Source organism: Microchirus variegatus (assembly GCF_963457635.1).
Source record: "Microchirus variegatus genome assembly, chromosome: 2".
Lineage (NCBI taxonomy): Eukaryota > Metazoa > Chordata > Actinopteri > Pleuronectiformes > Soleidae > Microchirus > Microchirus variegatus.
In genome coordinates, this window is record NC_139803.1 from 10103332 (window position 1) to 10225227 (window position 121896).

The window sequence follows — 121896 nt, forward strand, 5'->3', positions numbered from 1 at the left end:
CTATCGGTTTGTGTTTTCCTGTTTGAAACTGCACTTGCGGCGTGTTACCACCGGATGGCGGTGGCGCCCATTCTGAGAACTTCGACCTTCGAGCTGATGCGAAGAAGAAGAGAGTCCATGGTGTTTTCCTGGGTGGATGGCCCGCTCTGGATCTAGCCTGTCAAAACTACCCTGAAACGGCAACAACGTGGGATAAAGTCAGTGAAATGTGTGTTAAATGTTGTTTTTACATCATTAAGTGTAAACTGTGTCGGATTACGTGGTTAACTGCAGGGACTGTGAGTCCTAGTGAAGTAACAATAGTTCTTTGACTACCTTGCTATTAGCGAGGCTACATGAGTAACCTCCAAGAAGCCATATGATCGCTAATGTAAGACGATTACAAATAATAAACAACTATTTCCAGCTCCCTGCCGTCGTTAGTAAACTTATAATAGTGTTTATAATAGTATTAAATGGAGAACATCGGTGTCTTTTAGCCGTAAAAGCACTCACCTAACGTGATATTAAGCTTTATTTAGCAAAGTTAGTTGGGACTTGGTGCGTCTTTTAGTTTCAGAAATCATTGTTTACGCTTGTTTTGGAGGTTAATATGGAAAAAAGTGGGGCTCTTATCTAACTGCATGTACTGTTACTAGCGGGGTTTCCTGTGAGTTGCTGGTTGAAAGTTAACTTATCACTGGTAGCAGTCAGCTAGCGCTGAGTGTTCTCTTCGTTAGCGCTGCTGAGTAACTTTAAACGACAGCCCTGTGCTAACAGCGAGATTAGCTACAACAAGTCAGCTAAATACAGTGATTCGCGTGGTACCCGCTGTTATTTGACTACAAGAACTCATAACTTTGTGCTTTATTTACATCTTACTAACGTATTATACACACGTGTGTGCTACTTTAATGTAATTATTAGTTGTATATTTAGTCCTTCTCCCCCACTAGCTTTCTCTGCCCGATGGACAGCTCTCACACGAAATTCTGGGTAAAAGTACACGCTTCCTGGAAACGAACCATATAGAAATGCAGTACTGTGTGTACTTGTCGTTTTCCTGCTCACTCCTGCGTCCAATTCACTTCAGCAACGACTCAAAATGTGGCTAAAAGACTCACGCTGTTGCTGTTGGACATGTTTATTAGTGTACAGCAGCAACATGAGCCGCCGCGATCCGAATGTTAAATTCTTCACCGCTTTCCGAAGCGTTTCATGTGCGCCCAAAGCGAAATGTGAGGCGTGCGTATGAACGAGTGACTTATTTCTCACATGTGTGGTTAAACTTAGCAGATAAACAGCGTTACAGTGTGATGCGTATGAATAGTTTAGGTGGGGAGAAATGTGTTGTCCATATGAGTGGACTTCAGCCAGAAGAGAAATAAATCACCTGTAGTTAACGTTCATCTCAACTAAAAATGTTAAGAGGTCAATATCAGGGCAGGCCGATTAAATGTCCAATATTGTGATTACACTTTGATTTATTGTTATTGTTTTATGTATTTAAAAGTCAGGTTTTGAGTTCAGTGCATGTACATTTCTTGTATTATTGCTGTGTGCATTGCTTTTGGGTTGACCCATTATTGGGGTTAGAAAAATAATAACTTTTATTGATTTTCACCTTTACCTCAAATCTAGGTGTGAAAATTGTATGATGTACTTGATTTAAAGGTGCATTATGTCATAAATCTAAAACAACTGGCCATAAAATCCTCTTAATATGTCACAAAGATTGAGGATTAATGTTCATATAACAAACTGAACTCACCAACAACAACAATACAGCCCAAATATTTGCATTTAAAACAATCTTTTGCAGACCGCAAATTATGTTTATGTTTTGAAATCAATTTTTGGCCACATTCTTACATATGGCACCTTTAATATAAAAAACACCACCAAAATTACCAAAGATGCTATCAAGGTTATCAAGAAAAGGCAAAGCCTTGCAACATAATGGTCAAAAGTAAAGTTAACAAAACTCTCAAACTGATTGATCAATTATCAATACTTATATGGTTATTTATTTAGGAATCAATTATAATCATTGCAGCTCTATTGCGTTCAGTCATGCACTGAAATCTGGACATTCTCCAGAGATAGCCCAGAGGGGATAAATCTGATATTGCAAAAGTCACTCCGGACATTCTCCAGGAATTTTCGTGCCATGTGAGAGCACAGGGTTGAAAATCCACAGCGAGTGAATGGGTGAGTGCCTCCCGAATGGCTCAAGCCAAGTGCAACCCCCTTGCCCGGATGCTCCTGCTGTTTCAAATGCATCTCACCCAGACTGTCGTCCGCTGTGTTTGTTATACGTGTACAGCAAATTCTGGACAGTTTCCAGAGTGTGTGAGTAATAAATAACAAAAATACAAATACAAAAATAGTAATTGAGAGTTTAAACGGTACGTAGTTGCTGCCCTGTGTGCTGTCGTGTTAAATTTAACTTCATAAAACCTGAAACTATTGGACTGGAAATGAAGTGAACTGAATATATACTCCCTGTAACTGCTGTTGGCTCTGAACTCTAATTCAGACAGTTTCTGTTTTTGGAAGGTTTGACTATGATCATATTTCTTTCGTGCTGCTTCTTTCATTCAGCAGGTGCTGTTTAGAACTGAAGTGTGACTGAAACTACGACTGGCCCGAAAGAGAAGTCCACAGCTCCCCTCCCCGACCTCACGCTCCTCACCCTCTCTGAAACACAGCTCTCACCATGAATGAAGTTAATTTAATCAGAGAGGGCTGGCTTCACAAAAGAGGTAAGGTCGTGTCACATTGGACATCACATAATCATGAAGTCCAGATGCCAGTCAGGTTGTTTTCCTCTTGATTGAACAATACATCTCTTTCTGATCTAGGTGAATATATCAAAACATGGAGGCCCAGGTATTTCATCCTAAAGAGTGATGGCTCCTTCATCGGCTACAAGGAGAAACCTGACTTAAACGACCAGATTTCACCACCGCTCAACAATTTCTCAGTGGCAGGTTTGTCTTTCAGATGCTACATTATAACTCAGAGACTGAACATGTCTTGTTGTGCTGGATTTTCAGCTCCAACCATTCATCTTAACTATGTGTTTTTACAGAATGCCAGTTAATGAAGACAGAAAGACCCCGGGCCAACACGTTTGTCATCCGTTGCCTACAGTGGACCACAGTTATTGAACGCACCTTTCATGTGGATACTAATGAGGAAAGGTAAGGATTAGGAGACATTATATATTAGTCTCCCCACAACTCGTATATCTGCTTGATTTGACAATTCCTGGGTCTTTTTTACTCACAGAGAGGAGTGGATGCGTGCTATACAATCTGTAGCAAATAGTCTGAAGATGCGAGAACAGGAGGACGAGGAACCGATGGATGTGTTCGGCTCTCCCAGCGAAAGCAGCCTGGAAGAGATGGAGGTGGCGATGTCCAAGAGCCGCAACAAAGTGGTGAGAGGATCGTGTTTGTGATTGTCGTAGATAAAGGGCTGTCGGATATACAGAAGAGTCAAATCTGTAAATGTGCCAAGTGCACTTTAATCTCTCACAGGTCGACTTTGAAATATGATTTTTATGTTAGTCTTTGATTTTAATGAACATTTTCCCAATTAATTCACGTCACAACCTTTTGTATTGTACAGAATATGAGTGACTTTGAGTACCTGAAGCTGCTCGGCAAGGGGACATTTGGGAAGGTGATTCTTGTCAAAGAGAAATCGACTGGAGTACATTATGCCATGAAAATACTGCGCAAAGAGGTCATAATAGCCAAGGTGAGTTCAAAGTGCCCCCGCGTGTGTCAGTGTGGACAAGTATGGCTTTTATTGACTGCATTCTTAGCTCAAGCTCCCACAGTGACACTCCATATTTTCAGGGGCAACACGGGTGCCCCTGCACAAGCACGAGAAGCTGAAGTACAACACTAAAGTGAATAATAGTTTGTATCCGCAGTGCTATAAACATAACTGGTCGCTTTACTGTTACATGTCCAGAATATGGTCGATAACCACTGATAAACGATTTCTTGTTGGATGACAGATATGTAAACAAATTCAACACAATGTACTAACCTGGGATTTGATTTAAGTGACACATTTATGTGTTTTGGTGCACTGTGCTACACCACGTTGTTCATAAAAAAACATATTCTGTACTATAATAATGTAATAATGATAATGTACTCTTTACCTGGTCTAACTTTTATGAAGTGGCAGCACATCAAACCAAATGTTATCATCTCAGGAGCTGTTGACATTTTTAAAATCCACCCATGAACGGTTGTGTTTTCGTTGGCAGGACGAGGTGGCCCACACAGTTACAGAGAGCAGAGTGTTACAAAACACACGACATCCCTTTCTCACGGTGAGGACATTCACACATTTACCCATATGATGGCATGCATGAACCCTGTGACTGATTTGTGTGTTTATGTGCAGTGTTCCTTTGTATGTAATGATGCATCTATGCTCCAGATGATATCTATGACCGAGAGCTTGGTTATTCATCTGACATGTGTAATGTGGGCACAGATTGAAGTTGTTGACTCACCCCTCTGATTTTCTTTCGCTTTCTTCCCGCAGACATTGAAGTATGCTTTCCAAACTCATGATCGCCTCTGTTTTGTAATGGAATATGCCAACGGGGGCGAGGTAAGACCTGGTGGTGTCGACAGCTTGTCGTGCGCATGCAGATTTGCGATAATGCGTGTGTGTGTGTGTGTGTGTTTGACTCCTGAATTGCTCCTGCTTCCTTCTAGCTCTTCTTCCACCTGTCAAGGGAGCGCGTGTTCACAGAAGACCGGGCACGCTTCTACGGTGCAGAGATCGTGTCAGCCCTCGAGTACCTGCATTCAAGTGACGTCGTTTACCGCGATCTGAAGGTGAGCGCTAAGTAGAAATAAGATTTAGACCATAAAGTCCGGGAAAGTGTATTTTGTTGATGTTTTGTGCACAATATGTGAAGAAACAGGTGTTGTTATAAAGGCGAGTTTGCAGATTCATTTCTGCAACTGTTGTAGGAATATTTATGAGTGTGTGTGCACATCAGAGCGCAAGGGGGCCAGGAGGGGAGAGACCGCAGATCAATATGAGAGATCGTAATACAATGTGTCCTCTGACACATCCATCTTCTGTCGCACCATGAGAAACATATGTCGAGATGTCAGATTTTAGATTAAATCAACATTTTGGTAAGAGGGTGCAGCAGGTATAATATTCTTATAAATAAAATTAATTTGGGAGAACGCCATCCCTGATAGATCCACTAAGAAGAAGACTTCTCACTCTTGTTAAAACTTGCCTGAATGCACAACGTTGTTACAGAGTGGACGCTCCACCGTCACAAACTATCTTCGACGAGGTCTGAGAGCAGCGTGCAGACGCCACGCAAACCCGACAACAGCCAAGCTTAATTTAGGCCCATCATCAAGTTACTCGCAGAATCGATGTCAGCTGACATGACGCATCACGTGCAACGTTTAGTACTCGAAGCAGTGGCTTAAAGTGGGAACATGGCAGCTGAACGCTTTCTATTTGCTGCTGGTCACTACTGTCAATGGGAGGTTCGTCAATCTGTAAGGAGCCTCAGTGTCTCATTAAATGTCCAGACTGTGACATGATGCATTTGTTGCCTAACCTATAGTTGAACAGTAACTCGAGACATGTACCTTTTACTGAGTAATATATATGTCAGATATATCACTGTGCATTTAATTTTTGTTCTGTCTCAGCTGGAGAATCTGATGCTGGACAAAGACGGCCACATCAAAATTACCGACTTTGGCCTCTGCAAGGAGGGCATCACTCCAGATGCTACCATGAAAACCTTCTGTGGAACCCCTGAATATCTCGCACCGGAAGTAAGACACGGAAAATCACACAAGAACAACACACAATGAGAAATTGCAACACCTATAGTATATGTATATGAAATAGCTCTGCAAAGAACACATGATAAGCTTATCCTGTAAAGCACAGCTTATGTTAATTAATACAGCAGGAATAGCATGCATAACTGTACAGTTACTTCTTACTACCTTTGTTGGCATTAATGCGCCTCTTCTCCCTCAGGTCCTAGAAGATAACGACTACGGCCGGTCGGTGGACTGGTGGGGTCTGGGTGTGGTCATGTATGAGATGATGTGTGGACGCCTGCCTTTCTACAACCAGGACCATGAGCGTTTGTTTGAGCTCATCCTCATGGAGGAGATCCGCTTTCCCAGGAACCTGTCGCCGGAGGCCAAGTCCTTGCTCGCTGGCCTGCTCAAGAAGGACCCCAAACAGAGGTGTGTGTGTGTCAGTGTGCCAGTGTGTCAGAGTATGTGTTTATGTTTGCAATAACGACTGAATTTTTACAATATGTTTGTTTGGAATCACAGGTTAGGTGGAGGTCCCAGTGATGCCAAAGACGTGATGGGTCACAAATTTTTTGTCAGCATCAACTGGCATGATGTGGTGCAGAAGAAGGTAAGAGATTCTGGAGCTAGAGGACATTTTTGCTTATTTTAACCTTAAAAAGGGCCAGAAAATATCCTGAGAGTAAAGGCTTTTGCCCATTTTTCCATATCTGGCAGTTTTATTTTGAAAGAACACTGTAGTTGTACATGAACACCAGATTTTACGTGTTAAATTCGACATTTGAACAGTATAAAATAACATTTGAGTGTCAATGTCCAAAAAATGGAAACTATATACAGGCGTTTTTCCAACTCTCTCCTCTCAGATGGTAAAGACGCTGATTTGCCAGCTTCCTGCAACAGCGTGGGTGAAATTGCCGTAATAACCACATTTTGCCTTTGACGTGCAACTTCTCAGCTTTCAGAAACAGCTGGGATTTTGTCAATAGTACACACAGCCATGTAATTACGGGATTACAAAGTGTCGTCTGCGATATGCTCTGTGTTAAAGAGGCTTTCAAGCGGTAATAATGATCATCAAACCCAACACAAACTGTTGCTGCTGAACCTGAATTTACTGGTGTCAAGTTGACCGTTACTCCAAGCTCTACCTCTAAGTGTCACACTTGACTCAAACATAATCTCCCAAAGTAGAACATGATAAGACTGAAACAGTGCGTGAGGCATGTCACATTTGAAATAGTTCAGTTGCAGTTTTGTTGACACTAACATGTCTTCTCTTGTCCTCACCTCAAAAACAAAACACATTTCTTGCACATCTTCCTCCTTCCATTACTAGAATTTAATCTCCGCCACATTGCTTGTCTTGGCTCGCCAGTAAATTATTAGAATATTAGGCATAATATTTTGTTGGACACATTGTTATATTGCGTAATACTAAAGCGGTAAGTTGTGTGGCACTGTCGGCACTGTTTACTGATGTCATTTGGCAGAGGCTTAGTGTAGTTTCAGCCTGGTGTGCTGCAGGGCTTCTGTGTAGTTATCAGAGCAGTTTTGTGCACTTTTTGTCATTGCTGTAGGTTGACACAATATGGTGTCCGTAAGGCTTTTATTCATATAAGTTATCCTATGAGATTGGAGAAAGAGGCAGGCAAAAACCTACAGAGACAAAACAACCATTCACATTTAGCAGAGTAGATAAACAACAGGACTTAATTGAGTTCTCTGGAAAGTGTTCCAAGACACTCCTCAGCTCTGATATAACAACAACTAAAAGCCTTCACGGATATGATGCAACCATTTGCACCGTCTGAGACTGGTTGAACGGGATACAAACCAAGGATTCAACCCTGGGAAGTTCCATTTCATTTCTGCCATGAGGCTTAGCCAACTTAATCAAGTTTTTAAGTATGTAAATGCATGTAACGTACAACACAGCCTTCACAAGGACATTTTTTAGGCTAGCTTTACACGACAACAATCTGAACGTTGCGTTTGATGTAGTGTGCATGCCAGGTGGCTAGGTGGCACTGTGAAGCACTGCCATACAACAACACCAGGAGCGTTGAAACTTCCTTCTAATTCTCTCTAGTAGCATGAAGTAGCAGCTAAGGCAACTTGAATGTCCGACTGATGGATATAATCCGACATTTGTTGTTGTTAGGCTGTTACTGCACATGGATCTGACGTCAACGGGTACGGTTGGATAGCCAGCGTGAGCAGCTCAGAGCACACTTTTGCGTGTTCATCCCTTTAGATGGGAACGTGACGGTGGAGCGTTTTTAAGATTTCCACTCTGGAGGGTGCCCCCAACGCCGTCTAAACGAAAGGCACATCTAATCAAATATTTTGTCGGTTTCACCCGGGAGCGTTGTCGTGTAAAGTCAGCCTAAAATCCACTTTGTTCCCACCTGAACGACCTCCTCTCTCCTCTCCTGCTTCAGCTCACCCCACTTTTCAGACCACAAGTGACATCAGAGACAGACACCCGGTACTTCGACGAAGAGTTCACGGCGCAGACCATCACACTTACTCCTCCAGACAAGTGTGAGTACTCAGCAGTGTTCAAGGTCGTTCTGGTTTTTGTGTGTTTTTGTGTCATAAATGTGACCTGACTTATTTGTGCTCTTCTTCTTCCTCTTACAGATACCAGTCTGGACTGTGAGGATACGTCGCATCAAGCACATTTCCCCCAGTTTTCCTACTCTGCTAGCATTAGAGAGTGATCGCGTCTCTGACAAACACACACACACAGACACACACAGACACACAAAGAGGCATGAACACCATGGCGACATATCTTACAGCTGTAAAAAAAAAAAAAAAAGCGATCAGATCTTTGGTCCGTGCAGATTGGAAGTGCCTCGGCTGGTGGCCGTACAACCTCCTTCAATCCCAGCACAGACAAAGCCTCGGCCACTTTGGCTGCACTGTATCAAACTGGACTCGGTTACCTCACACAGTCATCAGCACAACTCAACGACACAATCAGGACTCCGTGTGTAGCACCTTCAGACGGCCTGTAAACAGCTGCTGCCGCCGCCGCTGCTTTTTCGGACTGTAAACCCGCACGGCCCTTTGTTAGACGCTGCGATGAGAAGCCATACAGCTCCTTCATGACGTTTCCTTCAAGTGCTCTTCTTCACAAAATAGCTCTTACCACTGCTGAAAAAGTCCCCCCGGGGTTCGTCTGTGAGGGAGGAAGAAGTGTGGCTGGTGTTTTCTCTGTAAAGTGTGTGTGTGTGGATTATTATTCGTTTGTTTGTCTTTGAGAAAATGGGGTGAGTCCGATCCAAACCGTGTGTTTTTATACAACACTTGCCCGACATGCATTAGGAACAAAACGCGGAGAGAGATAGGAAAAAAAAAAAACTTTGACAGTTGCGGAAACATGCTGTCCTCTTTTTTTTATAATAACTGTATGCAATGCAAACAAAATCACTCGTACTATCAATTCTCGGACTGTGATCTTGAACACACATCTGTCAAATGCAACACAACAATTAACGGGAATTGGGAAATACCTTAATGCACAAGGTGTATATGTTATTTAAACAAGTTGTTTTTTTGTTTTTGTTTTAATTCTGACACACTTGATCTTTGTCGATCAGCAGAATTCACAGCAGCCGTGTCATTTCAGAGGCTCATGAAGCACTTAACGCGATTATAGCGAAACCCTTTTTCTTTCAGATGGCCCGTGTTCATATTGTAGCTGTTGGCGTCGACACTTTCATCTTGTCCCCGTAAACATCAGAAACTGACAGTCGGTATCAAATCATAATACTGTTTGGTGTCTTTTCTGATCAGTATTGACCAGTTTTACGTTCGTTTCAGCAGCGTGATCTATCTTCTTTTTTTCCCTCTTTGTTTTGTTTAGGTTTGATAGAAATGTAAAAACACTCAAAAGTAATTTATCACAATATCCGAGAGAATTAGGGCTGTTTATATTATCGATTCATTTTTAATCGTCGTTTTTGGTTTATAAAATGTCAACATTTTGTACACAAACCAAAGATTAACTCACTGTCACCGAGGAGCAGAACATGCTCACAATTCAAGAACCTGAAATCAGTTTAGTAGATGAATTGTTGCAGCCCTGAAGAGAATCATTTTTGGTATATGTGTGTGTGTGTGGTGGGGAAAAAACAACGATAATAACCAGCACCAAACCGAGTTTGTAGCACTTTGAGAGAGAACAAGTTAATTTTTTTTAATAATCATCATTTCATAACATTCAAAGCTAGTTCTCTAAATCTAATCGTGTCTGTCGCTAAAAAAAAAAAAATCACCATCTCATTGTTGACCTTTGCTGAAGTTTGAAAGTTGACATGTTTTGTTATTTGTTTGTGTCGAGATTTGGATTCATCAACAACAACAAAAAAGAGATCCAGTGATCAGCAGTGATCTGTGTGTATCATGAACATGGTCCGTTGTTAGATTTTGTGTTTTAATGCAATGTGGACTTGCGAGGGTTGTCTTTTGTTATCGTCCCATTTATTATTATTATTTTGATGATAATTATGAATATCATGAAATGATGATCACGAGGCGCGCAGAGATCCCGGGTCTTTGTTATTACTGTACATGAAAATGCAGCCAACATCGTGTCGGTGCTACGCTGAGTCACTCGTGATAAAAGAAAAAAAAGAAAAGCAAACCCTGCTCATAGAGCCTTGGAACCACAGATGCTGTTCTGAAATCATTTCCGTTATTTTCTCTTTTTTTTGTTTTTGTCTCGTTTATCCTCTACTGTCGACTCCCCCCCCCCCCCACTCCCCCTCGTCTTAGACCTGCGTCTCAAATTAAGAGGACGTTTGTAATGGTTGACGGAGAAAAAAAAAAGTATGTTTTTCAGTTACATTATTCTATTAAACAGTTTCGTTTCTTTTCTTTTTTTTGTTTATGAATGTAATTCTGAAAGACAAATGATCCAATACACATTTTTAACTGTCTTAATACACACTGGTGTTTGTGTTGTGTGTTCTTTATGCCTTCACATAACACGATCTTGGTCCTTATCCTTCCTGCCTTATGAGAGGATGCTACTCTTTTGTTTGCTACTTCCTGTCCAATTTATTTGTATAGCGCCAAATCACAACATACATTTTCTACTATCTGTCTGCGCGTAGACCACATCATCGAGAGGAACAGGAAGAAATCTCTGACAGATATGCGGCCATCTGCCTAGACCGATTGCGGTGAAAGGTGAAAAATACTTTTTTTTTTTTTTTTTTTAATGAATATTTTATTTGCTTTGTGAAAAGTGTGAAATTCATAATGTGACTTTTTAACAAATTAAACCCTGCGGGGCCAGATTGGACCCTCTGGTGGGCCAGTTCTGGGCCTCGCTCTGTAGGTTTGGCACCAGTGGTGTCGCCTAATCTTATCAATCTAATCTATTTATTTATTTTCAGGAAGCACAGCTTAAGGCCTTTGACTATCACCGTTCAGACCTTGTCAGTGTTATGTAACCAGGAATAGTCTCTCCCTCCCTCTCCCTCTCCCTCTCCCTCATGTGTCGCCTCTCCTGGCCCAGCAGTGAAGAACATGTGCCGTCGCGGAGCAACCACGCCTCCGCACGCCCGCCTCACATGTCCGCGCACACATGCTGCAGGAACAATGGCTGCAGCCTCTGCTCTGAGCCAGACTGCTGCTGCTGCTGCTGTTATTGTTGTTATTGTTGTCGATGACGTTGTTATTGTTTGTTGTTGCGCACAGGGAAGTTTACACTTGGAAGCCGGTGTGTGGGAGAAAGTGCGTAATAAATGTGCGTGGGTCTGTTATGTGGGTCTGCTCGGGCGCGTGTTTTGCAAACGTGTCTTTTTATGTGGACATAGTTTTTTGAAAGTGCAACTCGTTTCTCAACATCAATCACAAGAGGCAATATATATATATATGTATATATATATATATATATATACACACACTCATACACACACACACATATATATATATATACATATCCTATTATCTTATAACTCCTATTATAAGGAACAGTTGCCAAAAGTGTGATAATCATATTTCCAAACTCCCGAATGTACTTCACATTTATAAATGCAATTACGCACGTGCGTGTATTATTTACTTTTTAGCCCTGGTTGTGTGTATTTATGATAATATTAATCATCATGATAATAACAATACAATACTACTACTACCACTAATAATAATAATAATAATTATAATAATAATAATAATAATAAAAGCAATGATTATTATAATAATAATACAGATGCATTAATTTGCACTAATGAATGAATCATAATAGTGTTTACCAGACTGCAGTCTCGTCTACCTGAGCCGAGGTCACAGCGGGGGCCATTGAACCAGCGCTGCCTTCACGTGCTCCTCGTAAAAATGACTCTTCTGCACAATGACAAACTTTCACTGAGGATGTTGTACTTGTGGAATGAAATAATAAGTAAAAAGCAATAAGTGATTACATGCCAACACAGTGTTTTAACTCATATTATCACATCTTCTGCTTTTAATGGATTTCACGTGGTTTCACACATAGTCTTTAATTCATAAATAAAAACACAACTATGCACTAAACATTTGATTTGACTGTCCTTACTGCCACCACTCACACTTGAACTAATTGTTTTTAACTGTTTACATAATGTAACGTCATATTTTATTATTTTGTTTACAAATTGAGTCCCACAGGTATTTGTGTTGTGTTTAGTAAAAAAAAAAACAGTGTATTTTTTGGAGGTGAAGTGGCCATTTTTTAGGCCGCTTGGGGAAATTCACTTAAAATAAAACAAATTCTAAATGTGTTTTGCAAACATTCAAAGTGCTAAAATAGTTTATTTTTTTCCTCTTCTCTTCTCTCCCGCACCGTCCTTAAATGCAACTCTCACGCGGACTCTCTGACGTCACCATGTAAACACGTGTCTCCGCACGAGATTGGACGAGACAGCCCTCGTTACGTCACCGGCTGCTGCTGCTCCTCGCCGCCCCCAAATGAGAGGGAGGGGGGGGGAGGGGGCGTGGCTGCGCAGCTGATCATCATCATCATCATGGACGCTTTGAGCACATGATGAGAAGCGGAGCAGGAGCACGGAGCGGGACAGGAAACAGAGGACCAGAGTCCTGCTTTGGAAAGCAAATATGTGTGTGTTTGTGTGTGAGGTCTTGACTTGACCCCCCCCCAGCCTTACAACCCTCCCTGTGTCTCAGAAATGGTCGGTTTTGCTGCCAGAAGTGAAGTGTCTCCTCTCAGAGTCTGGAGACTCCACTGACAGGTGAGTGCTCACTTTTGTGGCTGTTTTCCTGCCTCCAGAATGTGCTCTGACTGCTGCGTGTCCTTTTGTCCACACTGTTGTGTGTTTGTTGTTATTATAACAACAAACACAAACTGTACTGTAGTATATACTGGTGGATTTCCAGCTGACTCGTGTGTTTCCTACTGACTGTGGTGTGGGGGGGTTTATTACATAACAGTGTGTTCAGTCAGTGCCTGCTGCTGGGATCATCTTATCAAGGTCCTTCTCCTCCTGCTCCTGCCTCATCCACATGTGCCCACACTTGTCTTGTTTACACTCGTGTGTGGGCTGCCTGAGCCTCCAGCCTGGCAGGGGGGGGGGGGGGGGGGGGGGGGGGGGTCAAGAAAGGGTTAGCGTTTGTGATCCAGGGCCAAAAATAACAAACAAAACTCCTAGAATGTCACATTATTATTAAGAACTGGGGCCACACGGTTGGTGTAGTATGTGTAGTGTCCTCCTGCAGTCCAAAAACATTCAATATCTGGATTAGGACACTCTAAAATTACATGTTTTAGACCACGTGTCAAACTCAAGGCCTGGGGACCAGATGTGGCCCGCCACGTCATTGTATGTGGCCCGCGAGTGATTAATTGGTCTTTAAAAAATCTGTGTTAAAAGAAGTCTATGCTGCTTTAAGGCGTGCGTTGAGCCATAAATTACATTTCCCACAATGCACGGCGATTGCGTTACCTGTAAAGTGACGGCACATCGGGAATGTATCATGCAACGAGTGAAATTGAATAAGTGATAAATACAGAAAGTTAGTATTAGTAGTTAGTAAGAGTAGTTACCTTTATTTTACATTATATTTGTTTACATTTAGTTACATTTTTTTCTGTATGACAGTTGCATCTGTCCCTTTGAGGGTAACCATTATGCTGATGTGGCATTCAGTGAAAATGAGACACCCCTGTTTTAGACGTTTCCCAGAGTCTAAAACCCCATTTAGAATCTAACCGTGCACGTGTGTAAATGTTCAAATTTAGGCATTATAATTGTTGAAATTGCACTTATTTTTCCTCCAAGAAATGTCAGGTTGTTCATCATATGGTACGTTAAAAAAGATCCAAACAAAACTTGTTGTTTATAGGTTATTGTTCCGTTATTTTTACTGGTTCTGACTCACCTGAGATCAAATTACATTTGTATTGTATGTGACCTAAAAGGAGTTTGACAGCACCTGAACTAAACCCTGACAAATGAAGTAGAAAACAAAGACCCATACGAGTCTCTATCTCCTTCACCAGGTTTTCAAGGTCTAGTATGTAATGCTGTGTTCACACTGGACACAACAAACTCACTCCCGTTGTACCGCAAAATGTACAAAAGGATTCCATGGCGCGATAGTTGTGATTGGTGCAGAGCGACAATCAGCTTTCATGGCCAAATTTGACTTATTCTGCTGTTTTTGTCGATTATCTAACGCATACTTCAACAAACAAACAATTCATTCAAACTTCGAAATACTTCAGCTCAGTTTGGACATTATTGCTTGTATTTTTCGAGCTGGAATATTTCATAATTTCTGATTTCTTCATTTTACGGCACGTGTCAAACTCAAGGCCCGGGGGCCAGATGTGGCCCGCCAGGTCATTTTATGTGGCCCATGAGTGATTAATTGGTCTTAAAAATATGTGTCAAAATGTTGCTTTAAGGCGTGCGTTAACCATAAACTAAATTTCCCACAATGCACGGCGATTGCGTTACCCGCAAAGTGACGGCATTCCCACCACTAGATGGCAGTGTATCATTGTATAGTTTGTCAAGAAACACCATCGCGGACCCGGTTACTATCTAAAATGCATCATATTTGTAACTTGAATAAGTAATAAATACAGAAAATTATTTTGCAATATATTATGGAGTACTTGCCTCTATTTTACATTATGTTTGGTTACATTTAGTTACATTTATTCTGTATGACAGTTACATCTGGCCCTTTGAGGGTAACCATTATGCTGATATGGCGCTCAGTGAAAATGAGTTTGACACCTAAAAACATGCAATATAGGGATTAGGTCAATTGGACCCTCTAAAATTGCATGTTTTAGACATTTCCCAGAGTCTAAAACCTGGGTCCTTCATAACTTCATCCAAACATTCCCAAAAAAAGAGGGAACTTTCATCCCTCAGTTCAGCTTTAAACAGAGGAGTGAAAACCTACAACTGAATTCATTCATTCATTCATTGTCCACAGCTTTCCCCTCCTAATGAGAGTCACAGGGTTGCTGGAGCTAATCCCATCTGACACAGTCCATAAAGAAATATAATTTCTTACATCAACTCAGGGCCTCGGGGTTCTCTCTGCACGTTTGTTTTTCTGTACAGATGAACACGTTACACCTCGGTAACCCTTTCACCACCGCAGGGAGTCGTTGCGTCCTCAAGGGTTCGTCCTCGCCCGTCACCTGGACGACCGTTGCTCCTTTGGGTGAAGCTGCTGGAGTTTGTTCTTTTGAAAATCTCACCACTGCAGCCTCCGCATCATCGATCCAACGTCAGAGCTTGAATTTCGTTCATCGTCGAGTCGAGTTTGTGCTGTTTATCCTCTTGAGAGCAGCTGGAGGACAGAGGAGCTGGAGACAGCTGTCCACAGATGACACACGATAGGCGCAGGGTACAGACTGGACCGGTCAGCAGACGTTCACGGGACAAACAAACATTCACTCTTTCTCGCTCTTATAAACACCAACGCTCAATTTTAGTCAATTCACCGAATTAACTGAATCCTAATCTGTCTTAAAGGGATAGTTTGGATTCTCTCTGGTAAAGATGGGAGAACAGTTAGACATAGAAAGGTCAAAGCAGGATTTGAACTCCACTTCTATACAGCGTACATTTCAGCTGGAGGAAAAACACAGAAGAATCTTTTTAAATGAATAAATAGACGTTCTTCAGACATCGACTGTCTGCAGGACAGACAACGTCCTTCAAATTCAGAAATGAAAAAAAAAAGCATAGTTATACGACGGAGTATAGGGCCAAACAACAAAGGAAAAAAAAGAGGTCATCTTTTGAGAATAAAGTCGTAATATTAGGAGAATAAAGCAATCTAATTAGCAGTCTGCTCTTTTCATGAGAAACAACAAAACCTCTTTGAACAGCGCGCAGATGTAACCAGCGATAGCCTCGCAGTCATTTCCTCCTCCACTAAAGAAAATTATTTCCTCCAAGTCTGTTTTTGTGATTCTTTCCTCGTTGCGCAATCTTTTCAAATTCCCGATGCTAATGAATACTTGGTGCTGATGTGCCAAAAAAAGATGAAGCATTTCCTTATTTGTCAAGCCCCAAACAAATGTAACTTCACAAAATGTTCCGCATTTCTCATCTCATCACAGTTTGCACCCGATCATCTTTGCTCGATTGATAATGCCTTTAATCTCATTAAATTAAGATTTTTTTTCTCATAATGTTACAACTTTATTCTTGCAATGTTACAACTTTTTTCTCGTAATGTTATGACTTTATTCTCGTAGTGTTGCAACATTTTTCTCGTAATGTTATGACTTTATTCTGGTAGTCTTCCAACTTTTTTCTTGTAGTGTTCCGACTTTATTCCCGTAATGTTACGACTTCAATCTCGTAATCTGCACATGTGGTTAAATGAAAACGTTTACATACGGTCTGCTTTCATCTGCAGAGACCTTGAATGCCGAAAGAACAGGGACGCTTTGGGGAGCGGGCCGTCCGGAGCACCTCAAAGAATGCCAAGGACAAGAGCAACAGCGCCACTCTGCGGGCGTCCAAGAGCGGCGCCCACGTGCAGCCTCCGCGAATGGGTGACGTGAGCAGACGCATGCTGCGCTGCGACTCTGAGAAAGACTCTGGGTATTCAGGTGAGGGCGTTCTTTTCCTTTGGTTTCAGTCTGCACGAAGGGTTTTATCATCAAGCTGTGTGTTTGTCACATAAATATATATCATCACTTCCATGTGTCACATCTAACTGTGTCCTCCTCTCCCTCAGAGGCCGGCTCAGACTTTGTCCACACTGATGTAGACGACCAGCGCAGCAGCGTGAGCGAGCCTCACAGGCAGAGCAGCAGGAGCTCCTCCTCCTCCTCCTCCTCTTCCTCCTCCAACAACAACAACAGTGCAAATGCTGCTTACGAGGAGCTCACCCCCGTTTACATCATCAAAAACCTGGTAGTGAAGCCGGTGAGATGCTCAAATCACATGCACTACAAGTTCAGCTCATCAGCGAGCCATTAACTGATGATTAAACTCTATAGTGTTTGTTGTTAGATGATGATACAATAGATAAATTGCTGTATAAACATGAGCAGGGGAGGGCTGCAGTTATTCCAGCTCTTTCTCTTGTTGATTTGTTTGTTTTTTTTGCTTTTTTCTGCTTTTGGGCTTCTCCCTGTCTAGGGGTCGCCACAGCGGATGATCCGCACACATGATTTGGCAAAGATTTTTTTTTTATCGCCAGATGCCATTCCCGGCGCAACCCACTGGGGTCAATTTAGAATATCCAATTAGCAAAGAGCAATTACCCCCAGCCCTTGACGTGGGCGGGGACTCGAATCGGCGACCTTCCGGTCGCCTTCCGCTAAGTTTTCCACTTTTTTCTTAAATCTAAGTGAAATATTTGGTTGAAGCCTGGATATTCTCTTTTTTTACTTTTATAATTAGTAACAACAAGGTAAGGTAATCTTTGTTATTCACAATTTAATACTCAATGTATAGACATTCATATTTATATACACAACATATTCTGTTGACTTTCTTCATCAGCTCTCCACGTAGTGTGGGATGGGGAGAGTGGAGTGGGTTCATCAGAGTTTTGTTTACTAAGACGAGCTATTATTACTATGATTTGACCAATTTTTTTTAAAGGTGCATTATGTAATAAATCTAAAGCAACTGGCCATAAAATCCTCCTAATATGTTACAGAGACTCAGGAATAATGTTCATATAACAAACTGAACTCACCAACAACATAACGGCCAAAATATTTGCATTAAAAAAAATATTTTGCAGACTGCAAATCATGTTTATGTTTTGGCATATGGCGCCACCTACCGCCATCTACCAATCATTGCAGTCAGTAGAGTCTCAGCTGCCGAGCAACTACGGGTTGCCAGTTACGTCAGAAAACGAAACCTAAAAGACCTCGGTATTTTGAATTTGAATGTAGTAACCGTTTTTGGCCACATTCTTACATACGGCACCTTTTAAATAAACGCACTAATCTTGGCTGTTTTTTTAAGAGGCTACAGTGCTTAGCTTTTCCCGTTTGGTCACAAAGATGAGACACTGGTGAGGACACGCCCTTATTTACTGCGTGACTTGGTTTGGATATGGATTAACGCAGTAAAAATATGCTATGAATCATGTGCCATGAGTTTTGACATCATAATGATGTTTGTCTATTTCAGCTTTAAAAACACATTAGGGACTCTTGTTTATTCAAATTCATCCAAACCAAAAATCTTAAAGATGAAACAAAACCATTATCTTTTGCTAAATGGAATCTTAAAATGTACACAGTTTATATTATAAATAGGGTGAAAATGTATATTTTAACTCAAAGTTTGATGTTTTAGTGTCTGTATCTCTTTGTGACTTTAACCTCCTTCGACATCTTTTGCTCTCTCCTTTACTCTGCTCTCTCTTTGATTTTTACATAAAACCCCCTGCTCACAACCTCGTGGTGGTACAGTCCAGACCAGAACAGCTTCTGCATGGGCCCCTGGCATGGGGTGGAGGTTGGCACGGCCTCACCAGCGCCAAAGCTCCCACTCAGCTCCTACTGATCCAACAACCGCCACTGCCCGCCTCCTCCTCCTCCTCCTCCACCACCACCGCCGCTCCAACACCTTCATCCTCTCAAAAAGCTCTACAAGGCGAAGTGAAGACCAGAGGTGGTCACAGCAGCCAGAGCCACCGCAGCAAGAACTCCTACCTGCCCATCCTGAATTCTTACCCTCGCATTGCCCCGCACCCCAGGAAGGAGGGTCATGAGGGCAAAAGTAGTAAGGGCGTTAAAGCGTGTGGCGGCGAAGGCCAGAGCCAGAGCAAGAGAGTGTGCACCGAGGAAGAGAAGAGGGAGGCCGTGTCGACCACCTCTCGCCTCCTGAAGCCACATCAGCCTCAGAAGGAGTGCAGAGTCCACTCTCATACGCAGCACAAAACCAGAGGAGGACACAACTCCTTACCCGTCTCACCCCACTGTCCCCTCCCCACGCAGCACAAGAGCCTTCACTGTCAGCAAAGATCAGGCTCCGACAGCGATGGCTCGCCCTCCGTCTCCAGCTCCCAGACGCCCTCGTCGTCGTCCTCGCCTCCTTCCTCTTCTTCCGCGTCTCACAGCCCGTATCGCCTATTTCCAGACAGCTCGTCCATGCGCCACCGCCGTTTCCTCAACACGGCCGAGATCCTGAACCAGTCGGGCCTGCTGGCCATCACGCTCCGCACCAAGGAGCTGCTGGAGCAGAACGCCGCCACGGAGAGGGAAATCGCTCAACTCCGGCAGCACACGCACCTCCTGTGCCAGGCGGCTCAGGCCAACCAGAGCTCGGACGGCCTCGACAAACTCCTGCAGGCCATGACCAAGTCCGCCTCCTACCCCGAATTAGACCTCGGTAAAACGAAGGCGCTCGGCAGCGTCCGTCAAGAGAGTAAAACTAAAACAGAGGAGGACAAAGAAAAGGAGACAAACATAAAGACACACGGCAGCCCAGCGCAGCTCGTGTCTCTGCACACGATAGACGACGGCACGTCACCGCCGTCGCCTCTCTTCGCGCCGTCGCCGGACACCGAAGAGCTGCATCGCGCCTACGACGACGACCCTCTGGACCTCATGTCCATCGAGTCTTTCCACAGGTCTCTGCCCGAGCTGGGACACAGACACACGTTCATGGACAACGTTCACATCGGCGATCTCGCGATGTTTCCCGAGATCTCGACACACGACGACTATCTCCTCTAGCTTCCCACGGCTGAAAGTAATGAAGGAAGGACAATGGTGATGCAACGAGATCCTGGACGTACAGGAGGAGCATGTGTTTGGTTTGAATTATTTAACATGTCTGCGATGATTAAAAAAAAATGGGTAGAAACTCTTAAAATTTATTTTTTGATTTATGCATATAGTTTAAAGCTGATTGATGCACAATATTTAGCTGCTCTTTAGTCAGGCGTTTTTGGGGTACAGTAGATGTCTATTCTTCATATTTTCATGACAATAATATTATTTAAGAGTATTTTACATTTGCTTTGGCTCTTTTTTCTGGGGACCTGACAGACAATATTATCTCCTACTGGCAGATCATCTCTAAGCCTCCGCTAATCTGAATTCAGATCTGAATGAAACCGTAGACTGAAGCGACGGGAAAATAAAACTGAACCACAAATGACCCCTGAATATGAGAGCGTACAGAGCAAAGGTTACAGCAGGAAGAATCGGATCCAGTACCTTTGCTGATTTGGACATGAACAAGTCCAAATCAGCACTAAACCATTTAGGAAGAAAGATTTGTGATCGGAGCTGATGAGAAATAAATAAACCTTTTGACTTTATACTTAGATTTACCTTGTTATTTATAACCTTGGCCATATTTAATACTGACATTCAACAACAAGCCAAGTCTTTGAAAACATGCCCCTTTAAATCCAAAGTGCTGTCCTTATGTAACAAGTGCAGAACACCGCGGTCACATGTTCGGTGTTGTCGAACACACTCGCCTCATATCAGTTTCAGTACGACACGTGTTTTTTTTCCACCCCTTTCATTTAATAGCATGACCTCGGTGAACGGCAGCCTTGTGCTCTGTGACGTCTTCGTGCCCGCAGCCTCTGTTATTAGAGATGATTTCCGTTGCTGCGGTGAATCATCACAGTTGTAGACATGCCTTTTTTCCCCCTTCCTTCAAAACACAGTGACTGCAGCACAGCAGCAGGTGGAAACATCTTTAAAAACCTCTTTGTACAAAAAATTACAAAATTCAGATTGAGACCAAGACAAGATTAGTAGATTATTATTCAGATTATTAAGCATTCACATTAGGTGTTAAAGGTGCATTATGTAATAAATCTAAAGCAACTGGCCATAAAATCCTCCTATGTCACAGAGACACAGGACTAATGTTCATATAACAAACTGAACTCACCAACAACAACAGTACAGACAAAATATTCTCATTAAAAATATATATTTTGCAGACTTCAAATCATGTTTATGTTTTGAAATCATTTTGGCATGTGGCGCCACCTACCAATCATTGCAGTCAGTAGAGTCTCAGCTGCAGAGCAAACACGGGTTGCCAGTTACGTCAGAAAACGAAACCTAAAAGACCTCTGTATTTTGTATTTGAATGTAGTAACTGTTTTTGGCCACAATCTTACATATGGCACCTTTAACTGTATGTGTTTATCAATGAGTTAAAGCCGATTCTACAAAGATGTGTGCTTTCATGTCATCCAGATGATTGTGTGATTAAAAAACGGTTTTTTCTAATATGTTATACTTATATTAATATATTATATTATATTGTACAGCAACAAAACACCATCGGTTAATAACGTGACAAACACTGAGCACACTGTTTTTGTTAACACTGTAATGAAATGAGGTCACTTTCAGAGATAAAGAATATATATGTGTATATATATATATGTATATATATATGTATATATATGTATATATGTATATATGTATGTATGTATGTATGTGTATGTGTATGTATATGTATATATATGTATGTATATGTATATACATGTATGTATGTATGTGTATATGTGTATATATATGTGTGTATATGTGTATATATATATGTATATATGTATGTATATATATATATATATATATATATAAAGCATTAGGTTTGCAAGTTCTTGTGAAATAAATAGCCAAAGCACATGTGAAATATTCCGATTAAAGCACGTTGTAGCACAACAAGTGGGAATAACATCACAGATTATAGCCTAAATTCAATGAGGAATTGGTCAAAAACGTATGATTTCTTTCTTTTCTTTTCATTTAACTCTTTTTGCCACAAATGGGAGGATTTGAAGTGACTCTGCGTGTGTGCACAAGTGTACAAATAATCCTAAATACTTTGCCCATGGTTCTGTTTGAACAGACATCACGCAGTGAACGTTTCATTTCCTGGCTGACTATATAAACACACTCAGTTCATCGTTGTCGTCATAATGCATTATTATGTTTTATTTGCTTTTTTGTCTTTCTCCTTAGTCATGTTTGAATGTGCTTGAGGAAGTGTGTGCGTCTATGATGTATTAACTTGTAAACATGAGTTTGCTTGTAGATAATAAATTAGATTTAAAAAGGGAAAAAAAAGAAAGAGAACTAGATTCACCTCTGATCTTCATCGCCTCAGAATAAAAAAATAAAAAAACATAATCCAGTAAACGATGGAAGAAACCCCTTATCTTCTAATGTTCTAAAGACAAATAATAAACCTGCTCTCACCCTGAAACACAAAACAGACTCAGACTGTCTTTCATCCTGTTCTTGTCTGTGATATTATCGATTTTCTCCAATGTTGTCTTTAGAGAAACATTTAATATGTATTGCAGACTCATTTCTGTAGTTATTTATTGATTTATTCCTGTAAAAAAATATGTTTTAGAGCAAGGTCATTAAAATTCTTCAGATTTTGACCTTTTAATTGGTAAAGGAAGTGATTGAATCTGACTCAACTGTGTTATTTTGTGATGGAAAAAGGTTTGAATGCAATTAATCCTAAAAATCTTTATCACTGAATAGTTTGAGCAGCTTTGTTATTTTTTGACGTTGCTCAGTTTCTTTACCAAAAGCAATAAAAAGATTTTTAGAGTTTATATATATATATACTTTTATATATATATATATATATTTTTTTAAGTATTTCAATATTATATTATAATATATATGTTATCATATTCCCCAAGGGCCCCCAGAGACATGAGAGGAGGGGGTTATGATATTTTATTTCACACATTTTTCCCCTCCTCCTCCTCCACATCCACGTAATATCAAGTTTGTCCACCGGAGGGTAGTTTCTACAGTTGAGCAGCCATGAATGATGTAATATCACGTTTGTCCACAGGAGGGCAGTTTCAACAGTTGAGCAGCCATGAATGTAATATCACGTTTGTCCACCGGAGGGCAGTTTCAACAGTTGAGCAGCCATGAATCAAATCTTCCTCTACATGTAATATCACGTGTGTCCACCGGAGGGCAGTTTAGATAAATCTATTTGGAATCATCCACTTCCTGTTTGCCATTCAGAAGTTCCACACATGAGGAGCCAGCAGGAGCAGGAGGAGACACCCGGGAGGAGGACGAGGAGCAGCGGGGACAAACATGTGGTAACTGCTGCTTAAAAATGATCCACACATTTCTTAGATGTTCTGTTGACGCTCTGTTTACAACTGTTGTTAACATCCGACCTGAGTGATCTGATCACAGGTGTTCACATGCCACCGGCTGCTGCTAATGCTAATGCTAATGTGACGTCACTGCTCCACAGTAAACAAACGTCTTCACATACAAATTATGTTGTTTTCTGTTTGTCACAGAAAGACAAAGAATCCAGGAAATGTTTGAAAAATGTTCATCAATGTTTCTCAAACCTGGAATTGATGATTTTCTTCTCTTATTTTTATCCACAAGCCTAAAATTATTCTGTTTTAGTTATTTCTTTGTTATAAGGAACAAAGAAATCAGAACATGTTCAACATGCGTAATAAAATAAAACAATTAAAGAACCAACAACAATTCATTGATTATTAAAGTAATTGACAATTAATTTAGTAATGGTTTAATAATGCAGTAATCATTGCATCCCTACTTGTTTTATATATTTTTAAAAATGTATTTAAAGATTTATCATGGTATTTGAAAAATCATATATTGTCATACTAGTGGAAGTGAGCACTTGGCACCATCTAGTGGACTGAACTATTAATTTATTTTGTTAGTTTTAAATGCCAATCTACAAAAACGTTTGACGATTATGTGTAACATCAGTGTGTGCAACCACAACAACATTAGCTGTACGTAAAGTTGCACTATCGTATGGATGTAGTTTTGTCACCTCTTTCAGGTTAGACACTGGAGACGAATCGGAGAGTTGCATTTACACTTCTGTTCAATATTGTCACAGTGTCTCCAACCACCTCCTGTCGTGGTTTGGCAAATCGTTAACAATCTGGTTTCTTGGTTTGTGGACAAAACAAGACATTTTAGAACATCATCATTTTCCAGGTTTAAAAAAAACCTGATCAACGTTTTATGGACCAAACCATGAATCCAGTATTTGTTTATGGAACAGTAAAGTAGGATTCACCTGTGATTTCATCACCTCAGACGGACGTTAACTTGTCAACAGAGCCTCTGTTTAATGTGTCTGCATTGATTTCCATTGTTAACAGGTGACTTTAGTGAAAACCACATTCACCTGTTTGCTGCTTTTTCAGGCTGAAGCCAGTCCAAGTCAACTGCAGCTTTAGAGCTCTTCAGTGTTGGGATGTTCACACAGAAACTTGATCAACACTATAATTTGTCCAAAATGAGGGTTGATCAAGTTTCTGTGTGAACAACCCAATACTGAAGAGCTCCAAACAGCTGCAGTTGACTTGGACTGGCTTCAGCCTGAAAAAGCAGCAAACAGGCGAATGTGGTTTTCACTAAAGTCTCCTGTTAACCATGTAAAAATGATGTGCACACATTAATCACACAGAAGTCTAATTAATGTACGGATCATTTTTAAGCAGCAGTTACTGGACACCTGGACCCCAACTGTCTGGTGGACTTTCCAGGGGTGAACCCCTGTCATTTTTTTATAGTTTTTTTATGCATTTTTTTGGGAAAAAATCTGTGAAATAAAATAAATAAAACATCATAACCCCCTCCTCTCATGTCTGTGAATTTCCAGGGGGACACAAGCCCAGCCCCGTTCTCCTACCACCACACCACCACCAGTGAGTAATCTCTTGGGACTGCGAGGTGGAATCGAACTAGCCACCACCGGACTGGTACAACCTTACGGTTGTGACTGAAACCACTACGCCACACATCCCTGAGAGATTTAGGAGCTCTTGGTGTTTTTCAGTGTTCACTTTGGATGTGGAACCTTAAATGTTAAGAGTATAAGGGAATTGAACCCATAACCTCAAGATCCTGATGACTGCTCCTTAACCAGTTGAGCTAACCCCACACTTTTTAATTTGTTTTTCGAACTCCTATTTACTGTTTGTGGTTGAATATTGTATTCAAAATTCAGTTCATGCAAGATTCAAACCCATGCTCACAGGAACCAATGGTTGAACCCATAATCACAGCATTCTGACGACTGCTCCTTAACCAGTTGAGCTAACTCCACTCTAATTCTAATTTTTCGAACTCCTATTTACTCTTTTTGCTTGAATATTTTATTTAAAATTCAGTCCATGCAAGATTTGAACCCATGCTCACAGGAACCTCAGGAGCTTAAGTCATTCTCTTAGTCCCATGAGCTATTTATCCTTGAGTGCCTTTTCTCAAAATTTGGAAGCACTTGTCTTCGGAGCAGGAGACATGGGTTTGATGCCCACTCAGAACAAGAACCTTTATGCATTTAGTTTTTCTCCCCATGTGATTGACACACACACACTGAAGTCTGGTTGTGTGACCATCAACACTAACTTTGCTTACACTCACACTGATTAACTGTGGGGGAGTTTGCGTGTGTGTGGGGTGAGTGGGGGCAGTGTGGGGGCTGGAGTGGGGTGTGGGGGGCTAATACACAAACACAGGGAGAACATGCAAAACTGCATGCAGGTAAGCCTATGTTCCAACTGGGATTCGTCCAAAGGCAAGATTGCAACACTCACACAAGAGCGCTCACAAAGGTGAGCTCTTTGTACTTGTGTGCTTGCTTCGAAAAATGTGGAAGTCTTTCAATAATAGAACCCATGACTTCAACTTGAAGTATTTTATAACGTCCATCTGGCACAGGAAGCCAAACAGTTAGTGTAATGGTTTGCACACTTGTCTTTGGTGCTGGAGACCTGGGTTCAATTCCCACTTGGAACAAGTACCTTTTCTGCATGCAGTTTTTCTCCCCATGTGATTGACACACACATTGAAGTCTGGTTGTATGACCATCAACACTAACTTTGCTGACGCACACACACACTGATTAACTGTGGGGGGTGGAGTGTGTGTCCCCCAACTACCACGCCACCCCCCAGATGACCAGTCCTTATTCCAAGCGAGAATTGAACCCAGGTCTCCTGCTCCAAAGACAAGTGTGTAAACCATTACACTAACTGTATGTCCAACCATTCCGGACGGACGTTGTTAAATAGTTAAATATACTGAAGTCATGTTCTATTATTGAAAGGCTTCCAAACTTTGGGAATAAACACATAAGTACAAATAGCTCACCTGGTTGAGCACACTTATGTACAGTGTTGCAACCTTGCCTTTGGACCAGGGTTCGAATCCCTGTTGGAACATGGGCTTACCTGCATGTTCCAAGTGGGAATCGAACCAAGGTCTCCGGCTCCAAAGGCAAGTGTGTAAACCATTACACTAACTGTTTGGCTGCAGGTGCCAGATGGACGTTATTTAGTAGTTCAATACGTTGAAGTCAGGGGTTTCATTATTAAAAGGCTTCCAAATTTTGAGAAAAGGCACTCAAGGACAAATAGCTCATGGGACTAAGAGAATGACTTAAGCTCCTGAGGTTCCTGTGAGCATGGGTTCAAATCTTGCATGGACTGAATTTTAAATACAATATTCAACCAAAAAGAGTAAATAGGAGTTCGAAAAATGAAAGTTAGTGTGGAGTTAGCTCAACTGGTTAAGGAGCAGGTGTTAGGATGCTGTGATTATGGGTTCAACCATTGGTTCCTGTGAGCATGGGTTTGAATCTTGCATGGACTGATTTTTGAATACAGTATTCAACCGCAAACACTAAATAGGAGTTCGAAAAACAAATTAAAGAGTGTGGAGTTAGCTCAACTGGTTAAGGAGCAGTCATCATAATTGTGAGATTATGGGTTCAATTCCCTTATAATCCAACATTTAAGGTTCCACATCCAAAGTGAACAGTGAAAAACACCAAGAGCTCCTAAATCTCTCAGGGATGTGTGGCGCAGTGGTTTCATTCACAACCGTAAGGTTGTATCAGTCCGGTGGTGGCTGGTTCGATTCCACCTCGCAGTCCCAAGAGATTACTCACTGGTGGTGGTGTGGTGGTAGGAGAACGGGGCTGGGCTTGTGTCCCCCCGGAAATTCACAGACATGAGAGGAGGGGGTTATGATGTTTTATTTCACAGATTTTTTCCCAAAAAAATGCATAAAAAAACTATAAAAAAATGACAGGGGTTCACTCCCTGGAAAGTCCACCAGACAGTTGGGGTCCAGGTGTCCAGTAACTGCTGCTTAAAAATCATCTGCACATTAATTAGACTTCTGTGTGATTAATGTGTGCACATCATTTTTACATGTTAACAGGAGACTTTAGTGAAAACCACATTCGCCTGTTCCCTGCTTTTTCATGCTGAATCCAGTCCAAGTCAACTGCAGCTGTTTGAAGCTCTTCAGTGTTGGGATGTTCACACAGAAACTTCATACAAACACTCATTTTGGACAATAAATATTGTTTATTCAAACACTTTAGAGGATCCATGTTTAGGTGACTGAAACTTATAAATATTGTTCACTACTAAACTCATGTTTGAGCCACTACCACATTTATACTAAACAGACTAACAGCTTCAGTTAAAGGGATAGTCAGTGTTGATGAAGCAGACTTGAGAAAAGCCCAAACTATCCCTTTAACTGCAGCTGTTAGTCAGTGTTTAGTATAAATGTGAGAGTGGCTCAAACATGAGTCAAGTAGTGAACAATAACGGTCTTTAGAAGGTGCAGTGAGCTAAACATGGATCATGTAAAGTGTTTGAATAAAGATAAAAATGAGTGTTTGTGAAGTTTCTGTGTGAACATCCCAACACTGAAGAGCTCCAAACAGCTGCAGTTGACTTAGACTGGCTTCAGCCTGAAAAAGCAGCAAACAGGTGAATGTGGTTTTCACTAAAGTCACCTGTTAACAATGGAAATCAATGCAGACACATTAAACAGAGGCTCTGTTGACAAGTGCTGTTAACGTCCGTCTGAGGTGATGAAATCACAGGTGAATCCTACAACTAGCCATTGTCGGATTCATGGTTTTGTCCATAAAATGTGATTTTTTTTATGCTTATTAATTTTGCACAATAAAGATATTTCATATCCACATCTGCTGCAACATAAGTATGTAAAATAGTCTGTTAATTTGACTACAGAAGAGACTCAATGACCTCTGCAGTTGGAACGACATACTGCATATATTGGTACACTCTGATATATGGGCATATTGGACATGGACAAAAAGTCCAATATAAGTATTTTTTTTTTAGCATATACTTTTTAACAGTTACAAATAAACGTTTTTGTGGATTGGCGTAAAAAAAAAAAAAAAAAAAAAAATTCAATCCACTAGGTGGTGCAATTCCTAACTTTCATTAATTGTCAAATACTTTAATAATCGATTGTTTTTATTACTATTATTATTATTATTATTATTACTATTACACACGTTTTTGTCATTTTCTGGTTTCTTTGTTCCTAATAACAATGAAATAATTAAAACTGAATCATTTTTGTTTTTTGGATAGAAAAAGACTTGAGAATCATAATTTCCAGGTTTAAGAAACATTGATGGTTTTCGTTTTTTTCTCCGTTCTCTTAACATTAACAATTCCTGCATTCTTTGTCTTTCTGTAACACACACAAAAACAACATCTTTGTATGTGAAGACAGGTGTGTTTACTGTGGAGCAGTGACGTCACATTAGCATTAGCATTAGCAGCAGTAGTAGCAGGTGGAATCTGAACACCTGTGATCGGATCACTCAGTTCGGACGTTAACAACAGTTGTAAACGGAGCGTCAACAGAACATCTAAGAAATGCGAGGATCATTTTTAAGCAGCAGTTACCACACGTTTGTCCTCGCTGCTCCTCTTCCAGCTCCTCCTCTGCCGGCTCCGCTTCCGACTGCCAAACAGGAAGTGGTTGATTCCAATTCGATTTATCGAGAGGGGAGGGGAGGATGGGAGGAGCCAAGAGGAGTCCACTTTTCCTAGAGTTTTCTTCCTATTTGTGGTGGTGATTAGCACTTCAGAGCCACCGTAGAAATGTCTATGTGAAACACTCCATAAAGAATAAATCAAATGTTGATTTTCCAAAATCAACATTTGATTGATTTGCGAATAATCAAACATGTTGTAAAATAAAAAAATGTTCCTGTCTCAGTTGTCAAGGCACACTGTGTTCTATCCAGTTCTTAAAATACATCCATGGTCAAGAAGAAGTGATTATTACACATTTAAGAGAACTCACAAAATGCCAGTTCACACTTGACCCAGCAGGTGTCAGCGTTGTCCAGAATTTACATATTATGTGTGTTTTACCACTGCAGTGATATAGAGTGGGTAAACATACTGTCCACAATGCCACAAAGATTCAGTGATGTGCAGCAATTGTTGGATAAAATGGGAAAAATGCAATGATAGCACATAGGAGCACAGGTAAGTAACAATTAGTAAATAAATAAATACAGACAGAAAATATTGTAATAATGGTGATACATTTATTAGATTAAAAAATAGGGAATAAATATAAACTTATTTGGGCTGGAAACTAGGCGGAAAAGTATCAGATGTATTTTCTTTATGTACTGTATATATATATATATATATATATATATATATATATATATATATATATATATACACACATATGTATATATATGTATAGTATGTTCCCTAAATAATTTTATAAAGCCTCACAAGAGAAGCAAAAGAGCAAAAAGCGATAGAAATAGAATAAAAACAACATTCTTTTTCACAGCATTCATTCCTAAAACACTATTAATATTTAACATGCATCAAAATATAGTATAAAAGCCATGAAAAGTGACGCACGTTTGAGACACAATCAGCAGTTTCCATTCCAATCCGCAGAATGCCGAATTATATTTAGTTGTGTGTAGTTTTACTGCTTCTAAAATAATGCATTCAAACATTCAAACGTTCAAACTGAGTCGTGGATGTGTCTCTCAGTTCTCCTCTGGACACACTTGTTCACAGCTGGCACAACAGGGGCAGCAGCACTGACAGCAGTAATGACGGAGCTGACCCAAGAGTCCACTGGACGTCGCCGCTTGAGTTTGAAACACGGCGCGCTCGTGCCGCATCGTCTGCGCTGCTTCACTCTCTGCGGTTACGTCCGCCCGTGACGTCTGATTAGCTTTGTCACTGGTCGTCGTTGTCGTCGTCTGTGTCCTTTCTTTGGCGTGGAGTTTCTCGATCTCACTGAGCATCTGCACCTTGACTTGTTGGAGTTCTGCGAATTTTTCGTCAAGAGCCTCCTGGTTCTGAGATGTTGTGTGAGGACTTGGTCCTTGCTCCTTCTGAAACAATGTTCTTCTCACAAACCGATTGACCACCTTGAGTCTCTTCTCCAGGTTGTGTCTCATTTCGTGACCCCTGGACATCATGTGATCGATCTCCCTCCGGTCTTTTTTAGTGTCCTTCCAAATCTTCCGCAGACTCTCTCTCCTTGACGTTTTGTCATCTTGCTGTGCCAGCGACTCCGAATCTCCTCCAAGACCATCTTTGTCTCCACTGAACTTCCATTGATGTTTAAGTTCTTCAGTCTGTTTCTCGACATCCTCGGTCTGCACGGCCTGGTCAAACGTCTTTGTCACTGCGTGTTTTTGGATATTTTGCATCACTTCACAATAACCAGCGATGACATATCTTTGTGTGTCCAGTTCACTGCGCTTGTGCTCTAATACTGACACCAGTTGACGTATCTCGACACTTCTGCGCTCCAGTTTGTCCACGTTCTCCCTGAAGACGTCGTGTGTCCTTTGAGTCAACTGCCCTAGTTTAGCTCTCACGTGAGTGAGACGCTCGCACACTTCCTCCTTCATTCCCTGCTTTTCACGAATGAACTTTTGCTTCTCGTTTTCAAGAGTTGCCTTCATTTGACACACTTGTTGTTTTTCGTGGTTCATCTCCAGGATTGCGATTTCCAGCTCGTACTTTTGCTCTTTGACACCTTTTTTATCTTGTTCTAATTTCTCGCTTTCGATCTCAATGTTGGATTTCATCAGTTTTAGGTTTAGTTTCTCTTTGTCCAACCTCTCTTTCAGTCTGTCCAGGTCCTCTCTCTCTTCCTTCAGCTCTGCTTTTAGTTTGTCAAGCGGTAATTTATCCAAACCATGTTGTTGCGTCCATTGATTTTCAATGTCTTTTTCATCTGTTTCTTTCGGAAGCTTTTCTCTTTCTAGAACAGTACGAGACTTCATGTGGACTTGACTCTCTTTGTTGATGATGTCCTCCTCTTGTTCTTTTCTCCTTGCAGTTTCCAAAACTTGGACTTGCTCTAATTTGTGTTCTTGTAGTTTCTGTGCAATCATCTGCAAGACATTCTGAAACTTCTCAAACTGAAGAGACAGATCTTTAATCTTCATGTTCTCCTGGTTGATCTTATCAAGAACAACGTCAGTAGTCTTGCTCTGAAGATCAATATCTTCCATTTTCTCCTTCACGTCTTGTTCAAAAGCCTTTATATTTGTCGTAATATCAGGTCTAATCCGATCCAACTCCTGCTTCTCATTCCCTGTCTGATTTATTCCATCTTTTCTCAAAACTTCTCTCTCTGCAAAAACTCTGTTCATATGGCATTGCAGTTCTTGAAATTGTCTTCTGATGTCGCCACACGTTCGTTCTTGTTCTTTTTGTTTCAAAGCAGTTGAGTCAATGACGTCGTGTAGTTTGTCTCTTTGTGTCTGAACCTGAAGGTTCAGATCTTTAATGCTGGTTCTCCCTCTGCTGATCTCATGGAACAGTCTGCCGACATGTTCCTTCATCTTATGAAGTTCAGCCTTTGTGATTTCCAGCTTTTCTTTGTCCTCTTTCATGTCACGTTGTTTCTGGACATCAGACGATATCAGCTCCCAGTGCAGTCTTTCTTGGTTCATCGACTCGTTCATTCTTTCCAGATCTTCTCTCTTTTCGTCCACCTTTATCTTCAGTTTTACTAGATCCGTCTTTTGACTTTCCATGTCTTGTTTCTGTCTGACCATTTCTGACAACACACTCCTCAAACCTTCTTTTTCTCTGGCAAATGTCTCAGTGTAACATGTCATAGTTACTTCATGTGCATCCAGAGCCTCACACCTTTGCTCCAGAACACTGACTAGTTTCAGTAATTTGTCCTGGTTTTGTTCCAGTTTGATGATTTTGTTTTTCACATCTTCACTTATTCTTTCTTTCAGCTCTTGAAGTCTTGCTCTGAGAGATTCTAATGTTTTGATTTCACTCATGATGTTATTTTCTCTTACTTTCAGCTCAGACAGTTGACCTTTGATTCTGTCCTTTTCATTCATCAGTGTTTCTCTCTCCTTTTCAATGTCTGCCTTCATCTGACTGAAGTGTTCTCTCTCTTCTCTGATGTCGTTCACAGCAGCTTCAACCTCATGTCTTTTATTTTCAACATCCTTTCTCAAAACGTCCAGTTCTTGTCTCTCTGCCAAAACTCTGTTCGTATGGTTTTGCAGTTCTTGCGCTTGTCTTCTGACGTCATCTTCCTTTTGTTCTTGCTCTTTTTGTTTCAAAGCTATTGAGTTCATCACATCACAGAGTTTGTCTCTTTGTTCATGAACTTGTTCTAAGAGGTCAGTTTGTTGTTTGATGTCAGTCTTCATCTGCTCAAACTTCAATATCTCCTTTGTCAGTGTCTCACTGCATTTGGAAAGTTTTTCTCTCTTTTCCTTCAGCTCTGTCTTCAGTTTGTCCAGATGTAGTTTTTCATTCATAGACTTTAGCTCAATGTCCTCTTTCTGGATGACTATGTCTGACAGTAAACTTATCAGACTTTCCTTTTCTTTGCTCAACATTTCAGTGAAAGAAGACAGTTTTTCTTTCTGTCCATCAAGTTTAGTTAACTGTTCTTCCAGTGCAGTGTACAGAAGTAGTGTGTCTTCTTTGTTTTGCTGTATATTTTCCATTTTGTCTTTAATGACCACATTCATTCTCTTAGTCAACTGTTGAAGTTTTACTTTTAGAATTTCAATGGCTTTTATTTTATTTAAGACTTCGTCTTCTCTTTTTTTCAGCTCAGAATTTTCTCTTTCCAGTTTGTCTTTTTCATTCCTCAACAGTTCAAGTTCTGTTCTTTCTCTTACTCTACTGTTCTCACTGGTTTCCAGTTCTTGTTTCAGTCTTCTGATGGTGTCATCATGGAGCTCTTGTTCTTTTTGTGTTATAGTCATCTTTCCAATGATGTCTTCAAGTTTCTTTCTTTGTTCCTGAACCTGGACGTTCAGGTCTTCAATGGTGGTTTTCTCTTGACATATCTCCTCAAACAGTTTGACATTATCTTCTTTGGTCTTTTGAAGCTCAGTTTTTGTGATTGCCAGCTTTTCTTTTTCCACATTTATATCATGTTTTAATTGGTCATTTTGCCTCTGGATGTCTGTCCTCATCAGCTCCAAGTCCTGTTTTTCTTGCTTCATTATCTCATTCATTCTTTCTATTTCCTCTCTCTTTTGATCCAGCTCTGCCTTTAGTTCAGCAAGATCTTCCTTTTCTATCAAAGTGTCTGAATCAAGGTGACTTTCCATGTCTCGTCTCTGTTTGACAATTTCTGACAACACACTCATCAAACTGTCCTTTTCTCTGTCCAGTTTCTCAGTGTAACATGTCATAATTAGTTTTTGTGCATCCAGAGCATTGTGATTTTGCTCCAGGTCACTGACTAGTTTCAGTAAGTTGTCCTGGTTTTGTTCCAATCTGATGAATTTGTTCTTCATGTCTTGACTTATTCTGTCATTCAGTTCCTGAAGTCTTGCTTTCACAAATTTCAAAGATTTGGTTTCATTTATAATTTCATCTACCCTCATTTTCAGCTCAGACCATTGTTCTCCCATTCTATCTTTTTCAATCATCAGTGTTTCTCGTTCTTTGTCAATGTCTGCCTTCATCTGACTGAAGTGTTCTCTCTCTTCTCTGATGTCGTTCATAGCAGCTTCAACTTCATGTCTTTTATTTTCAAAATCCTTTCTCAAAATGTCCAGTTCTTGTCTTTCTGTCAAAACTCTGTTTTTGTAAGTTTGAACTTCTTGATTCTGTCTTTTGACGTCATCTTCTTTAAGCTCTTGCTCTTTTTGTTTCACAGCAATAGAGTTCATCACATCATGTAGTTTGTCCTTTTGTTCCTGAATATGAAGATTTAGATCTTTAATGTTGGTTTTCTCTCTGTTTATCTCATCTAACAGTCTGTCTGCATCTTCTTTCTTCTTCTGAAGTTCAGTCTTTGAGATGTTCAACTTTTCTGTTTCCTCTTTGATGTCATGTTGAAATAGATCATGTTGTTTCTGAATGTCAGACCTCATCAGCTCCAAGTCCAGTTTGTCTTGGTTCATGATCTCATTCATCCTTTGTATTTCCTCTCTCTTTAGATCCAGCTCTGCCTTTAGTTCAGCGAGATCTTCCTTTTCTATCAAAGTGTCTGAATCAAGGTGATTTTCCATGTCTCGTCTCTGTCTGGCAATTTCTGACCACAAACTCCTCAAATCTTCCCTGTCTCTGGTCAGTGTCTCAGTGTAACCTGTCATAGTTACCTTGTGTGCATCCAGAGCGTTGTGTTTTTGCTCCAGATCACTGACTAGTTTCAGTAAGTCATCCTGGTTTTGCTCCAGTCTGATGAATTTGTTTTTCATGTCTTCACTCATCTTTTCAATCAGCCCTTGAAGTTTTGATCTCAGAGTTTCCAATGTCTCCATTTCAGTCACGATTCTATTTTCTCTCATTTTCAGCTCAGACCATTGTTCTCCCATTCTATCTTTTTCATTCATCAGTGTTTCTCTCTCTTTGTCAATGTCTGCCTTCATCTGACTGAAGTGTTCTCTCTCTTCTCTGATGTCGTTCATAGCAGCTTCAACTTCATGTCTTTTATTTTCAAAATCCTTTCTCAAAATGTCCAGTTCTTCTCTTTCTGTCAAAACTCTGTTCTTGTGATCTTGCAGTTCTTCATTCTGTCTTCTGATGTCATCTTCTTGAAGCTCTTGCTCCTTTTGTTTCACAGCAATAGAGTTAATCACATCATGTAGTTTGTTCTTTTGTTCACAAACCTGATGTTTAAGATCTTTAATGTTTGTTTTCTCTCTGTTTATCTCATCAAACAGACTGTCTGCATGTTCCTTCATCTTCTGTAGCTCAGTCTTTGTCATTTCCATATCTCGTCTTCCTTGTTCTAATAGGACAGTTTGTTGTTTGATGTCAGTCTTCATCTGCTCAAACTCCAGTCTGGAATTGTTCATCTTCTCATTTGCTCTGTCCAGATCTTCTCTCTCTTCCTTCAACTCTGTCTTTAGTTTGTCAAGATGTAGTTTTTCATTCATAAACTTTAGCTCAATGTCCTCTTTCTGGATGACTATGTCTGACAGTAAACTTATCATACTTTCCTTTTCTTTGCTCAACATTTCAATGAAAGAAGACAGTTTTTCTTTCTGTCCATCAAGTTTAGTTAACTGTTCTTCCAGTGCAGTGTACAGAAGTAGTGTGTCTTCTTTGTTTTGTGGTAAATTTTTCATTTTGTCTTTAATGACTGCATTCATTCTTTCATTCAGTTGTTGAAATTTTACTTTCAGAATGTGAATGTCTTTCATTTTATTTAAAATTACATCTTCTCTTCTTCTCAGCTCAGAATTTTCTCTTTCCAGTTTGTCTCTTTCATTCCTCAACAGTTCCAGTTCTGTTCTTTCTCTTACTCTACTGTTCTCACTGTTTTCCAGTTCTTGTTTCAGTCTTCTGATGGTGTCATCGTGGAGCTCTTGTTCTTTTTGTTTTAAAGTCATCTTTCCAACGATGTCTTCAAGTTTCTTTCTTTGTTCCTGAACCTGGACGCTCAGGTCTTCAATGTTGGTTTTCTCTTGACTTATCTCCTCAAACAGTTTGACATTATCTTCTTTTGTCTTTTGAAGTTCGGTATTTGCGATTTCCAACTTTTCCTTTTCCACATTTATGTCATGTCGTAATCTGTCATTTTGTCTCTGGATGTCTGACCTCATCAGCTCCAAGTCCAGTTTTTCTTGCTTCATCATCTCATTCATCCTTTCCATATCCTCTCTCTTTTGATCCAGCTCTGCCTTTAGTTTTACTAGATCTTTCTTTTCTAAGAAAATGTCTGACTCCAGTTGACTTTTCATGTCTTGTCTCTGTTTGACAATTTCTGACAACATACTTCTCAAACCTTCCTTCTCTCTGGTCAGTTTCTCAGTGTAATAAGTAATAGTTACTTCATGTGCATCCAGATCCTTATGTTTCTGCTCTAGAACACTGACTAATTTCAGTACTTCGTCCTCGTTTTGTTCCAGTCTGATGAATTTATTTTTCATGTCTTCGCTCATCTTTTCATTTAGCTCTTTAAATCTCACTCTCAAAGTTTCCAATGTTTTCATTTCATTGAGGATTTTATTTTCTCTCATTTTTAGCTCAGACATTTGTGCTTCAATTCTGTCTTTTTCATTCATAAATGTTTCTCTCTCTTCTCTGTTGTCGTTCATAGCAGCTCCAACCTCATGTCCCATATTGTTAAGATCCTTTCTCAAAATGTCCAGTTCTTGTCTTTCTGCCAAAACTCTGTTCATATGGTTTTGCAGTTCTTGAAATTGTCGTTTGATGTTATCCTCCCTTAGTTGTTGTTCTTTTTCTTTGAAAGTGATTGAGTTTACCACATCTTTAAGTTTGTCTCTTTGAGCCTGAACCTGAAGATTCAGATCTTCAATGTTAGTTTTCTCTCTCTTTATCTCATCAAACAGACTTTGTGCATGTTCCCTTCTCTTCTGTAGCTCATTCTTTGTCATTTCCATATCTCTCTGTCCTTGTTCCAGTCGGTCAGTTTGTTGCTTGATGTCAGACTTCATCACCTTCAACTCCATTTTCTCTTTATTTATTGTCTCATTCTGTCTTTGCAGTTCTTGTCTTTCTTCCTTCAGCTCAGCCTTCAGGTTGTTTAGTTGTAGTTTTTCCAAATGAAGGTCTTGCTTCCATTGATTCTCCATTTCTTTACTTTGTGTTACCATATCTGATAACATTTTCAGGTCGGCCATGTTTCTCTGTGCCAGGTCGGTGTGAAGACATATCTGGTTTCTCTGCACATCAAAGTCTGAAAGTTTCTGCTCCAAAACAAGAGATAATTTCTGCATGTCTTCACTGTTTTGCTCCAACTGATGAATCTTCTTTTGAACATCTCCACACGTCTTTGCATTGAGCACTTTCAGTTTACCTATCACTGTTTGGATGGACAGTATTTTACTCATGAACTGATCTTCTCTGACTTTTAACTCAGAACGATCAGCCTCCACTTCATCTCTCTCATTCTCAAGTCTTTGTCTGTCCATGTCCAGACGAGTCTGCAGGTCACTGAGTTTTTCCTTTTCTTTACTGATGCTGCTCAAAGCAGATTCAAACTGTTCTTTCTTATTGTGGATATCCTTTCTCAGAATATTCAGCTCATCTCTTTCTGCAAAAACTCTGTTCTTATAGCTTTGTAGTTCTTGAATTTGTCTTCTGATGTCATCATCCTTTAGTTCTTGCTCTTTTTGCTTCAAAGTCATTGAGATGATCAAATTATGAAGTTTGTGTCTTTGCTCCTGAACCTGAACAGTAAGTTGTTTCATGTTGGTTTTCTCTCTGTTTATCTCATCTAACAGTCTGTCTGCATCTTCTTTCTTCTTCTGAAGTTTAGTCTTTGAGATGTTCAACTTTTCTGTTTCCTCTTTGATGTCATGTTGAAATAGATCATGTTGTTTCTGAATGTCAGACCTCATCAGCTCCAGTTTGTCTCTCGTTTCATCCAGCTCTGCCTTTAATTTTACAAGATCTGCCTTTTCTGTTAAAGTCTCTAGTTCAACGTCACTTTCCATGTTTTGTCTCTGATTGACAATTTCTGAACACAAACTCCTCAAACCTTCTTTTTCTCTGGTCAGTGTCTCAGTGTAACATGTCATAGTGACTTTTTGTTCATCCAGAGCGTCATGTTTTTGCTCCAGATCACTGACTAATTTCAGTAAGTTGTCCTGGTTTTGCTCCAGTTTGATGACTTTGTTTTTCATGTCTTCACCCATCTTTTCATTTAGCCCTTGAATTCTTGCTCTTAGACTTTCCAGTGTCTCCATTTCAGTCATGAATCTATTTTCCCTCATTTTAAGCTCAGACCATTGTTCTCCAATTCTATCTTTTTCATTCATCAGTGTTTCTCTCTCTTTGTCAATGTCTGCCTTCATCTGACTGAAGTGTTCTCTCTCTTCTCTGATGTCGTTCATAGCAGCTTCAACCTCATGTATTTTATTTTCAACATCCTTTCTCAAAATATCCAGTTCTTGTCTTTCTGTCAAAACTCTGTTCATGTGGATTTGCAGTTCTTCATTCTGTCTTCTGATGTCATCTTCTTTAAGCTCTTGCTCCTTTTGTTTCACAGCAATAAAGTTAATCACATCATGTAGTTTTTCCTTTTGTTCACAAACCTGATGTTTAAGATCTTTAATGTTGGTTTGATCTCTGTTTATCTCATCAAACAGACTGTCTGCATGTTCCTTCATCTTCTGTAGCTCAGTCTTTGTCATTTCCATATCTCGTCTTCCTTGTTCTAATAGGACAGTTTGTTGTTTGATGTCAGTCTTCATCTGCTCAAACTCCAGTCTGGAATTGTTCATCTTCTCATTTGCTCTGTCCAGATCTTCTCTCTCTTCCTTCAGCTCTGTCTTCAGTTTGTCCAGATGTAATTTTTCATTCATAGACTTTTGCTTCCACAGAGTCTCAATGTTCTCTTTCTGCATGACTATATCTGACAGTATTCTTACCAAAGCATCCTTGTCTCTGCCAAACAACTCTGTGAAAGAAGACAGTTTTTCTTTCTGTCCATCAACTTTAGTTAACTGTTCTTCCAGTGCAGTGTACAGAAGTAGTGTGTCTTCTTTGTTTTGTTGTAAACTTTCCATTTTGTATTTAATGTTCTCACTCGTTCTTTCATTCAGTTGTTGAAGTTTTACTTTTAGAATTTCAATGTATTTCATTCTATTTAAGACTTCATTTTCTCTTCTTCTCAGGTCAGAATTTTCTCTTTCCAGATTTTCCTTTTCATTCCTCAACAGTTCCAGTTCTGTTCTTTCTCTTACTCTACTGTTCTCACTGGTTTCCAGTTCTTGTTTCAGTCTTCTGATGGTGTCATCATGGAGCTCTTGTTCTTTCTGTTTTAAAGTCATCTTTTCAAGGGCATCTTTAAGTTTGTCTCTTTGTTCCTGAACCTGAAGATTCAGATCTTCAATGTTAGTTTTCTCTCTCTTTATCTCATCAAACAGACTTTGTGCATGTTCCCTTCTCTTTTGTAGCTCATTCTTTGTCATTTCCATATCTCTCTGTCCTTGTTCCAGTCGGTCAGTTTGTTGCTTGATGTCAGACTTCATCAGCTTCAACTCCATTTTCTCTTTATTTATTGTCTCATTCTGTCTATGTAGTTCTTGTCTGTCTTCCTTCAGCTCAGCCTTCAGGTTGTTTAGTTGTAGTTTTTCCAAATGAAGGTCTTGCTTCCATTGATTCTCCATGTCTTTTCTTTGTGTTACCATATCTGATAACATTTTCAGGTCGGCCATGTTTCTCTGTGCCAGGTCGGTGTGAAGACATATCTGGTTTCTCTGCACATCAAAGTCTGAAAGTTTCTGCTCCAAAACAAGAGATAATTTCTGCATGTCTTCACTGTTTTGCTCCAACTGATGAATCTTCTTTTGAACATCTCCACACGTCTTTGCATTGAGCACTTTCAGTTTACCTATCACTGTTTGGATGGACAGTATTTTACTCATGAACTGATCTTCTCTGACTTTTAACTCAGAACGATCAGCCTCCACTTCATTTCTCTCATTCTCAAGTCTTTGTCTGTCCATGTCCAGACGAGTCTGCAGGTCACTGAGTTTTTCCTTTTCTTTACTGATGCTGCTCAAAGCAGATTCAAACTGTTCTTTCTTATTGTGGATATCCTTTCTCAGAATATTCAGCTCATCTCTTTCTGCAAAAACTCTGTTCTTATAGCTTTGTAGTTCTTGAATTTGTCTTCTGATGTCATCATCCTTTAGTTCTTGCTCTTTTTGCTTCAAAGTCATTGAGATGATCAAATTATGAAGTTTGTTTCTTTGCTCCTGAACCTGAACAGTAAGTTGTTTCATGTTGGTTTTCTCTCTGTTTATCTCATCTAACAGTCTGTCTGCATCTTCTTTCTTCTTCTGAAGTTCAGTCTTTGAGATGTTCAACTTTTCTGTTTCCTCTTTGATGTCATGTTGAAATAGATCATGTTGTTTCTGAATGTCAGACCTCATCAGCTCCAAGTCCAGTTTGTCTCTTGTTTCATCCAGCTCTGCCTTTAATTTTACTAGATCTGCCTTTTCTGTTAAAGTCTTTAGTTCAACGTCACTTTCCATGTTTTGTTTCTCTCTGACAATTTCTGACCACAAACTCCTAAAACCTTCCCTTTCTCTGGTCAGTGTCTCAGTGTAACATGTCAAAGTGACTTTATGTTCATCCAGAGCCTCGTGTTTTTGCTCCAGATCACTGACTAGCTTCAGTATGTCTCCCTTAATTTGTTCCAATCTCATGATTTTGTTTTTCATGTCTTCTCTCATCCTTTCATTCAGCTCCTGAAGTCTTGTTTTCAAAAATTTCAATGATTCCATTTCAGTGATAATTTCATCTTCCCTCATTTTCAGTTCAGACAATTGTTCTCCCATTTTTTCTTTTTCATTCATCAGTGTTTCTCTCTCTTTGTCAATGTCTGCCTTCATCTGACTGAAGCGTTCTCTCTCTTCTCTGATGTCGTTCATAGCAGCTTCAACCTCATGTATTTTATTTTCAAAATCCTTTCTCAAAATGTCCAGTTCTTCTCTTTCTGCCAACACTCTGTTCTTGTGATCTTGCAGTTCTTCATTCTGTCTTTTGACGTCATCTTCTTTAAGCTCTTGCTCTTTTTGTTTCACAGCAATAAAGTTCATCACATCATGTAGTTTGTCCTTTTTTTCTTGAACTTGAAGATTCAGATCTTTAATGTTGGTTTTCTCTCTGTTTATCTCATCTAACAGTCTGTCTGCAACTTCTTTCTTCTTCTGAAGTTCAGTCTTTGAGATGTTCAACTTTTCTGTTTCCTCTTTGATGTCATGTTGAAATAGATCATGTTGTTTCTGAATGTCAGACCTCATCAGCTCCAAGTCCAGTTTGTCTTGGTTCATGATCTCATTCATCCTTTGTATTTCCTCTCTCTTTAGATCCAGCTCTGCCTTTAGTTCAGCGAGATCTTCCTTTTCTATCAAAGTGTCTGAATCAAGGTGATTTTCCATGTCTCGTCTCTGTCTGGCAATTTCTGACCACAAACTCCTCAAATCTTCCCTGTCTCTGGTCAGTGTCTCAGTGTAACCTGTCATAGTTACCTTGTGTGCATCCAGAGCGTTGTGTTTTTGCTCCAGATCACTGACTAGTTTCAATAAGTCATCCTGGTTTTGCTCCAGTCTGATGAATTTGTTTTTCATGTCTTCACTCATCTTTTCAATCAGCCCTTGAAGTTTTGATCTCAGAGTTTCCAATGTCTCCATTTCAGTCATGATTCTATTTTCTCTCATTTTCAGCTCAGACCATTGTTCTCCCATTCTGTCTTTTTCATTCATCAGTGTTTCTCTCTCTTTGTCAATGTCTGCCTTCATCTGACTGAAGTGTTCTCTCTCTTCTCTGATGTCGTTCATAGCAGCTTCAACTTCATGTCTTTTATTTTCAAAATCCTTTCTCAAAATGTCCAGTTCTTCTCTTTCTGTCAAAACTCTGTTCTTGTGATCTTGCAGTTCTTCATTCTGTCTTCTGATGTCATCTTCTTGAAGCTCTTGCTCCTTTTGTTTCACAGCAATAGAGTTAATCACATCATGTAGTTTGTACTTTTGTTCACAAACCTGATGTTTAAGATCTTTAATGTTGGTTTGATCTCTGTTTATCTCATCAAACAGACTGTCTGCATGTTCCTTCATCTTCTGTAGCTCAGTCTTTGTCATTTCCATATCTCGTCTTCCTTGTTCTAATAGGACAGTTTGTTGTTTGATGTCAGTCTTCATCTGCTCAAACTCCAGTCTGGAATTGTTCATCTTCTCATTTTCTCTGTCCAGATCTTCTCTCTCTTCCTTCAGCTCTGTCTTCAGTTTGTCAAGATGTAGTTTTTCATTCATAAACTTTAGCTCAATGTCCTCTTTCTGGATGACTATGTCTGACAGTAAACTAATCAGACTTTCCTTTTCTTTGCTCAACATTTCCGTGAAAGAAGACAGTTTTTCTTTCTGTCCATCAAGTTTAGTTAATTGTTCTTCCAGTGCAGTGTACAGAAGTAGTGTGTCTTCTTTGTTTTGCTGTAAACTTCCTGTTTTGTGTTCAATGTTCTCACTCGTTCTTTCATTCATTTGTTGAAGTTTTACTTTTAGAATCTCAATGTCTTTCATTTTATTTAAGACTTCATCTTCTCTTCTTCTCAGCTCAGAATTTTCTCTTTCCAGTTTGTCCTTTTCATTCCTCAACAGTTCCAGTTCTGTTCTTTCTCTTACTCTACTGTTCTCACTGGTTTCCAGTTCTTGTTTCAGTCTTCTGATGGTGTCATCATGGAGCTCTTGTTCTTTTTGTTTTAAATTCATCTCTTCAACTCCATTTTTAAGTTTGTCTCTTTGTTCTAGAACCTGAAGATTCAGATCTTCATTGTTAGTTTTCTCTCTCTTTATCTCATCAAACAGACTTTGTGCATGTTCCCTTATCTTTTGTAGCTCGTTCTTTGTCATTTCCATATCTCTCTGTCCTTGGTCCAGTCGGTCAGTTTGTTGCTTGATGTCAGACTTCATCACCTTCAACTCCATTTTCTCTTTATTTATTGTCTCATTCTGTCTTTGCAGTTCTTGTCTTTCTTCCTTCAGCTCAGCCTTCAGGTTGTTTAGTTGTAGTTTTTCCAAATGAAGGTCTTGCTTCCATTGATTCTCCATTTCTTTTCTTTGTGTTACCATATCTGATAAAATTTTCAGGTCGGCCATGTTTCTCTGTGCCAGGTCGGTGTGAAGACATATCTGGTTTCTCTGCACATCAAAGTCTGAAAGTTTCTGCTCCAAAACAAGAGATAATTTCTGCATGTCTTCACTGTTTTGCTCCAACTGATGAATCTTCTTTTGAACATCTCCACACGTCTTTGCATTGAGCACTTTCAGTTTACCTATCACTGTTTGGATGGACAGTATTTTATTCATGAACTGATCTTCTCTGACTTTTAACTCAGAACGATCAGCCTCCACTTCATCTCTCTCATTCTCAAGTCTTTGTCTGTCCATGTCCAGACGATTCTGCAGGTCACTGAGTTTTTCCTTTTCTTTACTGATGCTGCTCAAAGCAGATTCAAACTGTTCTTTCTTATTGTGGATATCCTTTCTCAGAATATTCAGCTCATCTCTTTCTGCAAAAACTCTGTTCTTATAGCTTTGTAGTTCTTGAATTTGTCTTCTGATGTCATCATCCTTCGGTTCTTGCTCTTTTTGCTTCAAAGTCATTGAGATGATCAAATGATGAAGTTTGTGTCTTTGCTCCTGAACCTGAACGTTAAGTTGTTTCATGCTGGTTTTCTCTCTGTTTATCTCATCTAACAGTCTGTCTGCATCTTCTTTCTTCTTCTGAAGTTCAGTCTTTGAGATTTTCAACTTTTCTGTTTCCTCTTTGATGTCATGTTGAAATAGATCATGTTGTTTCTGAATGTCAGACCTCATCAGCTCCAAGTCCAGTTTGTCTTGGTTCATCGTTTCATTCATTCTTTCTGTCTCCTCTCTCTTTTGATCCAGATCTGCCTTCAGATTTACGAGATCTGTCTTTTGACTTTCCATGTTTTGTCTCTGTTTGACAATTTCTGACAACACACTTCTCAAACCTTCTTTTTCTCTGGTCAGTGTCTCAGTGTAACATGTCATAGTGACTTTATGTTCATCCAGAGCGTCATGTTTTTGCTCCAGAACACTGACTAATTTCAGTAAGTTGTCCTGGTTTTGCTCCAGTTTGATGACTTTGTTTTTCATGTCTTCACCCATCTTTTCATTCAGCTCTTGAATTCTTGCTCTTAGACTTTCCAGTGTCTCCATTTCAGTCATGAATCTATTATCCCTCATTTTCAGCTCAGACCGTTGTTCTCCCATTCTATCTTTTTCATTCATCAGTGTTTCTCTCTCTTTGTCAATGTCTGCCTTCATCTGACTGAAGTGTTCTCTCTCTTCTCTGATGTCGTTCATAGCAGCTTCAACCTCATGTCTTTTATTTTCAAAATCCTTTCTCAAAATATCCAGTTCTTCTCTTTCTGTCAACACTCTGTTCTTGTGATCTTGCAGTTCTTCATTCTGTCTTTTGATGTCATCTTCTTTAAGCTCTTGCTCTTTTTGTTTCACAGCAATAAAGTTCATCACATGGTGAATTTTGTCTCTTTGTTCCTGGACCTGATGTTTAAGATCTTTAATGTTGGTTTGATCTCTGTTTATCTCATCAAACAGACTGTCTGCATGTTCCTTCATCTTCTGTAGCTCAGTCTTTGTCATTTCCATATCTCGTCTTCCTTGTTCTAATAGGACAGTTTGTTGTTTGATGTCAGTCTTCATCTGCTCAAACTCCAGTCTGGAATTGTTCATCTTCTCATTTGCTCTGTCCAGATCTTCTCTCTTTTCCTGCAGCTCTGTCTTCAGTTTGTCAAGATGTAGTTTTTCATTCATAAACTTTAGCTCAATGTCCTCTTTCTGGATGACTATGTCTGACAGTAAACTTATCAGACTTTCCTTTTCTTTGCTCAACATTTCCGTGAAAGAAGACAGTTTTTCTTTCTGTCCATCAAGTTTAGTTAATTGTTCTTCCAGTGCAGTGTACAGAAGTAGTGTGTCTTCTTTGTTTTGCTGTAAACTTCCTGTTTTGTGTTCAATGTTCTCACTCGTTCTTTCATTCAGTTGTTGAAGTTTTACTTTTAGAATCTCAATGTCTTTCATTTTATTTAAGACTTCATCTTCTCTTCTTCTCAGCTCAGAATTTTCTCTTTCCAGTTTGTCCTTTTCATTCCTCAACAGTTCCAGTTCTGTTCTTTCTCTTACTCTACTGTTCTCACTGGTTTCCAGTTCTTGTTTCAGTCTTCTGATGGTGTCATCATGGAGCTCTTGTTCTTTTTGTTTTAAAGTCATCTCTTCAACTGCATTTTTAAGTTTGTCTCTTTGTTCTTGAACCTGAAGATTCAGATCTTCATTGTTAGTTTTCTCTCTCTTTATCTCATCAAACAGACTTTGTGCATGTTCCCTTCTCTTCTGTAGCTCATTCTTTGTCATTTCCATATCTCTCTGTCCTTGTTCCAGTCGGTCAGTTTGTTGCTTGATGTCCGACTTCATCACCTTCAACTCCATTTTCTCTTTATTTATTGTCTCATTCTGTCTTTGCAGTTCTTGTCTTTCTTCCTTCAGCTCAGCCTTCAGGTTGTTTAGTTGTAGTTTTTCCAAATGAAGGTCTTGCTTCCATTGATTCTCCATTTCTTTTCTTTGTGTTACCATATCTGATAACATTTTCAGATCGGCCATGTTTCTCTGTGCCAGGTCGGTGTGAAGACATATCTGGTTTCTCTGCACATCAAAGTCTGAAAGTTTCTGCTCCAAAACAAGAGATAATTTCTGCATGTTTTCACTGTTTTGCTCCAACTGATGAATCTTCTTTTGAACATCTCCACACGTCTTTGCATTGAGCACTTTGAGTTTACCTATCACTGTTTGGATGGACAGTATTTTATTCATGAACTGATCTTCTCTGACTTTTAACTCAGAACGATCAGCCTCCACTTCATCTCTCTCATTCTCAAGTCTTTGTCTGTCCATGTCCAGACGAGCCTGCAGGTCACTGAGTTTTTCCTTTTCTTTACTGATGCTGCTCAAAGCAGATTCAAACTGTTCTTTCTTATTGTGGATATCCTTTCTCAGAATATTCAGCTCATCTCTTTCTGCAAAAACTCTGTTCTTATAGCTTTGTAGTTCTTGAATTTGTCTTCTGATGTCATCATCCTTTAGTTCTTGCTCTTTTTGCTTCAAAGTCATGGAGACGATCAAATTATGAAGTTTGTTTCTTTGCTCCTGAACCTGAACAGTAAGTTGTTTCATGTTGGTTTTCTCTCTGTTTATCTCATCTAACAGTCTGTCTGCATCTTCTTTCTTCTTCTGAAGTTCAGTCTTTGAGATTTTCAACTTTTCTGTTTCCTCTTTGATGTCATGTTGAAATAGATCATGTTGTTTCTGAATGTCAGACCTCATCAGCTCCAAGTCCAGTTTATCTTGGTTCATCGTTTCATTCATTCTTTCTGTCTCCTCTCTCTTTTGATCCAGATCTGCCTTCAGATTTACGAGATCTGTCTTTTGACTTTCCATGTTTTGTCTCTGTCTGACAATTTCTGACAACACACTTCTCAAACCTTCTTTTTCTCTGGTCAGTGTCTCAGTGTAACATGTCATAGTGACTTTATGTTCATCCAGAGCGTCATGTTTTTGCTCCAGAACACTGACTAATTTCAGTAAGTTGTCCTGGTTTTGCTCCAGTTTGATGACTTTGTTCTTCATGTCTTCACCCATCTTTTTATTCAGCTCTTGAAGTTTTGATCTCAGAGTTTCCAATGTCTCCATTTCAGTCACGATTCTATTTTCTCTCATTTTCAGCTCAGACCATTGTTCTCCCATTCTATCTTTTTCATTCATCAGTGTTTCTCTCTCTTTGTCAATGTCTGCCTTCATCTGACTGAAGTGTTCTCTCTCTTCTCTGATGTCGTTCATAGCAGCTTCAACCTCATGTCTTTTATTTTCAAAATCCTTTCTCAAAATATCCAGTTCTTGTCTTTCTGTCAACACTCTGTTCTTGTGATCTTGCAGTTCTTCATTCTGTCTTCTGATGTCATCTTCTTTAAGCTCTTGCTCTTTTTGTTTCACAGCAATAAAGTTCATCACATTGTGAAGTTTGTCCTTTTGTTCATGAACTTGAATATTCAGATCTTTAATGTTGGTTTTCTCTCTGTTTATCTCATCAAACAGACTGTCTGCATGTTCCTTCATCTTCTGTAGCTCAGTCTTTGTCATTTCCATATCTTGTCGTCCTTGTTCTAATAGGACAGTTTGTTGTTTGATGTCAGTCTTCATCTGCTCAAACTCCAGTCTGGAATTGTTCATCTTCTCATTTGCTCTGTCCAGATCTTCTCTCTCTTCCTTCAGCTCTGTCTTCAGTTTGTCAAGATGTAGTTTTTCAATCATAGACTTTTGCTTCCACAGAGTCTCAATGTTCTCTTTCTGCATGACGATGTCTGACAGTAAACTTATCAAAGCATCCTTGTCTCTGCCAAACAACTCAGTGAAAGAAGACAGTTTTTCTTTCTGTCCATCAAGTTTAGTTAACTGTTCTTCCAGTGCAGTGTACAGAAGTAGTGTGTCTTCTTTGTTTTGTTGTAAACTTCCTGTTTTCTGTATGATGTTCTCACTCATTCTTTCATTCAGTTGTTGAAGTTTTACTTTCAGAATTTCAATGTCTTTCATTTTATTTAAGACTTCATCTTCTCTGCTTTTCAGCTCAGAACTTTCTCTTTCCAGATTTTCCTTTTCATTCAAAACCTTTTCTCTTTCTCTTTCAATGTCATTCTTCATGTGACTGAGATGTTCTCTTTCTCCATTAATGCTGCTCATGGCAGCTTCAACTTCTTCTCTTGTCTTGTTGATATTCTTCCTCAACAGTTCCAGTTCTGTTCTTTCTCTTACTCTACTGTTCTCACTGGTTTCCAGTTCTTGTTTCAGTCTTCTCATGGTGTCATCATGGAGCTCTTGTTCTTTCTGTTTTAAAGTCATCTCTTCAACGGCATCTTTAAGTTTGTCTCTTTGTTCTTGAACCTGAATGTTCAGATCTTCAATGTTAGTTTTCTCTCTCTTTATCTCATCAAACAGACTTTGTGCATGTTCGCTTCTCTTCTGTAGCTCATTCTTTGTCATTTCCATATCTCTCTGTCCTTGTTCCAGTCGGTCAGTTTGTTGCTTAATGTCAGACTTCATCAGCTTCAACTCCATTTTCTCTTTATTTATTGTCTCATTCTGTCTTTGGAGTTCTTGTCTTTCTTCCTTCAGCTCAGCCTTCAGGTTGTTTAGTTGTAGTTTTTCCAAATGAAGGTCTTGCTTCCATTGATTCTCCATTTCTTTTCTTTGTGTTACCATATCTGATAACATTTTCAGGTCGGCCATGTTTCTCTGTGCCAGGTCGGTGTGAAGACATATCTGGTTTCTCTGCACATCAAAGTCTGAAAGTTTCTGCTCCAAAACAAGAGATAATTTCTGCATGTCTTCACTGTTTTGCTCCAACTGATGAATCTTCTTTTGAACATCTCCACACGTCTTTGCATTGAGCACTTTCAGTTTACCTATCACTGTTTGGATGGACAGTATTTTACTCATGAACTGATCTTCTCTGACTTTTAACTCAGAACGATCAGCCTCCACTTCATCTCTCTCATTCTCAAGTCTTTGTCTGTCCATGTCCAGACGAGTCTGCAGGTCACTGAGTTTTTCCTTTTCTTTACTGATGCTGCTCAAAGCAGATTCAAACTGTTCTTTCTTATTGTGGATATCCTTTCTCAGAATATTCAGATCATCTCTTTCTGCAAAAACTCTGTTCTTATAGCTTTGTAGTTCTTGAATTTGTCTTCTGATGTCATCATCCTTTAGTTCTTGCTCTTTTTGCTTCAAAGTCATTGAGAAGATCAAATTATGAAGTTTGTTTCTTTGCTCCTGAACCTGAACAGTAAGTTGTTTCATGTTGGTTTTCTCTCTGTTTATCTCATCTAACAGTCTGTCTGCATCTTCTTTCTTCTTCTGAAGTTCAGTCTTTGAGATTTTCAACTTTTCTGTTTCCTCTTTGATGTCATGTTGAAATAGATCATGTTGTTTCTGAATGTCAGACCTCATCAGCTCCAAGTCCAGTTTGTCTTTGTTTATCGTTTCATTCATTCTTTCTGTCTCCTCTCTCTTTTGATCCAGATCTGCCTTCAGATTGACAATATCTGTCTTTTTACTTTCCATGTCTTGTCTCTGTTTGACAATTTCTGACAACACACTTCTCAAACCTTCTTTTTTTCTGGTCAGTTTCTCAGTGTAACATGTCATAGTTACTTCATGTGCATCCAGATCCTGATGGTTTTGCTCCAGAACACTGACTAATTTCAGTAAGTCGTCCTGGTTTTGCTCCAGTTTGATGACTTTGTTCTTTATGTCTTCACCCATCTTTTTATTCAGCTCTTGAAGTTTTGATCTCAGAGTTTCCAATGTCTCCATTTCAGTCGTGATTCTATTTTCTCTCATTTTCAGCTCAGACCGTTGTTCTCCCATTCTATCTTTTTCATTCATCAGTGTTTCTCGTTCTTTGTCAATGTCTGCCTTCATCTGACTGAAGTGTTCTCTCTCTTCTCTGATGTCGTTCATAGCAGCTTCAACCTCATGTCTTTTATTTTCAACATCCTTTCTCAAAATATCCAGTTCTTGTCTTTCTGCCAAAACTCTGTTCTTGTGATCTTGCAGTTCTTCATTCTGTCTTCTGATGTCATCTTCTTGAAGCTCTTGCTCCGTTTGTTTCACAGCGATAGAGTTAATCACATCATGTAGTTTGTCCTTTTGTTCACAAACCTGATGTTTAAGATCTTTAATGTTGGTTTTCTCTCTGTTTATCTCATCAAACAGACTGTCTGCATGTTCCTTCATCTTCTGTAGCTCAGTCTTTGTCATTTCCATATCTCGTCTTCCTTGTTCTAATAGGACAGTTTGTTGTTTGATGTCAGTCTTCATCTGCTCAAACTCCAGTCTGGAATTGTTCATCTTCTCATTTTCTCTGTCCAGATCTTCTCTCTTTTCCTTCAGCTCTGTCTTCAGTTTGTCAAGATGTAGTTTTTCATTCATAAACTTTAGCTCAATGTCCTCTTTCCGGATGACTATGTCTGACAGTAAACTAATCAGACTTTCCTTTTCTTTGCCCAACATTTCCGTGAAAGAAGACAGTTTTTCTTTCTGTCCATCAAGTTTAGTTAATTGTTCTTCCAGTGCAGTGTACAGAAGTAGTGTGTCTTCTTTGTTTTGCTGTAAACTTCCTGTTTTGTGTTCAATGTTCTCACTCGTTCTTTCATTCAGTTGTTGAAGTTTTACTTTTAGAATCTCAATGTCTTTCATTTTATTTAAGACTTCATCTTCTCTTCTTCTCAGCTCAGAATTTTCTCTTTCCAGTTTGTCCTTTTCATTCCTCAACAGTTCCAGTTCTGTTCTTTCTCTTACTCTACTGTTCTCACTGGTTTCCAGTTCTTGTTTCAGTCTTCTGATGGTGTCATCATGGAGCTCTTGTTCTTTTTGTTTTAAAGTCATCTCTTCAATGGCATTTTTAAGTTTGTCTCTTTGTTTTTGAACCTGAAGGTTCAGATCTTCAATGTTAGTTTTCTCTCTCTTTATCTCATCAAACAGACTTTGTGCATGTTCCCTTCTCTTTTGTAGCTCATTATTTGTCATTTCCATATCTCTCTGTCCTCGGTCCAGTCGGTCAGTTTGTTGCTTGATGTCCGACTTCATCACCTTCAACTCCATTTTCTCTTTATTTATTGTCTCATTCTGTCTTTGCAGTTCTTGTCTTTCTTCCTTCAGCTCAGCCTTCAGGTTGTTTAGTTGTAGTTTTTCCAAATGAAGGTCTTGCTTCCATTGATTCTCCATTTCTTTTCTTTGTGTTACCATATCTGATAACATTTTCAGATCGGCCATGTTTCTCTGTGCCAGGTCGGTGTGAAGACATATCTGGTTTTTCTGCACATCAAAGTCTGAAAGTTTCTGCTCCAAAACAAGAGATAATTTCTGCATGTCTTCACTGTTTTGCTCCAACTGATGAATCTTCTTTTGAACATCTCCACACGTCTTTGCATTGAGCACTTTCAGTTTACCTATCACTGTTTGGATGGACAGTATTTTACTCATGAACTGATCTTCTCTGACTTTTAACTCAGAACGATCAGCCTCCACTTCATCTCTCTCATTCTCAAGTCTTTGTCTGTCCATGTCCAGACGAGTCTGCAGGTCACTGAGTTTTTCCTTTTCTTTACTGATGCTGCTCAAAGCAGATTCAAACTGTTCTTTCTTATTGTGGATATCCTTTCTCAGAATATTCAGATCATCTCTTTCTGCAAAAACTCTGTTCTTATAGCTTTGTAGTTCTTGAATTTGTCTTCTGATGTCATCATCCTTTAGTTCTTGCTCTTTTTGCTTCAAAGTCATGGAGACGATCAAATTATGAAGTTTGTTTCTTTGCTCCTGAACCTGAACAGTAAGTTGTTTCATGTTGGTTTTCTCTCTGTTTATCTCATCTAACAGTCTGTCTGCATCTTCTTTCTTCTTCTGAAGTTCAGTCTTTGAGATTTTCAACTTTTCTGTTTCCTCTTTGATGTCATGTTGAAATAGATCATGTTGTTTCTGAATGTCAGACCTCATCAGCTCCAAGTCCAGTTTATCTTGGTTCATCGTTTCATTCATTCTTTCTGTCTCCTCTCTCTTTTGATCCAGATCTGCCTTCAGATTTACGAGATCTGTCTTTTGACTTTCCATGTTTTGTCTCTGTCTGACAATTTCTGACAACACACTTCTCAAACCTTCTTTTTCTCTGGTCAGTGTCTCAGTGTAACATGTCATAGTGACTTTATGTTCATCCAGAGCGTCATGTTTTTGCTCCAGAACACTGACTAATTTCAGTAAGTTGTCCTGGTTTTGCTCCAGTCTGATGACTTTGTTTTTCATGTCTTCACCCATCTTTTTATTCAGCTCTTGAAGTTTTGATCTCAGAGTTTCCAATGTCTCCATTTCAGTCACGATTCTATTTTCTCTCATTTTCAGCTCAGACCATTGTTCTCCCATTCTATCTTTTTCATTCATCAGTGTTTCTCTCTCTTTGTCAATGTCTGCCTTCATCTGACTGAAGTGTTCTCTCTCTTCTCTGATGTCGTTCATAGCAGCTTCAACTTCATGTCTTTTATTTTCAAAATCCTTTCTCAAAATATCCAGTTCTTGTCTTTCTGCCAAAACTCTGTTCTTGTGATCTTGCAGTTCTTCATTCTGTCTTCTGACGTCATCTTCTTTAAGCTCTTGCTCTTTTTGTTTCACAGCAATAAAGTTAATCACATCATGTAATTTGTCCTTTTGTTCACAAACCTGATGTTTAAGATATTTAATGTTGGTTTTCTCTCTGTTTATCTCATCAAACAGACTGTCTGCATGTTCCTTCATCTTCTGTAGCTCAGTCTTTGTCATTTCCATATCTCGTCTTCCTTGTTCTAATAGGAGAGTTTGTTGTTTGATGTCAGTCTTCATCTGCTCAAACTCCAGTCTGGAATTGTTCATCTTCTCATTTGTTCTGTCCAGATCTTCTCTCTCTTCCTTCAGCTCTGTCTTCAGTTTGTCAAGATGTAGTTGTTCATTCATAGACTTTTGCTTCCACAGAGTCTCAATGTTCTCTTTCTGCATGACGATGTCTGACAGTAAACTTATCAAAGCATCCTTGTCTCTGCCAAACAACTCAGTGAAAGAAGACAGTTTTTCTTTCTGTCCATCAAGTTTAGTTAACTGTTCTTCCAGTGCAGTGTACAGAAGTAGTGTGTCTTCTTTGTTTTCTTGTAAACTTCCTGTTTTCTGTTTGATGTTCTCACTCATTCTTTCATTCAGTTGTTGAAGTTTTACTTTCAGAATTTCAATGTCTTTCATTTTATTTAAGACTTCATCTTCTCTGCTTTTCAGCTCAGAACTTTCTCTTTCCAGATTTTCCTTTTCATTCAAAACCTTTTCTCTTTCTCTTTCAATGTCATTCTTCATGTGACTGAGATGTTCTCTTTCTCCATTAATGCTGCTCATGGCAGCTTCAACTTCTTCTCTTGTCTTGTTGATATTCTTCCTCAACAGTTCCAGTTCTGTTCTTTCTCTTACTCTACTGTTCTCACTGGTTTCCAGTTCTTGTTTCAGTCTTCTGATGGTGTCATCATGGAGCTCTTGTTCTTTTTGTTTTAAAGTCATCTCTTCAACGGCATCTTTAAGTTTGTCTCTTTGAGCCTGAACCTGAATGTTCAGATCTTCATTGTTAGTTTTCTCTCTCTTTATCTCATCAAACAGACTTTGTGCATGTTCCCTTATCTTTTGTAGCTCGTTCTTTGTCATTTCCATATCTCTCTGTCCTTGTTCCAGTCGGTCAGTTTGTTGCTTGATGTCAGACTTCATCACCTTCAACTCCATTTTCTCTTTATTTATTGTCTCATTCTGTCTTTGCAGTTCTTGTCTTTCTTCCTTCAGCTCAGCCTTCAGGTTGTTTAGTTGTAGTTTATCCAAATGAAGGTCTTGCTTCCATTGATTCTCCATTTCTTTTCCTTGTGTTACCATATCTGATAACATTTTCAGATCGGCCATGTTTCTCTGTGCCAGGTCGGTGTGAAGACATATCTGGTTTCTCTGCACATCAAAGTCTGAAAGTTTCTGCTCCAAAACAAGAGATAATTTCTGCATGTCTTCACTGTTTTGCTCCAACTGATGAATCTTCTTTTGAACATCTCCACACGTCTTTGCATTGAGCACTTTCAGTTTACCTATCACTGTTTGGATGGACAGTATTTTACTCATGAACTGATCTTCTCTGACTTTTAACTCAGAACGATCAGCCTCCACTTCATCTCTCTCATTCTCAAGTCTTTGTCTGTCCATGTCCAGACGAGTCTGCAGGTGACTGAGTTTTTCCTTTTCTTTACTGATGCTGCTCAAAGCAGATTCAAACTGTTCTTTCTTATTGTGGATATCCTTTCTCAGAATATTCAGATCATCTCTTTCTGCAAAAACTCTGTTCTTATAGCTTTGTAGTTCTTGAATTTGTCTTCTGATGTCATCATCCTTCAGTTCTTGCTCTTTTTGCTTCAAAGTCATTGAGATGATCAAATTATGAAGTTTGTGTCTTTGCTCCTGAACCTGAACAGTAAGTTGTTTCATGTTGGTTTTCTCTCTGTTTATCTCATCTAACAGTCTGTCTGCATCTTCTTTCTTCTTCTGAAGTTTAGTCTTTGAGATGTTCAACTTTTCTGTTTCCTCTTTGATGTCATGTTGAAATAGATCATGTTGTTTCTGAATGTCAGACCTCATCAGCTCCAAGTCCAGTTTGTCTTGGTTCATCGTTTCATTCATTCTTTCTGTCTCCTCTCTCTTTTGATCCAGATCTGCCTTCAGATTTACGAGATCTGTCTTTTGACTTTCCATGTTTTGTCTCTGTTTGACAATTTCTGACAACACACTTCTCAAACCTTCTTTTTCTCTGGTCAGTGTCTCAGTGTAACATGTCATAGTGACTTTATGTACATCCAGAGCGTCATGTTTTTGCTCCAGAACACTGACTAATTTCAGTAAGTTGTCCTGGTTTTGCTCCAGTTTGATGACTTTGTTTTTCATGTCTTCACCCATCTTTTCATTCAGCCCTTGAATTCTTGCTCTTAGACTTTCCAGTGTCTCCATTTCAGTCATGAATCTATTTTCTCTCATTTTCAGCTCAGACCGTTGTTCTCCCATTCTATCTTTTTCATTCATCAGTGTTTCTCGTTCTTTGTCAATGTCTGCCTTCATCTGACTGAAGTGTTCTCTCTCTTCTCTAATGTCGTTCATAGCAGCTTCAACCTCATGTCTTTTATTTTCAACATCCTTTCTCAAAATGTCCAGTTCTTCTCTTTCTGCCAAAACTCTGTTCTTGTGATCTTGCAGTTCTTCATTCTGTCTTCTGATGTCATCTTCTTGAAGCTCTTGCTCCTTTTGTTTCACAGCGATAGAGTTAATCACATCATGTAGTTTGTCCTTTTGTTCACAAACCTGATGTTTAAGATCTTTAATGTTGGTTTTCTCTCTGTTTATCTCATCAAACAGACTGTCTGCATGTTCCTTCATCTTCTGTAGCTCAGTCTTTGTCATTTCCATATCTCGTCTTCCTTGTTCTAATAGGACAGTTTGTTGTTTGATGTCAGTCTTCATCTGCTCAAACTCCAGTCTGGAATTGTTCATCTTCTCATTTTCTCTGTCCAGATCTTCTCTCTTTTCCTTCAGCTCTGTCTTCAGTTTGTCAAGATGTAGTTTTTCATTCATAAACTTTAGCTCAATGTCCTCTTTCTGGATGACTATGTCTGACAGTAAACTAATCAGACTTTCCTTTTCTTTGCTCAACATTTCCGTGAAAGAAGACAGTTTTTCTTTCTGTCCATCAAGTTTAGTTAATTGTTCTTCCAGTGCAGTGTACAGAAGTAGTGTGTCTTCTTTGTTTTGCTGTAAACTTCCTGTTTTGTGTTCAATGTTCTCACTCGTTCTTTCATTCAGTTGTTGAAGTTTTGCTTTTAGAATCTCAATGTCTTTCATTTTATTTAAGACTTCATCTTCTCTGCTTCTCAGCTCAGAATTTTCTCTTTCCAGTTTGTCCTTTTCATTCCTCAACAGTTCCAGTTCTGTTCTTTCTCTTACTCTACTGTTCTCACTGGTTTCCAGTTCTTGTTTCAGTCTTCTGATGGTGTCATCATGGAGCTCTTGTTGTTTTTGTTTTAAAGTCATCTCTTCAACGGCATCTTTAAGTTTGTCTCTTTGAGTCTGAACCTGAATGTTCAGATCTTCAATGTTAGTTTTCTCTCTCTTTATCTCATCAAACAGACTTTGTGCATGTTCCCTTCTCTTTTGTAGCTCATTCTTTGTCATTTCCATATCTCTCTGTCCTTGGTCCAGTCGGTCAGTTTGTTGCTTGATGTCAGACTTCATCACCTTCAACTCAATTTTCTCTTTATTTATTGTCTCATTCTGTCTTTGCAGTTCTTGTCTTTCTTCCTTCAGCTCAGCCTTCAGGTTGTTTAGTTGTAGTTTATCCAAATGAAGGTCTTGCTTCCATTGATTCTCCATTTCTTTTCTTTGTGTTACCATATCTGATAACATTTTCAGGTCGGCCATGTTTCTCTGTGCCAGGTCGGTGTGAAGACATATCTGGTTTCTCTGCACATCAAAGTCTGAAAGTTTCTGCTCCAAAACAAGAGATAATTTCTGCATGTCTTCACTGTTTTGCTCCAACTGATGAATCTTCTTTTGAACATCTCCACACGTCTTTGCATTGAGCACTTTCAGTTTACCTATCACTGTTTGGATGGACAGTATTTTATTCATGAACTGATCTTCTCTGACTTTTAACTCAGAACAATCAGCCTCCACTTCATCTCTCTCATTCTCAAGTCTTTGTCTGTCCATGTCCAGACGATTCTGCAGGTCACTGAGTTTTTCCTTTTCTTTACTGATGCTGCTCAAAGCAGATTCAAACTGTTCTTTCTTATTGTGGATATCCTTTCTCATAATATTCAGCTCATCTCTTTCTGCAAAAACTCTGTTCTTATAGCTTTGTAGTTCTTGAATTTGTCTTCTGATGTCATCATCCTTTAGTTCTTGCTCTTTTTGCTTCAAAGTCATTGAGACGATCAAATTATGAAGTTTGTTTCTTTGCTCCTGAACCTGAACAGTAAGTTGTTTCATGTTGGTTTTCTCTCTGTTTATCTCATCTAACAGTCTGTCTGCATCTTCTTTCTTCTTCTGAAGTTCAGTCTTTGAGATGTTCAACTTTTCTGTTTCTTCTTTGATGTCATGTTGAAATAGATCATGTTGTTTCTGAATGTCAGACCTCATCAGCTCCAAGTCCAGTTTGTCTTGGTTCATCGTTTCATTCATTCTTTCTGTCTCCTCTCTCTTTTGATCCAGATCTGCCTTCAGATTTACAAGATCTGTCTTTTGACTTTCCATGTTTTGTCTCTGTCTGACAATTTCTGACAACACACTTCTCAAACCTTCTTTTTCTCTGGTCAGTGTCTCAGTGTAACATGTCATAGTGACTTTATGTTCATCCAGAGCGTCATGTTTTTGCTCCAGAACACTGACTAATTTCAGTAAGTCGTCCTGGTTTTGCTCCAGTCTGATGACTTTGTTTTTCATGTCTTCACCCATCTTTTTATTCAGCTCTTGAAGTTTTGATCTCAGAGTTTCCAATGTCTCCATTTCAGTCACAATTCTATTTTCTCTCATTTTCAGCTCAGACCATTGTTCTCCCATTCTATCTTTTTCATTCATCAGTGTTTCTCTCTCTTTGTCAATGTCTGCCTTCATCTGACTGAAGTGTTCTCTCTCTTCTCTGATGTCGTTCATAGCAGCTTCAACTTCATGTATTTTATTTTCAACATCCTTTCTCAAAATGTCCAGTTCTTCTCTTTCTGCCAAAACTCTGTTCTTGTGATCTTGCAGTTCTTCATTCTGTCTTCTGATGTCATCTTCTTTAAGCTCTTGCTCTTTTTGTTTCACAGCAATAAAGTTAATCACATCATGTAATTTGTCCTTTTGTTCATAAACCTGATGTTTTTGATATTTAATGTTGGTTTTCTCTCTGTTTATCTCATCAAACAGACTGTCTGCATGTTCCTTCATCTTCTGTAGCTCAGTCTTTGTCATTTCCATATCTCGTCTTCCTTGTTCTAATAGGACAGTTTGTTGTTTGATGTCAGTCTTCATCTGCTCAAACTCCAGTCTGGAATTGTTCATCTTCTCATTTTCTCTGTCCAGATCTTCTCTCTCTTCCTTCAGCTCTGTCTTCAGTTTGTCAAGATGTAGTTTTTCATTCATAAACTTTAGCTCAATGTCCTCTTTCTGGATGACTATGTCTGACAGTAAACTTATCAGACTTTCCTTTTCTTTGCTCAACATTTCAGTGAAAGAAGACAGTTTTTCTTTCTGTCCATCAAGTTTAGTTAACTGTTCTTCCAGTGCAGTGTACAGAAGTAGTGTGTCTTCTTTGATTTGTGGTAAATGTTCCATTTTGTGTTTAATGACCAAATTCATTCTCTTAGTCAACTGTTGAAGTTTTACTTTTAGAATTTCAATGTCTTTTATTTTATTTAAGACTTCATCTTCTCTTCTTTTCAGCTCATAATTTTCTCTTTCCAGTTTGTCTTTTTCATTCCTCAACAGTTCCAGTTCTGTTCTTTCTCTTACTCTACTGTTCTCACTGTTTTCCAGTTCTTGTTTCAGTCTTCTGATGGTGTCATCATGGAGCTCTTGTTCTTTTTGTTTTAAAGTCATCTTTCCAACGATGTCTTCAAGTTTCTTTCTTTGTTCCTGAACCTGGACGCTCAGGTCTTCAATGTTGGTTTTCTCTTGACTTACCTCCTCAAACAGTTTGACATTCTTTTCCTTCTTCTTTTGAAGTTCAGTTTTTGTGATTGCCAACTTTTCTTTTTCCACTTTTATATCATGTTTTAACTGGTCATTTTGCCTGTGGATGTCTGACCTCATCAGCTCCAAGTCCAGTTTTTCTTGCTTCATCATCTTGCTCATTCTCTCCAGATTCTCTCTCTCGTGATCCAGCTCAGCCTTTAGTTTTACTGGATCTTCCTTTTCTAACAAAGTGTCTGTGTTCAGTTGACTTCCCACGTCTTTTCTCTGTCTGACCATTTCTGTCAACACTATCTTCTTTTTACTTTTCTTCTTTTGTCTCTTATTAATTACTTGAGGTTCATCTTCCTGACTTTGTAATGGTTTCTCTTCTTTAACTGTGGCGGTGAATGTTTCAGCCTGAAATACATCCTCCTCCATATCCTTGTCCGTCATGGTGCCCTTTTCTCGTTTCTCTACATATTCCTCTTTTATTGATTTGTCTCTCATCTCCAGTTGTCCAAAATGTGTTTGTTCTTGTCGCATGTTCTTTAATGCACGTATCATTTTTTCTTTTTTACTCTTTATAGTCATCTTCATCAGTTCCATGTCTTCCTTTGCCTCGATTATGATCTTTCCCTGAGCGGAGATGTTTCTTTTTTCCTCCTTAATTGCTTCATTCAAGTCTTCACTGTGTCTTTTGATGTCTTTACATTTCTCCATACATATGTTAATTAGTCCCCAGTGACTTTGAAGTAGATTTTCATCATGTGTGATGCCTGACAGCCTCTGTTGCTCCATCTCTCTTCTGTTCTCATCCTTTTCTCTTCGCAGCTTCAGCCTCATTATCTCGAGCTCGTCTTGCTCTCTGATGATCATCTCCAGCTTCTGCTCAAGTTCTTTCTTCCTCTTCCTTTTCTCCCTCTTGAAGGCGTCTTTTTCTTCTTTGAGTTCATCCCACATCTGTTTCACTTCCCAGTGTTTACGAATGCCTTTTCGGACTATTTGCTGATTTTCTCTTTTTCTAAACTCCAACTCAGTCTGGAGCACCTCCATCTCTCTTCTTTCACGTTTAACCTCCTCCAGTCTGATATCAAGGTCATGTCTTTGTTCCATCTCTGCTGCAGCTTGTTCAGTCAGTCTGCTGAAGGCTGTATTTATCTGCAATTTGATACTGTTCATGTTGTCTCTGACAGTGCTATTCTCACCTTGTAAGGCTTTGAGCCCTTCTGTTTGTTTCTCTAAGACAGCGTTCATATTCTCCAGAATTTCTGTGTCCCTTCTTATCATTTCCAGGAGAATGTGAAGCTTTTGTCTTATGTTTTGGGCGTTAATGACCTCTGAGCTTTGGTTTGCAGTCTTACCTTTCACGTTCTTCTGCGCACAAAGCTCGTTCTTCTCTTGTTGAAGTTTGTTCTTCAATATTTCTAATTCATCCCTCTGGCGCATGGATTTCTCCAATCTCTGGTCTAATTGTCTTTGTCTCTTTCTGGTCTCTCTCCTCAGACTTTCTTTTTCATTTTGTACATCATTCCTCATTATCGCAAGTTTTCTGAGCGCCCGTTCACAGTCTTTTCTCTTTATTTCCAGTTCTGACTTCAGCAGCTCCATTTCTCTCATTTCTCTTTTGGTTGTTTGTGCTCTGTCTTCAAGCTCCTGTCTCTGTCTCTCCATCGACTCCTTGAGATGTTTTTCTGCCTCAGCTCGCTGTCTTGCTATTTCCCCAGTCTCTGTCTCTCCGTCCCTCTGTTGTTGCAGTATCTCACCATCTCTTTTTGTCTCATAGCAACTGTCCACTGTCTGTGTTGTGTATTTCTCCAGTTCCTCCTTATCTAGTTTCAACACTTTGTATTTTACTTTTTTTGCAGGGTTGTCCATCTCTGTTTTGCATTCTGCGCTGGCATATTTTTCTGTATCTCCCTCCTCTCTTTGAATGTTTTCAGATGAGTCAGATTCTTCTTCTGTTTTCTTCCTGATTTGATTCTTGTTGAAGTTTTCCAGCTCAGCTCTCAGCAGAGTCAGTGAAAGATAACTGGTTTTGAAGTTGTGTTCTGTAGCTGTAAACTTGGAGCTTATGTCTTCTAATTGTCTCAGGTGTACTTCACTTTCCTTTATAATACGATGTATATTCTCACTTTTAGTTATAGTCTTGACGGTCATTTTCTCTATGGTGCTCTTCACATTTGCCATTTTTTCCATCTTCTCCTCAATCACTGCACTCTGTTTCTGCATTTGAATTTTTAAAAGATCCAGCGAGTCTCTCTCTCTTAAGGTTTTCTCTAACCTCTGATCCAGTTCTCTTTTCTGTTTCCTTGCAAACATTTTCACTGATTTCATGTTACTAGTATCTTCTTCCAGATGCATTTTTACCGTTCTCAAAAACTCTTGGAACTCTTTGATGTCTCGTAACAATCCCTCAGTTTCAACTTGTTCATCCTCAGGATCCTTGTCAGTGTCAACATTTCCAGGTTGGAGTTGAATTGATCTCATGATTTCTTGTGTTCTGGAAATCTCTTTTCTCAGTCTTTTTGTTGTGTCCGTTCCATCTATCTCCTCTCTACACGTCTGCAGATCTGGTTCCAGACTTTCTTGTTGGTTCTCATCAGGTTCTTGTGGTGCCAATTCATATGTGGCGATCTCGCGTTGGAAAACAAAGTTTCCCCAAAAAGTGTCTCTGATCTTATCTTCTGGAAGCAGTCTTTCCACATTTCCACTTTCCATCATTGTCACTGAACCCCTTTCAGTCTCTGGTCTCTGTCTTTGTAGTTCCATTATGTCCAAAATAAGTTTTTGAATGTCTTGATTTTTCTCCTCAATGATCTCCATATCACTCTTTATTTGCTCTTTGAGTTCCTCTTCACTTTCCTTAAGTCTGAATATCTGCTTCTCCATTTCTTCTCTTTGTCTTACATTTGTCATTAAATCATCACCTGTGAATGTTTCTTCAAACACTTCTGTCTGTATCTGTACATAAAGGCTCTGCTTTTCCACTGAATAAATATGTCTGTGCTCTTTGTCTTGATGCTGAGCAGACACGGCTGCTTGTGCGAACTCACCTTCTTCTCTGTCTTCATCTGCTGGAACCTCCTGTGTCTGCTCCATGTGAGATTCTCTGTGTGTTTGAAGTTGAGATTTATTCTGTGAAAGAGAATTTCTGATCGCAGATTCTGTTGATATCCATCTGCTGGCCCAAGCTCTCAAGGAACTCAGCTTATCCTTAAAGATGAGGAGGGAAAAAAGGATGGTTTTATTGATGTGCTGGCAGTTTTTTTGTTTTGTTTTATATTGTACTTTTTTGCCATTGAGTTAAGAATAAGTAAGTTAGAAGTGAAAGTGAAACAACTTCATTGCAAATATGGCTTTAAATGCATTTTTAAAACAAAAACATTCAGGATTGTATATGGTGTATAAGATAAGATTGACATACCATGAATGTTCTGACTTCCTCCTTGCTCTTTTCCATCTGTCTCTTGGCTTTGAGCATTTCCTCCCGAGCATTGTTCATCTCTGTCACAGCTTTTTCTACGTTACCTTTCACATCGCCCATCCTCCCTAATGTGGTTATTATATCTTTGAGTTGTTGTTCGGCCTCCTCTCTTCGCCGCTGCATCTGTATCTTCATGATTTCCAACTCATCCCTCTCTTTCGTCGTCTTCTCCAGCCACTGTTCCAGCCTCCTCTTCTTCTTTTTCTCTTGAAAGTTCTCCCATTTTACTTCTTCTGTGAGGACTCTCTTCCTTTGCAGAGCATCTTCTCTGATCATCTGCAGCAGCTTTCTAGTTTCTTGTACGTCGCAAATGACCTTCTGCATGACCGCTGTGCTCACGCCTGGTGTCTCTACCTGTTCCGCCATCTTATCTTGTCTGTCTAGTGGAGCCTGTTCAGTCTCTTTCTTCATCTCTTTATTTTTCTTGCTCAGTCTTATCATTTTTGCCAGCTCCTTCTTCTTCCTTTCAATCTCATTGCTCAGCACTTCCAGCTCTCTTATTTCTCTCCTTGTCTTTTGAAACCTTTCCTCCAGCTCCTGTTTTAGCCTTTCGTTACTCTCCCTCATGGACTTTAACTCGTCCATTTCTGCTTTAGCTAACTGTCTGTCTCGATCTAGCATCTTTCTCTCCTGCTCAATGTTAGCTTTCATTTCTTGTCTTGTGCGTTCTTTAAGGTCAGGTTTCAGCTCCAGCTTCTCTTTCACGGTCACTTCATCGTTCTCCAAAACGTCCCAAACTTTCTCCATCTCTTGCCAGATTTTGCAGAGTTTTACTCTCACACTGTCCGAGGTGTCTTGTTTCTCTTGTTGTCCTAGTCCCCGCTCCACCTCTCTGACTCTCTGCGTTTCAGTATCGCTTTGAATTTGTGTCCACTTTTGCTTCATCTTGTTGATATATAGATTTAAATCACGTTTGATGTCTTCAATGTGGCTTTTGTGTTTTGAAATATAGTTCTTACTTATTTGTAGCTCTCGATTTATGTCTTCTATGCTTTTCTGGAGTTGTTCTTTTGCCAGATTTGCTTCAGTCATGATGTGCTTGTTTTGGCGAATTGCACTGAGCAGACGGTCAGCATGATTTTGTTTTATCGTGAGCACTTTGTGCGTATCGCTTTCCTCTTTAGACTCGACAAACTTGATAATTTCCAACTTGCGGCGCTCACAGACGATCTCATTGTGTCGTCTGTCCAAAGTTTTTTTTTCCTGGTCGATCTCTGCTCTTATTTTCAGGAGTTGCATTTTCTTTTGAGCGGCTTCACTTTTGTCCTCCTTGAGTTTCTCAATCACCTTTTCCATCTTTAATGTCAGTGCTTTGAACTGATCGTGTTTTTCTTCTGTCAGTCTGTTTATGTCCCTGTGTTGCTGTTCTGTCTTTGTCCTCAGGAATGCAATTTCATGTCTCTGTCTCTGCGATTCTTCCCACTGTTGATCCACTGCTTCCATCATCTGACGAGTCAGTTGTCTTTGTCTTTTAACGGCCTCCCTGTTGGTTTTCATGTTGACTTGTGTTTCCTTGTCCTCTAATTGCTTGACGTTGCTGTGCGGTTGTCTTTGATCTGTTGGTCAAGAAAATAGACAGAAGGTTTGTTTGTTTTTTTTGTTTTCTTTAACAATAGCATGCAGTACATTTACACATATACAGTGATAATACAGTTTGTTTCACAGGCAAAAATCTTAGAATGTAAGATGCACCTGTACCTGCAACAACATGTTAAATAATTGTTATGATCATGTGTATTTCTGAGTGTGTGTGTGTCATGAACATGTGTTTTTTTTTCTGTGAGGGAGGTGCTGCTCAGCTGTTTTGTGTTTCTCTCCCTTGATTTCTGCAGGTGGTGAGGCAGATCCTGATTGGCCGGATTGGGTTTAAAAGGACTGCTGGAGGTGGGCCTCATTCTTTGGCCTCATTCTTTCGCCTCCTCCCTGAGCGCATCTGTGGTGTTGTGGTTTTAAGTTGTGAGTGACCTCCCTGGTTAGTTAGGGAGTGCACTAGCTAGGCAGAGCAATCTGTCCTTCCATCGGTGTATTGTTTTTTGTTATTTTGCCTTTTTTTTTAGAGGCAAATACTCACCCTCTGGTGGGGGTGAGTATTTCAGGGCCTTGGTCAAATGGCTGAGGTTTCTGAGGTTTTGCTTTAAAGAATCCTCGAGCGTGGCACGTTTCGGAAGACGGTTAGCTTTAGTTTGAGTTGGAAGGTACTTGGTGGGGGGGGGGGGTTGCTTATTACTAGTTTTGAGTTGTAAATTTGTTTTGGGAGGGTTTAGTTTAGTTTTTTTTTCTCTGGTGGGTTGGTGGTAATATTAAAGGGGCACAATGGAATTTAATATAGACAAAAATCCCACAATGCAACAGTTAAAGACCTGCAGAAAAGTGGATTTAATGCTGGTCGCTGACCCTCCGCATTAAGGAAATGGAGGCGAAGAATCGTGAGTTAAAAGTACAAGCAATGCATAACACCAAATTTTTTGTTTAAGTTTTGGTTTTTTTAAAGCTGATTTAGGATAATTTTGTAGTGCTGAATCGAAAAGTCACATTGATTTGCTCGATCAGGTCAAAAAATCTACGTATTTGTTTATTTAACCTTTTTGTTTACATGTACGGGTATTTTCATGTGACATGATGCAAAATTCTTTTAAATTTCTAGCAATAAATAAATTCTGAATATTTTGCATGCGCTAACTTATGACTAATTGTTTTATATATATTACAAGTGAATGAAATGGTTTCGGCACCTGCTGCGCTGGTCCTTGCTACTGCAAGACTTTAATATGGAGATCTGCCACATTAAGGGGACGAATAAACCTGTGGTTGACGTGTTGTTAATGTAGGTCAAACTTTTCTTTTGGGGGAGAGATTTTAGGGAGGGGGGTATTATGATTGTGCATTTCTGAGTGTGTCATGCTCATGTGTCCCCCCTTTTATAACCTGCAGTTGAACCTCCGTGTCAGAGGGAGGTGCTGCTCTGTTTTGTGTTTCCCTCCCTTGATTTCTGCAGGTGGTGAGCCTGATTGGGTTTAAAATGACTGCTGGCGATGGCTCTCACTTACTGCCTCCCTGAGCAGCTTTGGTTTTCTCATGGTGAGTATGATACCTGAGTGTTTAAGTTGTGAATGACTTCCCTGGTTCGTTATAGAGTGCACCAGCTGGTCAGAGTCCTTCCATCAGTGTACCCGTTTTATTTTAGAGGCAAATCCTGGGTGGATGCCTGTTCCTCTAGTGGGGGACATTATTTCAGGGCCTTGGTCAAAATGGCTGACGTTTTGCTTTAAAGAAGCCTTGAGCGAAGCACGTCTCAGAAGACAGTTGGGTTTGAGTTGAGCAGTTACAGGGGGTTGCTTATCACTATTTGTCACGTTTTGAGTTTTAAAGTGAAATGGTTTTATGGAGGGGTTTAGTTCCTTTTGTGTGATTCCACATCGTTGTTTTTTTAAATCCCACATTACATTTGTTTTTGTGGAGAAATGTTTTGATTTTAGGGAGGGGTGTTATGATTGTGCATTTCTGAGTGTGTCACAATCATGTGTTCCCCCCTGTATATAACCTGCAGTTGATCCTCTCTGTCGGAGGGAGGTGCTGCTGTTTTGTATTTCTCTCCTTTGATTTCTGCAGGTGGAGAGGAAGGCCCTGATTGGGTTTAAAAGGACAACTGGAGATGGCTCTCACTCTCTCACCTCCTCCCTGCAGCTTGAGCAAACAGCCAGACAGCAGCTTGTTTCGCCTAGAATACCTTTTGGTTACACTCGTTTTGGCCTAGAGACTTTCTAGTTTTCTAATAAAGTCAGTTTTGCTGACACCCAATTTTGGTTTTGTGTTGTACATGTTGTGGCCCTTGAGCTGGGGTTGTAACAATGATGTAATACAGTTTCAAGAAGCAAGAAAATACTTAGGAGTCTTAAACTTGTCCAAAATGTGACTTTTTTTCGTAAAGCCACACATTTTTTAATGATAAAGAAAACTTTTTGCGCTTTTATTGTTGAGTGTTCTTTAAGTTTGCATGGACGGTTTGATCCAGTGTTTTCCAACCCTGGTCCTCGGAACATTGCCCTGCATGTTTTAGATGTTGCTCTGCTCCAGCACACCTGATTCAAATGGTCATCAAGCTCTGCAGAAACCTGATAATGAGCTGTTCATCTGAATCAGGTGTGTTGGAGCAGAGCAACATCTAAAACATGCAGGGCAGTGTTCACTGAGGACCAGGGTTGGGGAAACACTGGTTTAATCAATATGAATGGTATTCAGCAGCAACTTTAACCCTTTAACAAGGGTTAAAGTTAATTATTAATTAACTTTAAACCTTTAACAAGGGTTAAAGTGATTTAATGCTTGTACCGTGAAACCTCGAATCTCTCTACCTTCTCCAAAGGGTCACTTTTTCTTTTTAATGTCCTTGACCCATACACTGGTTGTTGTTGTTGTTGTTATTGTTCTTCGTTGTTAGCTGTATGCACTTTCAAGGTGAAGTCAAGTAAATCTCGTTGTACAACTTGTATAATGACAATAAAGGCATTCTATTCCAAAGGCCACAAGTTAAGATTTGTCAACACTACTGAACTGTTAAAGATTAATTTATCACACAACTATCAACCCACACGTTTAGAATGCTAAAGGGAGTGTCCTACATTATCACAGGACAGCAGCTCCTGATGAGCTGTGATAAGCAGCAATAGTTAAGTCTCCAACTGGTGGCAGACACTAGTATTACACAACAAAAGGAAATTTTTTTCCGGTGTAAATATTAACCAGTTACTCAAAAATGTGTATATAGGGCTGAAATGACTAAATTGCCAACTATGTTGATCTTCGATTCATTACCTTGAGTGTTTTTGAAAACAAAACAGTTCTCTGCTTTTTCAGCTTCTTAAATGTGAATATTTTCTGGTTCCTTCGCTCCATGTAACAAATAAATCAACAAAAGTTAATAATTTTTGGTTTGTGGACAAAAACAAGACATTTGAGAACATAATTTACAGGTTTGGGCAAACACTGATCAACATTTTTTGACATTTTATTAACCAAACGATGACGATAATCGCTGCAGCCCAAGTTGTGTATAATTTGTTAGTGTTAACAGCTAAATCCACTGATTTAAAAAAAACAAGCTTTTGTAAGGTTGGTCTCACTAAAAAGAAATCCTACCACTGTTTTAAGTCAGAGGTAACCCACTCATACATGATCACAATAATGTTCATTTACTAAATCTTATAGATAACACTTATTGTAGACACTTATTTCCCTTTTACGTCATCTTACCTGAACCAGCTCCAGGCTCATGTTCCTCCAGTGAAGGTAGATGCTGATAGATGTTGACTCCTCTGGACCGTGACGTCGCTCCCTCCTCCGTGTGAAACAGCGCCCTCCTCTGTTCCTGAAGCGTTGCTGCTTCAGGGACGGGCGTGGGCTGCTGTGAGATCCAGGCCTCTGCGGCGGCGGCATCTCCTGGTGAACTTGGCTCGGCAGTGACCTGTTGTTGTCTGATCTCCTGAGGGAAAGCTGCTGCTGCAGAGGAATGTTGGTGGGTTGTTAAACGTCCTGTAAGGGCTTGTTAATAATTGCTGCTCGTCACGAGATCGACGAGCTGAAAATGTGTAATAAGTCGACTTTGGCAAAGTGCTCTTGACTGTGACAGGTTCTCACTTCATCACACTTTAGAAAATGTCATAACCTCATCAGTCACACAGGCAGAGGTTGCTGTGTGAGAGTAGAAAAATGTCCTTGCAGTGAATGGAAACAAAAATAAACAGGATAAAATACTACAGTACTCACCATGATCTCTTGATTTGTCCATGTTTCCATCTTACAAAATGAAAACAGCCTGAAAAACACATAATATTTAACAGGCTGCAATTGGAACAAGTCAAACAACCAAATTCCATATTAATTCAGATTATCTTGCGTTTATTTACCTCAGCGTCCGTCTGCTGCGTTGGTCCTCGGTGGTGGTGAAGCAGCTGGAGATCTCTTTGAACACCCGAGAGGCTTCTAAACCTTTTCATATCTCCTCCCTCCACACAATTCTTTGACTGGGTTGTGTCTTTAGGTGTGAGATAGAATGTGCGTATGACTGGGCGATGATGTTTGGTAGGCGAAAAACACCTCGTTTCTCAGAGTCTGTCATCAGCTGATAAGAGGGGACGGGTCTGTGTGTTTGACACAGTGTCCAGGGTTTCCCCTCAGATCTCCTGATGATGTTAATCCCACATGAGCAGGTGGTGGCTCCAACACCATGCAGCATGATTGACCTTTAGTGCAGAAGGTAAATGTGATTATTATATGTATACTTATTATGATAATAAGTGTCTTTGAGTGTGACAGTATTTTTGCACCACCTTCAATGTGGTTTTTGTACCATGGTTTTTGTATAATATATATAAATATATAAATAAATAAATGTAGTTTTTACTTATTTGTCGCTCTTGATTTATGCCTTCTGTGCTTTTCTCAAGTTGTCAGCACCTGATTTTGTTTTATTATGAGTAATTTGTGTGTCTCACTTTCCTCTTTAGATTCGTCAAACTTGATCGTTTCCACCTTGCGGCCCTTGACAATCTCATCACATCGTCTGTCCAACGTTTTTCTGTCTCGAGTTTCTCAATCACTTTTCCCATCTTTAACTGAACCACACTTACTACACGACTACTAATGTTTTTGGGGAAAGAAATTAGACTAATAGAGAGTGTATATGTTTATAATTTTAAGTAAAATTAAAAGTGGAAGCCCTTTATCTTTAGGTTTATGCTCGGACTCAATAGCTTAAGAAATAGATGGAGCAAAACTTTTTTGCACATGTTAAATCCCGGTAAATACATTTGGGTTTAAATTCAGGAGTTAAATATATTTAATAGGGATGGGACATACCAAATTTTTTGTGTCTGACACCGATACTGATTTTAGTTCAATATAGTCATTGAAGCTGTTTGACGCGTTTGTGCTGTCATTTTAAAGACATCGTTCTCCAGCTGTGTAAGCAATATTGTTCTCCCCAAAAAATAAGAAATAAACAGTCTAAACATGACTCAAAACAGTGAAGCATGTGATTTATATGATTTTTATCTGTCCAATATCCAAGCCAGTGATTTTGACCAATATTTAATTATGTTAAAAATTATAAAAAATATACTGTATAACAGGGTTTCTCACTCCTGGTCCTGGGGAGCCACTGTCCTGTATAATATACTATTTTCAATGGACAGTGTACATTACCTTGATATATTAGACGCTATGTTTAATTTTAATCTCAGTCCAAACTAATTTTTCTCTGGTGCGTCTTAATCCAAGCGTGCAGCACATCACAGCCTGGTGTTACTGTGTTACTATGATGTCACCTCTTTGATGAACAGCTAAGTCACGTACAGAATAAAATGAAATTCTATTATCAGTAACACAAGGTGAAATGGTGACAGTCTTCTTATAAATCTGCCATGTATGTGAAAATATAGTCTGATCTGTGAGAAAACAGGAGTATGACACCCTCTAGTGGGAAAACACCAGACACTGGTTATAAAATGAATGCAATGAGATTAGATTTTTATGTCAGTGGTTTTGAGCCCTCCCTGGCTGTGTCAGCTAAAGGCGCAGTATGTGGTGTTGTTCGCCAAGTAAAACCATTACCAGTGTAATGTTTTACAATTCCTGACATAATTATAATAATTATTATAATAAAAATAATAGTGAGCATCTAAACAACCGCAGCTGTCACTGTTTAATAAGGGTCCATCAGCCAGTAGCCAATCCTCTTTTTTCTTTTGTTGTTATTGATGTTCTTGTGTATTCGTCACTGATCCACTGAGTGCATTCATTCATTCATTCATCTCTCTCGTAATAAGACACACATCGTGTTCCATTAGTAACGAGACTGGAACGTCTGGAACGGTTCGTGTTGCACACACTTAACTCTGAATATAAGTGATATATGAGTGTTTTGCACTAATATTTTTATACCAAACACAATATTTGTTACAGTTAATGCAGTAAATTACATATATATATGAGTTTTTTCTTTGCTCACCTAAAAATGTGGTGTTCCATTATAAACGATGCTCTCTCTTCTCAGTGCTCGATGTTCATGCCTGGAAAAAAGGATCATATTCATCTTTGATGTTTTAGACTGTAAATATTTGAAAAGCAGCAAAAGTACCTTGTATTTTGTTCAGAGTCGAAGTGAGGCAAATAAAATGTGTTTTTTTTGCTGTAACGGTAAAATATTTGGGCATATACTCAAAAATACTCAAATTTAAGGCAGAGATGACTCTTATTACTAAGATAAATTATCTTATTTATAACACTTCTAACTCACGACATACACTGAAATACTGTGCTGCAAATGTGACGTTACCTTGAGAATTTTAACCATTCCTGAATGACTGTACTGTACTGTACTATAACCTGGAACAGTAAAAAAAAAAAGCTCCTTTTCAGAGCATTTGTCCTTGATGCTTGTTACCACAGAGACGCAGCAGTCCGACCCTGACTGTGTGAACTGCACGTGACCGTGCAAAAAAAAACAAAAAAGCAGACCTGTCTTAGTCGCTCTCTTCACACTCTGGAGCAAACGTGGACGTTTTCACAGCAGCGTGAAAGGCTTTGCATCATCACTGACACACAGTGTTGAATGTTACATTCACACATTAGCACTAAAAGTATAATGGATGGCACTCGTGGGGGTGTTTCAATATGTTTTTTGTTTTTTTTATATACAAGATTTAGGTGAAAAAAAACCAGAAATTGCACTGACTTATTTGGGGAAGTCGTTCTGTGTTTCACATCCAATCCGTAAAACATCGTCCTGTGCCTTTAGGACCTGTGGGAAGCAGATAAAAAAGCACAATTATATTATATATTAAGAAGAAGAAGAAGAATCCTAGAAGAAGTTTTTAATGACATAATAATAATTAAACCCATATTGACATGCAACATGTGTGACATTTACATTTTGCTGTAAAAAAAATACATGTAACATGTGACTTGTAACCTCACTGATACTTTCCCTTATCCTGTAGCTATTTCAAAATAAATGTCTGGGGCGTGTTTTAACTAGTTATATGCTATAACTATATCTGTATTTGCAGGAACTTGTTTGTAAATATTCTCCATTGGCTCCCAGTGTGTTTTAGAATTGATTTTATATTTGAATATAAATATCTAAATGGTCTGGCTCCACTCTACCTCTCTGATCTGCTTCAGCCATATGTTCCCTCTCTGAGGTCCTAAGGTCGGCTGACCTCCTGACCTCGGTTATCCCTAATACCAGACTGAAGCTCAGTCAGCCCAAACAAGACTAATAAATACATGTGAGGATCAATATGATAACATCTGTTTTACGCTGTGAATGGAAAACAAAAGCTTGGCTAAAATGATGTTGCAAAATACAATGTCAGAAATGTTTTATCAGAAATTGTTCCAACTCTCCACTCCCTGTGACTCCCTCAGGCCTGGGAGTTTTCATATTTATTATAATTGCATTCTCTCAAAGCTCCATCACTGGTCTGTTGTGGTTGTGTTGTTGTAGTAATCACTGCTGCTGCCGTAATAACTGTCTGACTCTGCTTCTGCTGCACATTTTGCTCTGCTTCCTGAGTTATTTCCGCTATTACACTGCAGGTTCTGTCCACGGTGAGAGGAGCTGTGTGGATTTGTTTTGGGAGCGGCTCTTCTCCTGTCACTCTGCCCTGTGGCTGCATCAAGACGCTGTAACAGCCAGAAGTGAGAGGCATTTCACCTTCAAAATAAGAGCATGGAGTCTGTGGAGTGACGTGATTCGAATAGTTCAGACATTGAACATAAATTAGAAAAAGGGACCAAAAAAAAAGAATGGTTTTGGTTGAACAATACTGATAATACATAAGAAAACAACACATGCACAATAAGTGGCCACACATGTGAAAATAAATGTCAGGGACCGGTTTTCTTGTGCATTTCTGATTTTCACACAATAATATAATCCAGACATCTAAAAGAAAAATTGGAAAAGTTCCCAGAAAAAATGTGAAATATTGCACAAAAGTTCTTCGACTGAGAGTTCATTGAGGTAGAGAATATCGTGTGTTGGAGTGAGGAGGTGTGGAGTAATGTGAGGAAACAACCTTCCTTCGACTTAGTGCAAGAAGCAAATATTACAACAATATAATAGAGTTCTGATAGCTCTTAATGGAGGGCCACACAAGTTGGTGTAGTGGTTAGCAACTTGCATTTGTTTGCATGTTCTCCCTGCATGTGTGTGTGTGTTTTCTCCAGGTTCTCTGGTTATGGTTGTTTGTCTTGTATATGTGGCCCTGTGATGTCCAGGGTGTGACCCCGTCTTTCGCCCTTCGTTAGCTGAGATTGGCATCAGCTGCGACCCTGATGTGGAGGATGAAGCAGGAGAAGATGGATGGATGGATGGATGGATGCCTTCATGGAAAATAAGTTAGGGAAACATACAACATATTTGAGAACACATAAATATAAACCCTAAACAGAAATAAACACAGATGATAATATGAGAACTGACTCTAAAGAGGATAACAGCAAATATCATGGTGGAGGAGCAGGAGACACAGCCTTAGGGTGAGGGACTCCCACAAATGTGGACATAGAGACACTCAACTTAGGGGACAAGTTCCACATTTTTCTGGAGGTCTATCAAGTTAAAAACAACTGGCAGCCATTTTTATATCATTTTACAATAATAACAAACTATAACAGGTTTATTTTGAAGCCATTTGAACGAGAGGGGCTTTCTTCCAGGAGGAGGTGGGCGTTAGTAAAGTGTAGTAAAAGGCCGTGACCATCACCAGCGAGGGTCACCACACACCTTACCCTGACACCGGGGCTCATTGTCCTCCCTCGGTGAGTGCAGCTTGACACGGCTGACATCCTCGGGGAACCAGTGGGCGTCTGCTGGTCACGTCTGTCATTATAAGTTTGGTCAGTTCCTGGAAAATATTGCTTCACACTCCCATTGATCCTCCTACCACTGGAGCAGCTGCGTCAAGCTCACCAGCGAGCACGGGAAGTGACTTTGCGCCTTCGAAGTAAAAGCACTAAACCGAGCACGACTGCGTGGAACGGATAAAGTACTGGGCAGGTTTGTAATAGCGTTATGAACAATTTATCACAAAGAAAACACTTGGCGAGTCAAATTTAAAAAGCAACATGAAAAATGTATATTGTGTGTAAGTGGTTGGTTGATGTTGAAATGTATAACCGGATGTAGCTTTGTGTGTATAACCTAGCTTGACAGGGGCTGATAACGGCGTAGAAAACACACATACTCTCGTAGAGTCAGAGCTGCCAGCTCGGTGTTAACACTTCTGACCAGCTCCTGGTTTTCAACGTGTCCAACAGCTTTGTGGACATGGACAGGACTCTGTGACGGAAGGACAGGGACAAGGGGGACATTTCAGCGACAGTGCGCGCCTCTGGACTCTGTGGGACACTCCTCGGTTGTTGTTTTTTGGGTTGTTTTTCGTCGTCACGTTGGTCGCTGGATGTGGATCACAGTGAGCAGGGATCCCAGCAGCAGACTGACACTTTAGTCCCTGGTGCTTTGGCAAGTTTTTACGCCTCTGGGTCGTGGATTCACGTGAGTTCCTGTTTAAAAACAGTAGTTTTCTGAGGACTCTGTGCTTTATGACTTGTTCAGGCAGCTGCAGGATGTTAGTTTTTGTTTTGTTTTGTTCCCCTCCAACACTTTTATGAGAGTAGAACTGGAGCAGAAGTCACACAAAGGACACAGGAACAGCTTTTAATGATCAATGATGCATACAGTATAAACCTCAGTATGTGCAGTGCTCAATACATATGTTAGACTTTATTTAACTTGTATAATACAAGTAAATTAAAAAATACCCAAAAATTAACCAAGCATAACATTCAACCACTAAAACTACTTTTTTTCTGTTCAGGCATGTAAGTAAACAACTATAATTTGACATCTTAATCCAGATATAATAATGTGCTTTCCTATTTTTACATTTAAATGTACATGGATAATAGTAATAACTATATTATTGCATTAAACAAATCATTTCAGTGAGTGAATCATTACAGAAACATAAGAAAATTATTTTGATAATTGCCAATGCTGTTAATTCAGGGCGTACATTGTGTTGTGGTCTAATAAATCTGTTATACACTGAAATGTAGAGCAAACAACAGTAAGACGGGAAACATGTAATGTTGTTATATTTACTTTATGGAATGTAGAACCAATTTGGTATCTGGATTTGAAATGGAGCACACCTTAAATGTTTAATCACTGTGATATTTGTTATAATGATAATAAACCAGATTGAAATAAGATGAAGATCTGTCAAAAAACATATAAAAGAATGGATTTAAAAAGTTATATGAATGAAAATAATAAATGCATACAATAAAAGGTGAATTAAATGTAGTAAAATTCTATAAAATTGTAAGAATATCATAAAAAGTGAGTTAAATCCAGTACAGTTTATTTTGGTTGTTATATATTATATAACAACCAAAATAAATAATGCTATTAATAAAAAGTGACAGGAAGAGATAGGTTATATGTATATATATATATATATATATATATATATATATATATATATATATATATATATATATTCTTGTCTCTGATCAAACGAGAACAACCAGCCATTAGTTTAATGTGTGGTCTGCTTTCACCACTGAGAGTTGAAACATGAATTTGATCCACGGCGGATGATGAAGATCACAGCATCATGTCAGAGAGGCCGCAGAGCCAGAACAATGAAGCTGCAGCGACCTTTTGTCAGGAGGTGTCCGAGGTTGCCGTCGCGGTGGCACAATGACGGAGTGAGTAGACGAGAACAGTCGGGAGTTCAGTGTTGAAACGGGAGCCTCTGAACACCTCAGGCTTCAGTCAGAACACACAAAGGCATGTTCAGGTAGAAGCTGAACACCAGGTCAGGGACCAGCAGGACTAATAACATTGCCATGTTAATGAACCACAGAGATGCATCCTCTTCTTGGGATCGTGTGCAAGTGAGAAAAGTATCTGTGAGGTGTAGGAGAGCAGAGATGTGGACTTGACTCATTTTTGGTTGTAGGAACCACAACAAAGGTCCACCATAAGTGATTATTTGTACCAACTGAAAGGAAAAGGATGATTGTATCATAACAAATGTTTTCCAATGACAGTAATTCCCTTTTTTCCTCCTCAGTGTATAGGAAATGGCAACCGCTCTCAGTGGACGGAACCCTGGCGGACGAGGGCCGCAGCGGAGCAAAGGTCGGATTCTGGGCATCATCGACGCCATCCAGGATGCCGTGGGGCCTCCCAAACAAGCAGCCGCTGACCGGCGCACTGTGGAGAAGACGTGGAAGCTCATGGACAAAGTTGTAAGTTAGTGTTAGTGTTGACGCTCGCACGCCTGTCTGCCAGATGGTAGCAGAGGCACATGGGGGGAGGCGGAGCCAAAGCAGAGCGAGCGCATGTGTCCCCTCCTCGTCTTGTCTAATGGTGTGTTTGATTAATTGAAGCCTCTCTATTGTTGTGCAGCGTAGCTGAGCCATGTTTTTGTCAAACAAGAGGGGAACTGATTTATTCATCAAATTCACTTCCCTCAGTGAAAGTACACATGGAGCTCAAATGGTGTCTTTTAGAGAGTATGATTTTGCTGTATTGTTGTGCCAAATGTATGTAGATTCACTCTCTGAGATGTGGTGAACATGCCTAAAGATGAAAAAACACACTAGAAAGTCTTCATAACACTGCGGAAATCTGCATCAAAACATCTCCTCAGGGTGGGAATTCTGCCTCAAAAACCCCATGTGAACTGCGTCATAATCTGGTAGAAAATACGATCCTCAGGAAACGCTCATTTGTGCGTCTCACAGGTGCGGCTGTGCCAAAACCCCCGACTCCAGCTGAAGAATAGTCCGCCGTACATCCTGGATATCTTACCTGACGCCTACCAGCACCTGCGGCTCATACTGGGCAAGTACGAGGAGAACCAGAGGCTGGCGCAGCTCAGCGACAACGAGTACTTCAAAATCTACATCGACAGCCTTATGAAGAAGTCCAAACGGGCCATCCGGCTCTTCAAAGAGGGGAAGGAGAGGATGTATGAGGAGCAGTCACAGGACAGGTAAGGACTTATATCGTGAGTGTAGTGTTGCACAGAAGTCTAATAGAGGCCTTTACCTGTCTTCACTGAAGCCTCTCAGTCATATTGAGTTTCATTTGAACATGAACATGGACAGATGCACTTGTTCAGGCAGGATAAGACGCCCTGAGGCCGTCTGTCCATCTCCCTTCAACCTATATTGAAGCGTTTTGTTGTGATTTTTTTGTCCAATTAATTTGGTTCTTTTTCATTTCTGGATGTCTTTGCAGCACAGGTAGTTGCAGAGTAGTTCTTGCTCTCTGAACTGTACTGTGATTATTCTAAAGTCTTATCTAACGGGTCCAAAAAATGAGCGTAGGCTGTAAAGAGAAGCAGAGGAGGTGCAGAGTTGTTGTTGTCTGCCTCACATCACTTGATCTTTATTACTCTGAAAGGTTATTATTCAATTATTCATCAGTCAGAGAGGAGGGGGGAAAAAAATCCTGTCTGTCGTATCTTAAAATGACGTTTAATATATCACAATTTTTGTTGATTTAAGCACTAACGCGTTTCCTCACAGTTCTGAGGTTACACTGCGTTCAGGCCACCTAGTTCCAGTCAAAGCTGTGTGCAGGGAAAGATAGATCTATACGCTGTACTGTAGATGCCGTCGATCAATCAAACAGATTTTTTTCATTTTCCTGCCGGCGACCGCAGTCACTGAGGCAAGACAAGCAATTACAGAAGTGTTCTCGCTTAAATCTGGAGTTTTTATGGACTTTTTTATATTGTTTTGATACATAGGCATACAGGACTGCAGCAACCAGGGTTTTTAGTGTTTACTCTGAAAACCCCGATCCCGTGTCTATCTGTCCTATAGCTCAACATATCATCTTACACGCTTGAAACCTACTTCTAAAGCATTGATGAAATCCTTTTTTTTCTTTTCAACATTGAAGTCCCACACAAAGTTGGAGCCAAAACAAATAATACTGTCAGCTCCATTGCTTTCACTACATCTTAACCCTTTAACACCTAAGCTTGAAATTTAATTTTTAGCTTATTTTAACCAAAAAATGTCCAGGAAAATGTCCTGTGAATAAGTGACTTTGCCCATTTTGGCAGTTATTTGCAATTTACTGCAAGTTAAAATAATATATTAACAATTTAAAATGAAGAAAAACACTGTATAACAAAATAACATTTGTTGTTTCACTGTTCAAAAACAGGCCAAAAAATGGAAACTATGTACAGGCGTTTTTTCCAACTCTTTAACCAAAGATGCTAATTTGCCGACTTCCTGCAACAGCGCGAGGGAAATTACCGTAATAACCAGGCTTTCAGAAACCGATGGGATTTTTTACGGTAGCACAAACCATTGCGCAATTGCGCAAACGTGTCGTCTGCAATACGCTCGGTGGCAGTGTCTGAACTTAAACATTTCTAATTCCAAATTTCATATATTATTACTCATAATTTGCTTTTTGTTTTAAATCGGTACCTTTAAATAAGCCCACTGTGGTGGCGGGCAGGCGGCAGCGATGTGTTCAATACGAGCCTGGCTGACTCAGATTGTGCAGCGAGTGGGAGGCGGAGAGAGATGGAGAAGTGAAAGAGAGGAGATTCAGAGGGAGGAGAGAGAAAGCAGGGACACATTTAGCAGAAAATAAATATTGCAGTGACTCTGGATTATCTGTGTACAGCAGCAGCCGCCGCCGCTGTTGCTTTTTCTTTTTCCACCCCATGTATGCTTTATCTCACCGTCCACTTGACTTGGAAATTGAATTCATGTTCAAATGTCACATTACTGTCACACTGCGATAGAACGCGGTGACATTGCCAGCAAGCGTGGGGTTGCTATGCTTAGGTCAACGATGAAGTTAAAAGAAAAAGGGCTTCTTTTTTTGGATGATGATGATGATGATTATGAAATGTTCTTTGAGCTGGAACAGTTTTCCTCTTTAAACATTGACCTAAGGCATTATGATCACTTAGCAGGCTTATTGACTGCAGCGGCGGATGTAAGGAGAGCGAGACACCATGTGCAGTCTGGGGTTTCGACTTAGCAATAAACTTGTTGGATAACTTTTAAGTAAAGGGAGTGTAGACTAATCGATTTTGTGACCCAAACAGACAGAGACGTTCTTCTTCTGATAATTAAGGGGTGATTCTCAGGAGATCTCTGTTTGTCATGTGTAGAGCAGAGGGAAAATCCCCCACATGCACTTAACATCCTGTTATATATTTCCTCTCTGTTTTAACTCTGAAAAAGTCACAGAGCAGAGGTTTTGATCTGTCTATCTGACACCCACTCTTTGATTTTTTTTTCTCTCTCTCTCTGTTTCTCAAACATGAATTCTTTTGTGTTGCTTTGAACTTTTTTTATTGTCTCAATCGTTTACAGCCTCCAGCCTGGTTTGGCTTCATGTGTCACATCATTAACGCCGCTTACGATAATCATGGAAAAGTGCAGTAAAAAGAGGGGGAAACAAGCTCACCTGAGTTGAGGTGCTGTCCACTTTAATTTTCTCTATCTTTTCTTTTATAATTAAGTAACACAAAACAAAGCAGAAACCCTGACAGCGCTGTCATTTAATATTGGCACAAACAACAGTGAGCTTAATAACAACAAATTGCTTTCCTCCCTGCAGCCTTTTAGATGTCTAATCCCAAACAGTTTTCATGAATAAACTTTGGCAAAAACATTTCTGACATCGTACCATGTCAATTTACGACGTTTATGCTCGCACTTAGTTCCTCTCCCTCACAGCCACTTGCTTTTTCCTTGGAATATTTGACTATTTTACTGTGTTCCATTGCATGAAATGTACAGCACTGACTTTCCCCTGCACTGGATGTAATAGAGACGGTAAAGATGAGCAAGTCAGCACAAAGTACATTCTGACGTGGGAGGATGTGAAGAACCCCCCCTCAGTCCTTTTTATCAGCAACTCCGCCTGTGAATAAATGTTGTTTTACACAACAGTCAATATCCTCTGACAAACACGCGTGGAAAAGACACACAGTCTCTCTCTCTCTTTCTTTCTTTGAGGGAACCAGTAAAGTGATCTCACATCTGGTGTCACATCTGTCCCCAGAGAGACGCGGCGCAGGCGGCCATATGTGGCTCGATGCTGTGCCTTTGTTGCGAGTCTGTTTCTCATGCTTGATTAACCGCGGCGATCGGCCCTCAAATCTTTGCTCAGGGCTGCACTCTGATGTCTGATGTCCATACATCACAGCCAAAGCCCCCCTCCTCCCCCTCCTCCCCCTCCTCCCCCTCCTCCCCCGGTCTCGTTACCCTGTCTCCATTGTCCCAGACGCCATGTCTGACCACCTGATCCGCACATACCCACCGTGCTTTCTCTTCCATGTGCTGAGCGAGACACAGATGTGATAGGAATATAAATTAGGAAATTAAAGCAATAGACAGTTGCAATCAGCTGGTACAGGAACTTTTCTCTTCCTATTAAAACACTTATGTGTTTTTGAGTTAATTAACATGACCCTGAAGTCACAAATTCACCTTTATAGCCTCTTTTGAATTAAAAAAAAGACCCAAGAGCCGCTTTGTGTGAGTCTGCAGGTTGTTATAGTTAATTAGGCAAATTAATCAAGATTCTTTTTTTAATGAAGTCTTTGTTTTTTTTTAGAACAAACGTTTGGCAGTGACAAAATGCCTCCTCTCTGCATTAGTAAAAGAGCAATCAAAAGTAGAAGCGGAGTGTCAGGGAGACGGAAGACGGAGGTGCATGTTGCCAGTTAGTGTTGGAGGAAGTGGACATAATTCTGTATTCAGTCAGATTCATAAAAAAAAACTGGCCTCAGCAGCGAGACCTGCAGCCACAGCAGAAAATGACATTGACAAACACGGGAGCCGCTGCTTTCATAACTCACGGCGGAACGGGGATCACTTCGCTGCATTAGGCTGAGCTGAACTTAATGTGGCTCTGAGGCTACGTTCCATACTTTCATTTAAAAACTGCTTTTTCAGACGGAAAACAATCTGTTTCAGCTCTGTATAAGAAAGAGTATATATATATATATTGTACATTATGTAAATATCCTGATTACAATTTGGTAATATCTTTGCTTATATTTGATTCTTGTTTTCTTTGTTTTTTAATGTATATTCTGTTACCATTTTCATATTTTTATTTTTTTCATTGTCTATTCTGCTCTTACTGCTCTGCCTTTTAGCCTTTCACTGTAGTTACAAGTGAATTATCCCGGTCTGGGATCAATAAAGTCTAATCTAATCTAATCTAATACTAAAACACTGAAAAACACGTATCATGTGACCATGCAGGTACACTGGACACTGGACATCCTCGTGCACATGTGAACGTGAGGCTGATTACATAATATTATGAGAATAAAGTCGTAAAATTGCAAGAATAAAGTCAAAAGATTATGAGAACAAAGTTGTGATATTAAAAAAGTTGGAATATTACGTGAATGAAGTTGTAACATGAGAATAGAGTTGTAATATCATGAGAATAAAGTCATGACATTACGAGAATAAAGTCGTAACATTACGAGAATAAAGTCGTAACATTACGAGAATAAAGTCATAACATTACGAGAATAAAGTTGTAATCAAAATCTCGTAATATTAAGACTCTGTACTCGAAAGATTCTATTTGTCTACTTTCGGTTTCAGTTTCATCTCTGACTGCCGAACAGGAAGTGACTGAAAGTAACTGCGTTATCGTTTTAAAGGTCTCAGTTTCTGTCTGTCCACAGTAAAACACAGCTATGAAGGTTTTAAATGGAAACGTGGCCTGGAGTATTTTTAAAACTTCTAATTTTTTGTGCCTCTAAAATGTCAGACTAGTGTAGATGTGATGGGCGGATCGGGAGCAGAAATTGTGCATTTTTACAACAGCACGCCAAAATACTTGGTGAACTCCACAAAAACAAAATTCCCCACTCAATCACTTAACTTCAAGTAGAGTAATTACACAATTACAGCCCAATTAGTGAACTGTTCCCCTTTTTTGTCACAGACAGTGGTTTAATCCGTTAAAGGCTGTGAAGATGCTGGAAATTCACATGATGCATGTGTGTAGTGTGTATATAATGTACAGAGCACAACTGACAACAGTGTGACTGCTATCATCTCTAGTGTGTGTGTGTGTGTGTGTGTGTGTGTGTGTGGCCACGCCGCTGTCTGTTCCTCCTTCCTGCTCCTCGTCCCGCTGAGCACATGTGAAGTGATTTGCGTGGCGTTTTACAGCCGTCCTGACGGCGGCGGCGACGCCTTCAGCTGCTTCCCTAAAGTGATTGTCTCTAAATCAGCTGGATTAAAAGTGCACGTCTTTTGCCAGGAAGCAGTTGCTGCAGATAAAAAGACAATCTGACCACTCGCTCGCTCTTCCTCCCTCCCTCCCTCCCTCCCTCTCTCTTTGGCCCATTTACTCACCCGGCCCCATCTGTTTGTGAATAACCCCTGACTCATAGTCCACTGACATGTTAGAGAAACATGCTCGCTATGTTTGTGATGACGATGACGACGATGATGATTCTCCAACGGCATTAATTGGGCTCTGAGAATGTAAAAAATTAAGGAAATCTCTTATGTCTATTACGGGAATCCCAGTGTTTTTTTTAACTTATTATTTTCATCATCGGTCAATCTGTCGATTATTTACTCGATTAATCGAGTTATCGTTTGTTCCATAAAAAGTCAGTTTTTAATGATTTCTTTGTTACATGGAGCAAAGAAATCAGATAATAGTCACATTTCAGAAGCCAAAACAATCAAAAAACTTTAAAATTGAAAAAAAGCTTCAAACCGACAGTTGTTTCAGCTCTAGAGCCACGTAAAACATGCAAAGTAAACTGAATAGTTATTTTTCTAGCGAATAACTGAGAAGTCGTAAACCAGCAGTTTATTGTGTATTTCAATTCAGATCTGAGGCTTAAAATCTCCTAATTATACATTTTTCAAAGTCTGCCGAGTCTTTGCAGATTAAGGTGAAACCAAGTTGCTTTTAACACTGAATTTTGTTTGAAATTTGTTAACCTGGAAATTAAGTTTTAAGAGCTCTCAGTAGTACTCGACAGTACATAACCTGTAACTAGGTTAAGCTTTTCGAGAAGGCACAAGTGTAGGAAATAGACTGAAATGGAAGATCACTGTCATTTGCTTTAACCTCATCAGATAATAGATGAGAACATGAACATACTTACTGTACATTCAAAGAACAAGATGCTGATTTAAACATTTCAGTTTCAAGTCTTCAGGTTTGTTGGCCTAATCTGGCTATTTTAAAATATGTGACACATACTGTGGTCTCTGAGATAACCTCGTGTTTTTTTTTTTTTGAATATCCTGTTACCATTATAAGCTGCAGGCAGATGGACTGAAGTGTTTGAGTTACTGAGCTGAAAGAAAGGACAGGAAGTGTTTCCTGGTGAATAATCTCACCGCATTTAAACAAGATTAGATAGATAGATAGATAGATAGATAGATAGATAGATAGATAGATAGATAGATAGATAGATAGATAGATAGATAGATAGATAGATAGATAGATAGATAGATAGATAGATAGATAGATAGATAGATAGATAGATGACTTATATCATATCCAACTCTCTAGAATTCGAAAGCAACAAATGTATGACCCATAACGCGGAATGCACTGGTATCAGTTCTGCGGAATGATCTCGCACACGTCCTCACATGCAGGCACGTCATTCTTTGAAGCAATGATGTCACGCTTTCCCATGGAAGTCGCCCGAAGGCGTGCCACCCCCCCGAGCGCGAGCCCCAGATGAGTAAACCTCCAGAAAGTAGAACCATCTGGGGAGGAAGCGGAGCAACCAGTTGGAGGAAGCCAGAGCGCTTCAGTCAGGAACCAAGAACACGGGGGGAGGTGTGTGTGTGTGTGTGTGTGTGTGAGTGAGCGTGTGGTAAAGGGTCATTGCTCGGCTTACTCACTCCTCTCTGACTCAGGTTTTGTCAGAGTTTGCTGACATAGACTGGAACAGACACAAAGGAATTTTCTACTTCACTTACTTCACAAACTTAACTCACCCTTGACATTTACTTCAACTTTTTGGAACCTAATACGGGATTACATACACAACCTTAATCATCTCTCTCTCTTACACACACTACACACATTTATTTAATCCCATCAATCTAACCTTTCTAGCACTGACCTGTCTGTCTCCGTGTGTGTTCTCTCTTGTGTAGGTGTATTGGCAGTCGTCTTAGTAACATCCCTGCAGGGCTCTATCTAAATCTAAATGTTTTACTTTTACTTCATTACTTAAAACTGTAGTTTTTTTCCCCAAAAGGTCATCATAAGTATTGTGTCATAAAAACCCAACATAAGATTTTAACCCTTCATGGTCACACTTGGTAAACCTTGGTAATAATACACAAAATCTTCATTGACACAAACCCAGACTTTTTATCTTTCTGCCTCCTCTTAATCTTTTGATTGATGCTCGATTGTTTTTCTCTTTGTTTTTAAATGAATTGCCTCCTTTAAGAGCTCAGCCTCCGCCTCTCTGTCTTAATGGACACTGTTCCGTTGCTCTTCAGCGGCAAATAATTTGGCCTAAATAATTGATGCTGATAATAACAGTCCTTTGAAACAATTAAATCAGCGATGAACGCTGACTGAGCGACCTTCCCCTCCCATCTTTCTGCTTTGACTTATGACCCCCCCCCCAAAGGCTGTGGCAGCAGCAGTAGCAGCAGCAGCATGTGGAGGATCAAATATACATCTCATCTGTCTGATAGTCCCCTTATGAAGCCAGTACAGTCCCTCAAGGCCACTATACTCAATGTGTGTGTGTGCAGGACAGAAACGCAAAACGGATTATGTATAACTGACCCTGACCTGGCAGAAATATCATATCATCATTATCTCATTGTTTTGCCCCTAATATGTGAGAAATGTTGCAGAATAATGTTGGTTTGTGTCATAAAAACCCAACAAAAGATGCCATTTTAACCCTTCGTGCTGTGTGTGCACCCTTGGTAAATTGTCGTGGTAATAATACACAACTCTGTATATTATAAAATAAAAATATAAATATACTTCATATGAGCCACCCGAATAACAAGTAATTATCTGTCAGTGCCGTTATTTCCCACTTACAGTGGCCCAAATGTTCAAGGGAAGTTGACATCCTCACCGTTACCAACATGTGACAGCGGTGATGTTCAGGTGACAGGAAACCAGTAGGAACAGAGCTGGTGAAGCGGTTGAGCAGCGCGACTGCAGGTGTCACCACAACAACGGTGTGACGCTGTGTCGGCCACTGCGTGCGTGTTTGTGTTTGGAAGAAGAGTTTCGCTTATGAGTTCAGTTGCTTTCAAATGTAAGGTTTCACAGAAACCTCTTTTGCCTCCATTTAGACGTGTTTTCCGTCGATTGCACGTTGCACGGAGCACACAGCTATCGAAGGATTATCTCGAACAATTTGTGGGTTAGTCAGCCAACAGCTTCTGGCTACCGTGCTCTCACACTCTGAAAGTACATTAGCGCTAATGAATGGGCTGGCTGTCCCGGGGGCGCACGTCAAACGAGCCAAATTACACAATCAGGCCAATGGCAGAGAGCATGGCAAGGACACAGGAGGAGGAACTAACCAAATGTTGCTGCACAGAACTCCGACACACACAATCTTCCCTGCACTTTGTGTCACAGAGTGTGTCCTTATGATACAGCGATCAAAAAGAAAATTCTGTACACCAATAACACCAATACAGCTCAAGTTGTTCCTCCTTGACAGTATTTAGTGGCTGAGCCCTCTTCCATAAAGGGAGTGAAAAATTGAGATCGCATTGTGTGTGCGCGCATCTGCAGCCTCTCCCTCTGCATCCCAATTGAGAGTTTTTTTTGGCTGGCCCTTGGTTGATTAGAGGCCTAATGGTGACTGGAAGAGCATGAAATTACTGAGACGAGCTGGCTTTGTTGGTGCTGGCACACACACACACAGTGTGTGCTACCACCACGAGGCACAGGAGAGTGATTCGCACTAATTTCACCTTAACCTTTTATCCCCCCCCCCGTCCCCCCATCTTCACTTTATTCCAAACCTGTGGGTCATTTGATGTCTCCCTCAGTTTCCAGTTTGTGAGATGAACTCCATCTGGCGTTTGTGTTTGTTTTCAGTCAAAAATCACAATGATGGAGTTGTGTGATTGCTGTGTACACGACATGCAAACTCCAGGACGCACAAAGTTTACAGAATCTGCTGCATTGTAAATAATTTGACACAAACAACTCTGAGATTGATCCCACGTTTTGAGTCCGACGAACACATCGCCGCGATAAATAAATCATCCCTGCCTGTCTGGGTGACTGCCATCTAGACGTATTAAATAGAAACCAGTGCAGAACACCGTACTGCGTTCAGCATGAGTCAGCAGTCCTGTGTATTTGAAAGACAGTTTATCTGGTGGGTGCAGTCATATTTTCCTATATTTCTCGAAAAATACTTTTATTTTGGAGTGCTTGATTCAAATTCTGTAGCTCCCTCCCCTGCATCCTGTAAGTTCCTAGACATTTTTTATTTGAAGCTATAACAACCCAACGCAGTCTCAAGGGCCGTGTGTTGGACACAAACCACATTACTTATTGTGACACTATATATGTTGAGTCTATATATATTTCCACTGTCTGTGGCACTTTTGGCTGAAATGAGGAAATAGGAGATGACAACCATTTTCTGCTTGTGACTTTCAAAAAAAAAGAAAAATAATGGTTTTTACTCATGGTGTCAGCAATGTGTCACGACTTTAAAATACACCGACGTGACCCGTAATAGCATGAACGTTCTTCTTCATCCAGACGAAACTACCCATGAATTGTTAAATCGTGTCAACAAAGTGATCAAATATCATTGTAATGTATAGATTTGAATTGACGTGGCAAAAAACGTGCACGTGTATACACACTTGTGCAGACAAATTTGGAATACAGGAATCACATATCATGTTATAATAAACCTGTTTGTGCAGGTTAGAGGGCAAAATTAAAGTTGCAATTATGCACCCCCCCCCATCTCTCTCTTGCTCTCTCTGCACACACAAACCTGAACCGACTCACACATCCACACAGGTTGTTATCAGCACCACACAGCCTGTGTGCTTTCTTTTGTCCCACACACTCACACCTTGGACAAAGTCACCTCGTAGAAGTGTGTCTGTGTGAGTGCTGCGCTGCACTGGAATGTACCGAAGCCTTATAAAGTCTAATCTCAGAGGGAGCTGGAGACAAATCCCCTTCCCAGTGGACAGGGAGAGACGAATCACCAGCACTTAACAAAAAAAAGCAAAAAAAAAAAGTCCATCTCTTCTTCCTTCTGGATTTAGGAAAACTGCAAACCTATTTGTGTCTGCTGGGCTTAAACTCTATGGCCCATATCTAAGCCATTTCACCACTAATCCCACAACTCTCTTTCAAATACCTCATCATAGTCTGACTTTTGTGGAACACATTTGACTTCTCACGTTGCACCATCTCGCCATTAGCTTGTGCCATGGCAACAGAAGGGATCATCAGAGCTTCCGAGTGAGTTGTTGGAGGAGGAACAACCACAGACTGGACAGCAGCTGCCTCATGTTCGTGTCTACATGGATAACATGACCACTCTGACCTCAACCATCCTTCAACCATCCAAGGGAGTTTAGGAAAGCTTCGGGCCAACGTCACATGGAGAATGGATGATATTGAAACCCAGCAAATCCAGGAGCATATCAGTCATCAAAGGCAATCTGGCAAATCACAGATTCTACATCGATGAAAGAACAATCTTATTGGTGTCAGAGGAACACGACAAGAGCAGGTACAGCAGGGAAGAGGCATTTGGGACATGGAAGGAAGCCAAATCAGCTTCATCATCAGAGCTACCTATGATGTTCTTCCCACACCCAACAGGTCTGAGCCAGTGGATACGAGATACGTGGATCCGACTTGTGCTCTCTCTCAAACCCCGAACACTAAGACACATCCACAACAGCTGCTTAACCAGTCCGTCTCAAGGCTGCTACACCTGGAGACACAGTCAAGTCTTACTCCTAGGGATGCACGATATTGGAGTTTTTGCCGATATATTTAGGATAACCAATACCGATTTACATTTTTAAAGCTAATATCTGCTGATACAGCTATTGTGCCGATAATATTGTGGATCCCATTTTCATCCTCCTAGTCCCATCAGAGATCCTTAGACTTAATTTCAAGCTGTCACCATCAAAGCAGGTCCTTAACATCATTGAGTTCATGTACCATGGGAGGCTGCGGTGGGTGAAGCACATGCGCGCAAATGTCTTGAGATACATCGACGTAGCCGCTGAGGCAGAACAATGTGGCTGACACGCGCACACACACACACACACACACAGATGCTTTCTGTAGACGTTGGGTGCAGAGGATTTATAGCCTCCTTTAACAGCCAGGCTCCTCAAGATAATGGGTGTTTGAGGACAGGCGTTCCGACAGGCTGTCAGGTCACTGTCAGAGGCTGCAGAAGATAGCAGCGACCTGCTCTAGATTTAGAGGACCACAAAATGTCCGAATGGAAGGTTAAAGCAGAGGGCGGCTACCAGGACGCCAGGTGTTGCTGTTGAGCTCTCTGGAGATGACATGGACCTATGAAACACCAATGAAGGAGGGTGAACCTAATGATGTAATTATCCCTACTCTACTCAATAAATAAGACACCAGTGCTGATTCTTGGGATTCCAACATCGAGTCCTATGAGCTCAACTCTTGTGAGAATTCATCTCTAGTAATTATTTCTTTCTCTGTTGCAGTGCTCGGCTTTGTTTTTTTCCATGCAATTTAAATGCAAATTAACATTGTCCCGTTGCATCAAGGGATTGGAAATGGAATGAAATATCCCAGATAACTTTATGTATAACTTTTTAACTGTATCACCACATATATAAAGGTTTGGCTCACACACGGTGGTGTCAAATTAAAATATTAGATAGCTGGTTAAATGTTTCTGAATGGTTGTTAATCCTTCACAGATGAAAACCTGAGTTGTCATGGCATGTTATGAAAATATATGCAATGCCAGTTAGTATTTTATTTATTTTTTCACATTACAGCAGCATAGAAACAGACAATTTAGATTCCCCCATTTATACAGATACACCCAGTATGAATGACCATACATTTTTGTTTGTTGTCAGATAAGCTTTTATAAATTCCATCTTAAATTGTTTCTGAACCCTAAAGTACTTTGCGACTCAAAGTACCTGAAAGTATCGGAAACATCTGCGTCCATGTTCAACAAAATGTACAAAATAGGACCAGAATTGTCAAGGTCAAATTATTTCCATATGGTGCCTTGTCAAGTATTCGAGGTCATAACAGATTGTTGTTGTCTTCTTCTCCGCAGGAGGAATCTGACCAAGCTGTCGCTGATCTTCAGTCACATGCTGGCTGAAATCAAAGCCATCTTCCCTGGAGGACAGTTCCAGGGAGACACGTTCAGGATCACCAAGGCTGATGCCGCGGACTTCTGGAGGAGATTTTTTGATGACAAGTAAGCTTCACCTGATCTCTGCTTTTTGCTTTGGCTGCTCTGAGTTGGGTCTTATATACATTTGTGCGAGGTTAAGATTGCGCTCTGCGATAAGATGCACTCAGGATCTGGAAATGTCAGTGTGTGTGTGGATGTTTCCTGTTTCTGATCCTAAGGATATGATCTGTTTACTGATGGCTGAGACACATGTAAGCTATTTCTCAGTATAATGACATGAGGGAGAGGTTTTCTTTTATTAACAACAGAAACTGAACAAAAAGTAAATAAAAACAGAAACAGACGGCATAATTCATACAAATACACCACAAAGGCAACCTTAGTAACTGGCCCAACTAGAGACAAGTGTTCAAAATCAATAAATAACATGTAAACCAAGAGTTACTGTTCCCCATCAATGTTTCCAAAGTAAACACTCGATCATTTTTAATCATAATTGTAATTTAGGTCTGCTCCTATTACTTCTATGGGTTTTTATTGGTCAAAGGATTTGTTCTTATTGTTGGTTCCATTCGTCAGAACTGAACATGGAAAGATTGATTTTAAGTATGCCGCTGGAACACTCACGCAAAATTAGCTAAACACTGACAGAGCTGGTCTTACGGAACACTTTTAAATGACTTTGGAGTCACTAACTTCTGCTAAGCCTACATTTGTTCAGTACTTTAATCTATTTACTGTATATTTAAAGAGATGCAAGTAGATAAAAGAGATTCTTAATCTCAGTGAGTCTAATCTTGGTTAAATAAAGCATTAATAATAGTAATATTAATAATATTTTAATCCAGAAAAGCAGTAGTAGTTGTAGTCTTTCACTAGTGATGTACATCTCTTTAATGTTGAGGGAAAGATGTTTGAGCAATGGAATGGAAAGTGTCACCAAAGATGAGATGCGCACATAAACAACATGCTCGTGTGGTTACTTCACCGTCCTGCATGTGTTTATGTTGTACGTCTGTGTCATAAACACAGCTCAGCCGTCACTGCGAGGACACGGACGCTCGGCAATGAAAAGTGCATACGTGTGCACATGTGAAGTGCCTGACTCATACCTCTCATACACTACATCTAGTGTGTACATGTATTTTTTTTTTCCTTCTTCTTTTTTGTCAACAAGGACACTGACTTTGACATCGCACGTAGAGGAATTGGCTTTTGTGTTCTTTCCTCTGGTGAGTCATGTTCAACGTCACACGCTCAGCACAGTGGGGCGGAAGTGGGAAGAACAGAACACAAGAGAAGAAAGCACCGCTGACAAAATGTTACAGTAGTTGTATTTTTATAAGAAGGAGAACTTAGCTTTCATGCAGGTAAAAAAAATTATATCTATATATCTAAAAGCTGCATTTATTGCAGAGCCATTTGAATTCTGATTGTATCTTTTCACAGTGCAGATAAAAGACACATATTATTATTGTATTCATTTGTTTTTTCTTACACAAATGGAAGTTTAGTGCCACATGTAAATAAAATAAAATAAAAACGGCATGAATTCTGAGATTTAAGTCAGAATTCTGAGATTTAAGTCAGAATTCTGAGATTTAAGTCAGAGTTCTGAGAAAAAAAGTCTGAATTCTGAGAAAAAAGTAATTTTTTTCCCCCATCTTTCTGACTTTTTCTCACTTAAATGTCAGAATTCATGCTGTTTTTTGGTTGTTGTTTTTTCACTGTCTTTTACATGTGGCTCTAATACTATGGAGTTAGATTTGTGTCTTTATTATTCAATCAAAAAAAAGTTTGCTTCAATCAAAAAAAACATTTTCAATCAAAAAAACCTTCACTTCAATCAAAAAAAAAACATTTTCAACCAAAGAAAAACAGTGTTCAAATGCATTCTTTTGAGTCTCAAATATATTTTTGCATCCAAACAATTTTTTTCTTTGATTAAAAAGGTTTTTTTTTATTGAAGTGAAGGCTTTTTGGATTGAAAACATTTTTTTTGATTGAAGCAAACTTTTTTTTGATTGAATAATAAAGACACAAATCTAACTCCATATAATACCCTTCCATCTAAACTCCTAAATTGTGAAAAACAGCAACTAAACTAAACTAAATTTGAACCAACCTAATATTAATAAATATTTTTTCATTTAGATAATTAAATGTATTTATTTTAATGTATGAGTAATAAGTAATGTTTAAAGTAATACAAAAATGTATTTACTTACTGTTACCTTGTCCTCTTCTGCATGTATAATGGGAAATATGAATTACAATCACCACCAATATAATCAGCAAATTAATACTTTATCTTAGGGTTTCTCACTCCTGGTCCTTTGGAGCCACTGTCCTGCATATTTTAGACGTTTCCCTGCTCAAACTCACCTGATTCATTGTCAGCTCATCAGTCAGCTCTGCTGAAGCCTGATAATGAGCCACTTATTTGAATCAGGTGTTGGATTCAAATAATCCTAACCGTCCCCAGAACCAGGAGTGAGAAACCCTGCTTTATCTGGTAAGATATCTTGACCTAATGGTGGCAATAAAATATAAAACGACATATGCTGCTGTTGTGCATCAGATTGATTATTTATAAAGTTGCATTTAAATGGAGATATAAAAGACGACAATGACACACGTTGTGGCTCAACAACAGCAGTCATAATCAGGATGTGTTTCTATGTAGACAAATAATCTCATTATAGAATAATAATAATAAAAACAGCATCATAGTATACATATTCATGTTTGAAATTTAATATGGTCTGTGAGATGTCTGACATGAAAGAGACGACGAGGTGAGATATAATGAGCAGTGTAAAGTCTGGTCGGACCATAATTGGATGTGACAAGTGCAACAATTAAATGACGGATGCGCAACCAATTAGAGAATAATGGAAGAGTGGAGGTGCGAGAGCAGGTTGTTAACAGCTGAGATATTTATCAGGACACCTGCTTCTGCAGAGAAGCTGTTACTGTTTTCCGGTTGCAGGAGAGGTTTTTATGGATCTCAGTGTTTTTTGTTTTTTTTGCCTGAGGGAGGAAGTTGAAAGAGCCTGCGTCTGCTCGCTGCTTGGCCCGGGCGGCAGTGGTGGAGTGCAGTTTGATGATTAATCGTCTCAGCAGAGCGAATGAGTCCGCTTTCAAATGTCCTGCTGTTTGCTGCACCACACCAGACTGTGATGAATGTTGTGAGGATGCACTTGAGGATAACACTGTGAAAGTGTGGCAGCTTTAGCTTCTTATTGCCGGTGATGTTCTATTTATTACACTTGGAGATGGTCCAGTCGGGGAACTTGAGTTTGAAGAAAGCATTTGCAAGCATTTTTTTTCTTAAATCATAATCTTCTCTTGCCTTTCTGCATGGAGTTTGCATGTTCTCCGTGGGACATGCCTGCCCTCGCCCTTAACCTAAACCTTAACTATCACAAGTAACCCTAACCCTTAGACCTGCTCTTAACCCTAAAAAAAAAACACTTTAAAGTTGGTCAAAATATCCTCACAAAGATAGATTTGTACATTATTTTGGACCTCATAAAGAAGTCAATAAAAGTATGCACATCCTTACTAACATGCACAGCTGAGACAAGCTTATAACATCTGCTCTGTCTGTGTTTGGAATGACATGTGGAATACAGTTGTTTGTGAGTACTGTATTGTTCAGTATAATTCAGTTCATGACATGGTTTTATTGAGAGATTTTCTTGTTTTTGCTGAAGCTTTATGGACTGTTTAGGACCCATGAGCTGTAGTTTACTGATAAAAAAATAAGAGCACCGGAACTTTATGTTGCACCAAAAATCCATCCATCCTTCTTATCCATTGAGGGCATCTTGCTGTGAGGCGACAGCGCTGACCAATTCACCATTATGTCACCCTCAATTTGATTTAAGAGCATCTGGCCCACAATTACTCACTAAAGAGCCAGTTTACAGTTTAGATGGTTGTTGGAACAGCTGAACTAACACATAAAATGACCTGAAATCACAGGGAGTAACACAACATACTGAAAAATAACACCAAAATCCTGATATGGTAGCTGCCACAATGTGTCTATACAGCAGTTTATAGAAAGCACAACTTGCTATTTATAGATGGTTGGGAAAATAATAAATTAGCAGGTTTTTTTTAGTTAATTTTTGTCAAATCACTGACTAAAAACTAAATGTCCTTTCGAGACAATATGTTGCGTCAGTTTAAATGGCTCTGTCGTGATCTATTGTGTCTACAGCCACTCCAAAGACCAATCAATTGTCAATCAATGACTGTTACGGAGCACGGTTTCCTGTGGAAACAGGAGAAAGGATGTGTGCAGGTTTATCAGGAGACCTGCACCCTGTGTGAACCTGCCCCGAGGAGCTAAATGAAAAGTCGCTCCCTTCTTGTGAATTACCAAACAGCCAAGGTCGTGCGGCGTCACTCAGTCACAGATGTCCCACACTCAGCAGAGCCTCGCTCAGTAAATAGGCTAACTACATTATTAATGCCGCACAATTCCTTTTATGCATAAAAACGTCTCTATATATAAAAATGGAAGTAGTTTTATAGCTGTATTGTGTAACATTTAGAAGGGTTTTATTGAATATATTACCCAGAAGTATGTTTGTATAAGTGCATAATTGGTTAGAATAATCATCTCGTCTTTCAGTGCCATGTTTCCATAGCAGCAGAAACAGTGTGTGTGTGTGTTTCACATTTTTGAAGCGGAAGCTTACTTTGCACAACATAAACAAGACTCTGCCCACGTAAACCAGATGTGTAAACCAATTCCTTTCCCCTTTAATCCTGTTTAATTTTTGCTTTTTGTCTACAAAAAAAGAGTGTAGTGTGAGGTGCGTGATTTCAGATGTTAGAAGACAAATATGATAATTTCTACTTTCAATAAACCAAAATATCGAACTGAAGGCCGTAGAAACGGAGTTTATAACCAGCTTCTTCTTGAAGTGCAACCTTCACATGCTACTTAAGCGTAATCTCTGATTCCTGGTCTGTGTGCGCTCCAGTAAAGTGCTGTCGGACACAGCAGTGGTTATGTGAGGCTAATGTGTACAGGCAAGTGAATATTAAAGTGGTCAGCGATGAATTAAAGCAGAAAGTGGTGTTCCCATCAGCGTTGACTTGCTTTCTTCTTTTTTTTTCCCCAGCCTTGATTATCATCACCAGGGCGTTCTGCTTAACTCTGAGGTCATGAAGCATCCAAGTGTGCTGCTGTAGTCTCTCCACTCGCTACTATCTCACTGTCCTTCCGGTGTCTCCTCTCCCTGTTATCTCCCTCCTCCTCCTGCGCGTGTTTCGCTCTCCTCCACCTCTGGCTGTGTGCTGCTATTAAAATTTGACAGTCTCCTCTCCTGCTGTTCCATCTGGCAGCTCAGGCGCCGTTGTCACCGCAGCTTTCATCTCATTTTGTGTTTCTGGCATCGTCGTATCCCCTCTGAAATTACCTCTTAACTCCAGCTGTCTGTTTGTGACAGCACTGTTTTGGTGATATGATTCATACGTCATAAATCTGCTCACTGTGTTGAACATATGGCTGGTAATTGTGTAAAAGTTGTATTTTTTTTACCACTGCTTTTAGCTGGGCTGTCACTTTTCCTGAACGACTTTTAGATGTCATAAAATCTCCACACCTGTCCACACACAGAGGCAACTCATTATTACTCTTACTGTTAATCATGAGGTTGAACACTCACTCAGTCTGTGATGTCTCCTCCACTGCATCCCCGGAGTGGAAAGCTAACAGCTGAGTCTGCAGATTTGTTATATTACTACCATCTATGGTGTGGAACCTTTAATACTTTCACTCTTGGGGATTTGATGTCACGTGTGATTAATTTTCATGGAAAAACAACACAACACATCACATCACTCTTATTTCCTTATGGGCTTCATACAGTCTAATGTGCTTCTAGGCTGTATCTTTTGAATCCCCAGTACAGTGAGTACTAGTTCTGATATGATGATATATCTTTTTTGCAGGAATAATACCAAAATATCCAGCCCTCAATTTGACTTTTACGAAACATTTGTCCTGATCATGAAGACCAAATATGTATTTTTTTACAGTACTTTAAAGATATAATATGTGACATTTCTTCATTGAAAAATGACAAGACTTAATGTTGTGTATTTTTCATGGCTATTGACAAAAGCCTAAATATTTCCACCACTCTTGAAATCCAGACTGTAGACTGTATTTCTCTTGATAGTAGCCTATACCACGGATCTGTTGGTCCTGCAAATATTTCACAATAAGAGCTCTTCCCTGAGTGCTTTACTTTGAAATTGATACAGGATGTGCTGCGTGTTGTTGAGCGTATTGCTGCAGCAACAGTCACAGCCAAATTACATTTTAGAGATGGAGAAGGCGCGAAAAGTCGTTTGGTGTCACATTTTTTTTTTTAAAACATGACTTGTGCAACATAAAAACAAGCTGGAACAGAGACTCTGAGACTCTGCTGCTGTCAATAAATGTTAATAATGCTTCATTTCCTCTGGTCATAATCTTGCTTTTACTGTTTAGCTGCAACTGAAATGTCTGCGAGACACACGGGGTGGAACTCGCCAGCTGACTGAGACACTTTTGTCGTCAGCTTGTGTGGAGATGACCTCATAATGGAGTGGCTGCTCGTTGGTCCTGTGTAGTTTCACAGGGTTTCACCTTCAGTGCGAGTACAAGAGTTTCTATTCCCGCTGCAGAACCACATTTGTCATCGTGTCAGTGCAATACACAGAGCAGTGGAACTCGCACAGTTTGGCAAAGTTCGACAAAAGCTGCACTCCGTGTGTCACTTCATGCATGATATGTTTTCTAGTACACTGTTGAGTCTCAATGCAGGTTTTTTTTGTTCTGTTTAATCCAAAACTAATGAAGGGAATAAAAATAAAAGCTGTGTATGGATTAGATAAGTGTATCTCACATGTGACCAGACTACATTTCAGTTCTTTGCTCTCGCTGTGATTGACGCTCGCCTTTTAAACCATGGTTGGAAGTGAGATACATTAGTGTGAAGGCCACTGAGGCCGCATACATCTGGCACAAATGATCTCATCGGCAGGCACTTTAGTTCACCACGGTTCCTTCAAATCAAAGGGCAAGTTCCTGTCTTGTGGGTAATGACTCGTCCTCAGTTTGTATTCAGATGATGATTTTGATTGGACTTGTTGCTCTCTTGCAGGACGATAGTGCCGTGGAAAGTCTTCCGACAGTGCCTTCACGAGCTGCATCCCATCACCTCGGGCCTGGAGGCCATGGCCCTAAAGTCCACCATTGACCTCACCTGCAACGACTACATCTCTGTGTTCGAGTTCGACATCTTCACGCGCCTTTTCCAGGTTGGTCGAAACTAACCGAATTATTTCCTCACACGTAGTAGCACCAAGTCTTTGTGTGAAATCCTAGCATCAGTTTTGGTCTGCGCTGCATTTTAAATCTCCTTTTTGACGTGACACAACAAGCCAAAATTACACCTTGCAACACAGTGACGCGCATGACATTTTAAAACATCTATACTCAGAAACCAGAGGATTATCCAGAAACAAAAAAACGACCGAAATAAAAAGGATTTTGGAAAAGATCAGTGTTGATATTACATGCATCGACACATTTACGGGCTTGAACCGTAACACTCATGACTATCACTTTTCCAGTGAAGGAATTTCCCCTACGGTGATTTAGAGTTGCCTAATACTGCAGTACTGTAGAATTTTATAACACAGGACATGGCTCTGTCTGCTATATATAAGATTATTCCTTAATAAAAGTGTCAGAGAAAAAGCCTATTACTTTGCACTACTATAGAAAATACTACAAAAACATGTACAGACATCAGTGCGGCTGTTAAAGCATCTCTTGTGAAACTGGATTTTTGGCTCCTATTATCCTCCCATCAGAAAATACACGGACTGAAACGGGCTGACACAGCTGCACATATAGATCAGAACCTTATTTACGGGTTTATTGCAGTGATTTAACAGCTCTGGGTAAAAAATAAATTTTCCGGTTGGATGTTTTCTGTTCTATTTTTGCTCCTTTTTTGGAGATTTGTGTATGTGGCTTTAGCTGCCTTCTGTTGACAGATTTCGGGGCCCATGTGGCTTCAAGATGTTGTGTGGGCGGTGAGGCCTTTAAGTGATGCTTTACTTTGGCACAACCTTTGTACTTTGCATGCTTCCTACGAGCATGAAAAAAGAAGACCGTGGATGCTTGCGAGGATTATTTTTTTGTCAGGATCGGTGTCACAAACGCTGCCTCTCGCTTTTCTTCAAAGAATTATGAAAGAAAACGATGTGAAAGCTATGATTAACCGCTGCCTTTTCATGAACTCACGGCTTGTCAAGTGTGTTAAGACGGCCACATTCGACTAAAGTAAACACAGTTGTGGGTTAGGAGTTGCCGGTGACTGGCTCTCTCCTGGGAAGCCACTTCAGGCTGGTGTAACCTGAATGTAGGTTGACACAGTCCCTCGTGGTCAGCCTCATGCCCTGGACATGTTGTTTCACTGGTTGGGAATCCTGGTGGGAGGCAGAGAAGGAAAGAAAGAAAGAAACTGTGTTAAAGCCTGAACTTTTTTTTTTGTAGGGTGGGCCAGTTCTTAAACTGTAATTATTCAGGTTTACAGCCTGAAAGATTTTTGGTTGCTGTTGCTTTCATGAAATTTTAAAGTATGTGTTCTGGGACCATGACGACCAGCGTGACAGAACTGCATTTCTCTTGCTTTCGTCTCTGTCCCCCACTCAATAGTTAAGTGTTTTTTGTTGTTTTTTTTTCCTTCCTTGGGTTGGGCAAATATTCAGTGTACCGCTCAAATCAACAAACTCACAGAGTGGTCAGGGCTTTGCTCCATTGGCTTTACAGGCAAAAGGCCAGTCATTCTTCCAACAAAACCCACTATACAGTTACAGCAGCCCATTATTATCCCCGGTAAGCTCCAGCTAACGGGGCCGCATGGAGGTGAATGACGTGGCACTTGGCACCACGCGGAGCCAACTGGCAAACCCAGTGATCTCCCAGTGATGAAATGGGCCAAAGCTTTTTGCTCTTAATTCGGGCATCTGATGTAAATAGCTTCTCTGCCATTGCCAATGTTCCTTTTGTTCTAAAGAACACTTTTGGAATTAAAGCAACATAATGCAACAATTTTACCTTCAGATTCTACCCATAAATATGTTTGTGTAAGTGTGTAGTTACAACCAGCCATTTTGAGTGTTGTGTTTTCCAACGCAGCCAAATCGAACAAACCAGCCACAGCATGTGCTTTGCATTTTTGAAGCAGCAGCTTACTACTCGTACAGAGAAGGACGGATGCTGTTGCTCATGAAAACCTGTATAGCATTGCTTAAAGTGTATGTGTTGTTATTTAAGGGTGAACTCACTCCTTTCGATAAATACACACTTTAGAGTCCACACTACTATAGAGTCCACTATTTTGTGTGCCGCACGGTCAGATATCACTGACCACACTCCTATACTTGCATGTATTGTCATTTTTTTATTTTTATAGCACATCTTTTATTAAATCTTTCCTGCTGAGCAGTCGTGTAAACAAACTCCTACCCCTCAGCATAATGTGAGGCTGTCCTCTTCCACATCAAAAGTTTTGGCATCTGTGCAATTCTTGTTCCGCAGAAAGCCACAAACCAGCTGCAAACAAAGCCAAACACAACTCGCTTACAGTTCCAATGCTCCCCCCAAACTGGCTGGACATCAGAAAACTCGGCATCTGCATCCCCCGACAGCCCCCTCTTCCTCACTTCCTCATTCGGTGGCACCCAGAGAATTCTGAATCGGCTCAGTCACATGCCCTTTAACACTTTCCTGTGACGGAGGCGCTGACTCAGGATTATTTGATGTAGACCCTGCATATTTGAAAAAGATACATGTACAATGTGTAATTATCTGTTTAGTTAAAGCAACGCTGGGTGGTCTCTTTCAGCCATGGGGATCAATTCTGAGGAATTGGAATTTCTTGGCAGTGACACACCCTGGCTACATGGCCTTCCTCACCTACGACGAAGTCAAAGCCCGACTGCACAAGTACATCAACAAGCCTGGAAGGTAAGTCACTGTGTGTGTATGCGTGTGTGTGTTGTAAATATCTAAAAATCATGGTTCTCAGACTGTGGTATGTGTACCACCAGTGGTACGTGAGCTTCCTCTGTGGGTACTGAAAGGAGAATCAGAAATTCTGTTTCACTGTATATACAAGGGTATGTGATCGAAATGGAGCTGAGGAATTATGACCGGATTGCTCCGTCTTAATCTAATTTTGCTATATTAGTGTCTGAAGAAGGGCCATGTGGTTGGTGTAGTGGTTTGCGCTCTTGCCTTTGCAGCAAGAAGACCCAGGTTCACGACCATAGGTGTGAGTGTGGATGGTTTGTCTCTACATGTGGCCCATGATGGACTGGCGATCTGTCCAGGGTATCCACAGTATTTAACTTTGGCTATAATGGTGTTACTTGGTATAAGAAGTTTGAGAACCACTAATCTAGAGCAACAGGTCACCCACAAATTCACTATGCTAGCTTCTTTTTCTGAATTTCCTCTATGGGAGACCAATAAAGGTACATCTTATCCTGTTCTATTGTCTTCTGTGCAAAAAAGTTATTGGTGCACACATCATGTGCCGTTTGAGAAGGCAATCATGTTCGAATGTAAGATACTTGTACTCATGACTGTGAACTGTCAAATCTGATCTGTAATGAACGGGATTTGAATCATGTTTAAAGAGTGTAGCTGGCAATCAGCACATAGCCCAACCCTCACTTCACACTTTAACCAACTGTGGCTGTGAGACGGGAAAACAAGTTTAAACTTTCTTCTTATACTGCATTCCTTTGACTTTCACACAAGACAATGTGTCCTGTGTATGATTTATTTGCATTGTACCTAATTTATTGGTTCACGTCTGACTTTACTGCTCAGAATAAGAGCTGATGGAAAAATTGGTTTTCAGAGCCTTTAAATTCACATGAGGCAAATGTGTGATAATGGAAAATAGGTAAATAAACAAGGTTAATAACCTTCTGCTGTGGCTTTGACATGCTAAGAAGTCAGGATTTGACTTATCTGAGCCCCCTCCCACCCTCCTGTCACCTGCAGGCTTCACACGTCCAGGTCTGGAAGTCAGCAAGTGTCTCTAGAATCCAATTTTCATGGATATAAATCCTGATCTCCTCCCTCTGCAGTAAGGCTCATTAATATTTACAATGTTGATCGCCGCGGGAAACGGCCTCAGCGCTCAGGCTCAAAGGCAACAGATATCGCACATTTTCCATATTTCTATTTGGGATTATGGGTGTCGTATATATGTCCTGCTTTTTTTTCTTCCTATTACTGTCATGAATATTCATTAAAAAAAAAAATTCAAACCTTATAATAGCAGCAGAATGTAATCGATAACACGAAGCAACATTTTCCAGATGCTTTAGATCAGGTGAGAGAGTAGTGGAATAATGAATCCATTATGTATTAGTAGTTGGCATCTGTTATGTTATGTATGCTCCTTCTTTGTGTTTCTTTTTCCCTCTTTCCCTTTTTCCCTCTTTCCCTTTGTCCTCAGAGCAGAGTTGAATAGAACAAAGTAGAATTTATGATGATAAATGAAATGGGGGAAGTGGGCAGCTCACCTGGCTTTCCAGGACCTGCCTTACTTTGTGTAGGTGTTTGGCTTTGACTGACTTCCTTGTGACCTCCTCATGGTTTCCAGCGGGATCTCAAGGTATTGCATTCAGTTCTGATCATCTTCCCTTTCTTTGATTCCGTCCAAACCACACTCATCTAGTCCGAATGACATTCAGATATTGTTGCTGTAGATCCCAGTGATGTGGTTCACTGAGTGGATGTATTGCACGCTCCAGGCGCACAGCTCGATGTTTTCCATGTAGAGGAGGTGACTTACAGTTTCTGCACTTCAGAACAGGCATCCACAGCCACTCTTTGTTACGATCTTGGCTTCTCTGGCGTATCTCTTCAGGTGAGTAGCCAGAGCTGTAAGTCTTTGCATGGCAGGTGCCTCAGGTTTAGACAGTTTGTCTTGGGTGGATAAAATGTCTAAGCCCTTTCTTCACCTCAGTCGTAACTCTGAGAGCTGACTAATGGCGCTTTTCCATTCTATAGTTCTAGCTCTACTCGATTTGGTATCAGGTACGACATTATACACAACTATTGTACCTCCTCAACGTGGGCACGGTTGCACGAAACTGTCGTGGTGCTTTATAGACACAAACAACACACAAATGACGAGTAAAGCATTTATGTATTCAGTCATTAGAATCAGTTAATTTGTTCACTTCCTGCATGTGATTAGGCTCACAAGATTTTAGATATGTCTTTGCAAAATGTTGGAGATTAACGCATGTTTCCTGATTTTTAAGTGTTTTTAACCGATCTGCATTGGCATTGTTCTGTTTGATTCTCGTGTCGGACGTCACGCTTGTGACTCTTCCAGTGACGACACCCTCGAACCAATCCGTCACATTTTAGTATAAACTCTGCTCACCTGGAACCTCGTCTGAACAGATACCAAAAAAAGCACCAGGAAACCTAATGGAAATGCAAAAAAAACAAAAAAACAAGTATAGTCAAGTCATGTCGAGCCAGTGCTAGAACTGTTAATGGAAAAGCGCCATAAGATCTATCCGCATTGCCTTGATCTTGGCCTTCATCTTCCTCCTACTCCATAGGCGATATTGCTCCTCGAGACTTTAGTGACTTATAGCCAAACAAGTCCAATTAGGGATCGTAAAGTGCTGCATTTACATTGTCTAGCAGACTCTCAGAAGGCACTCTGTCACACTTAAGCAGCCTCCGGGGGTGCCAGGTGTGCAGCTCGGTCATGATATCAAATCTCAATTCATTGTCCCTTGTGTTAAGTGAGCCTGTGCCCGTGTGTTTGCGCCATCGTTGCCCGAAGGTGTCTTTTTAGAAACACCGCTAATGAAAAGTCAAGTAAGGATCTTGTGTAGCCTTGAGCTGATGCACAATCAGTGTAGCAGCGTGGAATAGTGTAGATAACAGGACAGGAAATGTGTGTGTGTGTGTTTGTGTGTGTGTGTGTGTGTGTGTGTGTGTGTGTGTGTGTGTGTGTGTGTGTGTGTGTGTGTGTGTGTGTGTGTGTGTGTGTGTGTGTGTGTGTGTGTGTGTGTGTGTGTGTGTGTGTGTGTGTGTGTGTGTAAGCGGAGGACGGAGGATGCGAGTGTCTGACTGTGAGAGTATGCAAATGTGAAGATCTGCCGATAACAGTGTGTGAATCATGCAAATACCATTGTTATGAACATTGACTGGAACAAACACACAGCTGTGGGGGCAGATGCACTGTAATTAGATGACCTGTGACATTTCACCACTTTAATTCACTCAGACACACAAGCGTGCAACCACGCCTGCACACACACACACACACGTTTATGCAAAAACTGGGTTAAATCATATTTTACAGATTGTCGAAAAATCACCTCAGGGATCACTCATTGTATTTAGCATGATGGGGGAAGTGGGATCACGGTGTGGTCAAGGCTCCCTCTGAGCCCTGTGCATGTGCTGGACTGCATTAATAACACCTTTTATCTGTTTCTTCCCATCTTCCAGATTTGCACCATGTGCTGAACTGATGTCTTTGTTATTCACTTGCACAAGAAAATGTCTCCAATGTCACAATAAATCAAGAACACACACACTTCCTTTGACGGTTGCAGTTAGGTTTTTATTTAAAAAGGGCAAAGATAAATAGGAATAAATAGGAAAAATAATTCCTCAAGTGCATAAGTTATAGTTATCTTGTGTGTTCTGCCATTAACTGGCCATTTAGGCGTCTTTCAAAAGTCACAAAGCAGTATGAAAAGGTTATTAGTATTAGTTACAGACACAGAGAAGCCGTGGCGGTTGATGAAATGCTTCCAGAAAGTGATAAATAACACGAAACGCAGTGTCCCTTTTTTTAATAAAGCAAAGCCGGAGGACAGTTATGTGTTCGAACGCTAGTAACTTTTATATCGTGCTCGCCAACATCCTCAGTCAATATGCTCCGTATCCAGGGAATTGATTGAATTGGCCTGTTGCTCGTCTCCGCAGTGTCTTGTCTCGCTCAGAAGAAGGAAACATTTCCAATCACTGCATTATTGCTTGTTTGTTGTGACTTCCTTGGCAGTAATATAAAGAAAAATAAACATGCTTTCAGCCGCTTTGAGAAGAGCTCATAGACTCTAGAACATGTGAATACTTACTTTTTGACTGTCCAAAGCATTAAAATAAGCTTCACCCCATGCATTATATGTGTTGTGCTAGATTATCATTTGTACAACCATAATAACATGTAATGGCTATACATATCTGTATAGAGTGTGTTTATTTAAGTTATTTATGCTTAATGTTGTTTCTCTTTTCTTTTTAACTAATTTAAATCTTCTTTGAATGTCCCTCTCACCCCACACGTGGTTCCTCTTCCACCGCTCTAAAGGGAGGACTTTTCTTGTCTTTCAGTTTACTTCCATGTGTCCAAAAACCTTTGCAGCTTGTGTCTATGAAACTACGTGCACTCAGTGTGTCCTCTCTGTCCCCGTCCAACAGTTACATCTTCAGACTGAGCTGCACGCGGCTGGGCCAGTGGGCCATCGGTTATGTGACCAACGACGGCAACATACTGCAAACCATCCCCCACAACAAACCTCTGTTCCAGGCGCTCATCGATGGCTACAGGGAGGGCTTGTACGTAACGCATCACTCACTCACTCACTCTCCCTCTCTCTTTTTGCCCACTCCCTGTTTGCACATTGATACGTCGTGCTCAACCCTCCTTCCACCGCGTATGAGCTGTATACACATGCAAAGTGATCAGCCATATGCAGCAGACCACAACGCGGTCTGTCTGAAGGCGCAACTTTTTCTGAAAGCCACTTCCTTGATGAATCGAATTTTGTTTGTGTTTTTTTTTTTTTGTTCGCTCTCAGCCAGAACAGAGCGTGTCCTTGAGCCTCGAGTCATCCTGAGAGGCCATCTGTTTCTATCATAGCTGATAATCTGACAGGCCCCCAGACAAATCAAACATGCTTCCTTCCATTTAGTGCATAACATCTCGTTATCCTCGGCCGTCAGTCTGGCTGGCCGAGGCTCATCAAGGATGACGGAGTATTAGTGGCGTCCAGAGGAGAGCAGAGGTGGGGTGAGGTGGAGGGTTCTGTTTGAAGCACCTCTGTTTTTAATCAAGTCAGGGGGACCCCAGCAACTACAGAGGAAGTGAATTTGATCTCCCCCCCCCCCCCCTTCTTTTCTGCTCCTTATAAGTCATTCATAATGTTAGACTCAGGCTTTTCTGCAAAAAGTGGAAAGTAGAAAATACTCCATGCAATCATAGAATTACTGACCATTTATGAAGTACACATAACACCTAACAAAGAGATTTGTGAGAATAACTTTATTTATTGTGTTTGTGCACATACACGTCCCAGCGTCTGTTTTATTTTTTAAATGTCCAACCTGTTCGGTTGATTTTTACGTGTCAACAACAGGTGGAGCTTGACAGTGAAAGTGTGTCTGCTTTAGGGCATCAGCGACAGGAGACGACAAGGCAACAATAAATGAACTGTAAATGCGTTATACGCATTAAAGAGAGAGCTCAACTTCGGTTTCTGTCTGTCGTTGTCTGTCTCCAGCTTTCTCTCCTTAGATATATTTTAAAGTATCTCCACTGCAGACTCTCTCTTTTTGTTTTTATCTCCATAGGTTGAGACACTTTGTACCCAGACTTAGCTGTTCTTGTCTCGCTCTCTGCCCTATGTGTTGAAGTGTAGCCGTGGGTGGCACAGGGTTAGATTTTCAGATTTTCCGCCCCGTAAAGTGAAACTTAAGGCTACACCTTTGTCCTTGGTATTTTATGTCTCACTATAATGCAGTATATAGCACCTTTAGAGACCTTAGAGAGATATTTTTAATCAATTTATCATCCATTAATTTATGATTTTTTGCTTCAGACAGTTCAGATGTCAGTATTCTATTGATTACGTTACTATTTACTGGTAAATAATCCCATAGATAATACATTTACTACATTCCATTTTAGTGCAGACAGTGAAATGCGTTATTGATGAAACACTAAAGACACATGATTTATTTCTCTCAACCTTTTTTCTCTTCTCTTACTTGCAGTTACTTGTTTCCTGACGGCCGCAGTTACAATCCTGACCTCACTGGTCTTTGTGAGCCGACGCCTCATGATCACATCAAAGTGACACAAGTGGGTTTGTGTGTATGTGTGAGTGTGTGTGCGTGCATGTGGTCATGGAATTTGTTAGCCTCACAGAGCCAGTCAGTCTTCCACATGACATTTAAATGTGGAAAATGTTTACTAAGAAAGGACTGGGCCTAATTTAATATGTACCAGCAGGCTTATATCCTCCTCAAACACTCAGACCTTAAAAGAAAACAACATTATAGAAATCTGTTCTTCAGTTTAGCAGCTGGCTCTGTTTGACTGTGAAAGGCTGTGCTTTTACAAACAAGTAAAGGGATTTAAATAATGCAGAAATACTTCAATCTCATGGAGATTTTCACTTAAACTGAACTAAAATCCATATCGGAGTAATAAACCTGTTCTTTGTAATGTATTGTGTCATTTGTGTATCACTCGATGACTGACCTGAGCTTGCTTTATCCGCACAGGAGCAGTATGAGCTCTACTGTGAAATGGGCTCCACCTTCCAGCTCTGTAAGATCTGCGCCGAGAACGACAAAGACGTCAAGATCGAGCCGTGCGGACACCTCATGTGCACTTCCTGTCTGACGTCCTGGCAGGTAACCTAACTGCATTTAACTAGGTTTACATCCAAGTCATACAAATGTTTTACCTTGTTTTTATTTGCGTTTAACTGAGAAAAAAACTACAGATTAATAGAAGCAGTCTGTGGCTAAAGATCATCCCTCCCTCCTTCCCTCGCTCTGTCTCTCCCTTCCTTCCTCCCAGGATCCTTGTGTCTGTCCTAATCAAATTTCCATATATCTGTCATTAGAGGAAGTGAAAACTGAGCGTGTGCACACACACACACACAGTGTATTCCACTGTGTTTCTCTGCTTCCTGTAGCACACACTCTTGCACTTCTTTGTGTCTCACAACCTTGTGTGTTGGTGATTACCTTCCTTTTAATGAGTCATTAGCAGTGAGATACTCCAGATACTCTCCTCTGCCCCCTTCCCTTCTTTGTGTACCAAGGACATCTGAGCCGGAGTCACAGCGTGATGGCGATTTAGAGCATCACAGCTTCTGCACTTACTCTGATGTTATTGACCTCTGACAGACACACACACACACATAGTTACACTCTGCAGTCCTGGACACAAGCCCAACAAACCTTTCTTGCAATCACAATTCTGTATCACATACAGTCAGCAAATACTCTCGTTTAAGGAAATTTTTTTAATCCGTTAAAATGTCAGCCAGTCATTCCACACATGATCCCACACCGTACCTACCTGGAGCATGCACAGTTGACCTTACAGGGTCCACAAGTTCCATTACAGACATGGGCGCAGGATGGTATTTACGTCTTAGTCGACCATAGTGGGTTCCAGAAAGTGTTAGGGATGTTCGTCTCGACATATGCCAGAGTTTTGCTGTTTAGGAGCTCTTCTGTCTGGGTCAGACATTGTCACGACAACATGGAGAATGTCCAGAACATAAAGGCGAGTGTCAGAGCCTGGGTTGCACATGCAGGAGGCAGGAAGCTTGGCCACACATTTGTTGTAGATTATCAGGATCTTCTTCTTCCTGCTGTGTTTTGTCATGGGGTTAGTCGTATATTACTCAGAGATTTGATTAGGGAGATGGCAGGAGACACTTATACACTTTTCGCATGTTTGTCGGTGGAGCTTGTGCGAGGGAGGACCTGGGAAATGATTCAGAGGTTTTATTCATCAAGTTTAATTTTTCAGTCAGTTTGTGTCATAATAGTTTCCATCTATCACGTTTGAGTCATCTCATTCAGGAAACATTCAAATGAAAACATGTTTTATACCATCATGATAAGCACTCAAACATATAATATTCAACTTTTTTTTTCATTGTACAATATACTAACGCCAAGACTAAAACATTTCCAACACTTTAAACCATTGAAATCTTCATTTCTATTCACTGTAACAGACTTTTTCATTAGAACTATAACTTTAGGTTAATAAGAAATGAACCCCAAGTTCTCTGAAATATGAGTAATGTATTTGACTATCACTACGGGACAAGCCCTTTACGGTGTCACATCGTGAGATACCAAAACGAATGTTGAAAGAGAGATTTAGGTTAGAAATGAACCCCAGTTCTCTAAAACAGAAGTGTGGTACCATTATGAATGTTGAAATAGAACTTTCAGGGTGTTTATTGAGTGAACCCTTGCAGCAAAAAATACAGTACATACTGTGCCTTTAAGTCTCTGCATCACAGTAGTGTTTTTGCAAACATAAATTTCAGCATAAATGTAGATCTTGTGGTCACAGTTGTCAGAACAACCAAAAATAATGACTTTCTACATTTCCTAATCCTGGTTTAAAGGTGTGAGCACACACACTGGTGTTTGGTTTGATGTTCGCTTGTCAGTGGGTCCAATTTCAAGGTTTTGAAGCTGGAAAGTGTTTTTATTCATTTGTTGGTTTTGCTCCAAATGGAGCTGGAGCTTTAGCAAATGGGCTCAGCTCAAAGAGCTCAGTCCTGTGAACAGCAGCAGCAGCAGCACGTACTCAGTGTTTACATATGCATGTGTGTAATTTCCTCCGCATTAATGAAATATTGAGTCAGAGACACGGGGAACCCTCCCACCCTGTGACAGTAAGCAACCATCGCAGGTCATTGACTCACTGGTGGTTCCCTGACTATCCTCTCTTTCTGTGTATTAGTCAGCAGAGGGGTGGAACAGATATAGGCCGCCCCCTCAGAGCTTGACTGATGATCTCGGCTCTTCCACATCCTGTGTGCTCTATTGACCACGTTTGATCTCTGCAGAGTGTGGGGGCACATGGCAGGATTCCCGGGTTCCGCCGATTAGTTTGATCCTAAATCAATGCATCGAGGACTTTGAACCATTTTACACACGCTTTTCTCTGGCATGTTTTCACCACACTGTGGGAGACGACGTGTACAGTGTGCTATGTGTATGTCATCAGTATAAAGCAGTAATGCTTTCCACAAATGACTACAATATAAAACGTTTTTTTTTTCTCATTATTCTTGGGTTTAAATCAACTTTTGAAGGATTTTTTTAAGTGCTTGCTCATCTGAGGTTTTTATCTGTGTTTGATGAACCATCAATTCCTCTGTGTAGCTAGACATTGAATTATCATGAACAAAACACAGAGTATATTTAGTAGAACGCTTGCCTTTACAGTAAGAAGACTCTGGTTCATGACCCGGTCAGAACAAGGGCCTTTCTGTATGGAGTTTGCATCTTCTCCCTGTGTGTGCGTGGGTTTTTTCCGGGTTCTCCTCCGGCTTCCTCCCACAGTCTAAAAACATGTAATATAGGGATTAGGTAAATTGGACACTCTAAATTGACCTCACGTGTGAGAGTGAATGGTTGTCTGTCTCGATATTTGTGGTCCTGCGATGGACTGGAGAATTGTCCAGGGTGTGACCCCGCCTTTCACCCTATGTCAGCTGAGATTGACGACCCTCACGGGGAGGATAAAGCAGTAGAAGATGAGTGAAATCACATTTTTGCAAGGAGGTTTTAATGTTCGATGTGTAAATCACGAAAGCATAAAAAGTCATAATCACCCAGACACACTAGTTGCCTTCCACAGCATATTGGTCAGTTTTAAGGGAAAGCCCCACTTTTAACCTCCAGCAAAAAGTATTCTGTAATTAAATGGCCCACACAACCAAATCACTACGGTCCATCCAAAATTGAAGTCTGGTCCTGTGCCTGCAACTTCCATTTTCCAAGATGTTTGAAGGTTTTTCTTGGATTTTGTGAGCAGATTGTTGTAGTTTGTCACTTCAGTCATGTCTGTTGTTAAACACTATGGTTTTGTTCAGTGTATATCACACTAGTCCCCTCGTCCCTCTGGACTCCCCCCCTCTTAACCTTCCACTCCTTCCCTTTCCACCCACTCTGATTAGGATTATGTTTCAAACATGCCTTTGGTGGGTCCCCCACTAAGTCCCCAAACATATGGCTGCCACAATTGCAGCTTTGTTCTCTGTAAACATTGTCTGCCTTTGATTGTAGCCAGTGAGGGAGAGAGAGATGCTCTGAAAACCAAAACCCCCCCTTTAAGATCTTATTTTTAACCTCTGTTTGACAGCGGCTGCCATGTGGAATAAGTACATGTGGCCAGTGAGTGTAGTAAAGTTTTTTTTGGTTTTTTTTCTCACTGAAGAGGATCTGCACCAGCATGTGTCCACTCCTTTCAATGAAAGATTAACAGGCTAACATACAAGCAGTGCATGATATTAAACATATGTATCACAATTCTTTGCAGCGACAGCTTTCTGCTCCACGGCCTAATTCTTCATGTTTCATAAACACAGCAGATGCATCGAGTTTACAAATTTCAGTGTTTGCATGTTTCTCTTGACCTAATATGTGGTGTGGTTATGTGCGTCATTACAGACAGTAAGAAGGGAAGTTGTAAAGTCTCTTAGTTATTGATGTGTGCATTTGTGATGTATCCAGTTTCATGTTATGTCTCCCCCCCTCCAACCTCGTCTTTTCCAGGAATCAGACGGTCAGGGTTGTCCATTCTGCCGCTGCGAGATCAAAGGCACAGAGCCCATCATTGTGGATCCCTTTGACCCACGAAACGAGGGCACCAAGTGCTTCTTCCTGAATCGGCACAGCTGCCACATGCTGGACCTGGATGACGAGGAGGACCGAGAGGACTGCCTGGTCATGAACGGACTGGCCAACATCAGGAAGGTACATAGTTGCACTCAAATCAAGTCGGCTTTATGTGTATAACCCAAAATTCCTTATTTATGTCTTAAATGTGCCTTACATGCATCCAAAGTTGAATTGAATTGAACCTTTAAGAGGAAGAGAAAATTATTCACATTGTACACTGTCAAAGTGCATCAGGGCAAATGGTTAATTTCCTGATTTTCAAAAATTCATTAAAATTATTCCTTAAGAGATATGCAAATATTTTCAATGGATCCTTGTTAAGGGTGACACTGACTTTTTTTGTGTAAAATTTCAAGTAATTCCGAGATACTTTTTGTTTTTGAGACTACAGTCAAGGTGTATCAGGGCAAATGGATAAATTCCTGATTTTCAAAAATTCATTAAAATTATTGCTTAAGAGATATGCAAATATTTTGGATCCTTGTTCAGGGTGACGCTGACTATTAATGTGTAAAATTTAAAGACATTCCAAGATATTTTTTGTTTTTGAGACTAAAGTCAGCTCACTGTCGCTTGAAATTTGCAAATATTTTCAACACATCCTTGTCCGGGGCGATGCCGTCTATTAAGATGCCCCCCCCCCCCTGAATAATTATTCCTATTATTTCTATCTGTACTTTATCTTCAATTCAATATCATGTGTAAATGGTTTGTTTTCATCTCTGTTTCTGTTGCAAAGTGAACAAATATCTAATTTTAAATATTATCCTAAATAGATCTTAAATATTAACACCTCTTTCAGCCATTCATAATTTCTTACCTTTTTTTCTCTTAGCACTGCGCCGAGCGCCAGAACTCGCCAATGGTGTCTCCCAGCTCTTCGCCTGTCAGCCAGCACAGGAAAGCCCACAGTGGAGACACTGGACACTGCGTGCAGCACCTTGGCCTTCCCCCCGTCCCTCCACGACTGGACCTCATTCAGAAAGGTGCCATCCGCTCCCCATCTGCCAGTCCCACCGGCTCCCCGAAGGTCAGTCGTGGCATTTTCCCAGATGCAGAAGAAACAGGTTGCCTGAGTTTTCTGGCCGTGGCTGTCACACAATTATATATATATATGTTCTCCTTCACAGGACAGATGTGTAAACACAGGAAACATGTTCAAATTATTAAGGAAGAGAAAACAAAAACATATGACATTAAAGCTGTTCAAGGCCAAGAACCAGTTGCCCTGAGTGACAGGGAAGTGTAAATGCATCAATTTCTGAATGGTATGAGGAATGTAATGAGATGAAAAAGGCTAAATCAAGTCTTCCTGGGCTCCAGCATCCACAAAAAGCCACAAAAAACCCAACATAAAATATATATATCGTTTAGAGTTATTTAAAACTTCCTTTCCATTTCTCTAGTCTTCACCAGGCATGTCCAGGAAGCAAGACAAGCCTCTCCCAGCTCCACCTCCTCCCCAGAGGGATCCACCTCCACCACCTCCCCCGGAGCGTCCTCCTCCCATCCCGCCGGAGTCGCGCCACTCTTGGTTCCCCACTTCCTCTTCCTTGTCCTCTTCCATGTCGTCTTCTACGAGCGCACTCTCAGACTCCCAGATGCCCCCCGAAACACGGCCAACCAAAGACAGCCACTCGGTGGATGCCCACAGGAGTGGAGTGGAACACCAGCTCCAGATGGGACACGCCGGCCACTCCCTCCTGAACGGAAGACCACTAAGTTGTCCGTCTGCGGGATTCGGAAGGTTACATCACAGAATGGAGGGGGCAGGAACCGCAGAGGGCTCCAAGGTAGGGCTTATATTTCATTTTTTTTTTCTCCACAATAGTTTGTTTCAACATTTCACAGTAGTTGCTCACAGCAGAGGTTTTTATTCAGCCCAGTAATCCCTACATAATGAAAAATATTCCAGGGACCCACTCATGTATTTCCCTGTAATACTTTGACAATGAATTTTTTGATTAGAGAGTCATCTACGAGCTTAGAAAATAGAAATGAATTTAATATTGATTGCACTCCAAAGGCTTTTTTATTAACTTATGAATACATTAGGGGTGGGCATTTTGAGCAAAATATGCTTTCTGACAGTCACTGGGGATTATTCAGTGAATATTTGTATTCCCAAGTGCACTCACGCCCGGCCCAGCAGCAGTAGCAGTGTGTGCTTTCTTCAAACTAATTTCTCCATGGTCTTTAAGAGGGGAAGAAAAAAAAAAAGCTTAAGTGCTCTGGCAAATATACGCAACAGTCTTTAAATTAAATTTCTACTCGGGCCATCATTTTTTGTCAGAGGGCAATTCTCCACTCCAGGAAAACAAACAAGAACAAGCTCCACTGCGTGTTGAATTTACAGGAGCGGCTTCAAGATGCATTCAAGGAATCTTGCAAATGTCATCACTTCCTCAAACCTCCTTATGCAGTTCACTAAGCAAATATCACATTTTTTGGTGTATTTTTGACTGTAAATATAAATAGTTGCCTTAACAAAACCAAGTTAACATAGTTTTTTAATCATAACAGTTTGAATGGAGGAATCTATAATCCCGCCATGAGGGTTTGAACATGTGCAAAGCAGTGAACTCCAGTTGTACAGTCACTTACATTCTTTAATCTTTGCAAGATTTTAACCAAGAACAAAATCAAAGCATGAATCAGTGTAGTGCATCATCAATTTTGCGACTCGGAGACCCCTGAAGTCCAGACTGTTGCAGAGATTTTCAGGTGAGACGACCAATGAGTCACCGATGAGTCGAGTTGAAAGATTTTATTGTCGACAGCTCAGATCCGAGGAGAACGCCTGACATCTGAACAGTAAGACATCATCGCAGATTGTGGCGAGCAGCGTGTCAGGTCTGATAGATACATATAGTTAGTAAGACAGATGGCTGGCACCTTTGGTATCTAAGGAGTTTGTGTCTTATCGTACGTTATGGCTGTTTATACTGTACAGCTATTCTGTTTATGAGAATATGTGAGTAATTAAACTTATTAAACTGTGACCTGATGAAGAATGAGGGATCATATGAGACTGTGAAGACTTGGTAGTGATGGGGAACGGGTTAGTTACTTGGTTAGTTTCCCACAAGGGTTGGCCAAGGTGCTTTACAGATAAAAGGCACCGGTATAAAACATAAAAGCAATAAAAATAAAAATAAAACAGTGAAATAGTGTTCAATGGTGGGGGCAGATTTAATTTCCATGGGGTAACCTGTTCCAAAGTTTCGGGGCAGCTACAGAAAAGGCCCAGGTTTTTAGTCGGCAGGCTGTTATTAGACCTCCGAGCTCGGGGATGGAGCGTGAAGAACAAGAACTTCCGAGAGGTAAGATGGTGCCAAACTATTAAGAGCTTTAAAAAACAACAATAAAATTTTAAAATCGATCCTAAAAACAAACAGGAAGCCAGTGAAGAGAGCGCAACACAGGTGTGATGTGGTCTCTATTCTTTTTTCCCGTTAAAAGGCGAGTGGCAGCGTGACAAGTCTTTAATTACTATGTCCACTCCATAGCTGTACATAGTATGACGTAAGCACTGGGGTTTTATAGCAAATATCCACCTGTTTTCATTGAATTCCTCAAGCATATTCTCCACCAAACCCTGAGAATTAAATGTGTGTGTGTGTGACTCTGTAGATGAGGCATGCTGCAGATTCACTGCAGTGTGTGGGAAGGAATATAAATAAGAAAAAAAAAACTGTGTTATAAATAATAAAAAAAAAAAGAAGAAGCCGCGATTTAAGTGAAACTCACAGTTTGAGCCGACAACTCAAACATGACTAGGCAAATCCCGCAGAGACTGCCTCAGCAGTTACCGTTATGTGTGTGTGTGTGTGTGTGAGAGAGAATGCTACTGAGGGTGTGCATAATTTCCACACACATACTCTCTCTCTCTACTTTATCATTTGAAGTGCTGTGCACGCACCCGTGCACACGCAGCCAATCACTCGCTCTCCCCCTCCTGAGACGTTCTTTGATCACAAAGTGCTTCCCGTTTGCTTGAGTAGAGCGTTGTCATGTTTGGTCACTTTCTGCAAGGTGACACGGTCATTTGCATACTTTGTCTTCCATTGAGAGGCAGGTGTGCTTTGCATATAAATCAAACTTGAGTGAAGGTCAGGGTTTTTTTTCCGAATTGTCCAACAACACGGTGTCGCAGATAGGACGCTATTTCTTTTCAAAGCTGAGTCAGAAACGATATGTCATTCTGAGATGTGTCTCCTTCACAAAAGATTGCATCTGGATTAAAAAAAAATGGCAGAATAATAAAACACATCTTATTTTTGTCAAGGTTTTTAAAAAACGAAAACCAATTTCCACTTGTCCAGCTTTTGATCAAAGATCCAAAATCCACCTGGGCCTCAAACGCACCACGCAGCACTAATGTATTTGCACAGATGTTGGAGAGGAAGTCGGCCACACACAGTCGATGTCGATGCTTAGCTTCGCTCGTGTCGCCTGTTAACACATTAACAGGTCTGTGCCTTCTCTGTAAATGTTCATTATTCTTGGCAGCGGGTCAACGTTTATGTTCATTTCAAAGGAGCAGAGAATATCTGCTTCGTGTGCTTAAACACTCGATATGGACACAGCATATGTACTGTACTGTAGTGTTTATGTCTTTGTGAGCTTTAAAACAACAACTTTAAAGAGCCTTTTTAGGGTTAAAAACCTGTTTTTGTGGTCAGGTTTAGAATTGGGTTTAGGTTAAGGCAAGGGTTGGGGTTTGGCATCTAGTTGTGATGGTTAAGGTTAGGGTAAGGGGCTAGGACAGGGGTCTGCAACCTGGTGCTCTATAGCGCCACATGTGGCTTGAGATCAAGGCGATAAATACAAGTGTTTTAAAATATTTGTGCATCACATCCAATGTCTATGACAAATTCGATATAAAAAAGCCTTAACATTATAAAAAAGGCCCCATACATTTTTTTAGTTTTCCACAAACAATGGAAGGATTCTGTGATTGAAATTTCTTTTTATAGATCTTAAATTCCATAAATGCAACAAAATCTCGTTCTTTTAAATATAGTATACCTGTATAAAAAAACTTTATCCATGTTATTATCTTAATTTCATGTGTGAAATAGGTTTTTTGTGGCTCCAGGTTGATTTTATTTGTGTGGAGAGGGGACAAAAATAGCTCTTTTCATACTGATGGTTGCAGACCCCTGAATGCATTATGCTTATGACGTGTCCTCAATGAGATATAAAAACTAGTTTGTTGGTTTTTCTCTTTATAATACATGAGAAAGTGAAGCACGCTGCTGCCTGATCACTCAAGAAATCTTTATTTTACATTATATCAGGAAATAGTCAGTAATTTTTAAAACTTTGCCCAAAGGTCTCATCACTATTGGAAGTTTAAAGTTCACATTATCCCTTCATCAAATTCTGTCTGCATTGAATCCTATTTTAATTCTCTCCTGTTCTCTTCTTTGCAGCCTTTCTCTAATGGCATTCAAGTCAGCGATGAGTACGACATCCTTCCCTCACGCCTCTCGCCAACTCAGTCCTCACTCACCAGTAGCCACAAGTGAGTATTACACACACACACACAAACCATAAATGTGCTCATTGTGAACATTAATGATGATGTTTATGTCCGTCTGTGTGAAACGCTGCACAGGTCACTGCTCTACAATTATTTTCAAAAATCCTGCCCTTTTTGATCTCCATCAAGTATAAATTGCATTCCATAAAAGTGCTTTTCTTTCAGACCACTGCTTTTATTCCATAGACTGAAATAGAGTCATTATGAATGGACTATTTTATCCTTAACCTTTGACAAGCAACGGACTAAAGTTAAGATAGAATAAAACAGACAAGTTGAAAAGTGAAAGATAAAAAAAAAAGTTCAGATAAATTAAAACCGACAAATTCAAACAGACAAAAGGTGAGATCAAATAAAAGGGACACATTCAACACAGTAGATGGAGTTTGATGATTAATAATAATAGAGTTTAAAATGCAAAATACAGAAAAAAGATGGTCGACGTGATAAAGGGAGGATGGTCATGGATGGGTTAAATGTAGAGAAAGAATTATCCCTCGAGGGGATTAATAAAGTATAAAAGAAAATGGAGAGGAGGGAGGAGGAAGGTGTGTAAGTGTGGAGAAGGTCAGTGAGATAATGGTGGAGCGAGGTTATGGAGAGGCTTTGAATGTTAAAAGGAGGATTTTGAATGTGATGGCAGAAACAGATGGGGGCAGCCAGTGAAGAAGTAAAGAAGAAGCCACAGTAGGTGGTCCCTCAGTGTGGCCCCGTGACGTGAGCTGTTTGTGTTCGCACCCGACAAAGAATGTGACCACATGCAGAGACCACCTCTGAATGTGACGCTCGCTCACACCTGTGCACCTGCGAGATCGTATCTCACCAGAGACAGATGTCGATGCGGGGTTTGCACTTCTCTAAACAACAGCCGTTCTGTTTCCGTCAGTAATAAATGTGAAGTTCTGTCTCGTGAAGCCCGCCTCTGCTGCGATCTTCCATATGAGTGAGTCCCAGCAGCCTCGGGGAAGAGTCCTGGTTTTGAAGAAAAAAAACGGCCCTTTGAAAAATTACAGCTGAACATCAAATAGCCTTTTAGCTCGCAACCAGAATTGGATTAGGTATTTCTGTGGATCAGGCCGCCGTCGAGGCAGGGGGATGGAGCTGCCACTTCTAATGAAGCTGAAAGAGGAAGTTCTGCTTCTGCTGAATACGATTTGCTGCTGTAAAATATAGTGATGTTGTCAAAGCAACACACACACACACTTTTTCATACAGCACCTCAGTGAGGACACTCATAGACATAACGCATCCTTTACCGTACCTTTAATCATCGCAATCCTTAACCTAACCCTTACCCAAAATATAACCCTAAAAATAAGGCTTAACCCTCAAAAAACCTTAAAAAGTGTCCTCTTAAGGTCAAAATGTCCTCATTCTAAACCTTGCTACGTTGCTCTAAACCTAATCAGTCCTTAGAAATAAAGTTCTGACAAGGTCAATGCTATTCACACACTGACTGGTGCACATCAATTCTGAGCATATGTGGGTTTTATTTGCACTATCACTTATTCAGGCTTTACACACATTTTATTACTGCATTCATTCATCTCTCATAAACTTAGCGTATGTTAAATAACAGTAGTTATAATGGGGAATTCAGCTGTGCAGGATTTTCTTGGTATTGATTGGCCAAAGAGAGCGATGCATCATTCAAGGTAGATATTTAGTTAAAAAGGTCGATGCAGGAGTTAATACCACAGCAAATAACATGATTGTACTGAGTCGGTAAACTCTACTCTAATTACAGATACAGAGCCTAAAGTAAACATGATTTTTGTTTTTAACTCTTTGACAGTCTTTTGCTGTCGGTAAAATACACTCCATGGTTTAGATAGAGTCTGTTCAACTTTCTCTCATCCTACTCCATGATATGCTTGAGATATTGCAATAAATGTATGTAAAATAGACACGTTATCAAAGCTAGTCACTATTGGATTCCGTCCATTCATCTATTGTCTACCATTTTATCCTCTATGTGAGGGTCGTGGGGTCACTGGAGCCAGCCTCAGCTGACCATTCACTCATCATATTCACACCTACGATCAATTTAGAGCGTCCAATTCACCTAATTCCTACTTCCGCACGTTTTTTGGGACTGTGGGTATAACTAGAGAGAAGCCACGTTTCTTTGCCGCAAGGCAACAACACTAACCATTACCCCGAGGAGTCTTCTATGCCCATGTTTTTGGCAGTGATCCAACACTTCCATCTTTATCTTTAGTGATCTGCTAAAATGTTTTCCTTTCTGCTCGTCCCCCGACTGGTTTGGCACAACAGTGATTTACCATCTTCACATTTTAATGAATACAGCCAGCGAAGAGACAAGTTGCCTGTGACATATCGCCTGTGTGTATATCTCGCCTGACGCCGATGTCGATAAATTTGAACAGCGCATCTTCCTGCGTAACGGGATCCTGTGACGTCAGCTACCAGAGAGCTATACCAGCTAATTCTCTCTTTATACAGATATATATACAGGTTGACAGAGCAGGTTTTGTATGATTTCTAAAATCAACAAATGCAAAAAATTAAGAATGCATCAGTGGCAGCTGTCCTCCTCCTCCTAATTGCACCATGAAAAAACCTCATAAATCTTCCAGCAGTTTGGAGTGACACTAATGGAAAACTTTGGTTGTCGTGCATCTTTACAGACCCCCCAACCCTTTCAGCAGTCCTGTGGTGGAGCGACCGCAGCGGCTGATGGAGCGGCTGGACGACGATTATCAAATCCCGTCATCCAACCTCTGCCTGAGTCAGGCTCCGCTCTGCATCTCTGTGCCCGGCAGGTACTGACACCCTCACTGCTGTATCACCATAGTGACCTACTGAATATATATATACACAATTGTGGATTATTATGGTATGCTTTATGTTTCAGGCACTTGGATAACGGCTCACCAGAGCCATCCATTGATGAGAAGAGGCCTCACCCACCAGAGCCTGGTGAGTCGAACACCATTAAAGATTTTTTTTTTCATGAGATCCCTGACATAATCGTCTAATGCAGGGGTGTCAAACCTAAGGCCCGTGGGCCAAAACTGGCCCACAACAGGGTCCAATCAGGCCCGCAGGATGAATTTGTGAAAAAAATACTGTAATTTTCAGTTTCAGATACCTGTGGCTAAATGTTTTTATGTCTCTATTGTGATCTGTAAATGGTAAAACTGAGGCATAATATTCTTGAAATTGCACTAAATCTTCTCAAGAAACTTCAGGTTATTCATGTTTCATTAAATGATGCACGGTTTGGAATCCTTGTGGTTTATATTTTATATACTATTATTTTACTGCTCCTGCCCATTATCTAAAATGAGTTTGACTCCCCCCATCTAATGTCTTGTGGTGCCCTCTCCTGGGTTCAGGTCAGATTTAATTATTTCCATACAAATCAATTTGATTTCTTTCTTTCAAAACAAACAGCAGAGAGATCTGTCTTGTTCTGCCATGTTAAAAAAAATGATGTACTGAACCCGCTGTGCCCTCCTGGAGGCGCTGTTCACGTCTCAGGCCGCTGCTCTTTGCTGAACTCATTTTCTTGCGTGTGCTCCTCAGGTAGACACTCAGACTTGGACAGGGGTTTGGTCCCGGGGGCAGCACACGCTGTCCTCTGCCCCTTCACCACCAAGCAGTTGCCGTCCGACTATGACATCCTGCTGCCGCCGCAAGGTATCACACCCTCACCTCCCCCTGTCAAAACACTTCTCTGTTATTGTCTTGTGTCTCTCTTCTCATGCCCTCACCTCATCTACTGCCACACCAGTAGCAGGTTATTACAGGATAATAATATTATTAAAACTCTTTTTATTGTGTGAAATTTGTCACTAATGGATCACGACTGCTTGTTGCTTCCTGCTGCAGAAGCTCTTCCCCCGTAAAGCACAAATGCTCAGGGCAACCAAATGAGACAACAACAATTCCCATGATGCCATGCTGCTTCCTGACATTATCATATTCTAATTCTTTTGTTATTGTTTTGACTGAATACAAATTGGCTTCAGAGGACGCAACGCCAGGCACGATCCCTATCAAGGACCCATTATTGTAATTAAAATCTGATGACCTTCCCTCACTTTGCCATGACTTCATTGGCTCGTTTTAATTTATTTAAGTTATCTCAGTACAGAAGTTTTCATTCTTATAAGGTTTCAGTTCAAACCATCCTCAGTCCCGAACCTCTATATCTATATATGACTATTTAACGCAGAATAGAGGAATAAGTCCCAATCACATTTCTTGTATTTTTTCAGTCAATGTAATATATAAGGCTTTTAAAACAATAAAATGTAAATATACATGAATAAGTAGTGGCCTGTGTGAGGGGAGAGTAAAAAAATAGATGATGTAGAAACGGCGTAAACAAAATCTAAAGCCAAAACTGCAACGAAAATAAAAAGAAAGCAACAACAAATAGATCAAATGATAGCCTTGCACATGTTAAGCAACATTTCTCAGCGCTGATTAACTCAGCCTGAAACCAATCGAGGCTGCCCTTTTCTCTCTGACTGCACTTAGATCTTCAGGCAAGTAATCCATCAGAGGCAGCCATGTTTGTGTGTATATATACATATATATATATATATATATATATATATATATATATATACATATATATATATATATATATATATATACATATATATATATATATATATGTATGTATTTATATATATACATATATATATATATATATATATATATATATATATATATATATATATATATATATATATATAAAAAATATTGGCACTTTCCACAGGAAAACCTCTGATAAACTTCCTTATACCACTTAATTACAGTGCTTGTCATTGATCCAATTAAATGATACACATTTTTGGAGCCAAAAACAGAGTTTTCTTCCAAAGTCTGTCTCTCGTGCTCATTCTAATTGTTTGTCTTTGATCATTTCGACCATGAATAAGCTCCCTTTGCCTCTTCCTGTCCCCGTCCTCCTCTCTCTCTCTTTCACAGCATGCTCTTCATGTAATCCAGCATGTGGCTCTGATTTTATCGTCCGCTCACAGAACAAATATATAAACCAGGGCAGAGCTGAGATCTTAGTATTTATTGTGGGTTTTTTTTGCATCAGAAGATCTGTTCAACAGTCGCCCTCCATCCCAGCCTCCGTCTCCTCCTCCGCCGCCGCCACCAGCGCGCCACAGCTTCACCGACCTCTCCTCCTCTTCATTGTCCTTCAACACCTCCACGTCTGTCATCACGCGGCCGCACAGGCCATCTTCTGGACACGAGCACTTGCTCTTGACCCCCGGTGAGCAGCAAAAAAAAAATGGACCTCACGTACGTCATTTGCCGCTGAGTGACAGATGGCAGCAGGGGTTTGTTTACCTGACTTTGTCTGTGTCATCCGTTTTGGTCTAGACACAGTGTTTGACATGCTGAACAATGCTGCTCCTCTGCCTCCGGTCAGACGATACACTGAAAATGTGAAAGACTCCAGAGGCTTCCGCCTGGAGTACGACCATTTACCTGGTAAGAAGCTCCGTCGATGGTTATAATCAGTTTTGGGAGAATGTTCCTTTTAAAAAATAACTAATGGCTTTACAAAAGTTACATTTCTGTCTGGAAAAAGTAACTTGTTAGACTACTTTCTGACTTAAAAGTAACTAAACTACAAGCACGAGAGCAGCTCTTTAGACTTGATTGACACAGACATGCAAAGTTTGTCTTGAACTTTGAATTCCGTGTATTTGGATTGAGCAGGTTGTATTCTAAACCTGTTTTCAGACCTTGAAAATGGTCTTGAAACTTGGTCTGGATGTTCCACATCCTGCTGACCTTTTCAGGATGTTTTCTGAGTGCAGACTGCATTTGTGACCATTTCTATCATGATAAAAGTTTTGAACTCTGAATGTACTGGCCAAAAGCTGTTCTTCTCTGACAGGCAATGATTGGTTTACCCACATTTCCTGCTCCCAACAACAGCACCTGCTATTTCCCATTTATTCCCCTGAGACGTTTTTATACTGACATTATTTCTCCTCTTCTTCTTCTTCTTCCCTCCGTCGAAAGTATTGATGGACTGCTCGCAGGCTCCTGCCAGGCCGCCCAAGCCACTGCCAAGGAAGATCCCTCCGGACATCCAGTCGGGCAAACCCCACAGCACCGAGTCGGAGACCGTGGACGCCAAGATCGCCAAGCTGATGGGCGAGGGCTACTCCTTCGAAGATGTGAAGCGGGCGCTGATGATCGCGCAGTACAAAGTGGACGTGGCTCGGAACATCCTGCGAGAATTTGCCTTAGTGGCCCCGAGACTGAACCTCTAGTTTTTTTTTGTTTTTTTTTTAGAGACAGGGGCAAAGAAGAAGAAGCACAACAGCGAAGCTGTGCCTCTGAATGGAATCTTCCAAAACAAAAAAAAAAAGGGCTTCTTCATTCTGCTTGGCCTCAGATCAGTTATGAAACACAAATTATCCACAGAAACATTTCAAAGTTCAAGATTTCAAGAGGGGAACTCGCCTTTTGTTTGCCCGAACAGAGATAATGACGCACAACAAAATGGCTCAAACCAAATCGCAGCAGAACAAGAGACTGAACAAAAAGACTGTGTCTGCGAATGATTTCAACCTGTGAACAAACAAACCAGGCTTCTTCTTCTTCTCGTCTTTGTCGTTGTTGTCGTTGTTTACAGTGAACTTTGCCAGTGCTGGCCTCTGGTTTTTTCCAATTGTTTGCCTATTTTACCGCTTGTCTCGGTCGCTTTTGTACATTTCTCAGATCGAATTTTGAATTCTGAAAACTCCACGTCGTTTAGTAATGTGTGCACGTTTTCTACATTATCAGTCGCTTATGTTATATTGATTTAAATGTATCACGCCGTTTCCCTGTTGAATAATCTCAGCCCCTTAAAACATCCTGGCAGGGAATGATTGTTTTTGCATACATAATGAAATGCGTATATTTTTGTGTTTGAGGCACAGCATAATTTGTCTGCACTAAGCTCATTTTCTATACATTTATCAGATTTCATACGTAACGGTTACAGCATGTGTAATTGACTTCCATTCCAGGAAACATGTAAATGTGGATGCTGTCCAATCTCAGTTTCACATCACA

At 40.2% G+C, this 121896-nt stretch overlaps 3 protein-coding genes across 4 annotated transcripts; all 3 read left to right on the top strand.

Moving 5' to 3' along the window:
* Positions 1-119: 119 nt before the first annotated feature.
* On the top strand, positions 120-10779 carry LOC310924258 (RAC-beta serine/threonine-protein kinase-like). 2 transcript variants are annotated; one of them, XM_083885926.1, is made up of 14 exons: positions 120-197; positions 2584-2744; positions 2844-2972; positions 3074-3185; positions 3274-3424; positions 3616-3747; positions 4271-4336; positions 4555-4623; positions 4731-4853; positions 5703-5831; positions 6043-6257; positions 6351-6438; positions 8273-8375; positions 8475-10779. In XM_083885926.1, the coding sequence occupies exons 2-14, from the start codon at positions 2699-2701 to the stop codon at positions 8552-8554; spliced, it is 1443 nt and encodes a 480-aa protein (XP_083742052.1). In that variant the 5' UTR covers positions 120-197; positions 2584-2698; the 3' UTR covers positions 8555-10779. The 2 variants fall into 2 exon arrangements, with proteins under 2 accessions (XP_083742052.1, XP_083742051.1); XM_083885925.1 differs by having other exon boundaries at positions 129-208.
* Positions 10780-12881: 2102 nt separating this feature from the next.
* On the top strand, positions 12882-21683 carry LOC310943808 (CLOCK-interacting pacemaker-like). Its single transcript, XM_083909475.1, has 4 exons — positions 12882-13078; positions 16740-16935; positions 17064-17254; positions 18766-21683. Exons 2-4 carry the CDS (start codon positions 16749-16751, stop codon positions 20032-20034), a joined length of 1647 nt encoding a protein of 548 aa, XP_083765601.1. The 5' UTR covers positions 12882-13078; positions 16740-16748; the 3' UTR covers positions 20035-21683.
* Positions 21684-75116: 53433 nt separating this feature from the next.
* On the top strand, positions 75117-121106 carry cblb (Cbl proto-oncogene B, E3 ubiquitin protein ligase; the record flags this gene model as incomplete). The annotated part of the gene is made up of 18 exons (XM_083910754.1): positions 75117-75284; positions 75783-76033; positions 88373-88519; positions 95632-95788; positions 98389-98510; positions 103023-103160; positions 104598-104685; positions 105111-105242; positions 109152-109352; positions 110113-110307; positions 110684-111070; positions 114716-114807; positions 117477-117611; positions 117704-117768; positions 118378-118491; positions 119912-120091; positions 120202-120312; positions 120853-121106. The coding sequence occupies 18 exons, from the start codon at positions 75117-75119 to the stop codon at positions 121104-121106; spliced, it is 2937 nt and encodes a 978-aa protein (XP_083766880.1).
* Positions 121107-121896: the final 790 nt, after the last annotated feature.

Bases quoted from the DNA above. Each gene is read 5' to 3' on its own strand.
- LOC310924258 (XM_083885926.1), top strand. From the start codon at position 2,699: ATGAATGAAGTTAATTTAATCAGAGAGGGCTGGCTTCACAAAAGAG. The intron at 3,186-3,273 runs GTAAGGATTAGG...TTTTACTCACAG, and splicing joins GTGGATACTAATGAGGAAAG to AGAGGAGTGGATGCGTGCTA. The intron at 6,258-6,350 runs GTGTGTGTGTGT...TTGGAATCACAG, and splicing joins AAGAAGGACCCCAAACAGAG to GTTAGGTGGAGGTCCCAGTG.
- LOC310943808 (XM_083909475.1), top strand. From the start codon at position 16,749: ATGCCGAAAGAACAGGGACGCTTTGGGGAGCGGGCCGTCCGGAGCACC. The intron at 16,936-17,063 runs GTGAGGGCGTTC...CCTCTCCCTCAG, and splicing joins GAAAGACTCTGGGTATTCAG to AGGCCGGCTCAGACTTTGTC. The intron at 17,255-18,765 runs GTGAGATGCTCA...GTGGTGGTACAG, and splicing joins AAAACCTGGTAGTGAAGCCG to TCCAGACCAGAACAGCTTCT.